The sequence below is a fragment of the Tenrec ecaudatus genome, chromosome X, assembly GCF_050624435.1.
Source record: "Tenrec ecaudatus isolate mTenEca1 chromosome X, mTenEca1.hap1, whole genome shotgun sequence".
NCBI lineage: Eukaryota > Metazoa > Chordata > Mammalia > Afrosoricida > Tenrecidae > Tenrec > Tenrec ecaudatus.
In genome coordinates, this window is record NC_134548.1 from 59,084,534 (window position 1) to 59,228,712 (window position 144,179).

Here is a 144,179-nt window from a genome sequence, read left to right on the forward strand (position 1 = left end):
CCTAGCTTGTGAGTCTACACATACACTCTTACATGGATCACCACCCAAACCCAGGTAGTCAAAAAAATAAAAGCATTAATGGGAAATATCCTGCTAATTCTCTGGTGGGAAATGCTTTTTGGAAGATGTCACAGACTTGTGGTTTAATTTGAGGTCCCCAGAGTAAAGTGCCATGAAGATCACCGTAGTTTCCTGAAAAGCCAGCACCACGCCAGAAATTGAGATCTAATTGACTAAAGAAGAGTCAAGGGAAACCAGCTGGTTCTGACTAGAACTAAGAGTCTGCCAGCCAGGAGAAAGGGTCAGAAAATGACTCTGTGCAAAGAAATGATTGTTCTCTTAACTGGAACGAACTCTCAGTAATAACAGTAGTCATCCCCAAGTATTTTCTGCCTTCATTTAGATTGAGGTTTTTCTCTGTTTTACTCTGTCATTGGTGTAATGTGTTTTGTTTTTATTTTGTTTCTTTTGATTTGGTATGTTTTCCTGTATATGAAATACAGGATAGGAAAATCTACAGACAGTAACTGAATTAATAGTTTCCTAAGGGAATAGGGAAGGCAAAGAGACCTGGTAGCATTGTGGGTTATGTGTTGTGTTGTTAATCCCAAAATCAGCAGCTCGAAACCACCAGCCTCTCCAAAGGGAAAAGATGAGGCTTTCTATTCCCATAAAGAATTACAGTCTCAGAAACCCACAGGGGAAATCTCTACCCTATCCTATAGGATCACCGTGAGTTAGAATTGACTTGATGGCAGTGACGGGTTGTTTAGGGGTTTTTTGTTGTTTTTTTCTCCTTATTTTTTGAATGAGGGGCATGACAAAAAAGGTTGATTGGAAATGGGGACTGACAAAACGGTGTACAAGAAGTAAGAACTGTCCTAAAATTGATTGTGGTGATGATTACACAACTCTTTGTAAGATGATAAAACTATTGAAATGTATGAACTGTAATGCACCCACGCATTTCCATGTGAGAGGTTCAGGTGGGATGTTATCAGTGGACCATGCTGCATGCACAGATTTGAGTCATCAACCTGAGGTATGAGGTGTTTTAGAACAAGAAAACTCATTATTTTCCAGTTGCGACTCTCACTCCAACTGGAACTTGGAATATATCTGGCATCAGAATTTCCAAAACTTCCCCACACATAAATGTGAGAAAGTTGGTGGGATGTTTTTAGGTGGCACATTTGCCAGAGAGGTGTTTATAACTGGACCAGAAAACCAGGTCAATTTGATTTGGGATCACTACTCATGTTTCTGACTGAAGTTAGCATAATCACTTCTGAGTTACACAAAGCACAGAATAGATACAATACAGTCATTGAGGAGTTGGGATGGGGTTGGGGTGGGGTGGGGTAGGGAAGATGTGAAGGAACACCAAGAAATGTCAAGGATTGCCAACAGAAGTAACAAACTCAGAGATCACAGACAAAATCAACATGACTGAGACCTTGATTTGGATTTTAGCTTCCAGATTGTGAGAAAATAAATATCTGTTCTTCAAAGGCATCCATTTGTAGTTATGACAACACTATTTAACTAAGATAGAAATCATGGATAAGAACGTAATGATCTCTCTTGTACTTGTGGAGTTTTGTGCCAGTTTGGGGTTCTTGCCATCTGTTATAGATTGAATTATGTCCTCTGAAAATATGTTTTGTAAAAACTAATCTCTATGCCTGTGGTTATCATCCCATTTAGGAATGAGCTTTCTTTTGTAAGTTGATGGAGAAGGTTAATGTAGGATGTGTTTGAAGTTAATGTCTTTTAAGATATAAAAGAGATTGAACAAGTGAGCAAAGGAGAGACTAGAGGTTCAAACAGATGCCAAGGCACCTGGAGATCTTCAAGGAATGGGAAGCAGAAGCTGAAAAGGCAAGTGCCTTCCACCAGAGCCAGCAGAGAGGGGAAGCCTTTCCCTAGATCTGGCACTCTAATTCAGACTTGTAGCCTCCTAAACTATGAGAACATAAATGTATGTTTGTGAAAGATATCCACTTTTGGTAATTCTTCCATAGTAGCGCTAGATAACTACGACATCACTGGACACATCTCAGGATGGGGAAGACTGGGAAACCCTCAGTGTCATCTCAGCAATAGGTAGACCTCTACCCTTCCTGATTACTTCTTCCCAAGGCCAAACCAAACAGACCAAAAGTGGAAGACAGACCAGTCTACAATGACAGAACTAGGAGTTTGGGCCACCATCAGGAGCCTAAGTGAGATTTCTTTGATTGAAGAAAATTACAGAGGTAAAATGCTTTAGATATATTTGGGTTTAAATTTTCTCACCACTCAAATGACAATTAAAGAGCCCTAGTAGCACAGTGGGTTATGAATTAGGCTAACTGCAAGGTCAGTAATTCAATCCCACCAACCGTTGTGCAGAAGAAAGATGAGGCTTACTGATCCTACAAAGATTTTCCAGCCATGGAAACCCCAGAGAGTTTTACCCTGCCCTAGAGGATCATTAATGTAGCCCTAGTGGCCTAGTGGTTACGCATTGGGCTGCTAACCATAAGGGCAGTAGTTTAAAACCACCAGTGGCTCAGCAGGAAAAAGACGAAGTGGGGAGGGAGGGGGCACTGATCGCTATGAATGGCACATAACCACACACCCCCAGCCACGGGAAAGAACAACAGAAACCAGAGGGGAAGGGTGTTATATTTGAAAATAATTAGCAACCTATAATCTATCAAGGGGACATGAGGGTTATGGGGCAGGGGGAAGGGAGGGAAAAAAATAAGAACTGATCCCAAGGGCTCAATGGAAAGTAAATGTCTAGAAAAGAACGATGGAATATATATATGAATATGTAAGATACAATTGATGTATAGCTTGTAATAAGAGTTGAAAGAGCCCCTCAAAAAACAATGAAAATTTTTAAAAAGAATATTGTCTTTTACCAATGACACATTAGTTAAAGGGGAAATTATAAAACTATACAGAATTTTACAGCAGCTAAATTAGAAAAGAAGAGACCCAATTTAGAAATGAGAAAACGATATGAACAAACAGTTCACCAAAAATGAAATACAAATGGCTAACAAACACATGAAAAAATGTTCATGATAACTAGCCATCAGGGAGATGCAAATTAAAACCATAATGAGATACCACTTTACTCCCAAAATGTTAGCCCAATTAAAAAAAAAAGCACACAGAAAACAACAAATGCTGGAGAGGTTGTGGAAAGATTGGACCTCTTATACACTGTTGGTGGACTTTTGAATACATACAATCACTGTGGAAAATTATATGGCAATACTTAAAGCAACTGGGAATTGAAATCCCATATGATCCAGCAATGTCACTATCAGGCATATACCCTAAAGAAATAAGAGACACAACACAAGTGGATATATGTTCTCCCATGTTCATAGCAGCACAGTTCATAACAAGAAACTGGAAGCAGCCCAATTGCCTACAGTGGAAGAATGGATAAAGATACTATTGTACGCACACACAAAACAATACTGTGCATCCCTAAAAAAAAGTGATGAAAGCACGAAACACCATGTAACATGGAAGGACCTGGAAACCATTATGCTGAGTGAAGTAAGTCAATCACAAAAGGACAAGTATTGTATGAGTCTACTACTTTAAGATGAAACACCAATTAAACAAATCTTAGCAATCAATTCCTGAACAAAAGGGGAGAGGCTATGAACCATATATCACCTCCTTTTTGCACACTTCACAAAAACCAACTTTAAGAAGAAGGCCTCACATTGTCTGGAGTCACTCCCTCAAGAGTGGGTAAATAGGAGACAACCATCCATTTTGACATCACTAGAACACTGAGATAAGGCTGGGACAATCATGAAGGAGATCCTTGCTGGAAAATGAAGCTAAGAGCAGGGGAGGGGACCATCTACATTTTGGAGGAGACACTGATAGTTCTGTTAGTGAGTGTGGTGTGTGATTGGGGGAAGTAACCTCACATCGGGAAGGGGTGCTAAACAATGATTGTATGGAACCTAGGGGGACAATGAAGCAGATTTTATGTTCTGGGTAAACTCTATGACTACGTTTCTACTCAACCCTCAGTGAAGTATGCCATGGACTAAACAGCATGATGACTTCGAATGCTGACTGTGCAGGCAGCATGTCAGAATGCAGGGGCTATACCAGGACTTGACATAGAGGCCCAGCTGAATGAACTGCGCCCTGCCTCTAAAGTTGCCTGCACCCTTGAACTGAGGACTGGGGTATTCTGAGGGGAGAGGGAACAGAGAGTGGCTGAACTGGGACTGTGGAAGTGGCGGTCATTGGACCTTGGGGGGACCCCCCAGCTTGCGGCGTGTCCAATGGAAAGGAACCCAGAATCACCATATATTTAGGATCTTGGTACCTCCACACAGTGACATGACAGGTTTTGATCTATTGGGGGAGTGCTGTGTCACTGGGAAAATTGATGTCATCAATTGTACCCCAGGAGGGATGATTGATAATGTTGTACTTTTTTCTTTCTATGGGTTTTTGTTTTCCTACCTTTACCTTTTCTTTTTTTCCTTTGTTTTTTTGTTTGTTTGCTGGTTGGTTTGTTTCTGGTGCTGATGTAGTTGGTCCTGTGGGGGCTTGATTTTTGTCATAAGACAACCGCCAAAGAAAACCTCAGTTCATGGACAAGCAGATGGATTCTGTGCTCCTACTTAACTTTAGCCCCATTCCAAGAACAGTTGGTTCTGATAACATGGTTGTATTCAATACTCACCTTCATGAAGTGATCACTGAAGATATGGGTGCTATAGCAAAGTGTAGTGTAGAGAACAGATGGTGCCTGACTATCAATCAGAATAGTGTCTGGGGCCTTAAAGGCTTGGATTCAAATAAGCAGCCATTTAAGCGAGGAGTCAACTAAGTCCACATGGAAGAAGCACACGAGCATGTGTAATGCAAAGATGACAATAACAAAATTCAAATATGAAGGGAAAAGCATCAGAGCTAAAATTGTGAGCACCCAATTTGTGGAAGGCTGTGGAGGACAGTGGGAGCCCAAAACCCATCTGCAGAGTATCTAGTCATTAAACCACTGGCAGATCCCCCGTAGGCACAGGCAAAGGTCTGGAACAATTTTACTATCAAACATAGATCATTGCAATCCTGATTATGCTGGATCAAGCTTGATACTGGGTCAGTTGACCTCCCTTTAGACCAGCGGTTTTCAGCTTGTGGGTCGCAACCCCTTTGAGGGGTCGAACAACCCTTTCACAGGTGTCGCCCAATTCATAACAGTAGCAAAATTATAGTTATGAAGTAGCAACGAAAATAATTTTATGGTTGGAGGGTCACCACAACATGAGGAACTGTATTAAAAGGTCATGGCATTAGGAAGTTTGAGAACCACTGCTCTAGATCCAACCTGAATTTGTTCTCGGTGCAAGGATCTCTTAATTGTTCCATGACAAAAATTTCTTCCCTGACTTTTTAAATATTGATAGTGGTTTTTTTCTTACTCATTGTTAGTATTTTTATCTTTATATTACTATTGTTTTATCCTTACCATGCTATTTTGTTTTTGTTCTTTACCCTTCTTGTTGTGTTTACTAGTTTATGAAGCACAGGAGTGGATGCATAGAGATAACTGATGCAAGGGTTTGTAGGGGATGTCATAGGTGGGAAGACATAGGGAGGGTGAGGGGATCTCAGGAGTAAACAATGAAGGTGGGAGCAGGAGGGAGCACTAGAACTGAATGTGATTACAAAACTCATTTTAAAGGCAATTTATTTATGGAGGGGGAGAAAGAAAATGTTCTTTTTAATATATAAATCATTTTATTGGGTACTCATACAGCTCTGATAACAATCTGTTCATCAATTTATTGCAGAGGATAAAAATTCATGCCATTGTCCTTAATCGTGTAAGGTATATTTTAAATTCTATCATTTATAAACAACCAACATGAAAATTTTACATGATCACACTTTAGTGCATTTTGATGTTAGCCATAAGCTTATCTTAAAAATATTTGTTATTGTGAATTAGGTGTAGGTTTACAGAGCAGATATGAGTTTGTTTTTTAAATCATTTTATTGAGGGGCTCTTATAGCTCTTATAAAATTCCATACATCATTTGCATCAAGCATATTTGTACATATGTTGCCATGATCATTTTCTAAACATTTACTTTCAATTTAAGTCCTTGGTATCAGCTCCTCTTTTTTCCCTCCCTCTCCTCCTCATGACTCCTTGATAAATTATAAATTATTATTATTTTCATATTTTACACCGACTACTATCTCCCTTCACTCACATTTCTGTTATTCCCCTCCCCTCCCAGTAGGATATGTGAATGTTCCCCCTTTCCTCCCCTCCTTTCCCCACCTTCCCCCTACCCTCCTGGTATCACTATTCCTTAGCAGTGGTTCTCAACCTTCCTAATTCTACGACCCTTTAGTACAGTTCCTCATGTTGTGGTGACCCCCAACATAAAATTATTTTTGTTGCTACTTCATAACTGTAATTTTGTTACTGTTATGAATCAGGTGACCCCTGTGAAAGGGACGATCAACCTCCAAAGGGGTAGCGATCCACAGGTTGAGAACCTGTCTTAGGGTTTATCTGACCTGGATTCTGTACCAGTGTACATGCTCTGATCTAGCCAGAACTGAAAGGTAGGACTGGGTCATGACAGTGAGGTGTAAGGAAACCTCAAAGAACCAGGGAATATTGTGTGTTTCATCAGTGCTATACTGTGCCCTGGTTGACTCACCCCTTCCTTATGACATTTCTGTGAGGGGATGTCCTATTGTCTACAGATGGGTTTTAGGTCTCTGATCTGACCCCCCTCGTTCTCAAAAATATTTTGTTTTGTTTTGTTTTGCGTCTTCTGGTGCCAGTTACCTGATCCTGTCTATATCTCATGATCACACAGGCTGGTGTGCTTCTTCCATGTGGGCGTGTTGCTTTCTACTAGGTGGCTGCTTGTTTAACTTCAAGCCTTTAAAATAAAAAGAAAGAAAGAAAAAGAGTTACAGTCATGGAAGCTCACAGTAGCAAATGAATACTGGCAGAGAATTTTTTTTTTCATAGAGTCATTGGTAGCATAGTGTATAATGAGTTAGACTGCTACCCACAAAGTCAGCATTTTAAAATGACCAGCTGCTCCTCCAGATAAAAATAGGCATTCCACTTCCTTAGAGAGTTACAGTCTTGGAAACTCAAAGAGGCAGTTCTACTCTACCCTACAGGGTCACTATAAGTCAGTATCGACTCAATGGCACTGAGAGTTTTATTGGGTCACTATGAGTCGGAGTCAACTCAATGGCAATGTATTGGGTTTGGTTTTGGTTATTTGTTAGTTGGTTAGACTGTGGTGGTTTGCAAGTTACAATGATGTTGAAAGATTTGCCATTGGTATTTAAATACCAGCAAGGTTACCCATGGTGAAAAGGTTTCAGTGAAATTTACAGACTAATACAGACTAGGAAGAAAGGCCTGGTTATCTACCTCAAAAATTAGTCAATGAAGACCCTAGGAATTCCAACAAAATATAATCTAATAAGAAATATATATATATATATATATATATATAATACAGTGCCAGAAGATGAACCCCTAGGGGTGGAAGACACTCAAAACACAGAACATCCACAATAATAGATGCAAGCATACCAACAGTTGTGAAGATAGAGCAGTACCAAGCAATGCTTCATTCTGTTGTAAGCAGGGTCACCATGAGTCAGACCAATTGGAACGCAAACTAATAATGATAATAACAGCAACAGCAGTATTTCCTTAAGAAGAAAGGATTCATTTGCACATGGAAAGGAGTTTATATCAATAACATTTGAAGGCATCACCTAGTTACTTGCTAACACACACATACACACACACAACCATTGTCAATGAGCTAATGCTGACTCATAGCAACCCTCCATAGAATTTTTGAAACTATAACTTAAAAATTGTGATTAGGAGGGGGCCTATGTTTCAGACAATAAATTTTATATTCAATAATTAGAACAACTTATCAAACTTCCCAATAGCTTGCTCTGTCCCACCGCTCTTTTTTTTCTTCTTATCATCCTCTAGTTGAACATTATATTCTCCTTCACCCTAACACCTCTAGAGCTATAGGTTCCCAAACTTATCTGGCCTACTGTTCCCTTTTCAGAAAAACAATTGCTCAGCACCCCATTGACAATGAAAAATTCCTGCCAGAAGGTTCTTATGGTTCTCCCAGCTCAGCCTGAACACAAAATGTGAATCTGGAAGGAAATTTTAACCCAGAATTCAATGTTGTCATGACTATTGCAGATATCATCCTGCATGGGACTTAGGTCCAAACCTGTTTGGGACCTATGTCCATGATGAAGATGTTTTTGGACCCAATGGAAGACATTGTGATGACCAATGATTGCAATGCCATTCTTTGAGGGAATCAAGTCCAGAATGCAGCAGCCAAATCTATGATTGAAATTAGATGAACCCAGGATGAAGAGGCTGGAGATGGGATGACCATTAGGAATCATTCTTGCAGTGGAGATGCTGTCTGTGGCTGAGAACTTCCTAGAGCATCAGATGCACCTGACACTGGTGATCAGTGCTTACCGCAAGGCCTTGGATGATACACTCAGCACCCTTATAGGAAAAAATCAGTACCCCTGTCAGCATCAAGAGCCGTAACATGATGCTGAACATAATCAACAGCTCCATTACTATCAAATAAATCAGTCAGTGGGCCACTTTGACTTTCAACATTGCCCTCAATGCTGTCAAAACTGTATAATTTGAGGAGAATGGCCAGAATGAGATTGATGTCAAGAAATATGCTAGAGTGGAAAAAATACTGTGTTGGACAGGGTTCTCTAGAGAGACAAACCAGATTGCTAGTAATTATATATAAATATATTTATAAATATAGATATATAATACAAGAAATGAACCGTTAAATTATATACAGATAGATAATACAAGAAATTAACAGTTAAATTATAAACCAGTGAGACACTAGCAGTTCTTTAAGGCTTGAGAGCCGCCAGTTGCCAGTCCCCTTCTGTAGAGAGCTGGGCTATATATCTCTAGGCAGCAAACAGCAAGGCAGGTCCCCAGCTGTCATCAACTGTCGGTCCCCACCTCCAGAGATGAACATTCCAATCATGTGGGCTTAAAGGGACCTCAACTTACAGTGACACATTCCACAGGCTAGGCATCCCACAGGTAGTGTACCCCTTTAAACTGAGGCACAGAGCAAGCAAGGTGAGGCTCACCGAGCCACTTATCCCGCTGCCCTTCAGTTAATCCTACTTGTGTTTATCAGCCAGGCTGGCACAATAAACTATCGCAGATACCTTGGGGCATCATTGAGGATTCCTGTGTCTTATGTCGAGTCATGATTAACAAGGCTGTGACACATCCTTAAATTTTGCGCTATACCAAGAACCCCACATCATGCTGCTATATCCCTCTCTGGAATATAAGAAAAGAGAAAGTCACACTGATATTGAGATCATGCGACAGGAAAACTTTTCCTGAATCCTCCAAATGGAAGAAACATACATCCAGCAAAGTTGTGATGACACTATCCAAATGAAACCCAATGTGATCATTATGGAAAAGGGAATCTCAGGTTCAGTCAACACTACTTCATGCAGGTCAATATTACAGCCATTTGCAGAGTCCAGAAGACAGACAATAACTGCATCACTAGAGCTTGTGGAGCCCAGATAGCAAGCAGACTAGAGGAACTGAGAGAAGATGATGTTGGGGCAGGAGCAGGCCTCCTCGAAAAAAAATTGGAAATGAGTACTTTACATTCATCACGGAGTGCAAAGACCCCAAGGCCTGCACCATTCTCCTCCAGGGAGCCAGCAAAGAGATTTTTTTGGTAAGTAGAACGTAACCTCCAGGATGCTGTGCAAATGTGTTGCAACATCCTCTTGGACCTTTAACTTGTACCAGGAAAAAGGATGGTGGTGGTGGCTCTGTGATGGCTATGGCACATGCACTGACAGAACAAGTCCTAGGCCATCATTGGTGTGGAGCGACGGCCTTACAGAGCTGTTGCCCAGGCCTCAGAGATCAACCCTTGGATCCTCCAGAACTGTGAGGCCAGCACCACCCATCTGTTCACCTCCCTTGGAGTCAACCACACCTAGGAGAACTGTAAGACTGAGGTGTGAATAGAGAAATAGGTACTTTGGTGGGCACGGAAGAGCTGGGCACCTGGGAGCCACTGACTGTGAAGCTACAAACATACAAAGGGTACCCAAAAGAAATCGGAATTGCGCTGGGCAGAGAGGAGCTTCTTAGTACACATTCTTCCTGCTAAGTGAGCATGGAGCAACTAACTCTGAGTTAGTGCACCCAGTGGCGTTTCCTAGGAAGGTTCTCTCTGGTCACAGTGAATTTTTCCGTGAAAGAAGTTTTGCTTGAACTTCATTTTTTATAATGGCCGATTTAAGAGAAAGAAGTGCAGCTATGAAATTGTGTTTCCTGCTCCGGAAAAATGCCATAGAAACTGTTGCGATGGTGAGCACAGCTTACAAGGAGAGCACTATGGGAAAAACTCAAGTGTACAGGTGGTTCTCTTGTTTCAAAAAAGGTGAAATATTGATTGATGACAAACCTTTTTTCTGGATGTCCATCAACTTTCCGAAGGGACAAAAATATCGACTTGGTGCATTTGGAGTTCATTCCACCAGGTCAGACTGTTAATCAAGCTTTCTATTTGGAGAGTCTGAAAAGATTGCGTAACAAATAGGGCCTGATTTGTGGCAGACAGGGGACTGATTTTGCTACTAAAACCATGCATCTGCTCATGCAGCCATCTCCGTGTCCTGGTTTTGGGCAAAAACTGGCATGCCTCTCTTGCTCCATGCACCTTTTTCAACATGACCTCACTCCAGTGCAACTTCTTTTTGTTTCTGAGAATGAAGAGGGACATGAAAGGACAGCAATTTGACGACATCGAAGAAGTGAGTAAAAAACTGAGGGAGGTGTTGTCAGCCATCCAAACAGATGAGTTTGAAAAATGTTTCCAAGAATGAAATCGCAGAATTAACAAATGTATTAAGTGTATGGAAATTAGTTTGAAAGTGATCATGTTGTTTTGTAAAAATATTTAAATATATGACTTTGAAAAATAAATTCCAGCTTTGGGGGGTTCCACCTCATATAAGACAGCAGTGGAGATAGCAGTCTTGTTGCTGCATATTGATGATATCGTCTCAGGCCACTAGAAGAAGGGTGATGACCAGAACAGACAAGGAGGGGCTCCTGTTGCTGGCCATGACTGAGCATTGGGTCAGCAGACTTAACACATAGAGCCTACAGATTGTCCTCCATCCCTGAGCCAGAGTGCCAGGGTCTCTGTGGACATCTTTAGTTGGAAGGTTGAGGGGAAGCCCCATTTCAGTCCCAGCTTAGTTTGTAAAAGGCACTAACAAGTCATTTTCTATTGTAAGCCTTCCATTTAGTTTGTTTCCAAAGATTGAATCTAAGTCATTTTTTGGGGGGAAAATCCTTCATTGTGGCCCATAATCCAGAATAAAGTGTAGGTATCTGTTTTTGCAACCCACTGGATCATTCCAGGAGCCCTGGTAACATAATGGTTACTAGAACTACCAGCCACTCCTCAGGTGAAATATGGGGCTTTCTACTCCCATAAAGAGTAGAAAAAATGTAAAAAGAGTGCCCACAGATTGAGAAAAGATACTTAGTAATGACATAACATACAAAGAACTAATTACTAAAATCTTCAGAATTTTAAAAGTTTACAACAAAAAAAACTAATAGCCGTCTGAGAAGGTGGGTAAAACACCTGAACAGATGATTCACAAAGGAAGAAACTGGAATGGCTAATAAACATATGAGGAAATGCTCCAGGTTATTAGTCATCTAGGAAATGCAAATCAAAACAACTGAGATACCACCTAACACCCATTACTGTAGCCCAATTTAAAAAAATGAGAACAACAAATGTTGTAGAGGGTGTGCTGAGATAGAAACTCTTATCCACTGCTGGTGGATTTGTAATTATGGACAGCCACTATTGACAGCTATGGCAATACCTAAAACAGATGGAAATTGAACTACCATATGATCCAGCAATACCATTACTGAGCACATACCCAAAAGAAATAAGAAACAGATCGTGAGCAGACATTTGCTCCCCCATGTTCATCGCAGCATAGTTCACAATAGCAAGAAGCTGGAAATAGCCTAAATTCCCATCAATACAAGAGTGGATTGAAAGTGAAAACAGAAAACCCTCTGGTACACACACACAGTGGAATACTATGGATCCCTAAAAAACAAAGATGAAACCATGAAACACCTGAATATGTGAAGGGATCTGGAAGATATTAATGCTGAGTGAAGTTAGTCAAGCACAAAAAGAACAAATACTATAATCAGTCTACTGCAGAAGAAACAAGCAGCAGAATGGTCACGAGCTCCAGCTTTCATGCCATCCTGTCTTCTGGTAGGAGACCAGACAACCTGGTAAAAAGCAGTGCCAATGAACCACACATCATCTTCTCTAGGTAAGTATAGTGTAGGTCACTTGGCTGTAGGGTACCTCACAACAGCTGAGATCAAATGGCCAAGGGAGAATGGTGGGATGCTGTCTGATGAATAGTAGCCACGTGGATCTGGGGTAAGGTCCCTTGGAGAGGGAGGCATCCCTGTCATAGTGATGAGGTTTTCTGATGACAGAGGCAGTGGCAGGAGAAGGGAGAGGGAATGGTCAAGTCAGGGGAAGCATAGGTATATGTCTGTTGGGAGGGGAGGGAAAGGAGAGAGGGTTAATCACCAGGTGGTGGCAGGAGAGTCTGAGAATGCCCTTGGGATCATCAGGTAGGGAGGATCTTTAGTGGTGTGCAGCAGGAGGGCAGGATTGACTTAGAGTGTCTGTGTGAATCTCAGGAACCCAGGTGGGATGCTGCAGAACACTGGGATGCTGAGTCCAGGATATTTGGGGTGCACATCATGCTCCAGAGGCTGCATTGGTGAGACCCCAACTGGGAACTCCATTGGGTGAACTGGAATTTACCCCAGGTACACTTGTAACCTGAGGATTTAAGCAGGAAAGGACACGGTGTCTGAGGTAGAAGAAGACAGCTATACCATGAGTGGTGGACGGTTGGTTGATGAACAAACAAAGTCTTGGTACATCAACGACCTGTATGCTGTATTAAGATACGTATTACTAAGGCAGTCCTGTGACGGCCATTCTGTTATATTCTGCTTCTGCTCTTTATATCAGGGTGTATCTTCAAGAGTATGAGACCCAATTGCAATGAGTCCCAATTGCAAATTGAAGCTGTATTTGTTACCTTATTGTTTGTTAAATGAAACACAGGGATGTTGAGCCTATGGGAAAAGAAACTATAATGGGGGTTTGGAGGAAGGGGGATATAGACGGATGAGAGAGATAAGAGGGAGATGATGTCAAGAAGTCCAGAAAGGAAAAATATGTTTTGAGAGATATGTATGATTATGGAAGAAATTGCACATTTAGGTTTGACATGACTGAACTATGGAAGGATATGACATATGTATTGGTTCCAAAGTTACAGCAAAAAAAGGCATAGATCCAGGAATGGGTTTGGGGCTCACACTAAATCCTAGCTCCAATTTAAGAACAATTAATTCTTATATCATGGCCCTGCTACATACTCACATTCATGAAATGATCACTGAAGATAAGCATGCTACAAAAAGGTTTGGTGAAGAAACCAGATGGTGCCTGGCTATCAATCAGAATACTGTCTGGAGTCTTAAAGGCTTGAATTTAAACAAGCAGCGATCTAAGCAAGGAGTCAACTAAGACCACACAGAAGAAGCACATCAGCTTGTGTGATCCAGAGATGACAATTACAAATTCCGAATATGGTGAGGAGAGACGCATCGGAGCAAAATTTATGAACATACAAATTGTGGAGGACAATGGGGGATGGTGGGAGCTCAAAACTCATCTGAGTCAGAGTGAACCACTAGCAGACTTGCTATAGCAATAGGCGAGAGTCTCGAAGAACCTGACGATCAGGCAGAGACCCCTGTAATCCTGATTATGCTGAATTGACCTTTAAACTTGTACAGCTGACCATAGACGGAACCTGAACATGTTCGGAATGCAAGTGTCTCTTACTGACTTCAAGTCAGAAATTCCTTTCCTGGTTTTTGAATGTTGTTGGGGGTCTGTTTCTTTGTCTTCTTTTAAATCATTTTGTTGGGGGCTCATACAATGTTTATCAGTCAAGTCTGAAGGGGCGCCAAGCCCTGGTCCCAAAGTCTACTTTTGGTATTGCCTTGGGACTTCATTGCTCTGTTCCCCTTGCTGTTCTGTTCCACATCCTTAGTGTTTTGCCTCGGTGTGTTGGGATCAGATCGGGTGCAATTCCCACACTGTGTCTCCAGTGTTGTCCTCTGTAGGGATATGGGTCAGTGAGGGATGTCGTGTCACATAGTGCGGCCAGCCATATGGTCTTCTTTGTGGATTGTCTGCTCTGAGCAGGAATCTTGTTGTCAAGGCTTGGTGGGCTAGGATGTGCTCCACTCACTCTTCCTCCCCCTTCTTTTGCTTCTGTGTGCTCTGATCAGACATGTCCCTCTCCTTGAGCTGCAGCTTCAGTGCTGTCCTCTGAAATAAATTCCTCTGTTCACATAGTTGGGATTGGGGTTGGCCTCTCAGCCCTCCCCACTGGTTCCCTACTCCATGCTGGTATGTTGCATTCACATCTTGGAGCACCGGCTGAGGTCTGTTCTTCTTACACATTATTTGTATCTTTGTCTTTTACACTGTTATGTTTTTAGCTTTGCCACCTTAGTGCAATTTTGTTTTTTATTGTTTACTGTTGGGTCTCCCAGCTGTGAAGCACAAGAAGAATGAATAATGACAATAATTGATACAAGGAGTTACAGTGAATGCAGGAATGGGGGGTGGGTGATGGGGAGGGTAAGGGGATTTTAGGAGTATCTTAGATGAGGACAGAATGTGGGGGGGAGGGGTAGTCCTAGGATGGATTGTGATTGCATGACTCATCCCAGAGTCGATTTAACCTTGGGAGGGAGAATGTTCTAAAAAATTATGTAGAGGTGATTGTACAATTATCCTTAATATGACTGAACTATTGAACTATACAATATGTAAATTATTAGCCAATAAAACTATTGGAAAAAGGGGGGGTGCTACAGTCTCAGAAACTCACAAGGGAAAGTCTACCTTGTCTTACAGGGTCACTGTGAGTTGGCATCTACTCGATGGCAGTTAGTTTTAGAGCGAGCTGAATCATTCCAGTGTCCCCAAAGGGACAGTTTTGTGAAACACTGTAAGTCTAACCCATTGCTTCACTTTCTGCCCTGTCTTCCTATCCCTGGTAACCACCAAAGTCTGTTTTTTTGGGTATGAAAAACTTTTATCCTGATTTTTTCTTTTGTGATAATTGTCTCATACAATATTTGTCTATTTCCATTTGTTTAACTTCAATCAGCATAGTGTCCTCTAAATTTATGAGATACTTCACAATTTTATCTTTATTCTTTAATGAGAACAATAGTGTTCCATTGTATGTATGTACCAAAGTTTATTTATCCCTTCTTCTACTGATAGGCATTTAGATTGTTTCTATTTTCTTGCTATTGAGAATGGCGTTGTGATAAATCAGTGGTGAGGAGGGTGTAAGAGGCCTGGTAGGGCTTGATCAAAGGTAATGTAACCTAGAGGAATTACTGAAACCCAAATGAAGGCTGAACATCATAGTGGGACAAGATGAAAGCAAAAGGAAATAGAGGAAAGAATTAGGAGGCAAAGGATATTTAAAGAGGTCTAAATACAGGCATGTATATGTGTAATATATTTATATATGATGATGGGCATCTATGTGCATATATTTATAGGTTTAGTATTAAGGTAGCAGATGGCCACTGGGCCTCCACTCAAGTGCTCCTTTAATGCAAGAACACTTTTTTAAACTGGCATTCCATGATGCTCACATTCCCGACACAATCGCTGAAGACAAATGGGTGCGTAAGCAAATGTGGTGAAGAAAGCTGATGGTGCCCGGCTATAAAAAGATATAGCTTCCGGGGTTTTAAAAACTTGAAGGTAAACAAGCAGCCATCTAGCTCAGAAGCAACAGCTCCCACATGGAAGAAGCACACCAGCCTGTGTGATCACAAGGTGTTGAAGGGATCAGGGATCAGGCATCAAAGAACAAAAAAACATATCATTGTGAAGGAGGGGGAGTGCAGATTGGGGACGCAAAGCCCATCTGTAGGCAACTGGACATCCCTTTATAGAAGGGTCGCGGAGAGGAGACGAGCCACTCAGGGTGCAGGGTAGCATTTAAGAAACATATAACTTTCCTCTAGTTCTTAAATGCTTCCTCCCTCCCACAATCATGATCCCAATTCTACCTTATAAATCCGGCTAGACCACAGGATGTACATTGGTGTAGCTAGGAACTGGAAACACAGGGAATCCAGGACAGCTGAACCCTTCAGGATCAATGGTGAGAGTGGTGATACTGGGAGGGTGGAGGGAAGGAGGGGTAGAAAGGGGGAACTGATTACAAGGATCTACATATAACCTCCTCCCTGGAGGATGGACAACAGAGAAGTGGGTGAAGGGAGACATCGGACAGTATAAAACATGAAAAAATATGATAAATTATCCAGGGTTCATGAGGAGGAGTGGGGAGGGAAGAGAAAAAGTGAGGAGCTGATACCAAGGGCTCAAGAAGAAAGTAAATGTTTTGAGAATGATGATGGCAACAAATATGTGGATGTGCTTGACACAATGGATGGATTTATAGATAGTGGTAAGAGTTGTACAAGCCCCCAATAAAATGATTTTTTTTTAAGAATGAAGCGGTGGAGTTTAGAGATAATTTAGAGTTTGGAGATAATTATCTCACTGGAGGCAGGACACACACTCACTCCCTGCAAGACATTCCTGTTGGCAAGTCACATGGAGCTATGCTGATGGCAGCTAGAGCCTTAGAGCTGGAGGAGCCACATGGAGACCCACACCAGCGCTAAGATGCTTCCACTGCCACTGGATCCAGAAGACCTTCCACCTACTGGCCTGTGATCTTCCTGCACCTGGTGTCATTGGATGTGTTGCGTGAGTCTGAGGAGGAATTTACAGACTGGTCCTGGACATGTGGGCTAATATTGAACTTACGGAGTTGATCTGGACTGGGCTGGGGCATCTTCTCAATATTCAATTGCTCTTGAATATAAACTTCTTTCTTATACTCACATGAGTGTCTACACATTTGTTTCTCTAGTCTAACAGGACTAATACACCCGCTATTGAGTATATACCAAGAAGAGGCAAGAAAAAAAACCCAGCCAGACATCTGTGCTCCAATGTTCATTTCAGTACAATCCATCAATGAAGGAATGGCTCAAAACACTCTGGTACCTATATACAATGGAGTACTATGCATCCCTAAAAAGCCATGGTCAACGCATGAAACACATTTCCACACGGGAATAACTGGAGGAAATTATGTTTAGTGAAATAAGCCAAGCACAAAAGGACAAACACAACATGAGTCCACTGAGGTAAACTTTAAAACTGCAAAAGGAGCAAAGGGGAAAACCAACTATATACATACATTCCTGGGGTGAGGTCCAGGTACTATGGCAGGGGCCAAACCCAATCTAAGAATACATATGGAAGCCAACTAAAAAGGTGGGGAAATTTTTTTTTAAAGTCAGGAGTCATGGGGGAACAGGGCATTAGCCCATCCAAGGGGAAGGTATTGTTTATATCTCCACAGGAGTGGGAGAGAGGGATCAGACTTCAACCCGGTGTGCCAAGACGTGAATGCAACATACTGGCTTGAAGCAGGGAATCAACAGTGAGGTCTGCAGGTCTGGTCCCAATTCCAACTATGTGTCGTTCCCCCCCCCCCCCCCGCGCCCCTAGAAGAATGCACTTCAGAGGACAGTACTGAAGCTGCAGCTCAGGAAGAGGAGCACTTCTGATCAGGAGCAAATGAAGAGGGAAGGAAACAGAGTGGAACACATCCTAGTCCACCAAGTCCCAAGGACAATATTCTGGTTTAGAGAAGCCAATGCACAAAGAGGACCATAGGGCTGGCCCCACCACGAGACACAATATCCCTCACTGACCCATAGCACTACAGGGGACAACACTGGAGACACAGTGTGGGAGTTGTGCCTGATCTGACACCACCACACCAGGAAAAACACTAAGGGTGTGCAGAGGAACAGCAGAGGGAGCAAAGCAATGAAGTCCCCAAAGACTATGAAAAATAGACTTTGGGGCCAGACATGGCACCCGAACAGACTCATCTGAAAGACATTCATAAAGATCAATAGACAACCTGGAACTATTTATAGGCTTTTCTTTTCTTTTCTTTTGCTGTTGATTTTGTTGTTGTTGTTTTGTTTTCTTTTGTTGTGTTTTGCTTTGCTTTGTTTTTGTGCCTATTATTGTCTCAGCATGACTATCTAGGTAAGAGGAGAAAACAATGGGACCAACGATTCTGGGGGTACACAGGAGAGAGGAAGGTGGGGGAAAGTATAGGGGATGCAATAAAAACCCAGGGACAAGGGAAGAACAAGTTATCTAAAATCAGTGGTGGGAAGGGCATAGGATGCCTAGAGAAGCTTGATCAAGGGCAACATAGCCGAGAGTAATTACTGAAACCCGAATGAAGGCCTAACATGATAGTGGGACAAAGGGAAAGTAAAAGGAATTAGAGGAAATAACTAGGAAGCAAAAGACATTTATAGAGGTCTAAATACAGGCATGTATATATGTAAATATATTTATATAGACCAATAAGGGAATATATATATTTATATGTTATATGTTTATTTATGTGTTAAATATTAAGGCAGAAGATGGACATTGGGCCTCCCCTCAAGTGCTCCCTCAACACAAGAACACTTTGATTTACTAACACAGCACTCTGTGATGCTCACCTTCCCTGACACAATCGCTGAAGACAAAATTGGTGCATAAGCAAATATGGTAAAGAAAGCAGATGGTGCCCAGCTACCAAAAGATATAGTGTCTAGGGCCTTAAAGGCTTGATGATAAACAAGTGGCCATCTAGCTCAGAAGCAAAAAAAATCCACATGGAAGAAGCACACCAGCATGTGTGCTCATGATGTGTCAATAGGATTAGGTATCAGGCATCTGAGACCCAGAACAAAATCATACCCAATGTGAATAGGGGAGGGGGGCATATAGTGGAGACCCAATGCCCATCTGTGGACAATTGAATATCCCATCACAGTGGGGTCACAGGGAAGACAAGTCCGTCAGGGTGCAGTATAGCGCCGATGGAACACACAACTTTCCTCTAGTTCTTTGGTGCTTCCTTCCCCCTACATGACCTCAATTCTATCTTACAAATAGGATTAGACCAGAACATGCACACTGCTTCAGATAAGAGTCCAAAACACAGGGAATCCAGGTATACAAACCCCTTAGGACCAACAATGAGAGTAGAGATATCAGGAGGATTAGGGGAGGGTGAAGGGAGAAAGGGGTAATCGACCACAAGGATCAAACTATAACCCCCTCCCAGGGGGATGAACAATGGAAAAGTGGGTGAGGGCTGACGGAGGATGATGTAACATATAAAAATAATAATCTATAACTTATCAAGTATTCGTAAGGGAGGGCGGCCGGGGAGGGAGGGGGAAGAAATGAGGAGCTGATATCAGGGGCTCAAGTGGGAAGAGAATGCTTTGAAAATGATGATGGCCAAAGCCCACATGGAAGAAGCACACCAGCCTGTCTGACCACAAGGTGTAGAAGGGACCGGTTATCAGACATCAAAGAGCTAAAAATCATATCAATGGGTGCCCACATCCCTGATACGATCAATGATGACAAACGCGTGCATAAGCAAATGTGGTGAAGAAAGCTGATGGTGCCCGGCTATCAAAAGATATAGCGTCTGGGATCCTAAAGGCTCGAAGATAAACAAGTGGCCATCTAGTTCAGAAGCAACAAAGCCCACGTGGAAGAAACACATCAGCCTGTGTGACCACAAGCTGTCCAAGGGATCAGGTATCAAGCATCAAGGAACAATGTACATATGTTCTTGACACAATCGATGTATGTATGGATTGTGATAAGAATTGTACGAGCTCCCAATAAAATGATTTTTAAAATTACAATCCATATTGAAGGCTGAAATCCTTGATCTTCATCAGCAAGTGCAAGTCCTCTTAAATATCAGCAAATAAGGTTGTGTGTCATCTGCATATAGCAGGCTGTTAATAAGCCTTCCTCTAATCCTGATGCCAAATTCTTCATATAATCAAGATTCTCTGATGCTTGAATAAGTTTAGTGAGAGAATACAACCCTGACACGTACCTTTAATGATTTTAAACCAGGCAGTATTCCTTTGTTCTGTTTGCACAACTGCCTCTTGATCTGTGTACAAGTTCTGCAGGAGTACAATGAAATGTTTTGGAATTCCCGTTCTACTTAAGGTTATCCATTCTTTGCTATGATCCACACAGTCAAATGCCTTGGCATAACTAACATAACCCAAATAAATATCTTTCTGATATTCTCTGCTTTCAATCAAGATCTATCTGACATCAGCAATGATATCCTTCCTCAATATTCTCTTCTGAATCCAGCCTGAACCTCTGGTTGCTCCCTGCCAATGTATTAGTGTAACCGTTGTTGGATGATCTACAAAATGTTACCGGCATGTGATACTGTTCTACAGTCGGACCATCGCATTCTTTTGAGCCACCGTTCTCTGGAAGTCGTACAAATATGGTTATCTTCCAGTCAATTGGCCAAGGAGCTGTCTTCCAAATCTCTGGTATACTTGAGTAAGTGTTTCTAGTGCTTTATTAACTTTTTGAAACATTTCAACTGGTAGCCATCAATTCCTGGAGCCTTGTTATGCCTAATGCTCTCAGTGCAGGTTGGATTTTTTTCAGTACCATTGATTCTTATTCATATTCTTCCTCCTGAAATAGTGGAGCCTTGACATTTTCCTTTTTGGTACAGTGATTCTGTGTAATCTTTCCAGCTTTTAAAAATGCATCCCGCAAGTCAAAGGAAACAGAGGAAAGAACTGGGAGGAAAAGGGCATTTATAGATGTCTAGATAAAGACATGTACACATGAAAATATATGTATATATGAGGATGGGGGAATAGATCTATGTGCATATATTTATAGGTTTAGTATTAAGGTAGCAGAAGGACATTGGTCCTCCACTCAGGTACTCCCTCAATGCAAGAATACATTTCTTTATTAAATTGGCATTCTATGATGCTCACCTTCCGGACACAACCACTGAAGACAAAGCGGGTGAATACGCAAATGGGGTGAAGAAAGCTGTTGGTGCCCAGCTATTAAAAGATATAGCATCTGGGGTCTTAAAGGCTTGAAGGTAAACAAGCGGCCATCTAGCTCAGAAGCAACAAAGTCCATATGGAAGAAGCACACCAGCCTGTGTGATCATGACGTGTCGAATGTATCAAGTATCAGCAGAACATCAGCAGCAGCAGAACAAAAAATCTTACCATAGTGAATGATGGAGGGAGTGCGGAGTGGAGATCCAAAGCCTATTTGTAGGTCACTGGACATCCCCTTAGAGAAGGGTCTCAGGGAGGAGATGAACCAGTCAGGGTGTGATGTAGCAACGATGAAAAATACAACTTTCCTCTAATTCCTAAATGCTTCCTCCCCACCCCCCATCATGGTCCCAATTCTACCTTGCAAGACTGGCTAGATCAGAGGATGTACACTGGTACAGATAGGAACTGGAAACACAGGGAATCCAGGGCGGATGATCCCTTCAGGATCAGTAGTGTGAGTGGCGATGGGGTGGAAAGGGGAAACTGATTACAAGGATCTACATGTGACCTCCTCTGTGGGGGACGGACAACAGAAAAGTGGGTGAAGGGAGACTCCGGGCAAGGCAAGATATGACAATATAATAATTTGTAAATATCAAGGGCACAGGAGGGAAGGGGAGTGGGGAGGGGGGTGAATGAGGACCTGTTGCCAGGGGCTTAAGTGGAGAGCATATGTTTTGAGAATGATGAGGGCAATGAATGTACAAATGTGCTTTACACAATTGGTATATCTATGGATGGTGACAAGAGTTGTATGCATCCCTAATAAAACGATTAAAAGCATGCATCCTGTATCGTTCAACATTTTGCCAAAAGTATCTTTCAATATTGCACCTCAAGGCTTGAATATTTTTTAGTTCTTTCAGCTTAAGATATGTTGAGTGTAATCTTAATTTTGGTTTTGTAACTCTAAGTCTTAGCACATTTATTATAATATTTTACTGTGTCTTCTCAAGCTATCCTTTGAAATTATTTGTTCAGCTCTTTGACTTCATCACTTCTTCCATTTGCTTTAGCTACTCTACCATTAAGAGCAAGTTTCAGAAACTCTTCTGACATTTATTTTGATCTTTTCTTTCTTTCCTGTCATTTTCATGACCTTTTTCTTTCTTCAGGAATGATTATCTTCATGTTCTCCCACAACACATCAGGTCTTTTTTCATTAGTGTTAAATGCGGCAAATCTGTTATTGAAATTCAGATGGGATAGACTCAAGGTCTTATTTTGGTTCTCATAGACTTGTCTTAATCTTCATCAGTTGCAACCTGAACATACATATTAGCAATTGTTTGTCCCATAGTCAGCCCCTGGCCTGATTTTAGCTGCTGATATTGAGCTTTGCAGGCTTCTCTTCCCCAAAATGTAGTCAATTTGATTTCTGTAGATTCTATCTGGAAAAGTCCATGTGTACAGTCACCATTAGTGTTGTTGAAAAAAGGTATTTGCTATGAACAAGTCCTTGTTCTTTCAAAATTCTATCATGCAATCTCCAGCTTTGTTTCTATCAGCAAAACCATATTTTGCATCTAATGCTCCTTCCTCTTTGTTTCCACCTTTTGTATTCAAATAACCAATAATTATTAATGCATCTGGATTCCATTGTTGATCAACATTTGATTGAAGATGTAGGTAGAATTCTTCAATTTCTTCATCATTAGCTTTGGTGGTTCGTATATGAATTTGAATAATAATTGTCTTGATTCAATTTCCTCGAAGATGGGGAGACATAATCCTATCACGGATGGCACTGTATTTCAGGATAGGTCTTTAAATGTGCTTTTGACAACTAATTCAATGTCATGCCTCTTGATTGTGTCATTCCAAGCATATTAAACCATGTGACTCTTAAAATTCAAAATGTCCATTTCAGCTCACTAATGCCTAGGATATAAATCTTTTTGTGTTCTGTTCCAGTTTTGACAACTTCCAAATTTTGTACATTCTAGGTTCCAATCATTAGCAGATTTTTGCAGCTTTTTCTCCTCACCTTGAGTTGTGCCCCATCAGAAAATTAATATCCTGAAGGCTCCACCCCTCCGCAGCCTTTACTCTATTTATGTTACTATGGTCAACCCTACTTTGAGAAAGCAGGTCCTTCTCAGTCACATTTTGAGTGTCTCCCTATCTGAGGGGCCCAGCTTCTGGCATGATCTTGGACAATGGTCTGCTTCCATCCATTAGTCCTTCAGTATCTGACAGAGTTTCCATTCTATGCATAAGGTTTTCAGTGACTACTTCTTCTAAAGTGAGTAGCCAATTTTTTTCTCCATAGTTGGTTCTAGTCTGGAAGCTCTGCTGAAACCTGCTCATTTTGAATGCCCTTGCTGGCATCTGAAATACCAGTGACATAGCTTCCACTATCACAGCAACACATAAACTACTACAGTATGACAAAACTGACAGACAAGTGAAGATAATAACTGCTTCCTTTGTATACTATATTTACCAATTCCTGTAGGGAGTTGTGTTATTCTGGGTTAACAAGAACAACAATTTCAAAGACAGTCATATGTGTGTAAGTGAGAGTTTTATGTCAAAGAGTAATTATATATTAAAAAAAATCCCAGCCCAGTCCAGATCAAGTCCAAGCCCATATGTTCAATACTAGTTCATAAATTCCTCTTCAGACTCATGTAGCCCCTCCCAATGATGCTGAATGCAGGAAGATCACAGTCCAATGGGTGAAAAGATTTGTGGATCCGGTGGTGATGGAAGCATCTCAGCACTGGTACAGGTCTCCATGTGGCCCTTTCAGCGTTCGGAGTGTGGTTCTCCAACATAAAGGTGAAACAGAGAGAGAGGAAGTTCCCAGAATCCTCGTGAGAAGGCCATGCCCACAAGAAAGCATCATTAGGCTGTGACTTGATTGATAGGCTAGACTCCACCCCTTCACTCTTAATATCCTCAAGTTGACATGAGATTGCGTAACCACCACAGACCACCCTTTGTCAACTTAGTCATACATAATTTTTAAACAAAACAATATTAAAATCGTATTTGTACTTAACAGGATAAAACAAAATATATATAACTCAAAATGTGTCTGCCTCATTTAAACATAATATTCTATAAGTGAACTAAACAAAAAATTCTATAGTTAACAACTGGAATTATGTGAACACCTTTACCATAATCCTATAATCCTATGAATATATTCCCACACATATTAAAGTTGTAAGCCAGCCACTTTATGCCTTCCCCCATCCCCAATTTTGGGTATACAATTTCTATACTGTCCACTTATATCAACCCAGTGCTCTGAGGAGACAAGCATGTTCTTCAATGTGAAGAATCTTCATTCCATTTGGAACTGTGTGAGTCTGCATCCATAAGCAAAATCAAAGCTGGACAGGCCGTCCATAAAGCCAGCAACAATGTGCACCAATCGGCAGGCTCAAAAACCTTATCTTCATCTGGTTGGGTTCTGGTCAACTCAATGGGGGCTGCCTCGCTTAGCCTCACCAGGGTGCTCATTCACCACCATGCTTTTCGACCATGGGTCCCTTCACAAATTCCCAATAACACTAGCCCCCTTGGGCTAAGTCATGAACCAGTCGACCCACTCTCTTCTCTCCTCTAGTCCCTGTGAACCAGGTCCATGGTTGTCAGTGGCCAGCTTCAACCCATCTTTTTATTACTGCATTTCTCCCACTTCCATTCAACAAGCATTTCAGGTGGCCTGCAGGTTCCCTTTAATATTCAGTCATAGAGAGGAGAGTTTCTTCATGGTTCCAAATTTTTCCAGCTTCAGGCACAAGCCACTAGTTCAAAATTCAAAATGTCAAAGGGTTCCTTTTTTCTTCCTCAGTCTATCAACCTCACCCTAGAGAAGTCACTTCAAATTCGAATGTCTGAACACTCAAGACACTGGGTAGGGTTTATCTTTTCAGAGCGTTTTTTTTTTTTTTGCAGGCATGTCCTACACCCATTTAAAGATCCAATTTTTATGGGAAAAGGCAGTGAACCTACAAACTCTGTTTTCATACTTCCCAATAATCATTTTTAATACACATAATATCAATAAGTAGAAGAAGTCAGTATAAAACTAGTACAGCCAGGTCCTAAACTCAATTCTTTAAACAATCAAATTGATTCCTTATCTATCTTATCATAAACCTTATCTAAATTACTCCATTGATATAAAATATGGCTTTAGACCTCTCACTGCATCAAGCTAGGGTCAGGCTTTCTGTCAGTCATTTTGACCTTCTATCAGCCATTTTCACTAAGCAGCATGGTCTCAGGGGAAAAGTTCAAGGGGTGATTTTGTCCCCTTAGCTGAAAATATACATTTATTACATTCATTTTTTTCCATTTTAAACAGTAATAACCAAAGACAACAACCAAGGAACAGAATCAAAACGTTAACTTCCAATATCCTTTCCAGGAAACAACCCAGTAAACTACATGGCTATATCTGACCTCCAGCTAGCCAAAGAAGAAAAACTGCCATGAGGCAGTGGTCAGACAGCCTCCACTCTATCATCATATTTTTTTTCTAGTACTCCACTCCCAAGGTATCATAATGTGTTAGGTTTGGTTGACCAGAGAAACAAATCCAGGGACATTCATATATGTATGAGAAAGCTTTATATCAAAGAGTAATTGTATATTAAGTAAACATACAAGCCCAGTCCAGATCAAGTCCACAAGTCTGATATTAGCCTGTAAGTCTAATACTAGTCCATAAAGTCCCCTTCAGACTCATGTAGACACTCGCAATGATGCTGAATGCAGGAGGATCACAGACCAGTGGGTGAAAAAACTCATGGGTTGGCGGTGGTGGAAGCATCTCAGCTGTGGTACAGGTCTCCACATGGCCCCTTCAGCTCTCTGAGTGTAGTTCTCCAACAGGAACATGAAACAGAGAGAGAAAAGGAGTTCCCAGAATCCTCATGAGAAGGCCATGCCCACAAGGAAGCATCATCAGGCTACACTTCACCCCTTCACTCTTAATACCCTCAATTGACATGAGATTATGTAACTACCACAGGTGTATAACTATCACAGGATAGGACAAGTATATATACAGGACAGGGTGTATACCTATCAAAGGACCAGATAGAAAGCATCAGACCACTAAATTGCTTACAGCTTACACAAGGAAGACCAATCAACTCAACAAAGTTAACAAACTCTTTATGGTAGAATATGAGGGTAAATATAACTCCTCAGCCCTTATGGGAAAATCTTTCCAGTGGTTTTTAGTAAAAAAAAAAAAAAAAAAAAAGAAGGAAAGAGGCCACATAAAATAACTCATTTCACCACAATGGTTTAGTTCAAACTTTGCAACTTTGCTGTGCAAGGGAATCATTATCACACTACATTCAGATATTATTTGCATACCATAAATTTCACCAACTTAAAGTGGTTAAATGGGTTTTAATATTTCTTTAAAATATTAATCTTTCTCTACTGGATGGGCTGGGCACTTTCATCAAAAATCAGCTGACTAACATTTTAGGCTGGGTTCTCTTGAGAAACAAACCCAGTGAAGCTTATATATGTGGAAGAGATTTGCCTCAAGGAAATGGCTCACACAGTTGTAGAACCTGGAAAGTTCCAAGTATGTGTGTCAGATATCAGACTGAAGGTTTCTTTTAACTCACATAGCTGCAGGGACCGATGAACCCAAGATCAACAAGTAAAATGTCAGGCTTCTGGCTGCAGAGGAGAATGACCAGAACCATCAGATATATTGGAATCAGGCCACACCCTCAAATAAGCATCCGTTCACTTCATTGGATACTCATAGTAAATCTAATTATAGAGGTAATTACATTAGATCAACATCTTATCTTGGTAGGTGGATACAGCATAGATACCAAACCACTGAAAAATGTGGCCCAGCCAAGGTGGCACACAACCTTAAACGTCACAGCTATAGATGTTTATTTCTGCACTCTCAATTCTATTTAATTGATCTACTGTCTATCCTTACCCTGATACCACACTGTTTTGATGATTGTAGCTTTATAGTGTGTTTTGAAATTGAGAAGTTTGATCGATTCCTCCAACTTAATTCTTCTTTTCCAAAAACATTTTTTGGAGGGAGATTTTTTTTCATTTTCAAATGAATTCATAGTAACCTCATCAGACAGAGCACAACTCCCCATAGGTGTTCCAAGGCTGTGAAACTTTATAGAAGCATATTGTCAGATATTTCCCCCTTAGAACAGCTGCTATGTTTGAACTGATGACAGTTTCGTTAGCAACTGATACTTTAATCACTGTTTCACCAGAGCACCTTATTTTAGTATAAACTTACCCATTTATGCCAAAAAGGTAGCGGGAATTTTATTAGGAGGTATAGATCAATTGGGGGATTATTGGCACTTTAACAATATTAAGGTTTCTAATATATGAACATAAACCTTTCATTTATCTCTCTACAGTGTTTTTCACTTAATATTTTATTGGGAACTCTTACATATATCATAACATTCCATCAATCACATAAAACAGTATTGTACAATTACTACCACAGTCGGTTTCAAAACGTTTTCTTTTTTTTACATAGACGACATATAATATTTAAAAATACCATTAAACAATGTATTATTTAAGGTTAAGTATAATATGAGGGGATTTTTTTAAAGTGTAGAAAAAATTAATTAAAATATAATGGCATCTTCCCACTTTCCCCCACATCTTTTTTTTTTTTAATCATTTTATTAGGGACTCATACACCACCCATCTCGATCCATACATACATCAATTGTGTAAAGCACATTTGTACATTTGTTGCCCTCATCATTCTCAAAACTTTTGCTCTCTACCCAAGCCCCTGGCATCAGGTCCTCATTTTTTTCCCCTCCCTCCCCACCCCCCCTCCCTCATGAACCCCTGATAATTTATAAATTATTATTTTGTCATATCTGGCTCTGTCCCACATCTCCCTCCCCCCACTTTTCTGTTGTATGTCCCCCAGGGAGGAGGTCAAATGCAGGCCCTTGAAATAGGTTCCCCCTTTCCAACCCACCCTCCCTATGTCCTCCCAGTATCGCCACTCACTCCATTGGTCCTGAGGGAATCATTCGCCCTGGCTTCCCTGTGTTTCCAGTTCTCATCTGTACCACTGTACCTCCTCTGGTCTAGTCAGGCTTGCAAGGTAGGATTCGGATCATGACTGTGGGAGGGTGGGGGAAGGAAGCATTTAGGAACTAGAAGAAAGTTGTATTTTTGATTGTTGCTACGTTGCACCCTGTCTTGTCTCCTCCCCAAGACCCTTCTGTAAGGGGATGTCCAGTGGCCTACAAATGGGTTTTGGGTCTCCACTCTGCACTCCCCCGCTCATTCACTATGTTAAGATATTTGTTCTGATGATGCCTGATACCTATTCCCTTCAGCACCTCGTGGTCACACAGGCTGGTGTGCTTCTTCCATGTGGGCTTTATTGCTTCTGAGCCAGATGGCCGCTTGTTTACCTTCAAGCCTTTAAGAACCCAGATGCTATCTCTTTTGATAGCCGGGCACCATCAGCTTTCTTCACCACATTTAGTTGTTCACCCACTTTGTCTTCAGCGGTTGTGTTGGGAAGGTGAGCATCATAGAATGCCAATTTAATAGAAGAAAGTATTCTTGCATTGAGGGAGTACTTGAGTGGAGAACCAATGTCCCTCTGTTACCTTAATACTAACCTTATTAATATATGCACATAGATTTCCTCATCCTCATGTATAAATATATTTGCATATGTATATGTCTTTATCTAGACCTCTATAAATGCCCTCTGACTCCCCTCCCTTTCCTCTATTTCCTTTGACTTCCTTCCTGTCCCACTATCATGCTCAGTCCCCACCAGGGTTTCAACAATTTCTCTTAGTTACGTTGCCCTTGATCATGCCCAGCCAGGCCTCCCACACCCTTCTCCTCACCAATTTGGATTGCTTGTTGTTCCTTGTTCCTGGGTTTATTAACACCACTACATTTCCCCCCACCTCCCCATCTCCCATGTCCTCACGGAACTGTCGGTCCTGTTGTTTTCTCCTCTGATTGTTTATCCAGCCTATCTTATTTAGATAGACCTGCAGAGATAGTAACATGCAGAAAAACAAGACAGAGCACAACCAAGTAATAATATACAACAAAACAACAACAAACCAATGACAAAAACAAAACAAAACACAAGAAAGAAAAGCTTGTAGTTAGTTCAAGGATTGTTTGTTGGCCTTTAGGAGTGTTTTCCAGTCCAGTCTGTTGGGGTACCATGACCTGGCCCCAAAGTCCACCTTCAGCTTTCCCTGGGGACCTTGCCGCTCCATTCCCTTGCTGTTCTGTTGCACCCCCTTAATGTTTTGCCTTGGTGTGGCAGATCCAATAGGGTGCAATTCCCTCACTGTGTCTCCGGTGTTGTCGCCTGCAGGGCTATGGGACGTCATGTCTCATAGTGGGGCTGGCCATGTGGTCCTCTCTGTCGACTGGCTGTTCTAATTGGGAACATCGACCTCCTGACCTGGTGGGCCATAATGTGCTCCACTCTCATCTCCTCCCCCTTCCTCTGGCCCCATGTGCTCTGATCAGATATGTCCCTCTTCCAGAGCTGTAGATTCAGTGCCATCCTTTGATATAAATTCTTCTGAGGGGAGGGGCAGATGTCCTCTTAGTAGTTGGGGTTTTGGTCGCCCCCCCAGACCTCTCCACTGGTTCCCTACTCCACGCCTGCATGTTGCATTCACATCTTGGAGCATCGGGATGAAGTTTGGTCCCTCTTTCCTTGTGGAGACACAAACAACACCCTCCCCTTGGGTGGGTTAGTACCCTGTGCCCCCTCTACCCTTTTCTTTTTTATTTTTTTTCCTTTCTCCACCTCCTTTTTAAGTTGTCTACCATGTGTATCCCTGTATTTGGTCTGGTTTCTGCCATATTACCTGGTCCTCACCCCAGGGATATTTGTATACCATCGCTTTTTCCCTATGCCCCATTTGCCTTTTTTTTTTTTTTAAAGCTCACATCAGCAGCCTCTCAAGTCTTTCTATATGTAAGTCAATGCTATCTTGAAGGCTATTTTCTCTTTTTTGCCCTCTGTGTGAGGTTGTTCTATGTGGTGGTCTCTTATTTATGCTTGGTGAGTGTTGTTCTTTGTCCATACTGAGTCAGCAAGGATCCTTTGTAGGGCTGGGTTTCTTCTAATGTATTCTTTGAGTTTTTCCTTGTCTGGGAAGACTCCTACTTCTCAGTGTATCTTGATCGATAGTATGGCTGGGTAGAGTATTCTTGGCTTTGCATTGTTTTCCTTCAATTTTTAAAATATGTTACTCTACTCTCTCCTCTTCTTCATAGTTTCTGCTGATAAGTCTGAGCATATTCTTATTTGGGAACCTTTATATGTGATTGCTTGTTTTTCACTAGCTGCTCTCATGATTTTCTCCTTTTCCTCAAAGTTGGCTAATTTAACTATTATGTGCCTTGGTGCCTTCTTCTTGGCGTCCCGTCTTGCTGGGATTCTTTCAGCCTCCTGAATGGTTGCCTGGTTTTCATTCACTAAGCTGGGGAAGCTTTCCTCCAAGAATTCTCTCACTGTTGTTGCAGATGACTTCTTTGTTGTGTCTTCCTCCGGTAAGCCTATAATTCTAATGTTGTTCCGCCTCATAGCATCAGACATAGCTCTTAAGTTTTCTTCAGCTTCTCTGATGATCTTATTATATTTTTGTTCGCATTTGTTAAAGTCTGCTTGACTGTCCTCCAAGTCACTGATGCGGTTCTCTGATTCCTCCAGTCGCTTCTCGAGGTCCATGAGTGTGCTACTGGTTTTTCTTATCTCCTCCCTAAGCTCCTGTATTTCTCTTTGCTTTATGGCTTTTACCTCTTGTATCATTTCATCCTTTTTCTGTATTGCTTCCCTCATATCCTCTATGACTCCAAGTAGCATTCTGAAATTTTCTTTCTGTGGCAGCTCAATGTCTGCTTCCTATATGAATGTCATTATGTTCAGGCCATCTTCTGGCATTGCCTTCTGTTTCTCCCGTTTTTCGTTGAGGTCGTTGGGGCTGATGGCTGTTTGCATTGAGTTGTTTAAGATGAGCCAGGTGCCATTTGCCTGGGAGTCGAAGAGCACTGGCTCTCTCTGGGAGACTTGTAGGAGTACTTCTTCGAACTGCCTATAGCTTATTTCACTATAGAATTAACCTACCACGTTATCCTCCTGTGGGTTTGTTAGGTAGCTTAGCCTAGGGTATTGGGAAGTCCATTTACGCACGCCCAGGAGAGCCAGCAAAGGACAAAGCTGGATTTTCCCACCGGTGGGCCCAGATGGGCGTTACACCTGGAGCAGCCCACCTGGGCCAGGTGACTGCAATTCAGCCAATGGGATCAATCTGGGGTCGTTCACCACACCTCCCCTGGGAACCCTTGAGACGGCAGGGACAGAGAGGGAGAGGGGTCTTGGTTTGCTTGGGTGGTCTGGTCCTCTTCTTGGGAGGAGAGGGATCCTTGCGTGACCTGGGGCAGTCTCTGCCAGGCTGCATGGTCAAAGGAATCCTATGGGTGCCGCGTAAAACCTGATGCTTCTTTGAACTTTCATTAAATTCACTTGGATCACGAGCTCGGCTTCGGCGTGAAATCTTTCTCGCATGGAGCCAAGGACCGAGGCTGAAATCTAGTCCCGGAGAGAGAGACCCAACAGCTTCCCTCTCAGGGGAGTGACCCAGAAGGGCTGCCTGCTTTGGGCTTGTCGAGGTTGGGCAGAGGTTCCTGCTGCAGCTTGGAGCATTGAGGAGTGTAGGCTGAGCTGCCTTATGCCCCCAGGTACACATGCAGGAATTGCCCAGTAAGAAGTTGAGCTGAGTATCCCCTGGTGGGAGTCAGCAGGGATCTTTCCAGCCTATCTAGCTAGGTGGAGCTCACCTAGCTGGGTGTGGGGAAGGTGGAAATGCCCTAGGCTAAGGGGAGTGGTCTGGAGGTTAGCAGTAGAAAGTGAGAGACCAAGGAAGAGGTGAAGAGGAGACAAAAATGTTAAAAAGCAAGCCCAATGAGCCTGAGGATTTTATTTTGTTTATTTATTTTTATCTCCCTGGCCAACCAGAGTATACTCAAATGTAATTGTCTCTCACAGTCACTGGGCTATAGCTCCTGGCAGTTTAAAGCTGACTCTTGTTACAGCGGGTCTTTGTTATGCTAAAAGCTGCCAGGCCCTGTAGCTGAGTTCTGACATTCCTTAGCTAAATTACTTCTTATGCTGATTTATGTTAAGGGCCTCCCTTGGAGTTGAGCAACCAGACTTGGATTTGAGTTTTAAACTAATAAATATATATTTCACCCCTTTTTTATTTTTGCTTGTGATGTGCTTGGATTTGGGGGCTGTCGGGCTGGCCCCCAGAGGGGGAGATCCAGCTTATTAGGGGGGTTGCTTCCTTCTTGGCCAATTGGAACTAAATTTGCTCCCTGGACTCCCAACTTTCCGCTTATATTCTCCCAAACCGCGATCTTCCTAAGGTAATAGTATATTTTTTCTTTTATTCTAAATTATGGCTACCCGCCACCATTCCCCTGGCCGTGGGCTCAAGGCAGCCAAGCACGCGGAGAGCTCCGGAGAGAGGTTCCCCTCGTGTCTGGGATTCTGTCCCCTCTCTGCCTTCTGTCTGCAGAGTTTGCAGCCAGCGCCTGCGGCCTCGCCAAAGCTAGAGCGCTTTAGAGCATTCTTGGTTTGCTTTGTGAGTGGATCCCACACAAAAAGGGGTTCAGGAGAAACCCTGGTACCTTACTTCTAATTTCAGGACTCCACCTCCCCGTTTCCTTCGCCTTATCTCCCAATTTTCTGGTCTGGCAGCAGGAGCTCCGGAGGAATGAGTCCTATCTGGTCGCCATTCTCCGCCCTCCCTGTGTTTTTCACTTTTCATCATAAGGGTCGTGCACTTCCTTGGTTAAACTTATTCCTGATAATTTTATTTTCTCTAATGTTATTGCAAATGCAATCTTCAACTGCATATTCTTATTTTTATTGCTAGTATGTATGAATATAATAAGTCTTTTTTGTGTGGATTCCTTAGTATTTTCTAGGTATGTGATCAAGTTATATATAAGTATAGATTTATTTCTTCCTTTCTAATTTGGATGCCTTTTATTTTTCTTGCTTAATTGCCCTGGCTAAAAACACCAAAGCAATGTTAAATAGAAATGGTGAAATTGGAGATTCTTATTTTGTTCCTGATCTTATGGGGTAAGCATATATTGTTTCAACATTTGTCATGATGCCAATTGTGAGAATTTTATAAATTCCCTTGGTAACGTTGAACTTCTGTTTCCCTTGTTGTTGAGTGTATTTATCATGAAAGGGTGTTGGATTTTTGTAAAACCTTGTTTCGGTGCTTCTTGAAATCATGTAATTTTTTTTCTTATTCTATTGACACGCTACTTTACAGTAATTGTTTTTTCTCATATTTTCAACCAGTATTCAGCTGGATCCTAGATAAACAAAACCAGTGACTATCTACTAGATAGATGGAAAGAAAGATACAGACAGACAGACAGATAAATGAGATACAGAACTTAGAAAAGGAATTTTATATCAAGAGAGTGGTTCAGAACAATTGAAATAAAATCAATGGAAGGAAGGTCATAGGATGCCTAGGGGGCTTAATCAAGGGCAATGTAGCAGCAAGGAATTACTAAACCTGAATGAAGGCCAAACATGATGGTGGGACAAGAGGAAAGTAAAAGCAAAGTACATTTACAGAGGCCTAAAAACAGGCATGTACACATGTAAATATATATAATGAGGGGGGAATAGAACTATGTACATATATTTATATGTTAAGTATTAAGGGAGCAGATGGACATCTGACCTCTACTCAAGTGCTCCCTCAATGCAAGAACACTTTGTTCAAATAATCTGGTATTCTGTGATGCTTACCTTCCTGACAAGATCACTAAATGCAAAATGTGTGCATAAGCAAATGTAGTCAAGAAAGTTTATGGTGCCCAGCTATGAAAAGATATAGCGTCTGGGGTCTTAAAGGCTTGAAGGTAAAGAAGCAGTCATCTAGCTGAGAACCAGCAAAGTCCACATAGAAGAAGCACATCAGCCTGTGTGATCATGAGGTGTCGATGGGATCAGGTATCAGGCATCTGAGACCCAGAACAAAAAAAATTATATCAATGTGAATGATGGATAGTGCAGATTGGAGACCCAAATCCCATCTGTAGACAATTGGACATCCTGTTACAGAAAGGTCACAAGGAAGAGATAAGCCAGCCAGGGTGCAGTATAGCACCAGTGAAACAACTTTCCTCTAGTTCTTTAACACTTCCTTCCACCCCCACCCTCCACTATCATGGCCTCAATTCTACCTTACAAATCCGGCTAGACTAGAACATGTACAGGGCTACAGATAAGAGCTGGAAACACAGGGAACCCAGGACAGATAAACCCATTAGAACCAATAATGAGTAGCTATACCAGGAGGGTAAGGGGAAGGTCAGGGGAGGAAGGGAGAATAGATCACAATGATCTATATACAACCCCCTCCCACTGGGGTGGGCAACAGAAAAGTGGATGAAGGGAGACATCGGTCAGTGTAAGACATGAAAAAAGAATAATAATTTATAAATTATCAAGGGTTCATGAGGGAGGGAGAGTGGGGGGGGGATAAGAGGAACTGATACCAAAGGCTCAAGCAGAAAATGTTTTGAAAATGGTAACATAAGAACAAATGTGCTTGACACAATGGATGGATATATGGATTATGATAAGATCCCCCAATAAAATGATTTTAAAAAAAAGTTTACAAGTTGTAATGCCAGTGGGAAGTGCTCAGGGTAGTTGTTTACCAAGCTATGTTACAAAGTTTCCGGTCTACTAATAAATACCCCAAGTGGCATACTGCTCTGCTGTATACCTTAACCCAAAGACATTTGGCTCAAATCTCACGAGTGAGCAAACCTAGATCCTTATATTATGTGTCCAGAGGCACCCCACTCCAGTCTCAGCCTGAAAGCACACAGCTCTACTTCTGTGGGACAAGTCCAAATTCCCCAAATTAAGTGCCCAGAGGCTCCACAATTAAGTGCTCCACACAAGCCAGCTTCCTGCACAAAAACACTCAACTTGCTCTATGGGTTGGGAAGTCCATCATTCTGTTCCATGCTCTGGCTCCTGGTTCTGTTGCTGCTCCTCCAATGGTATAGTTTTCATCTGGATCCAGAAAGTTCATTGCTCAGGGATCTCAGATCAGAGGACATGCTCCACTTCTGGCTCTTGATAAAGATACCAGCTTGTCAGAGGGTTTATTTGATATACAACAGGATGTCACTCCTAGAAATCCTGTTTTTAATTACTCACATGTGAATCCTATGAGTGTCTTCCCCCACCTTCTTACCGGTCCTGTGCAGTGAAAGTTCATTTGGTGAGAGTTAGAGACTTTGGTTCAAAGAGCCACATTAAATAATTCTCTGCCTCTGTAGCCACACCCCAAGGAAACTTTCTTTCTTTTGTGTTTAATCATTTTATTAGGTGCTCATACAACTCTTATCACAATCCATACATATATCAATTGTGTAAAGCACATTTGTACATTCATTACCCTCATCATTCTCAAAACATTTGCTCTCCACTTAAGCCCCTGGCATCAGCTCCTCATTTTTCCCCTCCCTCCCTGCTCCCCTCTCCCTCATGAACCCTTGATAATTTATAAATTATTATTTTGTCATATCTTGTCTTGTCTGACGTCTCCCTTCACCCACTTTTCTGTTGTCTGTCCCCCAGGGAGGAGGTCACATGTAGATCCTTGTAATTGGTTGTAGCAGTGTGGTGGTTTGAGAAAGGAAGCTGTACTCCCCCTAATCCTTTTACTGCTTTGTTGTTTACAGCAAATTCCATCATGGAGTTTACATTATGTTAGATCACATCATGGGAGAGGCCTTAACTGCCAAACTACAAGAATCCTGGCCCAGTCAAGTTGACATAAAACCTAACTCACACATCCCTAAGATAAATCCCACTTGATGATGATGTTCAGTCCTTTTTATGTGTCGCTAGACTCTACTTGCTAGTATTTGTTGATGATTTTTTATATGTATGCTCATAATGCATGGTATTAATGTTCTTTTCATTTAATGTCTTTGTATGGTTTAGAATCAGGGCAATACTTGTACCATAGATTAGTTAAGAAGCATTCTTATTTTTCCTATTTTCTGGAAGTATTTGTGAAGGATTGGTGTCATTTTTTTCTTGAAATACTTGATAGGATTCATCAGTGAAACTATCTGGGCCTGGGCTTTTCTTTGTGGCAAGTTAGAATATTACTAAATCACTATCTTTACTTATAGGTCTATTCTGGTTTCCACTTTGTTTTTTCCCCTGTTGATCATTTTATTGTGATAAGTATATAGATAACAAAATAGTTCCTATCTCAATATTTTAATGTATAATTAAGTTACATAAGTTATATTCATAAAGGTATGCAATCATTAACACTATTCATTTCCAATTTCTCTATAAATCTTCATTTTTTCTTGAGTCAGATTTCATGGTTTGTGCGTCTCTTTGAATTTTTCAATTTTATCTAAGTTATCTAACTTTTGATATCCAGGTGTTCATAGTATTTCCTTATTTTCCATTTCATTTATTTGTGGTTAGTAATGATCTCTTCTTTTACACCACTCCCTTTTTTCATAGTCTCTTGCTGAAGGTTTGCAAATATTGTTGATCTTTCAAATAGTCAGTTTTTGTTTTATTGATTATTTTTTTACTATTTTTCTATTTTGTTTTATAAAGGTAAGTTGGCAACTATTGCTAGTGGGGTTTTAGCATGGGTTTATCCCAAATGAAATGAGTTTAAACATATCTCTCAGGTCAGCAGATGACTTCAGACAAGTTTTCCCAGTGATACACTTAATGCTGTTGAGTGAGCAAGATTGGCAATTTGAACCCACCAGCCACTCTGACAAAAATGAGACTATCTGTTCCCATAAGGATTTATGGTCTCCAAAAACCACAAGGGCAGTTCTATTCTGTCTTACAAGGTCATTGTTGGGTCACTATGAGTCAGAATTACCTTCGGGGCATTAAATGAGATCAGTTGGAATCAATATGATGACAGAGTAATTTCATTAGACTACCTTACCCCAAAAAGACCTAATCAAAGCAGTGGTTTCTGAGAGGATTTGCTGGGCCAGTTAAATCCAAGGCAGGAAGGATAGCACAGACATTATGACAATTTTTTTTAACCTTTAAGGGATAATTTTGATAGAGGTTCTAAAGGAACAAGGACAATCATGGGGGTTTATAAGGAAATAATTTGAACACTGCATTACAACAATGCATCTGTTAATTCTTTGAGGGTAGTAAGGTCTTTCCTACAAGAATTTCATTGGAAAATCTTACCCTATTTACCCTAACTGATCTTACCCTTTCAGACTTCATTTTGTTCCCCAGATTCAAGGATCATTTAAAAATACATGATTTGAGTCCCTTGAGGATGCCCAAACTGCCACGGTATAAATCCAAGAGTGCAAAATTCTTCTGGGAAGGAGTAAAGAAAATAAAATACCACCTTAGAAGTGTATCCACCTAAATGGAGGATTTGTAGAAAAACAATTGCTCTACATTGTAGTAGTTTTTATTTCATAAAGGTTTCCATAATTTTGTAGGTCTACTTTTTTACTTATTCTGGTATTTATACTATGATATTTATTATTTCATCACTTTACTTGCTTTAGGGTGTGTTTGCTCATATTTTAACGTTTTCTAAAGTTGAAGGTTAGATTACTGATTTGAGATATTTCTTTCATTTGTCTGTATTTCTCTCTAAGCATTATTTAAGCTGTATCCCACAAATGATGACATGCCCCGTACCTAGCCCTGGGTTTAAAATTTTTGTTTTATAGTGGAAAAAGTACATATAAGAAACCATTTGCTGATTTAATTTTATTTACATGCACAATTCAGTGGCATTGGCTATATTTTTCATGTTTTTCAGTCATACAAAAAGCCACTGACATTGAGTTGATTTTGACTTACAGTAATTCTGACATAGTAAATCCTTATTGGAGCAGATAATCTCATTTTTCTGATGAGTTGGAACCCAAACCATTACTACTATTTATTTCCAAATTACACACACAACCATTACTACTATTTATTTCCAAATTACTACACCACCATTAAAAGAAACTTAATGTTTCTCAGTGAAACTAGACATTGATATTTCTAAATAAACTCACAGAAAATACTATAAGATTGGCCCTTCTTTTCCTCCCATCTCTGGTAACACTAATAAGTAGAATGATACAATAATTTTATTTTAAATATGGATTTATTGGTATAGATTTCACATGCAATACAACCAATATTTCAATAACATTTAAAAGAGTTGTATAATCATCACCATAATCAACTTCAGAGCATTTTCTTCTTTCTCATGCTTGTTGTTAGCTCCTCATTTTCCCCTAGCCTCTGCTGTCATGCCCCTAAGTAATTATTAGTCCAGTTACTGTCTCTATATATTTACCTATTCTGGATTTCATATACAGAAAAGCATATAAAACACAAACCAAAACAACAATGACAAAGTAAAACATAGAAAAACCACCATTGAAAAGGAAGTCAAAAATATTAAAAATTGAAGCAACTTTAAAATGGGTTAAAAAGAGATCAAATGATAAAGTGTTACATTTTTACCTAACTGCATCTACCCAAATCAACTGTGTGATAGTAAGATTATTTACATATCTTGACTATGGTCAGAGAGGATTCACTGGAGACTGAACCTGTGTGGGGGCCTTGCAAATAGATTTTTAGTTTCCATTGTCATCTATAGCCTTCTGCAAACCTGGTGTTCACAATTTAAACTCTGATACTCTTCCCTCCTCTCAATTTATATTTTATTATTTACAATCCTTGCATCACACAGGATGGCATGCTTTTTCCCTGTGGACTTAGTTGATGCTTTGCTTAAATGGCTGCTTGTATGAAGACAAGCCTTTAAGACCCCAGGTGATATTCTTTTTCATAGCTAGACATAATCTGATTTCTGCACCATACTTTGCTATAGCACCTATATCTTGAGTTTCTCAGGATGGAGGGAGAAGGAGAAGACCAATTAGTCACTGCCATACAACACTGTTCTAAGGTCACCCCAAATAAACAGACACTCCTACAAGAGTGATTAGGGAACCTTACTTCAAGTCAAGACATTGTGCGGGAGAGGGACAGGTTTGTCTCAGAGAAGGCAATTACACTTCTGTTTGTGAGTAAACTGGGTGGAGCAACCAGTAATGGGGGAAAAAAGGACTTAATAATACTTATATAAACTTCGTGGAGAATACTCCTGGTATTATGTACCTAATTGGATACTTTTGACCTAATTTTTACCCAGCCTTTGGTAAGGTTGAGTGCTATAGAGGACTGGGACTTTAGACTGCCCTTTCAAGGTGCACCACATCCTTCATAGGACACACTAGACAGATTGGATATGGACACCCCACTAAGCAAACTGGGTTTACCATAAACTCACATGTAACAGATTGAAGGAACTGACATTCTCCCTTGGACTTATGATGGAATCGCCTTAGTGTGAGACGAAGTAGATGACTTCTTTTCTTATGTCCCAAGGTTATAAATTTGGGGGCTGTGTTAGGCCATGTTGACAAGAGAAACAAATCCAGTGACACTCATATATGTGTAAAAAAGAGCTTTATATAAAGAAGTGATTATATATCAAGAACACATCCCAGCTCAGTCCAACTCAAGTCCATAAGTCCCTCTTGAAATTCATGTAGTCACATGCAATGATGCAGAATGCAGGAATATCATAGGCTCGTGGGTGAAAAGTCACATGGATCCCAAATCAATGGAAATATTGCAGGGCTCTTGCAGGTCTCAGGGTCAGCATGCAGGAAAAGTGAGGACAGAAAGAGGCGGGGGAGGTTCCCTGAGCCCTCCTAATGAGAAGTCACACCCACAAGGAGGTATCAGGCTATGACTTGAGTGACAGGTGGAATACCACCCCTACACTTTTATATATCTTCAAGTTGATATGAAATTATGTAATGAACATATGGGTCACTGAACTTTGTTTCAGATCTCTTGCTTTGAGAGTGTCAATGAATGATGGCCCTGCACTATCATATATTTACTTTTATTTTAAAATTAGAGGCTCTTACAGCTCTTAGTACAATCCATACATATATCCATTGTGTCAAACACATCTGTACATATGTTGTCATCATCTTTTCCAAGACATTTTATTTCTACTTGAATCCTTTGAATTCCTCCTTTTTCCACCCTCCTTCCCCACCCGCCCTCCCCCATGATCCCTTGATAATTTATAGATTATTCTTTTTTTATGTCTTACACAGACTGCTGTCTCCTTTCACCCACTTTTATACTGTCCATCTCCCTGGGAGGGGGGCCATATGTCGATTTTTGTGATCAATTCTCCTTTACTCTCCCCGCCCTCACCTTCCCTTACCCTCCTAGTAGCTCGGCTACCCTTAATGGTCCTGAGGGGGGTTATCTGTTCTGGATTCCCTGTATTGAAAGCTCTTATCTGTACCAGTATACATGTCTGGTCTAGTCCGATTTGTAAGATAGAATTGGGGTCATGATGGGAAGGGAGAAGCATTATAGAACTAAAGGAAGGCTATGTGTTTCATTGGTGCTATACTGCACCCTAACTGGCTCATCTCTTCCTTGTGGCTCATCTGACAGGGGGTGTCCAATTGACTACTGATGGGCTTTGGGTCATCACTCTGCCCTCCCCCTGATTCCTATTGATATGATTGTTTGTTTTGTATTGGATCTTTGATGCCAAAGGAAGAATAAGTGATCTAAAATTGATGGCAAGGAGGGCATAGGATGTTTGGGTGGCTGGGGGCTCGATCAAGGGCAATGTAGCTGAGAGGAATTACCAAAATCAGATTGAAGGCCGAACATGATAGTGGGACAGGAGGAAAGTAAAAAGAAATAGAGGAAAGAACTGGGAGGCAAAGGACATTTATAGAGGTCTAACACAGGCATGTATATATGTAAATACATTTGTATATAATGATGGGAATAGAGATATGTACATATATTTATTTATAAAGTATTATGGCAGCAGATGGACATTGGACCTCCACTCAAGTACTCCCCCAATGCAAGAACACTTTGTTCTACTAATATGGCACTCTGTGATGTCCACCTTCCCTGACAAAATTGCTAAAGACAAAATTAGTGCATAAGCAAATGTGATGAAGAAAGCTGATGGTGCCCAGCTAGCAAAAGATATACCATCTGGGATCTTAAAGGCTTGAAGATAAACTAGCGGCATCTAGCTGAGAAGCAACAAAATCCACATGGAAGAAGAACACCAGCCTGCGTGATCATGAGGTGTCGATGGAATCAGGTGTCAGGTATCTTGTATTTACTATTTTTATGCTGTCTTTGATTTTTTTATGGCATGTGTTAGTCTGGCAGGCATGGTTCTGCCTTTGTGAATGTGTAGTATTATCGAAAGTTTGACCCTATCCCCGACCCTCATTTGTGTTTAAATAGTATCCAGTCACCCTAGCTTTTAATCTATACAAGTCAACAGTTCATGCACTGCGATCTGAAAATTACATGTATAATTTCCTTTTCTCAACAGTGTTTTAAATTCTATACCATTGGTTAAATTCAGACATTATCAACAGAATTAACTTATGCCCCATAGGGATGGTCTATAATATTTTCTATTGTAAAATGATAATGATGTCTCTAAAGTGAACCAGAAACATATCTAAACTGTAGATAAATTAATGGATTTTGGGCTTGCTGTTAATCATACCCCTAACCTAAGAACAATTATTTCTTATTATAGGGCCCTCAATATTTTTGTTTTTACAGGGCCCTCAATATTTTTTCTTTTGTGAGTGGCTAATTTCATTCAACATATTAATTGTTTTTGTTGTTGTAAAAATCACTCAGCATGTTTTTAAAACTCATCTATGTTGTGCACCAATCAGGACTTCTTTTCACATTATAGCTGAGTAAGACTACGTTGTAAGTATATATCACTTTTGTTTATCCATTTTCTGTTGATGGAACTTTAGGTGGTTTATAACTTTGGGCTTCAATGAACACTGGTGTGCATCTATAAATTTTAGAATACTATGCTTTTGTTTTCAGTAATCTAAAATTATTTTAATTTCCCTTTTTCTTAGATGTATTGGTTATTTAAGAGTGTTAATTTACATTTATTTGTGAATTCCCCACCTTTGTTATTAATTTATAATTTTACTCCATATTGACCAGAGAATATCCTTTGTGTGATTTCAATCTTTGTAAATTTGTGCCTAGCATATGGTCTCTACTGAAGGATGCTTCATGTGCACTTCAAAAGAATGTGCAATTTGCTTTTTTGAGTGCAGTATTCTATAGATATTAAACCAAATGCCTGTTTCCATCAAATGGGATTCAAAATGACCCTACAGAACATTTCCAAGGCTAAAATCTTTAAGAAAGTTGAATGCTACATCTCTTTCCCCAGTGTGTTTGAGTGTGTGGTGGGTTTGAACTGCTGACCTTTTGGTTAGCAGTTGATCACTTTAATCACTGTGCCACAAAGACTCCTCTTTATAGATGTTATCATGCCTTTTTAAAAATGCAGACTCTTTGTGCTTGGCCCTTTATGTCTGATTCCTCCACCCCAGGGCTGGAAATCTGTGTTTAATAAATTCCCCATAAATTCATACCAGGAATGCAAGGATAGTTCAGCATTTGAAAAATAATCATTGTAATCCATCACATAAATAAGATAAAGAATAAGAACCACATGATCATATCAGTAGATTCAGAAAAGCATCTGACAATATCCAATACCCATTTCTAACAAAAGTACTCAATAAAATAAAAATAGAAGGGAAACTCAACATAATAAAGGCCATGTATGAAAGACCAACAGCCAGTATCACATTCAGTAGAAAAAAACTGAAAACATTTCCTTGAAATCTGGAACTACGTAAGCATGCCCCTTATCACCACTCTTATTCAACATTATTCTGAAAACCTTAGCTAGACAAAAAAAAAAACAACAAAACCCGACAAGGGAATACAATTGGGCAAAGAAGAAGGGGAGCTCTTGGTATTTTCCAATGATATGATTTTATGAAGAAGCTCAAGGGCTCACAAAGACACTGCTGGAAACAATTGAAGGATATCTTAAAGTAGCAGTATACAAGATTAACATGCAGAAATCCATCTGATTCTCTATACCAGCAAAAGGAGCTCTGAAAAAGAAAGCTCCAGAACAGTATTACAAGAAACGAAGGGAGGCCTTCTCAAAAAGAAGAACAAAGTTGGAGGTCTTGCACTGCCTAAAAGTATTACACAGTCACAGAAAACAAAACAGCCTAGTACTAGTTTAAGGATAGATATATAGTCCAAGGAAACAAGATAGGAAATCCAGAAGTACACATCCATCTATTTTCAACAATGGACTAAAAAACATTAAATGGGAAAGGGACAACTTCTTCAACAAATGGTGCTGGAACAATGAGAAGAATGTAGAATAATCAAACAGGACCCACACCTCACCCCATGCACAAAGTCAAGCTCAAGGTATATTAAAGACTTAAATGTAAATTCTATAATTATCACGATCGTCAATGTGAAAATTAGCACAAATGTTAGAATCTTATTTCAGGTCATGCATGGGCTAACAAATATAATAAAGGAAGCACACACAGTGGAAGAAAATGTCTATGACTGAAACTTCTTAAAAATCAAATACTTGTATACATGAAGACTTCATCAAAAGACTAAAATGAGAGGCCACAGATTGAAAAAAAAATATTTAGCAATGACATAACAGAAAAATTACTAATTACTAAAAATGTATAAAATTCTGAAACATCTCAATATGAAAATGACCAAATAATCCAATTAGAGGTGGCAAGGGACATGAATAGACATTTCACAAAGGACTACACTTCAGTGGCTAACAAACACATTAAGTAATGCTCACAATCACTAGCCATCCAGGAGATGCAAAGCAAATAAAAATATCGTCTTACACTCACAACAGTAGCCCAATTTAAAAACCAAAAAACTACATATGCTGACTATGGTCCAGAGAAATTGGAAGTCTGATACACGGCTGGTGGGCTTGTAAATATATAAAATCACTGAGGAAAGCAATATGATACGTAAGTCAACTGGCAATAGAAATACCATACCACCCAGCAATACTTTTGCTGGGCATATAGACCAGAGAAATAAAAGGCAGAACACGAATAGACACATGTGCTTACATGTTAAGTGCAGCATAGTTCACAATAGCAAGAAGCTGGAAAAAGCCCAAATGTTCATCAGTAGAAGAATGGATAAAGAAACCTTGGTACATACACAAAATGGATACTATACATCCCTAAAAAGCAGTGATTTTAAAAAAAGCAGTGTCCTCCATAACATGGAGGGACCTGGAATCCATCATACCGAGTGAAGTTAGTCGATCACAAAAAGGCAATTATAATGAGTTCACTACTATAAGAATAAACACCAAATGAAGGCTGATTTCTATTCTCAAGTTATGTAAACTTCTAATCTAATCTCTCAAGCAACAAGGTAGAAAGCCTGCCTCTATATGTATATCTTAAAAACCACTTCTACTGAAAGCTGATGGTGCCCAGCTGTCAAAAGATAAAGCATCTGGGGTCTTAAAGGCTTGAAGGTAAACAAGCGGCCATCTAGTTTGAAAGTAACAAAGCCCACATGGAAGAAGCACACCAGCCTGTGTGATCACGAGATGTCGAAGGGATGAGGTATCAGACATCAAAGAACAAAAAATCATATCATTGTGAATGAGGGGGAGTGTGGAGTGGGGACCCAAAGGCCATCTGGAGGCAACTGGACATCCCCTTACGGAAGGGTCATGGGGAGGAGACGAGACAGGGTGCAGTGTGGCAATGATGAAACGTATAACTTTCCTCTAGTTCTTAAATGCTTCCTCCCCACTCATACCATGACCCCAATTCTACCTTACAAATCTGGCTAGACCAGAGGATGTACACTGCTACAGATCAAAACCGGTAACACGGGAGATCCAGGACAGATGACCGCTTCAGGACCAGTGGTGAGAGTTGCAATACTCACGGGAGGGTGGAGGGAAGGTGGGGTAGAGAGGGGGAACTGATCACAAGGATCTACATATAACCACCTCCCTGGGAGACAGACAACAGAAAGGTGGGTGAAGGGAGACGTCAGAAAGTGTAAGATATGACAAAGTAATAATTTATAAATTATCGAGGGTTCATGAGGGAGGGAGGAACGGGGAGGGAGGGGGGAAAATGAGGAGCTGATGCCAGGGGCTTAAGTGGAGAGCAAATGTTTTGAGAATGATGAGGGTAATGAATGTACAAATGTGCTTTATACAATGTATGTATGTGTGGATTATGATAAGAGTTGTATGAGCCCCCAATAAAATGATTTTTAAAAAACCCACTTCTATTGAGGAGATCTCATCTCAGGTGGAGTCAGTTTTTTGAAATGGGGGGAGGGAGATAGAATATTATTCAGTTGTTGTCATACAAAATTGAAGTAAGGTCATACCGGATCAACAGAGTAAGAAGTGAATCTTACTGGAAATTTAAATCAAGATGGGGAAGGGGGGCATGTATGTCTTGAAGAATGTGATTACATTTTGTTGGTAAGAAAACGGGGAGGAGCAACCTCTCATTTGAAAAAGAAAACCACTTAACAATATTTATAAAGAACTCAGGGGGAGAATATGCTTGGTATTGTATTCCTAATCGACATTTTGAACTAGTTTCTATCTAGGCTTTGGTAATCCATGCCATGTGCTATAGACTACTGGGACTCTAGACTCTGTTCTTCCAAGGTTCACAGCGTCTTTCATAGGCCACACTGGAAAGACTCAATGTGGAAACCCCACTAAATGAACTGGGCTTTACCTCACACTCACCTGTATTCCTTAGTGTGAGAAGAAGATGACTGCTACCCGAAGGGCGTAGAACTGGCAGTCATTGGACTTTGGTTTGGATCTCTTGCCTTGAGGATGTTGTGTTAGGCCGGGTTGACTAGAGAAACAAATACAGAGACCCCATGTATGTATAAGAAAGAGCTTTATATCAAGAAAAATTATATATTGAGAAAACATCCTATCCCAGTTCAACTAAGTCCATCAGTCCAATACTAGCCCATATGTCCCTCTTCAGACTCACGCAGTCACATGCAAGGATGCAGAATCCAGGGATATCACAGGCTGGTGAGTGCCAAGTTGTGTGGATCCAATTTCAGTGGTAACATCTCCAAGGCTCCAGTAGGAACCAGGGTCCACCAGTCGGAAGGTGAAGGCAGAGAGAGAAGGAGAGTTCCCCAGGGTCCTCCTTTTTTTTTTCTTCCCCCTGTCCTCCCCACAACACCCCCTCCAGGGCCCTCCTTATACAGAAGGCCATGTCCACAATGAATCACCATTAGGTTGTGACCTGATTGACAGGCTGACCTTCACCCCTACACTTTTAAATATCTTCAAGTTGACATGAAATTATGTAATTACCACAGATATCCAATGAATCGTTACCTGGGGCTACTCTATACTTACTATTTTATTACCTTCTTTGCTTTATTATGAAATATTAATTTGGTAGGCATATTTATACCCTTGTAAATGTATATTATTGAAAGTTTTGCTCTATTACTGACTCCTATCATTTGTGTGAATTTGTCCAGTCACTTAAGAGTTTAATCTGTACAAGTCAACAATTCATGTATTGTGATTCATAGCTGTCCTATATTTGTATAATTTTCTTTTCTCAACAGTGTTTTAAATTGTATAGCATTGAATAATTTAACAACACTATCAGAGCATCAACTCACGCTCCAGGGAGATGATTGATAATGTTCTCTAACATAAAATGACAATCATGTCTCTATAACCAGAGACATAAACCATAGGTATATGACTAGAATTGGACTCCCACTTACTTCTAGCTCAAATCTAACAACAATTAGTTCCTATGGCATGGTCCTGCTTGCATCTCACCATCATGAAGAGATCACTGAAGAAATGAGTGCTATAGCAAAGTGTGGCAAAAAAAAAAAAATTTCCGTAGATGGTGCCAGCCATCAGAAAAATTAGTGCCTGGGGTCTTAAAGGCTTGTCTTTAAACATTCAGCCATCTAAATGAGATGTCAACTAAGTCCACATGGAAGAAGCACACCTTTCTGTGCCATCCGAGGATTATAAATAATAAAATCTAAATTCAAAGGAAGGAATGGTACCAGATCTTATGTGAACACCTGATTTGCCGAAAGCTATGGATGAGAGTGGATGCCCAAGATCTATTTGTAGGGTCCACTCATGGATTAAACCTCTGATCATACTCAAGGGATGTGAATGCCCTAATCAAGGAGAGGGCATTGTCACTGCCATCAAGTTGATGCCAACTTATGGCGATCCCACAGGGCAGGGGAGAACCGTCCCTGAGTGTTTTACAGTAAGAGTGGCTGATGTTGCAGTTAGCAGCCCCGCGCTCGCAACCACTGTGCCTGCCAGGGTTCCTTTGCAAGGCAGCGCTCCCTTGAGAACTGGCCAATCCCAGTTCTCTGGGATTGGCCATAGTGGAGGCCAGGAGGAAATTCCTTGCGACCGAGCTTACATGGTTTCTCTCTGGTACTGGAGGCCTGCCTGCAAACCAGTCCACATGCCTCCCAGCATTTTACCAGGCAAAGCTCGGCTTCTGCGGGAGCTGAGTTTTCTGTCTCGAAGCCTTCCTCAGAGCAGCATTCCAGCACTCCATACAACTGGAAAGGACGCTAAATACTGGGACAGTATCCACTGGGGTGGCGCTACTTTCTCAGGAATTTGGTGGTTCACTAGAAGCAGTACACTCTCCACCTCAGAGTCCTGCGGGGTTTGAAGGGCAGGCGACTAAGCCTTTTGAAGGCCGCATACAGTGCCGCTGGGGGCTTCGAACTGCTAACCTTGCGGTTTGCAGCCCAACGCGTAATCCATGGGACCACCAGGACTGTTTACTCTGAGTATGAGGGTCACTTCATTGCCGTACAGAACAAGCAACGGAGTGGGTTTCTGTTTGCGGTGTTGTCATCGATCGTACGGATAGACTTTTCTATTGCTCTAGCCTTGCTAACTAGGTCAGCGAAAAGCATACCTATTTTCAGATCCGTCTCCGGCTCTTTTTTTTTTTTTTTTGGCTGGGTGGTTGCTGCGGGTGGATTGGGCAGCGGGCGGATTGGGCAGCGGGCGCGTCACGTGACTCGCGATCAGGTAATGGCGGGTGCTGCTGCAGATTCGCGGGCGCTCTTCAGAGCCGGCGTTCGCGCGGCGTTGGAGGCCTGGCCTGCCTTACAGGTGAGTGGGGCCGAGGCTGGGATAAGCTTAGAGCTTGGAGAAGATTACGAGTGGTCCAGACATGGCTTGCTGGGGCGCCATAAGCTAGGAACCTGACCTCACTCTAGGCCGGCACACACGCTGACGTTGGGCCTGTGCCTGCGTTTGCAGATCGCTGTGGAGAATGGTTTCGGGGGCGTGTACAGCCAGGAGAAGGCGGAGTGGCTGGGGGATGCTATGGAAGAGTATTTCGTCCGCAATGGTGAGTGAATGTTAAGTGTGCTAAGCTTCCCTCATGGGATAGGGAAGATCGACGCCATTGGTTTCTCCTAAAGGTCAGTCAGCAAGGGAATAAGGGGCCCAGCACAGGACTTGTTGCATAGTATGGGTTTCACAAAATTCTTCTTAAATTTTCGAGTTTTGGAAGTGAAATTGACATTGGGTAAAGTCGTTTCTTTCAAGAAAATTCAGGGAGCTGAGAATTGTGAAAATAAGAGCAGGATGTTTAGGGGAAGTGGACTGAGTTGTAAAGGATGAGAAGGCATTGTTAACTAGGTGCAGAGAGCAATATTAGCACAGTCCTGGTGGTGGGGTGGGTTTCGTGTTGGGTTGCTAACTACGAGCTCAGTAGTTCGTTGCCACCAATTGCTCCGCAGTAACATGATGTTTTCTACTCTGTATAAAGTTAGTCTCAGAGACTTACTGGGTCAATTCTACTCTGTCCATTCTATAGGGGCACTATGAGAATCCACTTGATGGCAGTGTGTTGTATTTTGTTTGTGTGATATTTGGAAAATGGCAGGAACCTCATTGCAGTGAGACTGTGTGTGTAAAGGGTAAAGAGCTGTGGGGAATGAAGCTCTGAAATAGGGAACACCCCCTCCCAATACCCCAGAGGAAAAAAGACTGAAATATGGAAGACCTTATGTGCCTTTAATTTTTTCTTTAGGCCAGTGTTTGTTCAAATGCCTTTTGCTACCACATAGTATTAAAATTCATTAGCGTATTAAGTTTGGCTATCCTTGTATAAAGATGATCCGTTACCATCAACTTGATCCTGGCTGTGCTCCATAGGGGTTTAAAATGTATCTTTTTTTATAAGTAGATTGCCAGGATTTTCTTCTGAAGTAGACTCTGACCTCCAACAACCGTTTGGTTAGCAGCAGAGCCATCCAGGGAGTCCTTGGATAAGGAGTCCTTGTTGCTGTATAATAGATTCTGACCCATGGTGACCAAGATCTACAGAGTAGAACTGCACACCATAAGATTTTCAAAGCTATGACCTTTCAGAAACAGATCTCCAGGCCCAATTTCAAAGATGCCTCTGAATAGGCTCAAACTGTCAACTTTTTGGTTAGTGGTTGAGCGCTTAACAAACCGTACTAGCCAGGGACTCCTTGGATAAGGGTACCAAACCCCAAACCAAATCCATAGCCATCTGATTGATTCTGACTCATAGTGACCCCCAGCAGAACAGATATTTTTAAGAAATATGCAGACTATGAAACACTGAACTATGGGTTAAAAATTTATAGACAGGTTCAAAGGTGAGTAAATAGGATGATGTTGACTAGCTAGAAAGAATCAGTTTGGAGTATGGACTGGAGGGAGAAAGACTGATGAGAAGGCTATTTCTGTTTAGAAAATGAGGAGGCCTGAACTGGGGCAATAGTAAAGAAGAGATGGATTCGGTTTTGGGGAGGTTGGTTGGCTATAGACCAAAAAATCAAACTCATTGCCATAGTCAAGTTTGACTCATAGTGACCTCGTAGTACAGAGTAGAACTGCCTCTATAAGTTTCCAATACTGTAATTCTTTTTTTTAAGGCCTAATTCTTTGCCAGAGTAAAAAGCCTCATCTTTTCCTCATGGAGTGGAAAAAGATGGGAAGAAGAGAAAATAGGCAGTTCTCTGGTTTGACTTGCTGAGAGAGTTATGTTGTTCATGCAGTAGAGGAAGGTCCCTAGGTGGCACAAAATTGCTACCTGAAAGGGCGATGATTTGAACTTAGTGGTACCATAGAGGAAACAGCTTGGCAATCTGTTTCCATTAAGATCATTTCCCTCCCCTACGAAAGGCAAAACCTTATGGAGCAGTTCTATTCCTTGAGTCAGAATGGGACTCAGTGGCAACAAAGAACATCATGGAGTAGAGGAACCCTGGAGAATTAGAATTAGGTTTGTGATGAGCTTGGCTTTGGAATATGGAGGAGCCCTGGTGGTGCAGTGATTAAGTGTTTGACAGTTAACCAAAAGGTCTTCAGTTCAAACCCAGCTGTGTCTCCATAGTAGCAAGATGTGGCAGTCTACTTCCATAAAATATGTGCAGCCTGGAACCCTAGGGGGTAATTCTATGTCCCATAGGGCCACTGTGTATTGGAATTGACTTGATGGCAATAGGTCAAATCCCTCCCAAACCAAATTCATACCATTGAGTTCATTCTGACTCATAGCAACCCTCTAGGACAGAGTAGAACTGTCCCTGTAGGTTTCTGAGACAACTTTTTACAGGAGTAAAAAACCTCATCTCTCTTCAGAGGAGCAGCTAGTAATTTCGAATTGCTGACCTTGCAGTTAGCAACCCAGCATGTAACCCACTATGCCACTGGTACAACTCCCAGTAGGATACAAACCAAAACAAACTCACTGCCATTGAGTCTATGCAGACTCATAGCGGCTCTATAGGATGGGGTAGAACTGCCCATGTGTTTCTGAGACCGTAGCTCTTTACAGGAGTAGAAAGCCCTGTTTTTCTCCCATGGAGCTGCTGGTGGCTTTCCAACTGCAGGTAGCTGTCTCACTCTTGAAGTACTGCGCCACCACGACTCCCCTAGTTGGTTAAAGGACATCTGTGCAAGGGGTAGTCAGAGTTGGAAACAGATTTAGTGGGCTAATCGGATAGAGTGCTGAGTGCCTAGGTGGTGCAAACAAATAAATGCTTGATCACTAGCCAAAATGTTGGTGGTTTGAACCTACCCATAAGTGTCTTAAAAGACAGTCCTGGCAATTTGCCACCTGGTCACAGCCTTGAAAACCAAAAACACTGTTAGAGCAGCTCTACTCTGCACAAATGGTGCTGCCTTGAGTTGCAATTGACTCAAAATCAACATACCACAAAAAGAACAGGATAGGATAATAGAAAAGGCCAGGACAGTGATTGAACTCCCTCAGGGAACGCATGCTGAGTGAAGAGAGGGTGAACTCTGCGAAAGTCTGAAGCAGAGAAATTTAGAAAAGTAGAGGGTTTGACCTGAGCCGTTTAGGAAACTTAAGCCACAGAGGAGGACTTAGCCAAGGCCACACTAGGATTTTGATGTCAAGGCTATGACAATTTAATTTCATTAAAATTGTAAGTACTCATTTCTTGCACCCCTGATCTGTGGCCTCCTATGTCAATGGCAGTAGTTCTGAAAAGTCTCTTCTTCAAAATTTTCGGTCCTTGAATGATGGTAATTAACATGGTTATGGATCTCCTCTATGCCAGGCATTGTTTTGGATAATAACTTACTGACAGACCTTTAAGCAGACCACTATTTGCCCCATTTTACAGATGAGAAAACTGAGGCCAAGTAAAGAGTAAATAACTTGCTCACAGTCATCTAAGCACCCCAAGTGAGGGTCAACAAAGGGACTAAAGGTTAGGATTTAGGAAATAGAAGGCTTTATAGTATGTAGGATATAGGACATGGGAAATTCAATATTTAGAGTTTTTTTCTTAGTCATGCTAAGATCTTCATTTTATTCACCTAAGTGAATAAAAGACTTGCTATTTGCGCCTTTCCCCACCAATCAGATGTGGGCCCAGCAAGTAAGTATTGAGGAATATGGATAGGGGTGACGATTGGCTTGTTTTTGACCAAAGGGCACTATCCTTTCCTACTTAGCTGACTTGGAGCTAGATGAGGTGGAGGACTTCCTTGGGGAGCTCATGACCAACGAGTTTGATACAGTTGTGGAGGATGGGAGCCTGCCCCAGGTGAGCTTATTGTGAGCACAACTGCTTGCAGTCTTTTCTCTCCCTAACACTCTTGTCTTTTTCGGCCAGTACTCCCGGCCATAACCGTTATTCTTTTTCAAGCCTGCACAAGAACCCTGTATGATTCCTTAATGTCTGGAACATAGGTTCCCAAATTTAGGTGACCAATCACCCCACTTTCAGGAAAAAAAGGTAGCACCCCTCCCCCAACCTCCAGTAATTAAAGTTTTTTATATCATCGCCCGTAATCCATGGTAAAGTACAGTTATCTGCTTTTGCAACTGCTGCTGGCCCCTCCTTCCCCTCTGATCATTCCAGCACCTCCCACTTTGGGAAACATTGACCTAGAGAAAAGAGATCTTCCCAGGTCTTTCCAAGCTCTGTTGCTCCCCCTTTATTTCTGTGGAGACGACATTCCCAGAAAAGCCTGTACCTTTCCCCCATGCCAAGGGCAGGCTAAGCCGTGTATGATTTTCCGCATGTTTTGGTTCCCATCCCGCCCCCTCTCCTCTCTGGATTGCTTGCCTTTTTATGTCTGTTATCTTTCAAAGCCCAGTTCTAGTGCCTTCCTGCTAGGAGAGCTTCACCTGGGTCCTTCATGTGTGGTTGCTTTATTTACAAACTATTTGGGAATGGAATAGCCCTATTCTCTGGACCAGTGGTTCTCAACCTATGGGGTTTGACCCCTTTGTGGGTCACATGACCCTTTCACAGGGGTCGTGTAATACATCCTGCATATCAGATATTTACGATTCATATCAATAGCAAAATTACAGTTATGAAGTAGCAATGAAAATAATTTGATGGTTGGGGGTCACCACAACATGAGGAACTGTATGAAAGGGTTGCCACATTCGGAAGGTGGAGAACCACTGCTCTGGACAGCCCCTCTGCACTCTCCATGTAACCATGAGCTAACGTATAGTAGGTTCTCTGGAAAATTTGAGCTGGTTGAGTGTTTTCTTGGTAGGTAAGCCAGCAGCTGCAGACCATGTTTCACCATTTCCAGAGGGATGATGGTGCTGCTCTAAGGCATATGACCTCCTACATCACCCAAAGAAAGAACAGGATCACAGCCACTGCACTTCCACCAGCCAGAGAAATGGATGAAGATGATGCAAACAGCACAGAAGAGATGGAGGTGAAGAGGTGCCCCTTGGGGAGATCAGCTGATTTCTTAGAGAAGTAATGAGGGGGCTGATGATGTGGTATTATCCAGAAAGAGCAGGATACTTCCCTAAGGTGACAAAATCAATCTTAGCAAAGCTAGAAATAGAGCCTCAGTCTTCAGTGGCCTTGGCTGCAATGTGTCATATTTAGCTCTGTCTTATATTTTTCCTCCAGGTCACAGCTACAAATGATGGGGCAGCTACAGATGGGGTCTGCTCTCAGACTGAATCGTCTGACCCGGACTCCAAGACTGTTCAGGAAGAGGATGTAGTGGAGGATGGCTGGACCATTGTCCGGAGAAAGAAATGAGTGGAGCTGAAGTGGTTTGGGCCCTTATTTGCAAAAGACTAGTTTTAAGGGGCTTTTCTGGAGATTGCACATCTCTTGACTGGATATGCCACCTCCTCACTCACCTAATTCCCTGCCTAGTTTCCTCCATAGAAGAAAATGGACCTGGCCCATTGTACTCCCCTGGGTCTTACAATTGCTACCTGAGGGAAGAGGCCAGGTTTGGCAGCACGGTGCTTGTTGGGTCCAATCAGTGCAGAAGAAAAAGTTGAGTAAGTGTGGATGGAGGAGCAACTGGACACTGGTTGACTGGGTAGGTGGATTTGGGACGGGACAGGACCATGAGGAGAACTAGCACCCAGTACTAGGGGGCTGGCTGGGTCAGGAATGGCGAGATGAACATAGAGATAATTAAAGATGTAAATAAAAAACCAGGTATACAGTGCTTAATGTCGATTGGTACCACGTCTGACCACACATGTGTGGTTCTATAAGGTGTTTTGTTTTAAAGGGCAAACAACTCTCCTTTTGTTTATTTTCCCCTAATGGTTTTAAACACTCTAAACCCAGACTTTTGCAGTACTGGACCACACGTGAGATATAGGTAGAGGACAAAGTTCTGGGGGTGGGCTTTTGAGCATTGTCTGCCAGGCAGGCAGGCAGGCAGGCAGAGAGGGCTGTTCTTGCTGCTCAGTCTGGTAGAACAGCAGATGGGATTGGGTGTACTCCACTCACTCCCACTCTGCTTGCTTCATCTGGCCCCCCTCACCCCCTTACTGCCTCCAGCAGCAGCAGTAGCAACAAGGACAACTGGAAGCAGGGTCCCATAAAGTATAAATATGGGTTTGCATACTGTTCAATTTACATGTTTTTGTTGCAGTTAGGTGCCGTCGAGTCAGTTCAGACTCATGGTGGGCCTGTGCACAACAGAATGAAACACCACCCAACCTTGTGCCATTCTCACAATTGTACTTATGTTTGAGCCCACCAAATCACATAGCATCCTGTTTTTTAGAACATATGGGCATTAAGTAACACATACCTTTAGTCATGGTATGCCCTGCCCAGAACTTGGAACCTCTCAAGAACAAGACTTCTTTTCTGCTACTTATCCTCTAACCCTGGTTCCTTCAGGAATTCTAAGACCTTGGCTAGATGGCAAGCTTGGGACAGTTGACCTTTGTCTTCTGTCTTCTCCAACCCCTCTCCCCACTCTTCATCCCATCCCGATTAAGTTTAGGGATGAGACTTAAGAATTTAATAAATACCTTATTGTTTAATTTGTGACTTGACTTATCTTGTGAAATCAAGAATCAGCCTTCTGGAGGCTGGGCTTTAGCGCTCAACAAGAGTACATTTTCTGGGTCCACCACAGCACCTTGGTGCTTTGAACAAATAAATAAATGGATGAAAGGAGCATAGAAATGCTCTGGAAGTTTCTGTAAGCCTGAAATAAACTGTATTTTTCTTTAAAAACCAAACAAACAATATCCATTGTCCTCACCCGCCATTCCCCTGTCCTGCCCAGTGGCCCTGCCATGGGTCTAAATGATAAAATACTGGACCCAGCCTTGAAGCTGGGTGGTGAGAGGGGCTCAGTTACCACCTCACACTGAGTCATATATGTGAAGACACTGGCCACAAGTCAGTGGCAGAGCTGGCACTTGAATCTCCTGCCTCGTGCTTTGGGAGGAACTGATGAATATAGAATCTGTAGGATTTTGTGAATGGGGCACATTACGGCCAAATTCAGGCTGTTCTGGCAACAGTTCCCACTGGGAGGATATAAAAATTACTATCATTACAGTAACAGGGTCTTTTTTTTCTTTAAGCCCACATTTTATGAAAAGATGAATTAAAAAATCCAAGACCCAGCATTCAGGATTGAAAGTGCCCGTGATGGGAGTTCAAGTATTGACTGAGCTGGGGTGGAGGCGGCTAACACCCCTAATTGGATATGGGCAAATAGTATGGTACAGGGGAATCCCCAAACCCTTTAGATCTTATCTGTTTGGGAAACAGCAGGGGGTTCAGCAGTAGCTCCTGAAGCTGCCACTATTTCCCTGTTTTCAGACAGTGTGGGCCCTGGGCATAATGTGTCCCCGCGGCCTGCCCGGCCAAGCACAGCCATCCAACGCCGCTGTAGCTCTTCGGTCTCAGGGCTGAAGTACCAGCTCAGGTGGCTCTGAGTGATCTTGAAGACGTGGCGTCTGTCAGGGCGCTCTCCGGCTTCAGGAGGCCCCACTTCAAATCCAATGAGGGGCAGACTGCGCTGGGCTTTCACATCCTGGGGAGTAGGGACAGCTGGGATCAATTTGGGGTCACCCCTCTGCCTTAGCACCTAACTGCCTTAGCATTTGCTCCCTCCCCCCCCCACCGACCAAGAACTTGCTATGACTCACATTATCAATAGGAAAATGAACTAGGTCTAGACCATGAAACCCAACCCACTGTCAATTCCAGCCCATTTAGCCTATAAGTTGGTATCGACGATGACAGTGAGAGTTCTGAGACTGAGCCTTAGCAGTCTCCCACAGAGCAGGTGGTGGGTTTGAACAAACAACCTTGTGGCTAACAGCCCGCCACCAAATAGTGCTACCAGGGCTCCTGGCTCAAACACTCATTTCCTTTCTTCTCCTACCCAATTGGCTAGTCTCCAGCAGAGACTAGATGTTTTCAAGCCTCTGTCTAGGCCAGGGGTCTGCAAACTGCAGCTTGTGAGCTGAAAGCAGCTCTTTCTGTATATACAACTGGCTCTTAAGTAAAACTTGAAAAAGCTATTATTTACATAATGGTGATTTAATTTGTAAATATATAGTTATGGCTCGAATAATTTTTAAATTGTGAGGGATAGGATTGGTTCTTCCATCTCAAAACTTTGCTGACCCCCGTTCAAGGCTATTGCTCCAACTGCACGCTCTTCCTCACTCCAAATCGAATCCAGCAGTCAAGTGCCCAGCTCCATTCCTGTTTCCTCCAGGAAGCCAGCCCTCCGCACTAACCCCAATTTTCCCTACATTCCCTGGCCCATAATCACTCTTAACTGTAGCTACTGTCTTACAAGGATGAGGATTTTGAATTTCCTTTAGATCGGGTTGGACTCAGACTTAGTCCCAAGGCCAAGGAGCGGTGGAAGACTACATACAGGAGAAGGGAGACAGCTTGGCTTTGCCAGGTGGCTGAAAGGACCCGAAGGAGTAAAATGCACACCTGAGGGGCTCCGTAGATATACAGCACCAAGGGTTCATTCTCAGGAACCACGAACCATGCCTTGTGCCAGCCTTTCCCGCCCTTCTCCATGTAGTGCAGGAAACTGCAGATAATGCTGTTCTCAGCAGCCACTGAAGCCTGTTTCTGTGGCCAGAGACATGAGGGGGATATCAATGTTGACAGAGACCTACCCTGGTTCCTTTTGGCTTCAACACCCCATAGTGCAGCGGTTCTTGGGGGTTGCAAACCCTTTGGGGGTAGAATGACCCTTTCACAGGGGTCGTCCAATTCATAACAGTAGCAAGATTACAGTTATAAAGTAGCAACGGAAATAATTTTATGGTTGGGGGAGGGTCACTACAACATGAGGAATTGTATGAAAGGGTCTCAGCATTAGGAAGGTTGAGAACCACTGCCTTAGTGTTAGGCGCTAATGAATTGGTTCTGACTCAGTGACCACATATCCAACAGAATTAAGCTGCCTAGTCCTGTACTATCTTCACTATCCCTCTCAGTGCTATTCCCATAGCTCAAGTGAGAACGCTGAAGTTCAGGTGGCCCAGTTATACCCAGTGTGTTAGGTAGAGTCAGAATTCAATGCCACGCTTATCTGCTTGACTTTCAGGTGCTGGCAGTTACCTCTTAAATGTTGGCGGAAAGTGTAGCGATCTCTAAATGCCTAGTCAGGTATTCTTCAGTCCATCAATTTAGTCTTTGGATAAAACAAAAATAGCTCACCTTTTTGTTGTCCATCCCACAAGGCAATATAACATTGTGGTTATGGAAGTGAGTCAGTGTTTAAGGAAATCTGACTTAGAATTCTTACTCTAGATGCTTCACTGGTTGTCAACCTTCCTAATGCCGTGACCCTTTAATACAGTTCATGTTGTGGTGACCCCCCCCAACCATAAAATTATTTTCATTGCTACTTCATAACTGTAACTTTGCTACGGTTATGAATTCGGCAACCCCTGTGAAAGGGTTGTTCAAACCCCAGAGGGGTCACGACCCACAGGTTGAGAACCACTGCTCTAGATGAAGACGTATTGACTTGGAAGGAGAGTGTAGTGAGGATAAAATGGATTGCTGTACTTGTCTGTAAAGCACTTCGAATAGTGCCTGGCATGCTTTTTTCGAGTGCATGCGTGTACCTGTAGAAGCAATAGAAAAGGTAAGTCTAACTGGTAATGGGCAGGGGGAGGAGGGGTATACTAAGGGGTTTCAAAAAGTTTGTGGAAGAGTGACATTTAAAAATACTGGAATTCTGACCAGGGATGTGAAAAGGCCTGTTCACAGAGTACATAAGAAAGTGAATTATTGCAGATATAGTTAGGTTAAAATTTAAAATCTTCTCATGTGTTTTCTCTTTTAATCCATTCTGTTACTACTTTCTGCTTTCTTTTGGCTCTAAAAAGTCATCGAATAAGTTGTATATAAATTGTTAAATGAAGACCTAATCTGCTGTGTAAACTTTCACTGAAAACACAATATTTTTTCAAAAAAGATAATGAAGATCTGAACTTTTTGAAACCACTGTGCATTTGTTAGTTTGTTTGTATTGTCTAAATTTTAAAAATTCCAGCTCTCCCACTTACTGCCTCTATACTTTAGGCAGATAACCTTCCTGGGCCTCACTTTCCTCATGGGGAAAATAGGAATAGCAATGACATAGGTATATGAAATAGTATGAGGGAGCTTCAAAAAGTTTGTTAAAAAGTTCCATTACCTTTTAATTTTTCCCATGAACTATTTGAAGCCCGCTCATAAACTTAAAAACAATTGCTGTCATTTCTAACTCATTTTACATATTCTGCCCCTGGGTTACGTGTACAGTCTTTAGTCATTGGGTAGGTGGCTGGGGCCCATGGGGTTCTTATGAAGGATTAGCTGGGGGCCTCGCTCTTACCTCAAGGATGGACCTCCGGCGCTGAGGTGTATGCTGGCTGCAGGCGGGGTTGCTCCCGGGCACCCCATGCAAGGCCACGTAGCAGTCGGTGCACACACGGTTGGAGCGGTTGTTGTCATAGATGAGGCGGGCCCGGAACTCGGAGCACTTCCCACAAACCACCTGGGGTGGCAGGTGGGCAAGAGCAGCCTGATTCCAGCAAGCCTTCCCCTAAAGTGTATCATCTCCCACAACTTGCAGCCTACCCCCATTTGGAGGATACCCACTGAGAAGTGGATCTTTCGACTGCCAGCCTCTCTCCTCCCCCACTCTGCCCCTGCCTCCCAACACTCACATGCCCACAGGCCTTGCAGTGGTGCCTGCGTTTGGTGATGGAATTGAAGGGCTCTTGGCAGCGCATGCACATGGTGACTTCCTTTTCCCGGATAGGTGTAGGTGCCCGTTTTCCAAGATCGACGTTCTAAGGGAAGGACCAGGTCCCAAGTTAGAGATGGCTACACCTTAGTCCAGTCCAGCAAGCCCTTGACTGCCCTGAAGCATGGGTCATTATGAGGAACAGCAGACACATTTAAGATACCTGCCTCTTGCTCTCTGGGCTACTGAAAACAAGTCACTTCTACTTAGGACTTTGGTTTCCCCAGTGATTTCTCTGTGGCCCTATCAACAGAAGACTGCAATTCTGAAGTCTTGCATTCATTGCTCTCTGGTCTTTACTCTCTGAGAAGGGCAAAGGAGCATTTTAAGGTGGGAACTTAAGAGGCCTGAAAAGGGCTCCAGTGCAGGAGAGGGGCTTCTTACTGGAGAATTGGGAGGGGTGTCTTCATCTTCCCTGTTTGTTGAGTTCAACAGTTTAAAGGTCTCCAGAGTCTGTTCATGCTTCAGGAGAGTAGAGTGGATGGCCTGGGGAGGTATAAGAAATGAGAGATAAAATCATCCTACAACCTACCCCATTTCTACCCTCACTTCACCCTCCTATGCCCTGGCTTGGGGATCAGAAAAGTTGGGTTCAAGGCCCAGCTCTACCCCTGCTTGGTATATGACCTTGAACAAGTTTCTTCCCAAATCTAGGTCTCAGTTTTCACATTTGTGAAATGAGGATGCTGGTTGAAAAACCTTAAAAGGCCTTCCTGCTTATATAGAAAATAGGGATGGTAATGTTTGAAGGTAGATGTCCAGGCCCATTCTAACGAGATGTGAGTATTGGGAAAGCCCACCAACCCCTAGGAGTACTAACAATACCTTTCCATTCCCCTACCACAAAGCCTTTTAGATGTTACCTGGACCCAGTCTTTCTTCTCTTCCTCAGTCCTTTGGGTGGGGGTTGAGGGAAAAGAGAGATGTTGGGTTAGGCAGGCCAACGAAATGCAATTGGAGTGGTAAAGGGTAGGTATTTTGGAGTAGGATAGACCTAAATTTGACCTTCTGCTTCTTCACTTATTCCATGTGTGACCCTGAGAAACTTAACCTGTTTGAATTTATGCATTCAGCATTTACTAAAACCTTCAGGCCTTGTGCTAGGCACTTGGGCCACAGAGACAAATGTTGTCCTCAAGGAGCCTGTGGGGGAGGTAGACATGTGGATCAATAAGAGAGGGAAAGCAGGCCTGGGAAGCCCAGAGGAGCGTATTTGTCAGAGCCTGGAATCAGAGTGGGGATTTCTAAGGAAGGTTTCCTCAAGTAAGTACCAGACCTTAGGTAGGAGGGTAAGGTGCGTGAGAGAAAGTATGGACTATGAGAGAAACCATATATAATACCCTGTTGCTGGAATGTGAAGCTTAAGAAGGGAGGAAATATTTGGTTTTTGTTTTCCTTTGTTAAATGGCAATGATGGATATCACCCTCTGGGTTCTGAGCAGTAGCTTAGGTGATATGTGTACAGTGCCCAGATAATTCTTAATACGCTAGATGCTCAAATATTTGCATTCCGCTTCTGACTTCCTACCTGGATTCTTCTGGCTGCACTGCAGGCTCCAGAGCCTGCAGCTGGTGCAACCTTATCAACAGGAATAAGACCGCAAACTCTGCTGCCTACCATATCCACAATGTAGACATCAAAAATATTTTTCTAATATGTAAATCTGACTACATTCTTAGGCTTGATACAAAATTAAGGGCGCGTCAAAATTTTACAAGGATGCCCATTCCATGCTATCTATTATAATTAAAAAATTGGAAGCAACCTAAGTAAGTCTCCAACAACAGAGAATTAGGGAGAAATAGTTCATCACTACTGCAGGAGAATATTGATGACATAGAAAGATGTTTATAATATGTTTAAGTGTAAACAACATGCATTAAAGATATACAGTTATCGTTTCAAAATACGGATATGACATGGTTTTTTTAATTTGTTAAAGCTCCTCCATGGTGGATTGTGGTAGGAGCTGTCTGAGCCCCCAATAAAATGATTTAAAAAAAAGACTAGTAAGGTTAAAAAAAACACCAAAACTGATGCATGGTACATGATGAGAATGTGCATTTCATTTTATGAAAATTTTACTTCAACAAAACTGGAGAAATTTAAACAAATATGAAACTCTAGTTAATATGCATGCCAAAGTCTTTTTATTCTTGTTTTACATTTTATTAGGGGCTCATACAACTCTTATCACAATCCATACATATACATACATCAATTGTATAAAGCACATCTGCACATTCCCTGCCCCAATCATTCTCAAAGCATTTGCTCTCCACTTAAGCCCTTTGTATCAGGTCCTCTTTTTTTCCCCCTCCCTCCCTACTCCCCCCTCCCTCATGTGCCCTTGGTAATTTATACATTGTTATTTTGTCATATCTTACCCTATCCGGAAGTCTTAAGGGGATTTAAAATGCATTATTAAAAAATTAAATGGGTAATGCTTGCTTTGGCAGCACATATACTAAAATTAAATGGATAAAAGAATAGATGTATAACTATCACATGCAGAATCTAAATGGGTTTTAGAGCTCATTGTACAATTATTTAAATTGCTATATATTTTAAATTTTAATAATAAAATGCATAAACATATTTTATGTGGTTATATATCTACACATAGGGAAAAGGCCTTGAAAGGACTTTGCCAACATATTAACACTGGTTATCTCTTGTGTAGTAGAATTTTGTTTTTATTGGTGCTATACTGCACCCTGACTGACTTGTCTCATCCAGGGTGACGGACAACAGAAAAGTGGGTGAAGGGAGACATTGGTCAGTGTAAGACATGAAAAAAAATTTTTTTTATATACATTATCAAGGGTTCATGAGGGAGGGGAAAATGAACTAATAAAAGGGCTCAAGTAGAAAGAAAATATTTTGAAAATGATGGCAACATATGTACAAATGTGCTTGACACAATGGATGTTTGTATGGATTGTGATAAGAGTTGTAACAGTCCCCAATAAAATGATTTTTTTTAAATTTCCAGGTTCAGGTTATATCACAGACTCAGACCCTCTAGAGTTGGGTCCCAGGTATCAGTATAATTTTATAGTACCCCAGTGTGATTAAGGTTGAGAACCATTTTAAGTGGTAAACATATGGGTGCTTGTACTGTTCTTTGTGCCTTTCTGGATATTTGAAATTTTTCATTAAAAATAGAGGCATAGACTTAATATAATGAATATAATACTATCCAAAGGAATCTACCTTTATAATACAATCCAGATAAAATTCCAATAGTATTTTCTTACAGAAATGGAAAAACTAATCCTCAGGTGTTAAGGAAAGACAAGAAACTCTGAATAGCCAAAGCAATTTTGAAAGCAAAGTACCTCATATTTCCTAACTTTAAAATATATACAGGAGGAAGTGGATAGACTTCCTATTCAAGCTATCCATGAACGCAACCCCATCTCCTTTGCCAGCAAAAACAACAACCACAGAGTGACTGGTGTGTTTGAACCACTAACCATTTTGTTAGGAGCCCAGTGCTTAACCCACTATACCAATAGGGCAGTAAAAACTTGTAATTTCAGTTATGGAAAGGTAACACTGATATGAAATGTATATAACTTAACAAAAGGTAAATAATGTCACTAAAAAGTACATAAGATAAAAGGACCTGTTGATAATTACTATGACATCTATAATTTTGAAACAACAGTATGAATAATAAAATATATATGTACAAGCATATATGTATGTAGGTAGGTAGGCATATATGTGTACGCTATTGTTAGGTGCCATCAAGCCAGTTCTTACTCAGCATCCTATGTAAAACAACGAAATACTGCACCATCCTCACAACCATTGCTATGTTTGTTGCAGCCAGAGTGCCAATCCATCTCCCTGAGGATCTTCTTTTTCACTGATCCTCTACCAAATATATTGTCTTTCTCCAGGGATTGGCTCTGCCTGATTGTGTGTCCAAAGTACATGAAACATCTCACTATCCTCATTTCTAAGGAACATTCTGGCTGTACTTCTTCCAAGACAGATTTATTTGTTCTTCTGGCAGTCTATGGTACTTACAATAGTCTTCGCCAATACTAAAATTCAAAGTCTTCTTTCATCTTCCTTATTCATTATCTAGTTTTTGCATCCATATGAGTCAACTGAAAATATCATGGCATGGGTCAGGCACAACTTTAGTCCTCAAAGTGACATCTTTGCTTTTTGACACAGAAGACTTGCAGCAGAATTACCCAATGCAAATTGTTGGGAGCCATCCCTACCATGCTGTCTAGCAAAGCTCGAGCTTGGTGGAAGGAGCATCTGCAAAGCAGAGCTTCCAAGGGAGGGTCTCCAACATCCCTCCAATATTTACTGTTGTTAATTCCATTCTTGGGAATTTTGTTCATTGTCACATTTACCGCACCTGGAGTGGATGTGAGGGCAGTCTTGAGAAGTACGAATGAAACCAGATGTAAAACTTGCCTCAACATGATGGGGCTTTCCTTAACTGAGACGTTGGAGAGGCTTAGACAGCGAGACATCTTTGGGAATTCTGAGAAGGATATGTGGGAATTGAGTGAGGAAGAAACCCCAAAAGTTGAGGTCAGAGGAGAAAATGAAACCCACCAAAAAACCCTGGATTCCATTCAGATTAGGTAGTGGGAGACTCCTTTTGCCTCCCCAATATAGAGGACCTTATAGACTGCCTCCCCCAACTGACGCCCCTTTACCTTGGACAGGGGCTTACATAGAAGGAAAGAGAATGGCTAACATTAATAGAAAACATGTAAAATGGGAAACAGTAAGTGTTTGGCAAAGAATCAGACGGTTTGGAGCAAAAAAATAAAAGAGACATAGGTAGATAATGGAACAATTACCATGGGAGAGCTTATAAAGGAAAATATTTGAGAAGCATTTAACTCTGCTTAGAGATAATTTTTAAAATAATGTAGGCTTTGAAGGAGCACATGAGGTAGTAGTTTCATTGTGTTAAGTTAGTCAACCAGGAAAGGAACACTGTGAGCAGAAAATAGGGCAGTGAGTAGGATATGAGTCTAACCAAATTTTCTGAACACTTCAATCAAGAATAACATGTAACCTATAAAACAGTACAGAAAGAACCAGGAAGAGGACAGAAAGTGACAGAAAAAAAGTACGTTTGTCAATTATAGGGCATTATTTTTATATAGTGGTTTGCAAAACGTTTTATGGTATAAATAAAGCTGTTTGTCTGCTTCCACCAGAACATCTCTCATGTCTGTCTTGTCTGTGCTCTCCGACTCCACACCTCCTTCAGGTATCTAGTTCAACCCCTCCGGAACTGGACTCTGGCAGCAAATCCTTTGATTTCTTTACTGCTACTTCCAAGCATTGTTTTGGATCCAAGTAAAAAAATCTATGTGTATACAAAATAACCCCTCAACCTCACACCCATGAAGTTGACTCCAACTCATAGAAACCCTTTAGGACAGAGTAGAACTGTCCCTGTGGATTCCAAAGTTGTAAATGTTTATGGAAGTAGAAAGTCTCATCTTTCTCCTGCAGAGGAACTGCTAAGTTCAAACTGCTGACCTTGTGGTTAGCAGCCCATTTGTATATAACCCACGATGCCACCAGGGCTTCTTGTATATGTCTATAGGTATGTACATATGTGTGTATTAATGTTAAATATGTATATGCATATGTATTCATACCTACCTGCCTGTACATAGATTCATACATACAACCGTGTATTGCTAACTTCTGTTCAAGTAACATATGGTTGCCTGACCACATACCGTATATGACCACATATGGTATATATCTTGATACCATAAAATTATTCAGCTCTGGGAGAAACCTATAGTTCCACACCCCCCTTCAGGAGAGACAGAAAAAGAAACATTTGTTTAATTTCCATGATAGGTTCTGGGAAATAACACATTATGTGATTTGGACGTGTGAATACCATATTATATATTCACTTGCCACCTTCCAGAAGCTTTCCCCCTTGGCTCAGTATTTGACCACATGGGAGAAAATTCAGCTGGCAACTTTCTTCCCTCCTCCCTCCCTGTAAGTCCTTCTCTTTCTCTTAGTCCTCCACCAAGCTCTTCTTCCCATGGTTGTACATTGCTGAAGCACATTAAGCAGCAGCATATGACAGTACAGTGTTTGTCTGATGTCCACCTCACGTAATATCCTATTTTACAGACTGTACCATGGATGTTAAGTGATGTGGATTGTCTAATAAAACACATAGAGGATACAGTTATAAATACTTTGTACCCAATGCCATCAAGTAGATTCCAACTCATAGTGACCCTATAAGACAGAATAGAATTGGTCCTGTGGGATTTCAAGACTGTAATGCTCACAGGAGTAGGAATCCTCTCTCCCATGAAGTGACTATTTAGCAGCCCAACTTATAACCTACTACACCACCAGGGCTCATTTAAATACTTCTTAGACAGTATACACCTTGGGAAATTTCTGGGTTTGAAGGATTAGGTACATCCTCATGGGACATCTTGGTAAACTGGTGGGAGGTAATTATGTTCTTTGATGTTTGGGGTATTAAACATTTGTAGGAGGCCATCCAAAATATAATTATACTGTTACTAATCCAGAGCCAATGGGAAAGAAGGAAGCCAATGACTGAAAGAAGAAAAAATTCTACAAAGAAAATAGTCTCTATAAACCACAGTCTCTTTGAGCCTGAAACCAGAAGATGGTGTCCAGCTACTGTTATCTACCTCCTAATCAGGGCCACAATAGGTGGGTCCTGATAGGGAGAAAAATGTAGAACAGAACTTAGAAATTTTTTTTAAAAAAGGCTTATTGGTCTGGCTGATACTGGAGTACTCCCTGAAATTACTGCCCATAGATAATCTTCAAACCGAGAACCAAAATTAACCCCAGAGGTCAATTGGCTCATAAAACAATGAGCATCACCCATAAGTAATTATGCTTTAAAAAATATATATTTGAGACCAAACAGTCGATAATCATTTAAAGCAAAGAGGAGAATGTCAGGAGGCAGGGAAGCTGTTGGCTGCCATCAAGTTTGTTCTGATTCATAAGGACCCTGTATCCAACAGAACAAAACACCACCCGGTTCTGCACCATCCTCACATTTTTTCTTCTGTTTGCACCCATTGTTTCAGCCACTGTGTCCATCCATCTTGTTGAGGATCTTCCTCTTTTTCCATGCCCGCATAATTTATCAAGCTTACCATCCCTTTCCAGGGACTGGTCTCTACTGATAACACCTCTGAGTCTTGCCATCATTGCTTCCAAGGAGCATCTGGCTGTACTTTTTCCAAGACAGATTTATATATTTTTTGGCAGTCCCTTTCAGTATTCTTCACCAGCACCATAATTCAAATACATCAATTAATTTTTGGAGTTTCCTATTCAATGTGCAACATGCATATGAGGCGATTGGAAGTGCCATAGCTTGGGTCAGGTGCATTCGTTCTCAAAGTAATATCTTTGCTTTTCAATACTTTAAAGAGGTCTTACCATATATACTCGAGTATTAGCTGACCTGAATATCAGCTGCGGCACCTAATTTTACCACAAAAAATGCATTAAAATGTGCTGAAAAACTCGGCTTATACTCGAGTATACATGTTATGTAGCATATTTACCCAATGTCATGCATCATTTGATCTCTTGACCACTGCTTTCATGAGCATTGATTGTGGGTCTAAGCAAGATAAAATCCTTGACAACTTCAATCCAAATGGAACAACTATAACCGAAATAATGGGTATGTTCACACACTTTGAAGAATGTAATCAGTGTTACTGAACAACATGTGTAGAAGCTGTTGAATGGGAACCTAAACTGTTCTGTAAACCTTGTCTGAAAATACAATAATATGCTATTATAAAGGGTAGGGTGAGGAATGAGAAACAGTAAAACTGATTGCAAAGAAAATCCTTTATGCCTTCCCTCTGCCACTAGGAGGAAACCCTACACTGCTTGGTGGGTCTGTCTGTGACCAGCTTCCCTCAGCAGTCCCCTTGCCCTTTCTCTTTTCAGAAGTGTCCCATGACATGATTGGTCAGTCAAGCTCAGCTATGGCCCAACTGGAACCTGTATCTGTCCTCTTCTCAAAGTGCTTAGTTTTGCTTTGTTCTCACTTTCCCCATTTGCAGGATTCTGTGATGCTCTCAGTGTTCCAGAGCTTCAAGGCCCAAACCCTGGCTTCTTATTCCAGGACACCCTCTAGCCCACAATTATTTCTTGTTCCTGCCTCCATATCACCCCAACAAAGATTTCATTCTTCATTTCTCACTTTCTAGCAATCTTCAAAATCAAATGATATACAGGTGTAAATCCATTCTCTGATGCGGACATTGGCTTTGACCTTATACCGTATAAATGGGCTTTCAGAAAGCAGCACGTGCAATGGTTAGGAGCATGATCGACAGCAGAGCCAAACAGACTGAGCGCCAATTCCAGCACTCTTCCTTTCTAGCTGTAGGACCTTGGACAAGATGCATGATCACTGTTCTGGCTCAATTTCTTCATTCATAAAATGGGATTGATTGCAATATTAGCTACTTCAAAGGAGGTAAGAATTTAACCATGACTTTAATGTCAAGCATCTAAAATGTTTCAAGTAGACAGAATAGGACACGTGCAATAAGCACCTACTATGCACTATAAAAATGTAATACATTTGTTAACATTTTGACAAGTTAACTTCATCTCTATATAGGTATATTTGGGGTAATGAAGCATTTTAAAGTGTTGAATTCACCACTAAATCTTAAGCAGACATCACCAAAAAAAACCAAGATCATTCTTCCAGGTAACCATTATAACTCTACTATATCTGAGAAAATTAGCAATAATTCTCCAATATCTAATGCTCAATTCACATTCAGGTGTTCCCTATTGTTCTACAAATGTCTTTCAGGGCTGTTTTTCCTAAAACTGGGTTCTGATCAAGGAATAAACATTGCATTTGGTTGTTACTTCCCTTAAATTTCTGACTATAGAATATCTGTATTTTTATTATTCATGTTAAGGATAGTATCTCCCACCTCCTTCTCTAATGAAATCTACCAGAAAAAAATTCTCACCTTAATCAAGAAGAGAGCTTATTCATTGCCCAAAGGCTCTTTTCACAAGTGCCACCTTTTCCCACATCCTGAAGTACTCACCCTGAGCCCAAGTGGCCTCTAGTCCTCGGGGATCATGCATAACCTTGAAGAGAAGGACTGCATCTCTGGGGAATGGTATCTACCCTTTCTTTGGGACTGTCTCTTCCTCCAGGGAAGTAGGTTTGAAGTTGGGCCTAGAATGCTTCAGCATCACTGAAAGGAAGAGGGGGCTGAAGGGCAGCCATAGGTAAGGGCAAGTACCTGGCCTGGAGCTCCAGGGAGCGCTGCTTTCCTGAAACCAGGAAGGTTCGAGGCAGATTGAGGTTGGAGCTTTCCTTTAGCTGGATGAGGAACAAAAGGGCTTAGTGAGGACTGCTGTGAGATACAGGGCCCTAACCCTCTGCCCACATGCATACACAGATTTGAGGTAAAAGCCAGAATGTCTTTGTTCCTTCCAAATACCATGGCCCCATTTCACGCTCCCATTTCCCATGTCCTGGTACTTACCTCCATGCCATCTACATCAATACGTGCCCGTACACTGAACTTCTGGCCAAGGAGCCGCAGCCTGGGCACGCAGTAAAGGAGACGGTCATTGAACTAGGAAGGAAAATGTTTGGGATGTATGTGATGAGGTTCTAATGGGGAAGTGATCCAGCTCCCTAACATTATGAGATTCCTAAACTTTAGTGTTGGGAACTCAAAGTGTTATATAGAAAAAACATTGGCCACAGGCATCACAAAGTAAAAGCCTACACATGGAAGTCACTTCCTATCTGTGTGACCCTGGAGAAATTACTTCTCTGTAAGTCTTAGTAACCTCACTTGTAGAGGAAAAAAAAGGCCTAGTGTATATAGTGAAAATGTAATGAGTTAATAGAGGAAAGAATGGTTGAGATGAGGTATTGTCTTCAGTGAATGTTAGAGCATTATATGTATAGGGGCATGACCCCATGCCTGGCACTTACTAGTATGAGGTATCGGTCTTGAGTGGTCCCATTCTTTGCTGACAGTTTAAGGATGTGACCTTCTTTTATGAGCTCTTTAGTAGGGCTGACAATGTCTTCCTCGCCCCCTAGTAGCTCATAGACCTTCAGCAGCTTGTGCATTCGCTCCTGGCAGAAGACAAGTGAGCAAAAGGCAAGGTTTGGGTGTAAGCCTTCCTTCAGGTGCCCACAAATCACAAGCTCCCCCAGAACAGAGACACAGGCAGGGCTAGAAGGGCCACTCACCATTTTTCGGATGGCAGCATTGGAGTGTTCTGCTGCTGTGGCTATCAGCTCCAGAGACTCTGTGGGTAGAGAAAGATGAGGTGAGATAAGGGGTTGACAGGAGGCCCTTGGGGCATTCTTTCTTCCTTTAATATCTCCTTGTGGCCTGACCACATACTCAGCATCCCAGGAAGTACCAGCTTCCCTGATGTCATACCATTATTTATAATCAGAAATTGCTTCAATGCCACCACTGTATAATCAAAGGACGTGAATGTAAAAACTAAAACAAAAAAATATTTATCTCCGTAATCCTGATTATAGGTATCTATGCTAAAAAATACATGTTCTATGTACAAATACAATTCATTGCAGTGGGGTTTACAACAGTGATAAGAAACAAAAATGTCCATCTGTAAGGGGTGGAGTTAAATGAATTATAGAGCCCTGGTGGTGTAGTGGTTAAGCATTGGACTGTGATCTGCATGGTTGGCAGTTCAAAACCACCAGCAGCTCCGTGGGAGAAAGACTGAGCTTTCTACTCTCATAAACAGTTATAGACTCAGAAACCCACAGGGAGTCACTTTGAGTCAGCACTGACTAGGTGGCAGTGAGTTTGATTCTGGTTCTATGTTCATAAAATGTAATATTAATCTTGATATATGATACTTGTTATAAGGTTTATAATCTGGGAAATATTCAGGATTTTAAGAGGAACAAACGTTTACAAACATATATACTACATGATCTCAAGTTTGCAAATATTCATGTATAAAAATCACCAGGAAAAATATATGTACCAGGGGAGGGAGGGGAAAGAAAAAGAGGACCTGATGCAAGGGGCTTAAGTGGAGAGCAAATGCTTTGAGAATGATTGGGGCAGGGAATGTATGGATGTGCTTTATACAATTGATGTATGTATATGTATGGATTGTGATAAGAGTTGTATGAGTCCCTAATAAAATGTAAAAAAAGAAATAAACAATTTTGAAACGGTGGGGAAAAAAAAGTTGTTGAATTGGAGAATGCTTTGTTGTATATATTTTAGCCACGATTTTTAAAAATTACACAAATTGCAATGCATACAAGGAAGAAGAAAATATTTAAAATTGATGGTGGTTGGTAATGGTTGTTCATCTCTTGATATGGCTGAGCTACTGAACTGTATGATATGTGGATGAAGCGCCAATAAAACTGTTTAAAAGAAAAAAAATATGTACCTTTGTCCTATGGTCACTCCAAATTAACAGGCACTCTTATAATGGTGATAAGTGAATTTCAGTGGGAATTCATGACCAGAGGGGATGCGTCTGGTTCTGAGAAGGTGATTTCATTTCTGGTTGGCAGTTCAAAACCACCAGCAGCTCCAAACCACCAGGAGCTTCACGGGAGAAAGACTGGGCTTTCTACTACACTAAAGTTACAAACCCATAGGTGTTTTCTGAAACCCACAGGGAGGTCACTATGAGTCAGCATTGACTCAATGGCAGTGAGTTTAGTTTGGTGGGTAAACCACTGGTGGTGTAGTGGTTATACACTGGGCTGCTAACCACAAGGTCAGTGATGGGGAAAATATGGGGATCTCTCGGCCTGTAAAGAGTTAGTCCTGGAAACCCACAAGGACTGTTATACTCTTTGATATAGGGTCACAAGGAGTAGGCATTGACTTGATGGCAGTTGAGTTTGGTTTGGGTTTGGGTGGTTAAACCAAGTCCACATACACTTGGGGAAAACTGCTTAACATTACTCATATAGATTCTGCCCAATATTATGTTGCTAATCATGCATATTTGACTAAACTTTTTTCAGCCCTTGGTGACCTTGGCTGCCTGCTAGACTATCTACATTTTAGATTTTGGGTTTTTTTGTTTTGTTTTTCTGAGGTGTACAGCATTGTTTACTGATCAAATCAGAATTATTTGACTTGGAAACCTCACTAAGGGAACCAGGCTTTACTTTAAACGCATCTAAAATACTCCTTTGGACTTAAAGGTGAAACACTCTGATGAAGCAGTTCTCAAGCCCTTTGGGAGATGAACGAACCGTTCACAGAGGTCGCCTGATTCATAACAGTAGCAAAATGACAGTGATGAAGTAACAACAAAAATGATTTTATAGTTGGGGGGTGGTCACCACAACATGAGGAACTGTATGAAAGGGTTGCAGCATTAGGAAGGTTGAGAAGAAGCCAAAGACTGCTATCCTGAGGTCATGGATTTCGAAGTCTGGATTTTGGCTCAAATTTTGCTTTTAATGTTTCCCAATAATTGGCAATTTAAGACTACCATATACTTGCTATTTTCATACTTTCTTTGGTTTTTGTGACAAAGCTTAATCCTGCAGTCAAAGATTTGTCTTAGTGAATGAGCATGATTGAAATTTTTGCCTTGTTTCTAACCCTCGGTGTTCTCTTAAAGTGTTCAGGTCCTTACTTTGTAGCCCATGTACGTGAACCTTCCATGTATTTTAGTTCAAAAAGCTTTCATATATATTTCCTTTTTTCAATAATATTTCAAATCTTTACAATATAAACTAAAATTGGTTAGATTAATGATACTATTGTTAAAATGACTAAATGTCTCATAAAGGTTGCTTAAATTTGGCCATCTAGTTCATAAGCAACAAAGCCCACATGGAAGAAGCACACCAGGCTGCATGATCACGAGGTGCCGAAGGGATCAGTGATCAGGCTTCAAAGAACAAAAAATCATATCATTGTGTGCTCACCTCCCCGATACAATCAATGAAGACAAATGGGGCCATAAGCAATTCTGAAAAAAGCTGCTGGTGCCCTGTTATCAAAAGAGATAGCACCTGCGGTCTTAAAGGCTTGAAGGCAATCAAGCGGCCATCTAGCTCAGAAGCAACAAAGCCCACATAGAAGAAGCAAACCAGCCTGTGCGATCATGAGGTGTCGAAGGGATCAGGTATCAGGCATCGTCAGAACAAAATATCATATCATTGTGAATGAGGGGGTGCGTAGTGGAGACCCAAAGCCCATCTGTAGGCAATTGGACATCCTTTACAGAAGGATAGTGGGGAGGAGACGAGCCAGTCAGGGTACAGTGTAGCAACAATGAAACATACAACTTTCCTCTAGTTTTTAATGCTCTCCCCCCACCTCCCACTATCATGACCTCAATTCTACCTTGCAAATCTGGCTAGATCAAAGGATGTACACTGGTACAGATAGGAACTGGAAACACAGGGAATCCAGGGTGGATGATCCCTTCAGGACCAGTAGTGATACCAGGATGGTGGAGGGAGTGTGGGATGGAAAGGGGGAACTGATTGTAAGGATCTACATATAACCTCCTCCCTGGGGGATGGACAACAGAAAAGTGGGTGAAGGGAGACGTCGGACAGTGTGAGATATGACAAAATAATAATTTATAAATTATCAAGGATTCATGAGGGAGGGGAAGGGGTACGGGAGGGATGAAATGAACTGATGCCAAGGGTTTAAGTGGAGAGCAAATGTTTTGAGAGTGATGCGGGCAATGAATGTACAAATGCGCTTTATACAATTGATGTATGTATGGATTGTGATAAGAGTTGTATGAGCCCCCGATAAAATGATTAAAAAAATAAAAAGGTTGCTTAAGTTATTTCTCAATTTCTGCCTCAAAAGTGGACTAGCGATATATATAACTTTAAAAATACGAGTGGATTTTGAGCTCACACTTAAATGTAAGCCCTGATCTAAGAACAGTTAGTTCTTACAATGTAGCCCTGCTCAAAACTTGTTCTCATGAAGTGATCACTGAAGATATGAGTGCTATCAGGGTCTTAAAGGTTTATCTTAAAAACAAGTCATCATATAAGTCAGGTGTCAGCTAAGTCCACATGGGAGGAGTACACCAGCTTGCATGATCCAAGGATTATAAAAAATACAATCCAAGATCAGAGGAAAGAATTATATTAGAGCTTAAATTCTGAGCACCTGGTTTGGATGACAATGAACGACCCAAATTCAGTTTCAGAGTCCCCAGGCAGATTAAGAGTCTTGTTTATAAAACCAAATTCACTGTCTTTGAATAAAAAATGACTCATAGTGAGCAACCCTATAGGACAGAGTAGAACTGCCCCTGTGATAGGTTAAAATTTAACATGTCATTTGTTTTCCCTTTTGGCCCATTTTTAATCTGTTTTAGTTTCTATTATCTTCTGCTTTCTCTTGGACTTAGATTATTCTGTGCTTTATTTTGTTGTTGTTTTGGGGATTTTAATATTATGTTTTTCCTTTTTTTGATGTATAATTCCTCTATTGTTCATTTTACTAGCTTCACTCAGCTTATTCCGTTCACATTTTTAAGTTTTTTTCCAACTGTAAATTACATTGTAACAAACATTTTCACATAACAAACTTCAACCATATTTCAAGATATTCTTAAGAGAAAAAATGAGCTTAGTTAATCAAAGAACACAAATACTTTAAGGCCTTTCATCCAAACATTACAAGGCACAATGCTTCTAATACAGAGAAGTTGCACCATAATTTTCTGCTTTGCAATGCACTGAATTTAGAAAATATCGCAATACTGTGTCTACGCATGCTTCCTCATTAGACAGAAATATAGTTCAACAGCCCTGCAGCACTTAGCAGACTCTTTTAAACCTTCTGTAGTCTATTCCACAAAGGTTAGGCAGGTAAAGAGAAAAGCTTTCTCATTCCTCCTGTCTCTTTTCACATCATCAGTTTCTTGGTGAGTGGTGCCAGATCAAAGGTAGTAACAATATCAGAGTAAGCACTCAATTGGGCTCTAGTGGTATTGCTGTCCAACTCTTTGACACTGCCAACAATAAGATTCTTCTTTCTCTTGGATTTTGTTTCTTTGACAGTAATATCTATAGGTTTCAAAGCAAATGCTTCTTCCTCATTTGGGACAAGTGTTTGATCAGCTAGAGTTGTCACTGGTTCAACAGGAGCCACTGAGTCAGGACTATCAGGCCCACCCATTAATACATTATCATCCTCATCCATGTTATCATGTGCAGGCTGCTCAGGGAACATCACCACAATCTCAGAGAAAGCAGGGACGTCATAAAAATACCACCATCATTGTTACTAATAAGTTTATTATCTAATATACTGCCATCATTTACTTCTCCAAAATTGTCATTCTTATATTGGTCTTCATATTCTGAATGGTTAATTTTTTCATTCAGATTCACTCAGATTGCTGGTGCTTTGCTCGGGGTGGAGCAAGAGGTTAGAAGCATTTACGCTTACTAACATATCATTCTCAAAAGTACTGCCTTCTCTCATTATCTCCCAATCATCCATTCCAAAGTTGCCAAAATAATTTTCTTGTAGAATACTGAAGTTCCCAACTTCTTTCATGGTAATCTATTCCACTCTCCTCTGGTTCAGGCTGAATTGCTGGGCCACATCAATGTCATCTAAGTCAGAAATTGGCTGATCAAAGTTGTGAAACATAAGCTGCTTCCCAGTTTTCTTCAGACAGGTTAAAACACCTGCCAACATCTTTATTTTAATGAAGGTCTAATGAGGTATTTGACTTTCCTGTGATAGATTTCAAACTACTCCCAGTAAGAGATTCCCTGATGTTTGAAGCACCATCTTCACCTTGGATGAGATGCTTTCTAAATTACACTCAAATATATGGAGTTGGACTAACTTCTTATCCCAATGGGCCGCTAGCCAAAGTTTGGCCAGAGACTCTCTTTTACTGAGGACAAAATGTGTGTGAAACATTGTTCTGGTTGACTATCAGATGGGAGAGAGGAAACATAGCTCTTTACCTGGAGTAAGGCCAAGTTGGTTGGCAAGGTGGGGGCGGGGGGGGGGTCAGGGTCAGGAGAGGGGTTAGGTAAAAGAGAGGCCCCGGTGCTGTATAGCTTCAGAGCAGCTTCCATTGCCACCACCTTTCCAATTCACTCAAACAAACAAAATCTAGGATTTTCTTTATATGAAATCTAGGGTAGCTAATCCATAGAAACAGTAACTAGACTGATAATTCCTTAGGGTTATGGCGGGAGAGGCTGGGAGGTATTGGGGAGCTAATAATGGGTCCAAGAATGAAGAAAATGTTCTAAAATTGTTGTGATCATTGTACAACTCAATATATTGAAATCACTGAATTCTATATGAATTATATGCCAATAAAATTGTTAAAAACGAAGTCAATAAAGCTCAAAAAAAGAATATATGCAACAAACTGACAATCTTTTCTGTAAACCTTCATATAATTCAGAATTTTTTATTATTATTCATTTTGCCTGTTCTCTGGGGGCTCAAATCACTAATTTTTTTCTATTTATTTATTCTTTTTATATTTATATATTTTTTGGTGACCATGCATCAGGAAAAATTTAAATAACTCCCTATACATCCCTACATACTAACAAATCTTACCATGGTTAAGACTGTCTCTGTGGGGCCAAATACTCCAACTCAGCAAATATGAGAGAACTTCAAAAAGTTTGTGGTAAAATTATATTATCTTTTCATTTATTTTCCATGAACTTTTTGAAGCCCCCTCTTATATTACTGTAATGGGGAATCACACATGCTTTTGAAGAGGGTCTATATGGTTCGCCAAATCTTGTTTGCCTAGGAGGCTTGCTCTCCATGAACAAGTACTGGTGCTCGGGGTCTATGACCTCTGTCTCAGCTCAGGCTTTAACATGCCTTTCAGGCGCCAGAATCTAAACTCCAATACCTCTTCTACGTTGGCTACCAGAAGGTGGTTTTTCACACAGTTTACTGCCACTCCTCTGCTCAATCAACATGTCAGTGTCTAAAGGGTAAAACCTAGCTCCTTTAATTGACATTCAAGCCCTTGGTGATATGGCTTCTGCTGACTTCTCCAGCTTCCTCCTCTTCACTTCCCTAAACATGTTCTGCCTTATTCCATGTAGTAAGCTTTGGATTCAAACTTCTGGATTAACATCATCTCTTCCAGTAAGCCTACCCTGAATTCCCAGACCAGATTTTGACCTTGTTTAGATTCCCACATTCTTTTTTTTACTTCTCCTCCTCCCACTAGTCAGTCCCTGGGTAGTGCAGATGGTTAAGCATTTCACTATTAATCAAAAGTTGTTGGTTTGACTCCATCAGAGGTGCCTCAGAAGAAAGCCATGGTGATCTGCTTCTGAAAGGTCACTACCTTGAAAACCCTATGTAGCAGGTCTACTTTGCACACAACACGGGGGGTGGTCATGACTTGCTCACACTGTGTGCTCATGGAACCTTTATATATCTACATATATCTGTATCTTTTGTAGACTAAAGCTCCCTTGGGCAGGGCTAAGATCCCACCACCTTCTCCAGAGCTCCCCAACAAATGTTTTGCATCAGTTAACTCTTTTAATTCCCACAAGAAACCCATAAGGTAGATGTGATTGTCCCATTTTGCCAATGAGTAGACTAGGACTCAAAGAGGGGAGGTGGTTGGCCTTAGGTTGTCAGGGAGTTGGCATCAGACTGGGCATTTATTTCACAGCTGCCTTTAAAAAATAGTTTGTTGAGATATAATTTACATAGCATACAACTCACTAATTCAATCATATTCAGAAGAGTTGTGCATTCATCATCACCATCAAGTTAAGAATTTTCTTCTTTCTTATACTCATTGCTGATTCCCCATTCCCCCCACCCCACAACTTCTCCTTCCATACTCCTAGGAAAATATTAATCCAAATTACTGTCTCCATAGATTTACCTATCCTGTATTTTCTATACAGAGAAACAGAGAAAACAAAAATCCAGCATCAATCATCAAATAAAACAGAGAAATATCTCAATCAAAAAACAAGCAGAAACTATTTTAAAATGAATAAATTTAAAATGGGTCAAAGAGAGAGCAAATGATAAGGTGTTAAATTAGCCTAACTACAGCTGCCAAAATCTACTTTACAACGTTCTTTGTCTGATTTTAAGGTTATTCACATCCCTGGATTATGGTCAGAAGGGATTCACTGGACACTTAATCTACACAGAGACCGTGCAAATGGATCTGGGGCTTCCACTAGCGTCCAGAGCGTTGTCTAAACTGGGTATTTGGAATTTAAGTTCTAATACCATTCCCTCCTCCGGTCCTGGATTTTATTATTTACAGTCCTTGGATCACACAGACTGGTGTGCTTCTTCATATGAACGTAGCCGACTCCTTACCTTTAAGACACCAGACAGTCAGACACCATCTGATTTCTTCACCACACTTTGCTATAGCACCTATATCTTCAGTGATTTCTTAATGAGGGCTAACATTGAGTAAGGCCGCATCATAAGAATTAATTGTTCTTAGGATGTGGCTTACAATTAAGTGTGAGCTCAAATTCTACTCATATATCTAAAGTTATATATATCCCTGGTCCACTTTTAAGGCAGCATTATCATTTTATTAGAGTACATTATAAATCATCCCCATGGGCATAAAGTAATGTTACTGATAGAATCGTTAGTCAGTAGTACAGAATATAAAACGTTGTTGAGGCAAGGAAATGTAGAGGACATATATATGTAAAAGACATCTTTTTAGACCACAGTACATGAATTGTTGACTCATACATATTCAAAATTTAAGTGACTCAATACTAATTAGACAAACAACGAAGACTGGTAAAACTTTCAGTAACACTCCTTTACAATGATAATCCCAGCTGTTCTTTACCTTATATATTCTGTACTTCTCCTTTCTAGGATGGAGGGGGCACGCTAGAAAGCATGCCCAAGGAAGGATACAGAAGAAGACTCTGGTGATCTGTGGGCATACAATCTCAGGCCTATGTTGGCTGCTGAACTCAGACTGGAAGCCTGACTATGGTGAGCTCTGTCTGGAGAGACCTTGTGTTGAGTAAGGTTAGCATTTCCAGGATTCAGTGTGTGTATGCTCTGCCTGCGAGTTACATGTGGGGATCTCGGTCTGGGATTTCATTTGGGGGTTAAAGTTAGGGTGTGAAATTTGGGAAACTCGGTGCGGGGCTCAGTCTGGGTGTTTTAGTGGGATTTGCGCTGGGCTTAGTAGTCCAGGATCTTAGGCTGGAGTTTAGTCAACACAGATGATTTAGGCAAGGTTCCAGCTAGCATAGTTTGAGGAGCTTAACCTAGGTCTGGGCTCCAGCACTCAGTTTGGAAGATAAAAGTAGAGAACTGGCCTAGAGAACTGTATATATGATGCACTGTGGAGATATAAGTTTGGTGAGATCAATATAGGGACTGACTTTAGGGGGATTCAGTATGGAGCGGGATAAGTCAGGGCATTCAATAACAATAAAAACAGTTATTATTTACTGACTCTTTACCAGGTACCAAGCTAAAAGTACCATGTACTGTGCTAAAAGCTTGATCTGAAATATCTTGTGTATCTTCATAACAACGCTATGAAGTAGGTAGTTATTATTAACCCATTCTACAAGGAAAGTGAGGGTGAGGGTTCTTGCTGGGTATATACTCTTAGGGCAGAGAGTGGGAAAGCACTGTGGAGGTCCAGTTTGGGAATATTAGTTTGGGAAAACAGTATGACGATCTACAACTGAGACATCATATTGGGTTCAGTCTGAGGGCTCAGGTTGGAGGCTGAGGTTAGAGACTCAGGTTGGGGCCCACGAGACTCATCCCATTCTGGAAGACTACTTCAAAAGGTTTAGGTTTTGTAGCCCATCCTGGCATCGCAGAGAAGTTTCTCAGTCTTGGGGGAAGAATGGAGTACTTTTACCTACAGATTGTTAGTTTGTAGAGCTCAACGATCAAACTTTGTAGGGGTCTAGCTCTTTCTAGGAGTTTGAAAGCAAAGCGTCCATGTGGTGGGAAAGATGCCCCAATTGGTGGGGGAAAGGCTCAGTTTGAGAAATCTTAATGGCATTGTCTACTCCCCCTTTCCATGGCTTCTTTTTTAGGATGCTACACTTTCCTGGTTTTTTAATTCTCTTCGGATTCCACATCCCTGGGCTTTGTCCTGGGTCCCCCTTTCTCCATTTGCACCCACAGCCTTGTTCTTGGCCAATCTCATGGTTTTGGGTACTCTCTATGTGCCAATGATGACCAAAACTCTTTCCCTGGAATTCCATGTTCATCTAACAGTCTGATTGAGTGCTCACTTTGAACAGGTCCAAATTCAAGGTCTTGTGCTCATGTCAGTGATGATTATCACCAGCCAAAAGTGTAGAATTCATTCTTATGCTTTCTCAAAAGCCCCACAACCAACTCTATATTAGTCTTTCCAATGCTATTTCTAAATATAATATAACCAAGATACCACTATTTCTTATCACTTGCACTGCTACTACCTTTGTCCAATCCAACTTCTCTTTTTACCTCCCAAGTTCTTTCATCTGGACTATTGCAAAACCTTCTAATTAGTCTCCTGCCTTCTACCCTTGTTTCTCTTATATTCCAGATCAAAACCTTTCCATGACGTCCCATTGTACTCAGCATAAACTCCGTCTCCTTACTTGGGGATTCAAAAATCTTATCCCTTTCTACAATCCCATTTCATTCTCCCCTCCCTAGCCAAAAGACTCTCACTTAAGCCCAAAGACCCAAATCTGGAATGTAGAGAGTATGAGGTTCCGTCTAGGGTGTTCAGTTATAGTGGATTGATTCTATGGTGGGGCTCTGATTAGATTTGGAGGTTGTTTAAGTAAATTCATTATGGTAGTGACTAGAGGACACAAAATAGAGTTCTAAATCTAGATGACAGAAAATTAGGGGCTTGATGAACAAGACATTTTTTCTGGGAAGTTAAGCCATAGAGATTCAATAAAGAGGGCTCACACTGGAAGCTGAGTGGGGGAGTATGTTAGTTTCATAATTTCATGTCAACTTGGTAAGTCAGTCTAGGGGGTGGAGTCTAGCTTGTCAATCAGGTCACAGCCTGATGATGCCTCCTTGTGTGCGTGGACTTCTCATGAGGATTCAGGAAATCTCCTCTCTTTCTCCCTGGAAACGGGCCACACACACATCTCTCTGCTTCACCTTCCTGTTGACAAGCCACATGAAGTTACCCTAGAGATATGTCCATCACCATTGGATTCACAAGACTTTGCACCCACTGTCCTGTGATCTTCCTGCATTCTGCATCAGTGTGTATGGCTGCGTGAGTCTGAAGAGTGATTTACAGACTAGTATCAGACTTATGGGCTAATATTGGACTTATGGACTTCATCTGGACTGGGCTGGGCTGTTTTCTCAGTATATAGTTCTGTTTGATATAAAGCTTTCTCTTACATATATAAGAGTGTCTCTGGATTTGTTTCTTTAGTCAACGTGGTCTATCTAACACAGGGAACAGTTTGGGTTCTAAGCTTGGTGATGATGACTACCTAGCTCAATCCCAAGAGTTCAGGTTCAGTTTCATTTTAGACTTGGCACAATTTCATTCAGAGCCCCGTCTGCGAGTCAGGTTTGGGTCTCAAATGACTTAATTGTGCTATCTGTGGGGGTCACTCTGGACACACTGTTCAGACTGTGGAGTTCTAGTTGGGGGTGGGGAGAGCTCCTTCTGAATGTTATGTCTTAGTACTCCGGCAGGGAGTGATCTCAACTTGGGTTCATGTTGGGGTCTCACTTAAGAGATTCTATTCTAGAATCATAATCACATGGCTCAAGGAAGTGATGTCAGTTAGTGGTTAACCTGCTAGTTAACCCACCTCAATGTTTTGTCCTAGGGTTATCAGTGTGGACTCAGAACTAAGTGGACACACTTACTTTGGGCATCCTTGCTGTCCGGGGAGCCATGCGGCAGCTTTAAAAGATAGTCCTTGAGAAGCAGCTCATAGCGAGGGATGCGCTGCACAGGCTCCAACATGTGATGCTGCAATGTCAAGTTGCCACAGGCTTCCTCTTTCTGTGACAGACAGAAGAAAAATGGGGCTGAGGTCTGGATGAAGAGGCCCCACTTGGTCCTTATAGACATTTTCTTCTTGAGTCTACCTCATCTGGCTTGCCCGCTTACCTGCACCTCATGAATGATGACTTTAAACTGGGTGGAGCGCTCTGTCCAGGTGTTGACTAACTCCACAGCCCGGTCAAAGTTCTTCACATACTCTCCATACATCTTGAGGAAGGGTGCCAACTTCTGCAAGATGTCTCCAATGCGTGGGTAGCGGTCCCTGGAGTGAAAGCAGGGGCTGACGTAGTCCAGCCAATCCTTTTGGTCCCCCCACCTCCACCCCAAATGCTGCCTCACAGGTCTCCAGCACCGAGCAGGCTGCTCTCACCTCTGTCCTGGAAACCCACTTCTCAGCCAGTCTGATCATTTGGAACTGATGGCCAAGAGGCTCAAGACCACTGCCTGAGCTTCCACCTGTCCCAGTTCCGCACTGCTCAAGCACCAGGAAAGATATGTCCTGGAATACTTGCCTGCACTTACTACAAGGTCCACTAAATTCATTGAAGATTGATTCCATGCCCAGCCTTGTGCTAGGTGACACTGGGGATATAGATATGAAATCAACCCCAAAGAGGATCATAGTCTTATAAAAGAGACAGATACAGAGACCAGGCTGGTCTTGCCCTTGGAAGTCACAGTCTGGCTGGAGAGACACAGGGAACAGGCCTGCCCTCAGGTAACACAGTATGTTGGGGATACATAGCAACCAGGCTCAGTCCTGCCCTAAGGGTTCATGGTCTGGTGGAGAGACACACAGACCAGGCCCGACGCCAGCCCTCTTTATGTAACAATCTGTTAGGGGTACACGATAGGGCACAGACACCTTCCAATCAGTGTCCAGAGAAGGACAAGAAAAGCCCAGAAGAAGGAATCTAACCTGGCCTGGGGATCAATGCAGCCTTCCTGGAGGAGGTGAGGCCTGCAGTAGGTCCTGAAGGATCAACCGGGGCTAATCAGTCAAAAGCAATGAAGAGTGATTTCCAGGTGTAGAGAACAGAATGAGTAAAGCCTCCAAAGTGACAAACAGCAAGGTGTTTGCAGGAAACTAAACAATTTGGCATGACTATAAGCAAATGAGTAAGGCAGAGCAGCAACGGATAAGTCTGAGTAATGAGGCAGGCGAAGCCTGTATGCTGTGGGTGTGGGAAGCAAGGAGATCATTTTAAGCAGGGAAGTGGCATGGTATGAGTGTTATTTAGAAAGAACCTCTGGAGAGTGGTGTAGGTTCTAAAGGATGAGTTAAAAGAGGAGCGCCTAGAGGCCAGGAAATTTCTCATGAACCCTGCCCTTCCACCTCAGGCAGTATCCAATTCTCAAAGTGGGTTAAGTATATTTGTCTGGATTCTCACAGCTTCCCATTCCCACCTCTATCACATCAGATAAAAACACAGAGATCTCACATGTATTGAACAGCTAGTAAATACCAGATACTGTTCTAAGCTCTCTACATCTACCTATCATTTAGTTATTAAAATCATTCTGAAAGGCAGGCTATTATTATGGTCCCCATTTTATAGATGAAGAAACTGAGGTACAGGAACGTAGCTCAATATCACAAAGCTAGCAAGTGATAGAACTGTTCCTGTAGGTTTCTGAGACTGTAAATCTACAGGGGAGTAGAAAGCCTCAGCTCTCTCGTGCAGAGTGGCTAATAGTTTCAAACTGCTGGCCAGTGTACAGCCCATTATATCACCTACAACTAGCCCAATACGCAATATCAATAAGCAATAAGCCCAATACGCAATATCAATAAGCAATAAGCCCAATAGGCAATAAAGGGGGAAATCTTGAAATTGTCAAAGAAGTCATTTTACTTGGATCCACAATCATTGTCCATCAAAGTAACAGTCAATAAATTAAATTAAATGATCTGATGTAAAAGATTCTAAAGTATTAAAAAGCAAAGATGTCACCTTGAGGAATAAGTGTGCCAGGCCCAAGCCATGGTATTTTCAATTGCCTTATATGCATGCAAAAGTTAGACAATGAATTAGAAAGCCTGGAAAAGAATTTAAGCCTTTGAATTTTGATTTTAGTGAAGAATATTGAATATACCATGGACTGCCAGAAGAACAAACAAATCTGTCTTAGAAGAAGTATATCCAGAACGCTCCTTAGATGTGAGGATGGCAAGATTTTGTCTCACATACTTTGGACATATCATCAGGAGGGACCAGTCCCTGGAGGACAGTATAAAGTAGAGGGTTGGCAACAAAGAGAAAGACCCTCAACAAGACAGATTGTTGGATGCAACACGGTGGATGCAACAAGCTCAAACACAGCAACACTTGTGAAGATGGTTCAGGAGTGGGGAGTATTTCATTTGTACATAGGGTTGCTATGACTTAAAACCAACTCAATACCCCCTAATAACAACACTAACAACAGTGTTCTGTTGTAATCATCTGAGTCCTGGTCTGTGTTCCAAATTAGAATTGGAGTACTAGAAGGCAGAGCCTTAACCTGGTTATTTTTGTGAAAGGCAGTAAGAAGAGAGGGCAGTTGAGGATAAACTGCTGCACACATATCTGGTACTGGTAAGCAAGTGTGAAAAAGAGTGGGCAGTCTAGGCCTAGGGTCCCTCACCATTCCTCCATGCGCTTCTCTAGCTCTGGCAGCAGGAACTGCTGGTGGAAGCAATAGATGGAGCAGATGTTAGAGAAGATGCCATGGACAACGTCAGTCGGGAAAGAACTGCGGTTTCGAGCTTCTTCCAGCAGCCGGGCACAAAATACCTGTGGGGCAGGGCAGGAACACTCAGTCCAGCTGGGCCTGGGGGTGGGCTGGGGAAGGGGTGACTTGAAGGTATGGGAAGTTTTGTTAAGTTTTGGGATCAGCACTGGTCTTGAGATTGAGGAGAAAGGAGGTGGAGTTAGGGTTATGTAAGGGATTGGATTTCAGGTTGTCAGTTTGAGACCTGGAATTATCCATTGGGACAATGAGAAGTCAGGGTCAAAGTCAGAATTAGATTCAGGAACAAAGAAAAGATCACAATCAAGGTAATTCATTTAACAACTATTTCTGAATATCTACTATGTGCCAGGCATGGCCCTAGAGGCTGGGATAACGCAGTGTGAGCAAAGCAGACAAAATTCCCTGCCTTGAGGGAACTAACATTCTAGTGGATTTACAGTCCAGGTTTGAATGAAATTCAAGATCCAGTTCATATCCAGGGGTAAACTTTGGATCTAGGTCAGAGTCAGCATTAGGGTCAGAGTCAGTCAGAGCTGACATATCATCTCTTGGGTTAGGAATTAAGATTGGCCTGAGGATCAAACTCAGGGGTAATAGGAGTTAACCTCAGGAACAGAATGGAAGTCATTCTCAGAGGAGCCTTACCACCTCTAGACTCTTGTCCCAATGTTGGAGTTGGGCTCAAGCCTTATATTTCTCCTTGGAACCTACCTACCACATCTTCGGGCCCCTGAGAAGCCATTCACCTGATCCAGGAGATGGAGCCTGGAAACGTATGCCTTCTCAGTTTGTAGGAGTTCGTTGGCGATATGGAACACCTTCTGTTGCACAGTCAACTAGAAAGGAGAAGAGGTGACCCTTGATCTGTCATCCTCCACCCTAACTCTCATTGCCTATCCTCAGAATTATCCAAATGGCTCAAACGCTACTCCAAACATGATGGTACCTCAAGATAACCCTGGACCTCCCACCTCTAGGCTCATAAGCCCTCTAGCTTTATCCCTGACTCCCCAGTATATTATAGAACTACCCCTCAATTCTAATGACATGCACTTGATTACATAGTCACTCATGCACTCACTTATCTGTTCTCTATATGCACTCAGTATAGTATAGTGGTTCAATCTCTTAACTGAAAAGTCCAGCTCCCTGGGTTCCTATCTTACTCTGTCATTCATTAGCTCATACAAATTGTTTAACTGCTCTGTATTTAAGTATCATCATCTATAAGCTAAGGTAATAATAGGGCCCAAGTCTGCTTATAGGTGTGACAACTACCTGCTTTAATACACATAAAACACAGCAGACTACAGACTAAATCTACTATACATATTAGTTATCTATTTATTCACCCTTTAAGTTTACTGTCAGGAAAGGCTTGCTAAGTACCTGGGTGTAAGAAAAACTAGAAAGGATAAAAATGTATAAAACTCATTCATTGCTTGTTGGTCCAATTTCCTATTTGTTGACATATACCTGCCATTACAGCAGACCCTGGCCTCAGGCCCTACACTTGAGCTTGGTTCTGCCAGAGCAAGTACTCTGGCTGAGTCCTAACTCAAGTGTAGGGGTGCCTTCTGAAGTACTGTTGTACTGCCAGGATGCAACAAGGGCTCCTTGTAGCCAAGACCCTTCAACTCTATAGTTTCTCCTCTTCCTGTGCCTCTCTTCCAGCTGTCAGGAAGTCTCCCTGGGTATGAAAGCACTATGTTTAATTATACCTCTATTTTACAAAAAGGAAACAGAGGTTTGCAGTGGACGATCAGGGAGAAAAGAGACTTGTCCAATGTCATATAGCTAAGTCATAAGATTTTTTAGCTAGAACAGATCTTGTGAGATCTTTAACCAGGATGCGTATCTGTAAGATGGAACAAATTGAGGCCAAGCTAGTACTAGTCATCTTTTGCTGAAGTGGGCATCTAGGACTGTGCATGATCATTTTGGTGGTCACCATGATGGAAAGAGAAGATGAGAGTTTGGTGTTGGTATTTATTGTCAGAAGACCAGGGAAGCTAAATGCCCCAACAGGTAAAAATAAAAATATCGTGCATCTCAAGAAATCCTGAGCTAGAGGAAGAACTAAGTTTAAAAGCACGACTCCCAATTTCTCTACAGTGCCTTTTGGTAAAAATGAGTCAGTACCTCCACAGACTCCTGTCTCTCCATCGGGGACACTGGGATTTCTCTGTCCTTTTCATCCTCCTCCTCATCCTCCTCCTCATCCTCCTCCTCCTCCTCCTCATCCAGGTCACTGTCAACCTCTTGGGAGGCAGGCCGGTGGGAATCAGCCAAAGCAACAGACACACTGGCCAGGGCAGGGGGCCCAGGGCAGAGGCTGTGATTGGGGGGCCCGTCATCACTGACAAAGCAGGTCTCCTCACTGTTGGATGGTGAGCTGATGCTGTCAATTCCACTGTCCCGGTTGGGCACCTTCTCACCATCCCGGGGCCCAGGAGCCAGCAGGAACAAACAGCGGGAGGCCTCACCCTCAGGGAGCTGGGACTGCAGCATGGGTGGCGGTGGCAACATGGCTGGCTCTGTGGGAACTGGACTGGGGCCAGGGCCTGGCCTATCCGAAGTCACAATCACAGGCTCTCTGGGATGGGTGTTGGATACAGATGAGGACGAATGTGAGCTCCTGCAGTCACCTTCCTGCCCCAGGCCATGCTCACCCACACAAGTCCCTTGGGGACCAGACCTACCTTTCAAATTTCTCAATCAGTGAAGATACTGCTGCTGAACTGGGGCCAGACTCCACCCTAGGGGCCAGGCCCTTGGCCACTCGGGGATCTGCAGGCAGTGGGCGTGATGGTGGAGGGGGGATGGGCTCTGATGGAGGGAGCATCCGGGGCATCTGCAGGTAACTGGGCTTTGGGGGAACTGGAGACACAGATGAGAAAGAGAGATGGCATGAGCTCAGTTTAGAGGTGGTTGTCACGGTCAGGCTACCAACCTCCCATCAGTACCTGTCTGAGGTGGGCACACAAGCCTGATCCCAGGGGGCACACATTAACCCTAGATTATAGCCCTCAACTTTCTAGGTAGGGAGCATTGTCCTCTAGAACATGGTGCTTCACTGTTCTTCTAACAAGCCCTTTTCTCTGCCATTAGCCAACTCCCCTCCTCTGTTTGTTGCCTAAGAAGCCTTGGTAGCACAGTGAGTTATGTGTTGGGCTTTTAACTGCAGTTCGAACCCACCGGCAACTCTGAGGGAGAAAAATGAGGCTTTCTATTTCTATAAGGATTTATATTACCTGTCCTATAGATTCGCTATGAATTGGATTAGACTCAATGGCAGTGAGTTTTGTTTGTTTGTTTGTTTGTTTGTTTGTTTTGGGGATGGGTGGAGAGACTGTTGGGCTATTATATTTCTCTGTCCTTCTCTGGAACCACTTACCCTGTGGCTTTGGGCCTGCCACCCGCTTCAGTGGTGAAGGGCGTTGACTAGAAGTCTCAGTTGGGGGACCTGGTTCTGAGCGAAGCCACTGGGGGCCTTCTGGATGAGGCTCAGGGCTCTGGCTTGGGTCAAGGGACAAGCTTTTAACCAGAATACGGTTTCCCTGGTACAGCCCTGTAGAAAGGGAGAAATTGAATGTGAAGTGACTGATTTCAATCTAAAGCAGTGGTTCTTAACCTTCCTAATGCCATGACCCATTAATATAGTTCCTCATGTTGTGGTGACCCCCCTCCCAAACCATAAAATTATTTTCGTTGCTACTTCACAACTGTAATTTTGCTACTGTTATGAATCAGGCGACCCCTGTGAAAGGGTCATTCAACCCCCAAAGGGATCTCAGCCCCCAGGCTGAGAACCGCCGCTCTATAGGGTCTGAGGAGTTACGTGTCTCAGCAGATATTTGGAATTCTGGGTTTCCCTGAGCTCCCTCTGACCACATAGCTTTTCTGAGATGCCTCTACCCCAGTTCTCAGATAGAGAGCCAAGTCCAGGGCTAGAGATTGCTCTGTTTTCATAAATAGGTGAGAGATCTTTGCTATTAGTACACCGATTCCATGTATGTGAATAAGCATTATTACCAGGGAGTTCAACCAAGCTGGGGTGAGGGTGGGGGTAGAGTGAACACACTAAAGTTTGTGGATATGTTCACAGACCTTGCTTGCACAGCCACAATGGGTATACTAAACATAAATTTGTCTTTACCCCTGCTTTCAAAAGCCCGAAGGGTATCTGGTCTTTTATGGTTGCAATTTTGTACAGCTGAGTGTACTTGAGCAAAAGTTTTGCTTCTTAAAATTCCAGCTTCTTTCTAATTTCTGCTACATGCCTCTACTTCCACACCACACACCCAACACCCAGTGCCCAGTGTTCAAGTGCCGGCATTGACTGGCAGTGTGCCATAGGAACAACTTGAAAAGCAGGTGGGTTTTTTTGGTACTGATTATCCCTCTTCTGTCACTGTGGCCCCCTAAACCCCTCTATCTTTGGCCCTGGGGAGCTGATGACCACACTTGGGAGCGAAGACTCAGTCTAGTAGGCAATGAGCTCTCCCTTCTCCCTAGAATGACACATCCTAAGAGGGATAGTATGAGGTCCAGGCAATGCTGACAGGGCATGGAATTATGAAGGTTGTCTCAGTTGACAGGTAGGGTCAGAGCAAGGAGCAAAACAGATGTCAGCCGAGGTTTTGAGGGGGGGGATCTGGGTACCCATTCTGTGTGGGCAATAGGGAGCCATGAAAAGTCCTGGTGGTAGTCAAGAGCTCCCAGAAGCACCACCAGCACAAACAGTTTCAGTTATGGTGTGAAAGTCACATGACCTCTCACACTGCAGTTATTCTGTATCACACACTATTTCATATGAATAGGTCCACTCTACTATTCAAAGTCGTACATCTATGCACATGCCACCATACTCCTGAGAATGTGGTCACACACTGTCACATATATTTGCAGTCAAAACCTCATATATTATCACACAATATCACACATACTTGCAAATGTGGTCATGCATAGTCACACAATGCCAAGTATGCCTTTTCACATACAGCCTCACACAACAATCACCCAACTAAATATACACCCACTTATACACGCCCTTAAACATGGTCCCACTGAATCAATCACAAGGTAGACAGTATCATTTATAGTGTGTCTGTCAATTGCAGTGTCATACACACCATACCTGCAAACATGATTACACTTAGCTAAACAAGGCCAATTATACCATATCATACACAACCTCACACAAGGGCAAAACAGTATAAAGTATAAAGTCAGAAACATGGGCACACAAACAAAGACATGTCATACTCATGAAACAAATATGGCAATGGTATCCCTAGGTCTTAACCATGAGCGCGCACACACACACACACCTTCTGATCTAATCAGTCAAAGTGTCACATGTGTCCTCAAACACAGGCAGAAATAGTCATAGAAGGATTTTGTGTTTCCCAGTCCTGGACAGAAGGAGTAGTCTAACCCAAAGGATTCCAGCAACTCCCCTGGTCCCTGCCCCATCGTGTCCACAGCCCAATAGGGTATACCCTAGAGGACTCAAGCTATGGTCCCCTCCTAGACCTAAGGGAACCTGGTGTCCTAGCTCTCAGGTTGTGCACCATTTCGCCTAACTCTGTTTCCTTGCTTTGGGTGCAGTTTACTCACTTCCATTCCCACCTGGGTAGGCAGGATCCCAGCCAGGAGAGAGGAGGCGTTCCTCTCAACTCGGCTGCCCTTCTCAGCACATACTGACCTGGTCTTGCCCTTCTCTACCCTCTCCTGGGTATGGGGTTGAGGAGGGTGAATCACCTGAAGGACAGCACATACAGCGACATAGTTTGAGAAAGATAGAGTGGCTAGAGAAAGAAAATCCCAGACAGTAGCTAACAAGGCCAGAGATCCAGTGAATAAGGCCAGGTATCTTAACATGCGGAAGCCCTGCAAGATGTGCACACAGGGCCCTAGGTACTGCTTGCCTGCCCCCTTGAGCCTAGAGGAGCCCATGTGGCCCTATTTCTATACCCTAAAGCAGACAGGCCTCCTTGGGTATTCTGTTACAGGGCAACAGGGTCCCTACCTGGATCTTCTTTATTTGTTCTGCTGCTGGTCCTGAGGTGGGGTGATCATAACACCATCCACAGTCACCTCTCTGCTCCCTTCTCTCCTACCCCACCTTGGAGCTCACAAATGGGTCTCCCTGTCCTTTTCCCATATTTCCTGGCAAGCTGCCCTATAGAATAAGAGGCTGAATGAATACAAATATTCTGTGACACTCTGGTGTTCAGGGTGAGTGGGATAAGGACTGTCAGTCCAGTTTTTAGTTGAGATATAGACAGAGAGGGATGGTGATTTGCCTGAGGTCACACATCAAGCCAATGGCAGACTTTCAGGCACCAGCTAGTTCTGTCCTGAACTCCATTCTTAACCCTATTCTCCAGGGAGAACTGGAAAAGAGGGAGCCAAGAGGGGTAGGGGTGTATACAAGTGCTTCAGTGTGGCTAGCAAAAGAAACAACACTCCCAACCACTACCTACAGGTTGAAAAAGAAAAGTTCCAGTTCAGAAGTTTAAGCCTAACCCAAGGTCCCACGGAAAGGAGTAAAATAAAAGCTTTCTTCCTCTTCTTTTTCAATATCCCTATTTCTTTTGTCTCTCTGCCTACATGTTCCTATTTCCTCCTGACTTTCTCCAGTGGCTTCTTTGGCTACAGGTGTTACTCTTGTAGGATGTACCTTTTGAAAGTCTATCTTAGGCCATGTCACATACCTAGCAAAAGAACCATCTGTGACTCCATGAGAATATAGGGGAATTTCTTGGCCTGGCATCCACAATCCTGCCCCTGTTGAACTTTCTTGCTTCCCTTAGCTTAGTTTGATTTCCTAAATCTTACTGAGCTCTGCCTAGACTCTGGTAGAGTTTGTGCTGGGGGATGCTGAGCCCCATCTTTGCCCTATGGAAGCCCCCTTCCTAAAAACCACTTTTCCTTTCTACCCAGCCAGGCCCTGCGCTGATTTTCTTCAGCCCATTCTTTATGGTTGATAAGCCACAACATTCCCTCACTCTTACACACACACACGCACACACTAACCCACATGTATGCACCTGACAAAATCTTCCACTAGCACTGCCCCCTCCACCACTGAGTTTACCAGAGACCCCAAAGTCCATTTCAGCATAGACTACAAAGGTACCTTCCTCCATACACACATGCAAACAAAAGTCATGCCATCAAAGCATGAACTACTTTGTGGGAATGTACCGAGGCACACACCAACTATTTTCCGCCTGGAGAGAACCACAAAACTGTTACATCACTGAACACCAATGGGAAGTGTATCATTGGAATGCTACCCCAGGTTTGCTACGTGGGTACGGGTTTGTGCTTATGCCCAACTCTCCCACTCCTCTTCCAACAAATTGAAGGGCAATCTCAGGGAGCTCCCAATCTCAGATATAAGACTCTCATTTTGGAAAGGCTAAGCAGTGACTCAGGAACAACAACGGGTCAGACTGTCAAGGCCACGGAAGCTCTAAGGAGGGAGAGGTCAGGACTCTGCCAGATTACAAACAGAACACTGAGTAGAGTTTGAATTTCAGACAAACAGGGAAAAATTTTAGCACAGGGATGTATATCTATATGAAATTCCAATTTAACTAGGTATCCTGTACTTTCTCCCCCCTTTTTCTAAATGAGGCACCCGTAGTCCAGGGGTCTTCCAGAGGAGTAAAGCAGAGACAGACCTCCAAGGCAGCACCTAGCAGCCAAAGCCTCCAAGATATATTTCTCCTTAAGCCTCAAGCAGACTGGGAGTTCTACCCAATTTTCCTTGCACTGGGCACCAGAATGCTTGGGACAGTAACATTATTATAGAGAACTTTCAATCCAGTCTTATATATTTAAATAAGAATTTATCATTTAAAAACTATGGTACTTGATTATTCCAAACAAGAATGTTATAATCATGATCACTGATATAGACTGTGCAAATTAAAGTGCTACAGTACCTTTTAAAGGAATAACTTGATTGCATTTAAGTCCCAATATCAACATTTACTAGTTCTGCAGCTTTGAGAAAGTCTCTACATCTATCTGAGTTTGGGTTTCCTTGTCTGGAAAACAGGCTAATACAAACCCAGGTAGAGTTGTATGGACACAGAATCCAGATCCACTTACCATGACAGCACTTCAGATCAGGGCAGAATTCCTATTTAGAGGAAGCAAGGCAATGAATACACACTCACCAATACAGGACTCAAAATACAACCATACAAAACTATAAAAGTTAAATGTAGCAAATGAATTCCCAACACATATTACATTATGGATGATATCATGTTGAATGAAATAAGTTAATGATTAAAAAAACAACAAATAGTACATGTTCTGACTTTTATGAAATGGTATGAATAGGTAAATAAGCAGAAAGTAATGTTTATTAGTTGTATCAAGGAAGGGTGGGGGGGAGAGAATTCACTCTCTAGATAGTAGATACTTATAATCTCTGGTTAAAGAAAAGTAACACTGAATGAGGATGAAGTATACACTGTATACAGCTTGACAAGGGCAAATGGTGTCACTGAAAAAGTATACAAAAAGAACCTTCTGGTAATTGCTACATAATTTTGCATATATAATTTTGCAACAGTAACAACCCTCATAAATGTAATTGTGGGTATATATCAGGAGTTCTCAACCTGTGGGTCGCGACCCCTTTGGGAGTTGAGCGACTCTTTCACAGGGGTCGCCTGATTCATAATAGTAGCAAAATTTTATGGTTGGGGGTTCATCACAATATGAGGAACTGTATTAAAGGGTTGCAGCATTGGGAAGGTCGAGAACCGCTGGTATATATGTAGGTATGTGTGTATAGCTACATATGTGTGTAAGAGCTTTGGTGGTTTAGGGATTTATGCACAAGGCTAGCAGTTCAAACCCACCAGCCACCTCATGGGATAAAGATGAGGCTTTCTGCACCCATATTTACAGCCTCAGAAACTCACAAGGACAGTTCTACTCTGTCTTACAGGGTCACTAGGAGTTGGAATCTACTCAATGGCAGTGAATGAGATATATATATATATATATATATACACACATATATATATACCTACACACATATAGGAATATTTATGTGTGTATATAGGTTAGATATATGTGTATGCATGTGTATAGACGTGTATATATGTATGTATATTCATAAATAGGTATGCATCATATAACATCAACAATCTGTTTTGTGAAAAAGGATGTTATGTCATTTGGATATTGTATGAATACTGTGTTAAAGCCAGTTGTCCTTGTTGCTGTGGAGGCTAGGAGAATGGATAACCAGGAGGTAGCAGCAGCAGCTGACAGGGCAGGGGCGGGAACAGAGTAGGAGGAAGCAAGTGGGGAAGAAGCTGCAGTCCCACTTGTTATCCCACCTGCCTGAGTAGCTAGAGCAACTGGCTGGCAAATGACTCCTCTAATATAGCCACCCACCCACTGGACTAAGCCTGAGATCTGGTGCCCTGAGCTGTGTTCTCTGCCTCACCTGCCTGTATCTCACCCATGGTCCAATATGGTGGGAGTTTGAATTTGGAGACTTTGAAACCATTCAGGGAAAACAATAAATAAAAGGAAAGCTTCTTTCTTGTTTAAAAAGAACCAAAAACAAAACCTTACAGGGCCACAGATGTATAATATAGTCAAATGCTGCGGAAGGTATTTTAAACTATTCTTACCTGTATATATAACAAAGCACATAAGGAGCACAGTAATGGATATTTCTTAGGTCTAACAAAACACCCCAATGGAATTCATTTTCTGGGTTTGAAGGATTAGAACCATAGTTGCATAGAACTTCTTGATCATAATATAGTTCATAAAGTTATGTTCTACATTCTAGTTTGATGAGTAATGTCTGGGATCTTAAAAGCTTGTGATCAATCATCTAAATTACAACTGTTGGTCTCTACTACTTGTCCAGTACAAAACAGAAAGAAGAAAAACACTCTAAGAAGAAACTCGTCTATAGCACAAAGAAGAAGCTCATCTATATAAACCATGGTTGTATCTACCCCAAGACCACAAGGAACTAGATAGTACTCAGCTAACACTACTAGCCGTTCTGATCAATAAATGGATCCTGATAGAATAGAATGGAAATTGATTTCAAAAAATCCACACTTACTGGACTGAAGAACTCCGAGACAATTGCCCTGAAATATTCTTTAAGCCTAGAACTGAAACTAGTGTCTGAAGCCACCTTTTAAGTAAATAAAAAATTGGTTCATAAAATAAAGACTATTCCTGGTTACTTTAAAATATCATGATCTGATACCATCTGGGGTCTTAAAGGCTTGAAAATAAACTAGTGGCCATCCAGCTGGGAAGCAACAAAGCCCACATGAAGGAAGCACACCAGTCTGTGTGATCATGAGGTGCTGATGGGATCGGGTATTGCAGAGTGGCGACCCACAGCCCATCTGTAAATAAATGGACATCCCCTTAAAGAAGGGTCACAAGGAAGAGACAAGCCAGTCAGGATGCAGTATGGCACCAATGAAAACATACAACTTCCCTCTAGTTCTTTAATGCTCTCCCCCCCACCTCCCACTATCATGACCTCAATTCTACCTTACAAATCTGGCTAGATCAGAGCATGTGCACTGGTACAGATAAAAGCTCACAACACAGGGAGGGAATCCAGGACAGATAAACCCCTCAGGACTAATAATGAGAGTAGCGATATCTGGAGGGTAAGGGAAAGGTGTGGGGAAGAAGGGGGAACCGATCACAATGATCTACATATAACATCTTCCCAGGGGGATGGACAACAGAAAAGTGGGTGAAGGGAGACATCGGTTCATGTAAGACATGAAAAAATTTTAAAATAAATTACCAAGGGTTCATGAGGAAGGGTGGGGGAGGGGAGAAATGAGGAGCTGATATCAAGGACTCAAGTAGAAAGAAAATGTTTTGAAAATGATAATGATAACATATGTACAAACATGCCTGACACAATGGATGGAGGTATGGATTGTGATAAGAGCCCCCAATAAAATTATATATTAAATAAATAAAATCATGATCTAAAACCGAACAATCAATAGTTACTTTTAAACAAAGAGGACAAGGTGAGTATTGAAACTAGATGAATGGAAACAGAACAACCAGAATGGAAATAATGAGGTTGTCCAAGCAATGTAAAGAATTTAAACTTTGTCAGTGAACAATTTATATAGAAATTGTTGAATGGGAACCTCCATTGCTACATAAACCTTCACCAAAAACACAGTATTATTTTTTTAGAAGAAATTCAGTGGAGTTTAAAATTTTTCCATGATGGCTTATTGTTGAAAAAGCAAAATCATAAAAAATGGTTTCTGATTGCTGTATGCACCTGCTTGTCAGGTACCCTGGGCACATGCTTCTGAGCTTACTAAGAGAGCAGGTTATCCTCCAGCTGAGTCTCTTCCTTTTCCCCATTCCCATTCTAATTAAATTCTCCCTCACCTCTTTCTAGGAACTTCAGCTTCTAGTTTCCCCCCCCCCCCCTTCCACGACCAAGAGTATCCCAGTAGCATCCTTTACTTAATCTCAATTCTGTTAATAGGGCCCCAAGCTGCACCTCAACCATTAATTCCTTGGTAACCTGGGGTAAGTCACTTCACAGCCCGGGACCCCGATTTACCCCGATGTAAAATGGGGAGAATATATGTGTGCTTTTCAGTGTGAAGAGTTAGTGAGATGCTAAAGTGAATAGAAGCCAGCCAATCTACTCAGGCTGGATGCAAATTTCTCCCAACAGCCCCCAAATCTCTGCTCCTTGACTTTTCAGCCAAGTAAGTTGGAATTTAGGGATGGAGTAGGCAAAAGTAATAGAGGAAAGAACATAAGCGAGTAATAGAGGAAATACAGAAGAAAGAATATAACGAACAGAATCGGTTGCAGTGGTGATTGCAGAGCTCTCTTTATTATGCTCAATCTATTGAACTACATGATGTGTGAACAAAACTTCATATTACAAAAAACACATTTGGCAAAAAGGAAAATTTTTTTGCAAAGCCAGTGTCTTGGCGGGGAGAGGAAAACAAGCCAAGGACAAAGGAAGGGATAACTGCCTCACTTCTTCTCATCTGCCCCTTGAACGTGAGCTCCAGGCCAGCTGTCCCACTACACCTCTAAGGTACACCCAGGCTTTTCTTGGACCGACGGTGTCTCGCTGAAATTTCAAACAAAAAGTCCTGTCAAATATGAAATGTGCTGGAGGAAATGTTTATAGCTTTCTGGTGGAGAATATAAGGTATGGGGATTGAATTGTTTGTTGAATATCTACTCTGGCCCAGGCATTTACTAACAATCCTATGAGCTATTAGTCCACTTTACAGATGAGGACACTGAGGCACCAAACATGCGGACTTGAGTCCATTTAGACTCATGGAAAGACATAGAGACGGAATGGCTGAGGAAGCATGGCTAGAAGTGAGTTGGCTTGAGATAGAATCGGATCCTGCTTATCTCTGTGTTCGGAGTCACAGAGCACATGGATGCTGAATGGGAAAGAAACCATATTTGGACTGCAAGTTTGGAGATTCAAATTCACTAGCTGCTCCTCAGAAGAAATATGAGGCTAGCTGTTCTTACAAAGATGTGTATGCTTAGAAATTCCAGCTAGAGCTCTATGAGTCAGAATCAACTCAATGGCAATGGCCTTGGCTTGGTTTGGGGTACAGAATGATTTATAAATGGTTAAGGAGACATGATGCAGTGCTTTTTTTTTCTTTAAATAAATGTATTAGCGGCTCAGACATCTCTTATCACACTTAGTACACACATCCATTGTGTCAAGCACATTTGTACATTTGTTGCTATCATTTTCAAAACATTTTCTTTCTACTTGTGTCCTTGATATCAGCTCATTTTTCCCGCCCTCCTCCACCCTCCCTCCCTCATGAACCCTTGATAATTTATACATTCTTATTATTTTTTCATGTCTTACGCTGACCAATGTCTCCCTTTACCCACTTTTCTGTTGTCCATTCCCAAGGGAAGGGGTTACATATAGATCATTGTGATCAATTCGCACTTTCTCCCCTAACCTTCCCCGTACCCTCCAGATATTGCTACTCTCATTATTAGTCCTGAGGGGTTTATCTGTCCTGGATTCCCTGTGTTGTGAGCTCTTATCTGTACCAGTGTACATGCTCTGGTCTAGCCAGATTTGTAAGGTAGAATTGAGGTTATGATAGTGGGAGGTGGGGGGAGAGCATTAAAGAACTAGAGGAAAGTTGTATGTTTTCATTGGTGCTATACTGCACCCTGACTGGCTCATCTCTTCCTTGTGACCCTTCTGTAAGGGGATGTCCATTTGTTTACAGATGGGCTGTTGGTCTCCACTCTGCACTACCCCTCATTCAGATTGATATGGTTTTTCATTCTGGGTCTTTGATGCCTGATACCTGATCCCATCAACACCTCATGATCTCACAGACTGGTGTGCTTCTTCCCTGTGGGCTTTGTTGCTTCTCAGCTGGATGGCCGCTTGTTTATCTTTAAGCCTTTAAGGTTCTTTTGATAGCCAGGCAGATGGTGCTTTGGTTAAGCGCTCAGCTGATAAATGCAAGGTAGGTGGTTCAAACTCACTAACCACTCTAAGGAAGAAAGACGTGGCAGTCAGTTTCCATAAAGGTTACAGTCTTAGAACTCTATGGGGTAGTTCTACTCTGTCCTAGAAGATCTCTAAGAACGTCCATCCACTGAATAGCAGTGGGTCTGGTTTGGATTTTATATTTGTGATTGTGGTCTCATTTGGGAATGGGCTTTTTGTGTTATGTTAATAGAAATGTAATAGTGTAGGGTATGTCTTAAATCCATCTCTTTTGAGATATAAAAGCAAATTAAGTAAGCAAGCGAGAAAGAAGGAACAATGCATGCTACATGATCACTAAGGGACCTAGTTGAAAAGAGACAAGGACCTTTCCCCACAGCATAGAGAAAGCCTTCCCTTGAAGCCAGTTACCTGAATTCAGACTTCAACTTCCTAAACTGTGATAAAATAAAATGTTGTTGATTAAACTACTCACTTGTAGTATTTGCTATAGCAGCATTAGGGGAAAGAGAAGAGACATTTCTGATTTTTGAGTTGACCATTCAGGATGGGTTATGTCTTTTAGGTATAGATAGACTGGAGAGAGTCCTATTGACAAGGGAGGAAAAGTAGACAGAGATGTGGATATTGAGGTGGGTGGTGAAGAGAATTTCAAGAAAGAGTCTTAAATTTTCAAGTCTTCAGAGCAGGAGGAAGAAGCAGAAGAAATGCCAAAACACAGGTAAACCACCACCACCAAAACCCATAGGGAACATACTGAGAAACCTTCACAGACAGACACAGAGGTACAGACACAGATATGTACACAAACACATAAGATTTAAGTACAGAGACCCACATGCAGAAACATCTATAAATTCCTTCCATTTGAGAGAGAGCCAAGGTAACACCCCCCAGGTGTATACAAACACGCAGCTACACATACAGATCCCCAAACACGCAGATACACAGATGTACACAGACACACATTGAAACACACACAGACATACAGAAATAAAAACATGAAGACATACATAGAATAGACACTTGAGGACAAAGACAGCCTGGCAGAGAGGTGCATGTGCATGTAATACATTTTTGCACACACACACACACACACACACACACACACACACACACAAACTACACAGCCACAGAGAGTATGGACAGCTTATTCCTCTTCCAGTTGCTTGATTACTGTGAAAGCCTGTCTACCTCCTTGAGCGTCTGGATCTGAGGCCAGAGAAGGTGGGGATTAGTAACTCCAGCCCCAGGATGGGCTGGGGACTTCAGAAGCTAGGAAGAGAAGGGAGACTTCAGAGGACAGAGGCAGGAAGCTGGAAGCACTAGGGGCAGTAATTCATGGGTGCTGGGGTTTCCATGCTGCCCTGCATGCAACCTGCCATGAGGACAGGGTAGGCAGAGCTACTGGAGGGATGGTCTCTCTGACCCCCGTGGCAACCACAGCGATCCAGCACTCAAGCAGCTTTGTCAAATCTGAGAATTGAGACATGGAGATTATGGGGTGGGGGATGTCTAAGAATAACACTGGGAGAAAGACAAGAGAGAAGACAGGAAAACTACAGAGACCCAGAGAAACTGATATACAGAGAGAGACAGAAAAGGGATGGGGAGGAGTCAGAAGGGAGGCAGAGATAAAAAGGTTCACATGGAAGTCAGGGAGAGATGGAAGCCCCAACTGAGAGGCAAGCCAGTGATATTTGTTGAACAGGGCTACAATGTGCCCTTGGGGAAACCCACAGGGGATTTTATCTCTGGCATTTAATATTTTAAACAACCCTAGGAGATGGGCACTCTAAGGCCATTTTATAAATAAGAAAACTGAGGTTCAAAAATGTGGAATGACTTACCTAAGGTGTTACACAAAGCTCTAAAGTGACGAAACTGGGTCTACAGCATTCCCCAAAAAAAGATTCCTGAAGGAATTCTCCAGAGAGAGGAGTCAGTGATATTGAGAGTCAAACCCCTAAGGGATGCCCAGTGAAAGATCCACACCTTCCCTGTCCCTTCCTTGGTAGTCCTGGTGACAGAGTCTGAGGTTTTGAGTACATGTGGACTGCTTTAAGTTAGGAAGTCAACTCAGCCTTAGTGGAATGTGGAAGAAGTCAGGAACAGGACAAGGGAAAGTGACCACAACGGTGCAGCACATCAGCAGTGAGGGAGCATGCCTGCCCTGGGCAGAAGTGCTTCTGTCAGCTGTAGCTCATTGGGGCCAGTACTGCCCAGTCCCACCTTTCCCTACTTTCTACAAATGCCTTCCCTCTGTGACTTACCCTTTTCTTTCAGAGTACCCAGGGAAGCCTCATGGTGGATTAAAAGCCATATATACTTCAAAGGGCCTCCTGTTCCTTCTCTTGGCTTTAGAAACTCACCTGTGCGACTCCTCAATCTCCTGTTCTTACTCTGTGATAGAGATGAGCACAGTGGATGCCTATTTGGTACTGCCACCTAGATGTCCTTTCCCCAGGCTTCCCAGATATAATCCAGCCTAAACGACACCCCTACCCTCATCCCTCCACTCTCTTCCTCCTCAGATGTTCACCACCCCAAGGAATGGCACTTCCAGCCACCCGCTTGAAGACATCCTCGACTAGCTTTTCCTCGCTCCCTAAAGTTACATACCTAGCTAGATCTGCAGACTCAACTTCCTAGGCTCTTTCTAGTATCTCGAGAATCTGTATACTTCCCCCCACCCCCACCTCACTCCAACCTAACTGATTTCATTTCCATCCTCAGAGTTCTCTCTAAGGCATTCTCCACACCACAGCTATTTTGGGAAAATATGGTTCCCTTAGATTATTTCAGCCAAGGTGAGCTCCAAAGTCTTGAGCATAGAGACTAGGAAAACCTAGCTAATGAACATCTGTCTCTACCCTTGTCCCTCGGCCTCAATAGCCTCTTTCCTATTCTTCAAAATTACTCTTTTTTCTGCCTGCGGTTTTTTTTTTTTAATGTATACCACAATTTATTTCTTTTTAGACATTTAGGTTGTTTCTCGTTTCTGGTTTTATAATGAAAGTTACTATTTGGGTTGAAAATAAAAAAGAGAGCATTTACATTCTTATTACCAGAAAAAAAAAGTATTCACATTCTTATTACCAGAAATCGCAGCAACAAACATGGCCATACTGTAAAATTTTCTTCAACACAATTGTAATATTAAAAACAACAATAAAAAATATCATATCTTTAGTGAGAGAGTTCCCATTAGGACAGAAAAACACCAAAGTCTTAATTTTGCTAGAGTAGATGTCTTGGATGACATTTAAAATGCATAAAGGTTTTTCTAAAATATTTAATAGTTTGAAGCTTCGTGTGTTAAAGTGAAAAGCATGTCCCAGAAGTACAGACTTATGACAATACTATTTTATTGCAGAACATTCCATAAGATGTAGGTAATAAATAAAAATTGATTTCCTTCTAATCCCTTGATGGTGGCTAGGGTAGCAACCAAACTTACTTCTCCTGACCCTCAGCAGAATAAAATCACTGAAAGGCTAGCTATACATTCATAAAGATCTCTATCTAACTGGCACAGCCAGAACAAATCTGAAATTATGTCCAGAAGCAACTCTCTTCAGTTTGTTTATGTGTGAAGTCTCCAATCTGAAGAGGAAGAACATAAACATTTGTAGCTGAAAATCTTTTTCAGCAAAGAAAAAAGGAAAGGGCAGGTATAGCTTGTCGACCAGTAGAACCTTTGCAGGAGGAAAGAAACAAATGAGAAAGCCGTATCTCAGATGCAGGTTCTAAAAGGAAAGAAATGGACTTTCCTGAGACCTGGACTCGAGATGGGTGATCTTCAGTGGGGCCTCATACCCTCACATCCATCAATCCTCCAAGGCCAAGCCAAGTAGCTCTAACATTGACTGCCTGGGGTTTTGGATCAAACCACTTTTTTTGCTTCTTACCACTGGATTCCTACTTATCATTCTGGTCTCAACGCAAATGTTCTCGTTTCCTTTCCCTTCTCTACCCCCTGTCCCCGCCCCCAATGATGTGCTCCTGCAGCATACAGATTGAATACGTATGGTGAAAGGACACACGTCTTTCCTAATTTTTTTTATTAAAAGATCATTTTATTAGGGACTCTTACAACTCTTGTCACAATCCACACATCGCTTGCATCACGCGAATTTGTATATATGTTACCTTCATTCTATTCTAGACATTTCCTTTCTGATTTAAAACCATATAGTATTCCTTTGTTTTGTTTGAACAATTGCTTCCTGATCCACGATGACAGGGACTGTGCTTGTCTTGTTGTCTACTTAGCACCTAACATTGAGCCTAGCACAAATAGACAAAAACACACATTAAATAAAGAAAGACCTTCCTTCCTCCCCTCTTTGGCTCTCCCTTATCCTTCTCCTTTTTGGTCACCATGATACAGTTGGAGAAAATAAGGATCCCAACAGAGGGAAACTTGGAGGTACAATGAACCAATGGTAAAGCCAGGAGCATTGAGGGTCCTTCAGCTCTGCCCTAAAGTCTATCTCCAGCCCTATTGTGTTTTTTTGAGGACTCTTAAGGAGGTGAGATATGTTCCAAGTCCCAGGAACCAGCCCCAGGAGGCTGGAGTCACAGTTCCAAGGATGTCGACTTTCTCTAGATGAGACAAACTAATTTTGTAGGGTCAGCCAGTGGCAGAGTTCGTTTTCTGCCTTCATTCCAGACAGGCTCAAGCTCCACCCAGATAGTGTCTAGCCAGCTCCACATCTGCCTTATGCATTTAGCTAACTGAACTCCAGAAATTCATGGCTTGGATCTTTCTGGGACACTATTACCTGACATTCACCCTTGAGGGAACAGGCAGCTGAAGGCAGCCCCTCCCCCAAGGACAGAAGTGCCTGAAAGGGTCCACAGGGAGTGCCAACTATTTGCAACTTTGAAACTTCAATAGTTTCAGTCCTGTGAAGAAAATTCATTTTCCTAGCTACTAAGAGTTATTTGTTTGGCAGATACCTGGTGGGTAGGAACCAAATTTAGTATTTTATCAGACCTTCCCCTGGAATCAGTTGCTTTCTAACCCTCCTCCTCAGTGAACCCCCTATTTCCTCCTGTGATGAGCACAACGTCTTCTCCCTTACATTAGCAAACTCTACACTTAACCCCATGGATGTCTTGGACAGCGAAGACAATGAGAGAACTACAAGAATTTACCAATATCTAGTTTGCTTTCATAGTTCTCCATCAGTTCTTTGCCGCAGCCAGCTATTTCGAGTTTATGTGAAATGGATCTCAGTTTTAGGCCAGTGTACTTAAAAAACAAATAAAAACATGTTCTCCCCCAAAAGGCATTTAAGGTGAAGTTTGGACAGGTAATGAATCATGTCCACTGAGGGTGATGCTATGGATCTCACTCTCTGTATTTTTAAGGATGGGACTGTCCCCAGAATGATCCACTCTCTCGCCATGAGTTCATAGGTATGTGTCTGTGGAGAGGATTCTCGAACATCTCTGGCCCAGACCTTTCTCCAGAGTCTTTGAATCATACATACAAATGTCTGCTACCCACCTCCTGAATATCTCCCCAAGCCTTTCAAACTCAAAATGCTTCAAACATAAAACGATCTTAAACCACCTTTACTAGCTCCTTCTTCTACATATGGACAGTCCTCCTACCATCCATCATCGAGTTGGTTTCAGAAAGCCATCTGTGCTCATCTAGCGCTCCCCTCTTTCCTTGGACACTACATTCAAGCCACTGCCAGAGCCTCTCCAGTTAACGCCTCAATAGCTCTCAAATCTCACCTACTCCGTTTGATATTGCCATAACCCAAGATACAGTCATCACACTGGGATGATTACAACCTGTTTGCCCCACTCTGCTTCCACTCTTGAATGCCTGCCATCTAATCTCCACAGGTTAGCAGGTCATTCTCCAGCTTAAAAAAAAATCCCTTCTTTGCTTTCAGGATAAAATATCGTCAGCCTTGTCTCTCCACTCTTCCTAACACCACCCTCAGTCCCCAGGATGGTCTGTGTCTGGGTGACTTTGCTCCCACCAAACTCCCCACCTGGACCGCCTTCCATGCTATTCACTGGCTCTACAAACCTTGCTTGGTACCTTCCTAGAGCCCTTCCTTTGGGTCAGGCCCTATGCTGGGTACTGCTGGTGCCAGGGTACCCTCTACTTAGAGTACCAGAACTGCAACTGCCTTGGAACTCTAACTGAGAGCTGGGAATAGAGAGTAGACCGAGGCAGCCAGTGTTTGTGTGTGTGCGGTGGAGGGACTGATTCACACTCCCTTTTGCCTAGGCTTGGTGTCCACCTTCGGGATTAAGACTGAGTTAAGGAAGCTCACATAGGGCTCTGAGGAGAGGAACTCAGATGGGAAGGCGTACTCCTTCTGCTAACTTAATGTTGCTGGTTTCCACCATATGATGTAGGACCATAGTTGAGTTTCTACCTCTCTGAGACTCCACTGTGCTAAATGGAAATGGGTTTGACCAATGGTTCCCACTTTGGTTATGCATCAGAATCACCTGGATAGCTTTTCAAACATGATGATACTTCAAAAACTTCATGGAAAACTGGAACTGAAATATTACGGAGTTTTTTCCCCTATGAACTCTTTGGTATCCCCTCATAGATTCCTAGATTCCAACCTCAAGATTCCGGAGCTGTGAGGCTTGTAATCTGGGAATCACACATAAAATAAAGTATCCCCAGTTTGAGAAACCCAGAACCAGGAGTCTAGGGGCCTTTCCAGCTCCAATTCTAATTCTTAGGGTCTCTGAAGAAGTCTCCAGGCTCCCAATCAGAAGTAGCCAGCCTCTTTCGCTGCCCTCTTCAAGTGGTTCATATCCCCTAGCCATACATGAAAATGATCTAACATCAAAAGCAATCTCTTTGATTGACATAGTGTCAGGCCTCAAGTTCTGCAACCTATCTAGCATTTAGGACATTCTAGCCTCAACGCTAAAGAATAGGGTAACAAAAAAATTACACACACATATATATATTCACTGCCATCAAGTTGATTCCAACTCAGCGACTCTATAGGGCGGGGTAGAATTGCTCTCAATTTCTGAGACTGTAACTCTTTTCAGAAGTTCTTTCCCTTGCAAGGCAGTTGGTGATTTCGAACTGTTGACCCTGCAGGTAGCAGCCCAATAAGTAACCATTACACTAGCAAGGTTCATCTGAAGAATTGGGTAAGACTCTCCCCCAATTCCTATAAACACATCTACACTCAGGAACCCCTTTCCAGCTCTTTCAAATCACTCTCTGGCATTTCACTGCATTATAACAGTAACACAATGAGACCTTGCAGTTTTATCTATCTGGAAAATGAACAAAATTACCAATTGCTTCTCCCATTGCTTCAAGAAGCACTTTGAAGAATTTCAAGTTTCCTCATATGGGCATAATTATTATCATCAAAAGTTACATTCTGCCCCTGCCCCATGACCCACCATGATGGGCTGCAGTGCCCTGTGGATGGTGATTTAATAAAGGCCTCAGCAGTCTGAGGAAAGAAGCCAGGAAACACACAGAAAGAACATGCTTTAAGGGCTAACAATGCTATATCCCTTTAATTGAAGCTCAGGAAACCCTCTCTTACACACACACACCCTACTACCACCAACCCTGCCCTCTCTGGCACAATTATAGGTGAGTCCTGTGGGAGAGAGAAGCAGCAAGTCACTTATGTCTACCCCTGAGCTGGCTGGGCAGTGGGGGAGGCAAGCCTCTCATACTCCATGCTACTGGGAATCACATGGCCCCGTGCCTGCCTGCCAGGGCCTGAGTAATTCCTCTGCTTCCTCTACAAAAGGTTTTTCTTTCTCTCTCTCTCTCCTCTTCTCTTCTTTCTGTTCTCTCTCTCTCTCTCTCTATCTCTCTCTCTCTCTCTCTCTGATCTTCCACTCCTTTTCATGTTAGCTCCCAGTTGCTGAGGTCTTAGACCATGGTGCAGGCTTTGCAAATTGTATCCTATATACTCCTCATAGCATTCTTTAGATTTGGAAATTGAGGTTCAGAGAAGGGAAGTTACTCACTCAGGGTCACACAGTGGGCCAGTTAGTAATAGTGGGATGGGTGGTCAGATCCTTTCCTAATAACCTTCCCAATCCTCACCTTAGATTAAAAGAAAGATCCCCACTATGCAGTGACCGAAAAGGATCCCAGGAATTTTATGTTACCCTTTTGGGGTGGGGAGAAAGGGAGTGGTTTAGGAAGGGTCACACGATTTGTAATTTAGAAGGATTGATGGGAATTCAAAGAAATACTCAGAATCAACATTATGTGTGGATTTGAGAGGCCAAGACCAGGAGGAGTCTGTATACTGCCCAGCTCACAGACCAGAGTATTTGGAGAGCAGAAATTCAGTTGCCCTTAGCTTAGACTGAAAGTTGTCAAAGAGACAAGTCAGTCAGGGTACAGTATAGCACCAATGAAACATGCAATTTTCCTCTACTTCTTTAATGCCCCCCCAATCATTACTTCAATTCTACCTTACAAATCTGACTAGTCCAGAGCATGTACACTGCTACAGATAAGAACTCGAAACACATGGAATTCAGGATAAATAAACCCCTCAGGACCAATAATGAGAGTAGCGATACCAGGAGGGGAAAGGGAAGATGGGTGGAGAAAGGGGGAACTGATTACAATGATCTACATATAGTCCCTTTCTAGGGGTATAGGCAACAGGAAAGTGGATATATGGAGACAGTGGTCAGTGTAAGACATGGGGGGAAAATGATAAATTATCAAATATTCATGAGGAAGGGAGGATGGGGGAGGGGGAAAATGAGCTGATATCAAAGGCTCAAGTAGAAAGAAAATGTTTTAAAAATGATGATGACAACATATGTATAAGTATACTTGACACAATGGATGTATGTATGGATTGTGATAAGAGCCCCCAGTAAAACAATTAAAAAGAAGTTACTGAAAGCTTGTTATATTCTCCCTTGATATTTATAGAGCACCTACTGTGTGTCAGTCGCTGTGTTAGTTGTCCTTCTTTTAGACAACAGTAACAGAGAGTCTACTATATTCTCTCTTAATGTCTGTTCAGACATTTGTTCAATAAGGATTTTTAGCACCTATGTCACTGTGCTAATCACTAGGGATATAATAGGGAACAAAACAGATACAACCACCTTGCCCTCATGGAGCTCATATTCTGTTGGGAAAAAACGCGGGCAATATACAAGTAAATACATGCAATAAGAGAATTTCAGATTGCATTAAATACCAGGAAGGAAACACACGAGCAGTTGTCATGGAGACTCACAAGTGGCCCTACTTAAAGTGGACAGGGAAGGAAGGTCTCTTGGAAAGGGTGACATTTGGGCTGAGACCTGAAAGATGAAAAGCAAATTAGGTGGAGAAATGAGGGAAGAACTGCCAGGGAGAGGGAAAGAGAAATGTAGACTCTGAGATATGAGTACTTGTGGTACATGTTTTGGGATCTAAAAGAAGATGCTGCGATAAAGCAAGTGAGTAGCCCACTCCATACAATCAGTGTCTTTCAGGGGGAGCGACATTCAGGGCACAATATTATAGGCCTGCTGTTAGCTAATCACCTCTTGCCCCTACAAACTCCCAGAGGATCCATCACTACCTCAAGGTCACCACAGCAGCAGGAAGCACATCTTTCCCATGGCTACCACTTCATTCCTGCTACCTGGTGCTTGGCCACAGTTCCAAAGACCCATAGAGCCCCCCAGGGGCTGAACAAATCCTTCTGGGTTTGCTCAGAGGAAAGTAGAGTCCATATGCACTGCTCTTCCTTCACAATTCTTGAGCCCACACAACAACATTCCCACATGCAGGAGGTCCTTTGGAACTCTTCAAACAAGCAGTTGTCTCTGGCCCCAGCCTGAACTGCAGCTGCTCCACCTCTGCAAGCCCGATTCAAATGTTCTGATTTCTGCTCACAATCTCATGGCCTGTGGGTTCTCTAGCTTTTCTGTAGCTGGCCTATACCAACATCACCTGGTATTTGTTGTCTTTCTACCCACCAGCTTCTTCACTCTGCCTTCTAGCCTGACCCCCCAAGTCCCACCTCTTCTACTTTTCTCTTATCAGCACCTTAAACTCCCTTCTTTCCAGCCACACACACTTGGCAAAACTGCAACCTTGGATCAATCTATAATGCCTTACCCCCTTTTTGCCACTCCCACTCCATGACTACTGAATACTGTAAGAGAAAATCACATAAGCAGAAGGATTGGCAGTACTTTCAGGGTCTCCAACCTCAGATTGGGAAAGAGGAAAGTCCATAGACTTTGAACTCAAACAGATCTTGGCTCCACACATACTAGCTGTGTGACTGTGACCAAGTTATTTAACTTCTCTGAGCCTGATTCCTCATCTGCTAAATAGGACCAATGACACTTCGTTCACAGGAAGATCTAAGATTTAATGGGAACACACGTTAATATACCAAGCTCAGTGCCTGGCATACTGTCGGCACTTGGCAAATGTGAAACTCTCTTGTTCCCTTAACCAAACTTCATCTCTGCATTGCAATACTTCCCCTTGTTCTTGGTGCGCTCCTTCTCCCCTTAGCCTCAGCAGACAGAAATGAAGGCATTTGGAGGGGCTGAGCTACACTGGGAGAAAAGAAAAGAAATGGAGACACAGGTTGAAAGGATGGAACTTAAAGCCAAGGGGTGAAGGGAAGGTGGTAGAGGTTGAGAATCCCTGAAAGACCAGGATGAGCCCGCTGCCCCGGAGGTGAATCTTCAAGGGCCCATAACCAAGAACCCGCTCCCAGTACCAGGCTCATGGCCCAGGGTCCCAAGCTCTCTCGATCACTCACCAGGCCGGGGCTGCAAGCCCTCCAGGTGGTAGGAAAAGCGTAGGGCCCGGTGGTGCTGTGGACTGGGCCCGCAGGGTAAGACCCGGGGGCCTGGAGCAGCCCCAGGGCTGGCTTCAGAGGGTCCGACAAGCTGGGTATCCAGGGGGCCTCTGAGAGCCAAGGCTGAGCCCCTAGGCACCAGCAGTCCAGACTCCAGGACTCCAAGGTCCAAGTCAGCATAGGCCGGTAGAACAGCGCCAGAGATATTAGCTGCCGGGTTTTCGGACTCCGAAGGCCTAGCGCCCCCCGGGACTCGGTGGCCATGCATGGTCTGGGCCTGGGCGCGGGGCCCTGGCTCCCCGCTTGGCTCCAGCTCCTGGGGCGGAGGCGCGGGCGGAGAAGGCCCTGCGCTGTGCTGATCCGTGGCCTCGGGCTCAGGGGGTGGGGGCAGGACTGTGGGCTCAACCCCACTGCGGAGGCACAAGCCCCCGGCCCGGGCCCGGGCCAGCTGCGGTGGCAGTAGCAGCAGCCACGGCCACTGCTGCCACAGTGCCAGGCATCGCCGGCCCGGGCCTAGCGCGAGGAGTTGGCTCCGCGGGGCTGGGGCCCGCTAGGGAACGCAGTTCTTTGCGGCACCAGCAGCTGCTAGAGCAGGGTCGAGGGACTGCGCTTGTCCCGTTGGTGGAGAGCCACTTCCGTGGCCCTGGGGCGAGCAGTCGGTTGGATCAGAGTGCGGGTCTCTTCCTTCTTCCCGAATGGGAATCGATCTGGACGCTTCAGGCCGGTCAGGTTGGAAAGGGTTCTTCCTCCCGCTGCAGCGGAGGCTGAGGGTCGAAGAGGAGGGGCGGGGAGGGAAGAGGAGATGGCTATAAAACTGGACGTGCGCTGAAGGCTCGCCCTCAGCCAACCCGCCACCCCACCCCCAAAAGAAGCTCCAGCCACAGGGACAGGAGAAAAGCCTGGGCCCCAATCCACCGTCCTCCCCAATCTCAGTCTGGGTTTTCGCGGCTGTGGGCGGGAAGGAGCCCGGGAAAGGGGGTGGGGAGGCAGGAGCTGTCGCTGAAGCAGCAGCAGCAGCCACAGCCACAGCCACAACGGCGCTGAGACCCAGTTACCAGGGCCCCGCCCCCGCCCGGGATTTTCGCTGGGCCACGCCCCCTTACTCGGCCCGCCTCACTTCTGCGACCCCGCCTTCAAGGTCCTCCTCTACCTCTTAATACTTCCCACCCCACGCCCGAGTTTGTCTTCCCTGTCCCACCCTGGTTCCTCATAGACAATGACTGTGAGCTCCATCCCCACTTGGGTCACACCTCAGGTCTTCCTCTATACGCCCTTCAATCTCTTTTCTGGAAGCCATTCCACACGTCCCAGAGCTTCCTTAGAACTAACTGCCTTGTAGCAGACCTGTCTTTGTTAACCCTTTACTTTGCTCAGGCAAGACATTTACTTCATCATGATCTTGCCAAAATCCCCACCTTGGATTCAACGGTGTACCTTACCCTGGCCTGTACTCAGGCAGCCAAATACTGCTAGGGAAAACTGCTCAAATCACTATAAAATTCATGGGGCCCTGGCAAGGTAGTGGATTAGGTGTTGGGCTGCTAACCACAAGGTCACCAATTGTAAACCATCAGCCACTCCGCAGAAAAGACTTTACAAATCTCAGAAATCCACAGTGACAGTTCTACCCAGTCCTATAAAGTCACTGTGAGTCAGAATGAACTTGATGACAGTTTGTTTTCATTGTTGCTGTTGTTCGTTTTTATAGATTCATGGTCACAGCTTCTTCTAGACCATACCACTGGTCTTCCAGACCAATGTGTCCCTCGTCAGTCCCCTCAACCATTTTCCACGGTGGCCATTTTAAACCTTCTCAGCCTCCTAACCATCAACTTCCTACTTCAGAAAGTAAATAGACATCTCCTCCAAAGTAAGCCCTTAACTTCTCACCACCAAATCTGCAGTTTCTCCTTTGCTCCTTTTTATCAACATTTAACTGGGCTTGGTCTCCTCCCATCTGAGAACACAATTACTCAAAATTCTCCCTCTGAACCCTCATATCTCTTCTTGCTACAAATAATCTTGAAAGGGTTGCCTACATTTGCTATCTTTATTTTCCCATCTTCCACGTAGTCTTTAACTTATGCCAATATGTCTCCACTTCTTGCCTGTAAATACTATCATTAAGGTCCGCTATGGTCATTGTATTATTAACTCTAATAGAATTTTCCAGGTTGTCAAACTTGACTAGATAGCATTTGTCACTATTGGCCACATGCTATTCTTAAACTACTTTCGGGACAGCCTATCTCCTTGTTTTCCTTCTACTTCCTTGGTAATTCCTTTTCACTTTCTAGGCTCCTCTTTGTCCATCCCTTGAATACTGGTGTTCTTTAGGACTTTGGCATGATCTCTCTTCTTCCTGTACATTAAAAAAATCATTTTATTTGGAGGCTCTTACAGCTCTTATAACAATCCATACATCAATTGTATCAAGCACATTTGTACATATGTTGCCATCATCATTTCCAAAACATTTCCTTTCTAATTGAGCCCTTGGTATCAGCTCCTCTTTTTCCCCCCTCCCTCCCCCACCCTCCCACTCTTTTGAACCCTTCATAATTTATAAATTATTTTTATTTTCATATTTTACACTATGCCCTGTCTTCCTTCACCCATGTTTCTGTTCTCCCTGTACATTCTGCTTAGTTTATCTCATTCACTCTCGGTGGCTTCATTCATTTTTTGGCTCTTTGCTGATGTCTCCCAAATTAATACTTCATGTCTAGATATTTTATCTGACTCACACATTCAATTGGCTACAAGATAGCTCTACCTGAATATCCCAGAGACACCTCAAACCAATTCAACTTAGCCCCTTCCAACTGTTTGTCTTTTTTTTTAAAAAAACAATTTAGGGCTCCAGGACCAACTATCACTAGCAGCCCAGGTAACAAAAATTACACTTCTGAAGTCTCTTGATGTCAATTTAGCACATAGAGCAATAGAAATGCCCTACATGTGCCACATAATGACAGAAGCCCTTTTGATTGTCCTTTTTATCTTACCTTTGTGAATGTCCCTAAAGCAGAAACCTCCTCACTCTTTTCTTTTCTCCACCTATTTTGCAATCACCAAATCCTGCTACTTCTATCTCACGCGTATTTCCCAAATCTGTTTATATAGACTCTTGTCCATATCTGCTGCCACTACCCTGCTTAAGACCCATACCATTTCTAGCTAGCTTTCTATGCTGTAGCCAGTGTGATCTTTTGAAAAGGAAAATCAAATACTCTTATGTTTAGAACCTTTAAATGAGTCCTCATTGGCTCAAAAGGAAACCTACATAACAGGGTTGTTGAGCCCCTTAGTCTAAACCATGTCTCAGTCCATATCTAAGCCAAAAGTTGAAAATTTTAAACTGTTCCTCCAAGTATCTGCATAGTCATGTTGCCTCTCCCCAAATACACTTCATTTTTTCAGCTAGTAGTTAATTCAGTAAGTGTTTTTGAGCATATACTATATACCAGTATGCAGTAGTGATAAAGATTTACTTGAATAAGAGTAGTAGATGAGCTGTCTTCAGAGTTTACCTTCTGGTGCTGAGGATGTTGTAAAATAAACCAACACATAATTATAAAGCATAAATACACAATTACAAATTGTGATAAGGCAGTAAAGGGACAGAAGAGGGTGTTTTTAAAAAAGAATAATAGATTCAAGATAAATTACCCAAAGGCATTAGACAAAGATTGATATTTGAGCTGAGATCAGAAGGAAGGAGTTAGCAGATGATAAATAGAGGGCAAAAAAGTTCCAAGCAGAGGACACAGCAAATGGGAAGGCCCTGGGGAGAAAGGGAAATGGTATAATGAGCAACTATCAGCATCATTATCCTTTACTTTTCTTTTTCTTTAAAAAAATCATTTTATTGGGGGCTCTTATAGTTCTTATCACAATCGATACATACATCTATTATGTCAAGAAAATTTGTACATATGTTGCCAGCATCATTTTCAAAACATTTTCTTTCTACTTGAGCCCTTGGTATCAGCTCATTTCCCCCTCCCTCACTCCCTTGATAATGTATGAATTATTATTTTTTCATGTCTTACACCCACCGCTGTCTCCCTTCATCCACTCTTCTGTTGCTTGTCCCCTTGGGAGGGGGTAATTCAATTTTTCTATGAACTATTTGGATCCCTCTTGTATGTGAACTAAATAAGAACAAAATAGTACATCTTCTGTAAATCCAAAACAAGCTGAAAGGTTTCAAATTAGACATTGACATATTCTAGTTAACATTTTAAATGTATTACTTTGGGTACTAAGGATTGAATTGGAAATAGAAAAGATGAAAAGTCTACTGCAGCAAATATAAGATGGGTCAACTGAGGTGTTAGCAGTGGAAATAGAGAGAGGAAAATAGATTTGTGAGATTTTAGAATTAAAAGGATATAAAGGCTTATGGAGAAAGATCAAGGATGATTCCTAAATTTTTGTGGTGGTTGGGGCAAGTCATTCACTGAGGTGAAGACAGGAATAGGAATTGGCTTTCAGGAGAAAATTAAGAGTTCAGGTTTGGACATGTGAAGGTGAACATGCCTTAAGATACCTAAGTAGATAAGTCAAGTAGATAGTGGTATATGCAACCTTAGGGAGAAATATAGGTTTCAGATATCAATCAGAAGCATGAGTAATAAGATGGCACTAAAAGTCTTGAGAATTCTGAGTCAGAATAAAAAGCAAGAAAGGAAGAAGACCCATAACTGAGGCTCAAGGAACTACAACTTTAGAGTTTGAATAAAGGAGCAATTGCTTAACAGGTTTTGAGGTTAAAAATAAAAGGTAAGGAAGCAGAGACACAACTGGGACTGTACCACACAAGTCTCAATATAAACTGAGAAGTAAGATGATTTTTGAAAAGGATTCATTGAATAAAGCAAAATAGATATTGTTGGTTACCTTGATAGTTTTTGAAGGAGTGGTAGGGGAGAACGCAAGAAAATGAATAGAGAAGAGTAAATAGATGCATTAGTGAGAGTATAAATTGATATAACCATTCTAGAAAACAATTGGGCATTTTCTAGTAAAGCTCAATAATGTGGATAGTCAATGCTGCAATTCTAGGTAATGTTCAGGAGTAGTGATTCTCACAATGTCACCCTGGAATCCTGGGCAGGGAGAGTCAAAACCATACTACTAGTAAGACAATTAGTTGTTTTTTTCTAAAGCTCTAATTTAATCATGTAAAGGCTACATGACTTTACATGCAATGTAGCAGACAGCCTTACCATGGTGATGTACTGGATTACCCGTTGGGCTGCTAAACTGAAGCTCAGCAATTCAAAACCACCAGCCCTTCTGAGAGAAGAAGGTAAGGCTGTCTGCTACTGTAAAGATTTATAGCCGTAGAAACCCACATGCACAGGGCTCCCTTGTCTTATAGTGTCACTATGAGTCACAATTGACTCCATGACAGTGAGTTTAAGGTGTTTGTTTGTTTGCTGACATTGTGCTGAGTGCATATGTTGTTGTTACTGGTAGGTGGCATCAAGTCTGTTCTGACTCATAGCTACCCTGAGCACAACTCAATGAAACACTGCGTAGTCCTGTGCCATCCTCACAATATTTCTTATGCTTGAGCCCATTGTTGCAGCCACTGTGTCATTCCATCATGTTGGGTGACTTCCTCTATTTTGCTGCCACACTACTTTATCAAGCATGATGTCCTTCTCCAGGTCTCTCCTCACAATATGTCCAAAGTATGTAAACAAAGTGCTATCCTTGTCTCTAAGGAACACTCTGACCTTACTTATTCCAAGGCAGATTTGCTTGTCCTTATGGCATTCCATGGGTCTTTCAAGATTCTTCTGCAGCACCACAATTCACAAACACATCGATTCTTCTTTGGTCGTCCTTATTCACTGGCCAAATGTTACATGCATATGAGGCAATTGAAAATATCGTGGCTTGGGTCAGACGCAACTTAGTCCTCAAAGTAACATCCGTGCTTTACAGCACTTTAAAGAGGTCTTGTGCAGCAGATTTACCCAATGAAATGCATTCTTTTATCCCTTTACTGCTGTTTCCATGAGCATTGATTGTGGATCCAAGCAAGAAGAAATCCCTGACAGCTTCAAATCTTTCTCCATTTAGTGTGATGTCACCTATTGGTCCAGTTGTGAGAATTGTAGTCTTCTTTATATTGAACTGTAATCCATACTGAAGGCTACAATCCTTGATCTTCATCAGCAGGTGCTCCAAGTCTTCTTTACTTGCAGTAAACAAGGTTGTGTCACATGCATATCATTATTATTATTATTATTATTAAGCATTCCTCCAATCCTTATGACATTTTCTTCTTCATATTAGCCAGCTTTTTTGATGATTTGCTCAGCATGCATATTGAAAAAGTATAGTGAGTTGATACACATTCCTGATTTTAAACCATGCAATATTCCCTTATTTTGTTTTCAGAACTGCCTCTTTATCTGTATACAAGTTCCACATGAGCACAATCAAGTGTTCTGGAATTCCCATTATTCTCAGGTTTGTATGATTCATAATTTGTTATGATACATACAGTCAACCACCCTGATATAGTCAATAAAACACAAAGACACATCTTTCTGTTGTGCTCCACTTTCAGCCAAGATCTACCTGACATCTGAAACACTATCCCTTGTTTCATGCTCTCTTCTGAATCCAGCCTGAACCTTTGGCAGCTTCCGGTAAATGTTGGACGATCTCCAGTAAAATTTTACTGGGATATAATGTGAATAATATTGTTCTATAGTTTGAGCATTCTCTTGGGCCATGTTTCTGTGGAATAGGTACAGATATGGATCTATTCTAGTCAGTTGACCAAGTAGCTGTCTTCCAATTTTCCTGCCATAGATGAGTGAGTGCTTCCAGTGCTTCATCACCTTGTTCAAACATTTCCATTGGTATTACATCAATTCCTGGAGTCTTGTTCTTGGCTAATGTTTAAATGCAGCTTGAATTTCCTCCTTTAGCACCATTGGTTCTTGTTCATATGCTACCTTCTGAAACAGTGGAATGTCGACTAGTTCTTTTGGGTTCAGTGACTATGTATTCTTCCTATTTCCTTTTGATGCTTCCTGAATAATTCAGTATTTTGCCCATAGAATCTTGGAACTTGAAGCTCAAGTTCTTTCGGTTACATTATGCTGAGAGTGCTCTTCTTATTGGTTATCTAACTCTAGGTCTTTGTACATTTCATTATAATATTTTATCTGTTTTCTAGAGCTGTCGTTTGAAAATTTCAGCTTAGCTCTTAGACTTCATCCTTTCTTCCATTTGCTTTAGCTACTTTATGATTAAGAGCAAGTTTCAGGGTCTCTTCTAACATCCACTTTGATCCTTTCCCCCCTGTCTTTCTAATGACTGTTTGCTTTCTTTGTCATGTTCTTGATGTCTTCCCACAGCTTATCAGATGTTCTGTTACTAGTGTTCAATGCAGCAAATCTGTTCTTGAGATGTTCTCAAAATCCAGGTGGTATTTTGGGTCTTGTGGACATGTCTTAATTTTCTGCATCTTCAACATAAATTTACATATGAACAATTAATGGTTTGACACTGGCTTGGTTTTAACTGCTGATACTGAACTTCTTCTTCATATCTTCTAACAGTCAATTTGATTTCTGTGTATGCCATCTGCAGAAGTCAATGTGTATAGTTGCCATTTATGTCATTGAAAAAAGGTATTTGTTATGAAGTCATCAGTCTTACAAAATTGCATTATGTAATCTGCATCTTTGTTTCTATCACCAAGGTCACATTTCCTGACTTTTGTTTCTGCCTCTTTGTTTCCAACTTTTGCATTCCAATCACCAATAATCATCAATGCATCTTGTTTTTATGCTTGATCAATTTCTGACTGAAGTCATTGATAAAATTCTTCAATTTCTTTATCACTAGCTTTTTAAAATTTTGTAACTTATTTTTTCAACGTTTTATTAGGGGCTCACACAACTCTTATCACAATCCATACATATATCAATTGTGTAAAGCACATCTGTACATTCATTGCTCTCATCCTTTTCTTTTTTTTTAAACATTTTTTTAGGGACTCATAAAACTCTGATCACAATCCATACATACATCAATCGTGTAAAACACATCTGTACATTCTTTGCCCTCATCAATTTCAAAGCATTTGCTCTCCACGTCAGCCCTTTGCATCAGGTCCTCATTTTTTCCCCTCCCTCCCCGCTCCCCCCTCCCTCATGAGCCCTTGATAATTTATAAATTATTATTTTGTCATATCTTGCCCTGTCCCACGTCTCCCTTCACCCCCTTTTCTGTTGTCCGTCCCCCAGGGAGGAGGTCACATTGTAGATCCTTGTAATCGGTTCCCTCTTTCCAACCCACTCACCCTCTACCCTCCCAGTATCGCCCCTCACACCCCTGGTCCTGGAGGTATCATCCACTCTGGATTCCCTGCATCACTAACTTTTATGGTGGTGCAGTGGTTATGCATTGGGCTGAAATCCACATGGTTGGCAGTTCAAAATCACTAGGAACTCTGCAGGAGGAAGATGGGCCTTTCTTTTCCCATCAACAGAGGGCTGCTGAGTCAGCATTGACCCAATGGCAGTGAGGCTCTTTTGTTTGTGTTTGTGGTAGTTCCATAATCTGGTGTCACTTTGGGTTTTGAGAGATTAAAAGTGAAGGGGTGGAGTATAGTCTGTCAATCGGGTCATAAACAATGAGGCCTCTGTGTGGGCCCTTTTTTCTGAGATTTCTTGGAACTCCTGTTGTTTGGAGGCAGAAGACACTTCTCTCTCTCTCTCTCTCTCTCTCTCTCTCTCTCTCTCTCTCTCTGCTTACTCCCTGAGAGATGCTCTACTAACAAGGCACACGGTGCCACGCCCTGGGAGCTGGAGAAGCCACATGTACATACCCTGATACAACCAGAGCTCTGGAGCTGGAGAAGCCATGTGGAGACCCCTGCCAGCGCTGAGAAGATTACAATGCTACTGGATCCACAAGGCTTCCAACCCAGTGATCTGTGATCCTCCTTTATCATTGCATGTATTTCGTGAGCCTGAAAAGGGTTTTATAGATTGGTATCATACATATGGACTAATATTGGACTTATGGACTTGATCTGGACTGGGTTGGGATGTTTTCTCAATATTCAATTGCTCCTGTATATAAACCTCTTTTTTATATACATATTAGTGTCTATGAATTTGTTTCTCTCATCTACCCAGACTAACACAGTGTTTTAGTGGTTGGTTCATAAATCTGAATAATAGTTGTATTCATTGGATTTCCTTGAAGACAGATAGATATAATTCTATCACGGACAGCACTGTACTTCAAGATAGATCTTGAAATGTCCTTTTTGACAATGAATGCAACACCATTCCTCTTGAATATGTCACTCTCGGCACAGTAAACCATATGATTTTCTGATTCAAAATGGCCAATATCAGTCCACTTCAGCTCACTAATGCCTAGAATATTGATCTTTATGTGTTCCATTTCATTTTTGACCACTTCCAACTTTTTTTAGACTCATCATTGGTATATTCCCACTTCTGACTTGGATTGAAGCCAGTGAAGCAAATGAAGACATCAAAGTCTTCACTCCCACAAGCTGTACTCCATTCACATCATCATGATCAACTGTACTTTGAGAAGGCAGCTAACTCCTCTTCAGTGAAATTTTGAGTGCCTTCTTACCAAAGGGGCCTATCCCTTGACACTGTCTCCTACAGTGTTTTGCTGCCATTCATTAAGCCTTCCGTATCTGACAATGTTTCTATGCTACACCTAAGTTTTTTTAGCAACTCCTTCCTCCAAAATGGGCAGCCAAGTTTTTCTTTGTAGTCTGTTATTCTCCTGGAAACTCCACTGAAACCTGTTTACTTTGAGTGACTCCGCTAGCATTTTGAAATACCAGTGGCATAGCTTCCAGCATCACAGTAACATAAAAGCCAGCACAGTATAAGAAACAGACAGACAAGAAAGTGATAGATGTTGTATATAGAAAGAGATTTATATCAAGATATGGCTTACACAGTTGTAGAAATAGGTAATTCCAGTATGGTTCAAGTCAGGCTTCTCCTTACTCATGGAAGCTGATAAACAGGAAGCAGAATGATGAAGCAGAGTCATCAGGGGACACAGGCTGGTGGATGCAGAGATCCAAAATCAGTAGAATGAATCCACCATCAGTAGTCAGCAGATGGCTCCTGGGAACAGCAGGCAACACAACAGAAGATCAAGAAACCAGAATCAAGATCAGTTCTTGCAGAAGGCCGATAGCCGAAGAGGATTTGCCTCTGCTAGGTCTATTTTATACAAAAAAGGCTTATCACACCAAGGAGGTATCATCAGGCTGTGACTCAATTGTTAGGTTGAAGTCTGCCCTGACCCTTACCTAGAGTGTCTAATTGATGTGTCATAACCATCACAGATAAGACACATGATATCACAACAGATTGAATAAGAATATATAAGAATCCAGCTGTCTTCTATTAAGCCATACATTTAAAAGATTTGAAAAAAATGTGAAATAATGCTACTCTTCTCACTGAATTCATGCTACTTTGGAAAATACAGTTGTTTTCATAAAGCTCTGTTATTTTTACTAATGTGTTTATTATTATTTTAAAATTAATATAGCTAAACTTTATTGGTTTTGTTTTCTAATGCAATAAATATCCAGTGATATAACTCACATGAACCAAAGTGCTTAGTGGTCTGCAATAATTTCTAAGAATGTTTAGGCCAAAGTTTGAGAATTGCTTCCGAACGGAAACTCTTATCCATGTGTATTGGAAAACATGTACAAGAATGTTCACAAAAGTCTGTTTTGTAGCAATAAGGAATTGGAAAAAAGAGCATGCAATGAATAAATGTATACAGTGAATACTACATTGGAATAAAGTAAATAACTGAAGTGTAGCTACATGTATATGTGGGAAATTGAGACCCTGGGAAAGAGTGTATGTGGATAAATTCTGTACACATATTTAAGGAGTCTAGGAAGCAGATTCTGGTGAAAGAAGATCTTTATGCTCATTGAGTTGGAGACACATTCCAGTCACATTCTCCTAACTTAAGTTATTCCCCACAATGCCCCCCCCATAATAATACCAATTTTAAGATGCTGCTTGGTTGCTAATATATGCTTGAAGGTTATCTGCCTGAAGGTTGTCTGCCATGTGCCATCAAAAGAAATCAGACCACCCCCCCCCATGAGTACGACCCACGCTCTTCTAATAAGGACCATAACTTGCTCAGAAACACTTAAGCTCAGAGACAACCAAGGTTAAGCAGCCATCTTAACTCTAGCACCCATCTTATTTAGTATGTACTTTCCATAGGACCGAGTGTTTCAGAGGACATGGGAGAGAGGGAGGTGGGGGAAATGAAGGGAGGAGCCAACAAACCCAGGGACAAAGGAACAACAAGTGATCTAAAATCAATGGGGAGGATGGCATAGAATGCCTAGTGGGGCTTGATCTAGTGAAATGTAGCTGAGAGGAATTACTGAGAGCCAAATGATGGTCAAACATGATCATGGGATTGAAGGAAAGTGAAAGGAAATAGAGAAAAGAACTAAGAAACAAATCACATTCATAGAGGTATAAATACATGAATGTACATGTGTAAATATATATGGATATAAGTCTATGTACACATATATTTATATGTTAAGTATTAAAGTAGCAGATGTACACTGGGCCTCTACTCAAGTCCTCACTCAACACATGACCAAAAATTGTTTTAATAACCTGGCATTCTGTGATGCTCACCTTCCTGAACGATCACTGAAGACAAAATGGGTGCATGAGAAAATATGGTGAAGAAAGCTGATGGTGCCCGGCTATTAAAAGCTATAGTGTCTGGGATCTTAAAGACTTGAAGATAAACAAACGTCCATCTAGTTGAGAAGCAACAAAGCCCACATAGAAGAAGCACACCAGCCTGTGTGATCCTGAGTTGTCCATAGGATCAGGGGTCAGGTATCAGAAGACCCCCAAACAAATTATCCTACTGATGTGAATGAGGTGGCTCAGAGTGGAGACCCAAAGCCTATCTGTAGATAATTGGACAGTCCCTCACAGAAGGGTCACAAGGATGGGACGAGCCACCAGGGTGCAGTATAGCACCGACAAAACATACAATGTTCCTCTAGTACTTTGATGCCCCACCCCTCTACCGTCCTGTCCCACCATCATGACCCCAGTTCTACTTTACAGATTCCACTAGACCAGAACATGTACACCAGTACAGATAAGAGCTCTTGACACACGGAATCCAGCACAGAAAATAATAATAATTTATAATTTATCAAGGGTTCATGAGGGTGGGAGGGTGGGGAAAGGAGGGGAAAAAAGAGGAGCGGATATCAATGGCTCAAAGAGAAAGTAAATATTTAGAAAATCATGATGGCAACATACCTATAAATATGCTTGTTACAATTGATGTTACAAGAGCTGTAAGAACCCCCAATAAAATAATCTTTAAAGAAATAAATTAAATAAAGGATGTTGAAAGGAAAAAAAATTATGTACCTTCCTGTCACCTGTATGCCCCTGGCCCATCTGCTTCCTGTTACATGTATGTCCCCAGAACATCCCCTTCTTACAGCATGTGTACCCGTAGCATGTCCCCTTGTTGTGTGTATGCCTCTAAAACACCCCCTACCTGTTACATGTGAGTACAATGTGGCTTGCATGCCCAAGATTATATAAACCTGTTAAGAGAATGCATTCCTTTACTCCCTGGTTCCATTCTCCATGGAAAAGGTGAGCCCTTGCATGCCTTGTCTGATGTTTCCTTAATTTTCCCCTCAATTACATAACCACCCTTTAGGATCCATTCAGTTGTGGGGGCTGGTCCCCCACATGTATCACCATGGATAAAATTCAGGAAACCTAATGTTAATATACATCTTTTTAAAGTCATAGAAGAATTTGTTTATATAACATTTAAAAATTGACAGTGTATCATTATTAGATGCAGTCATGTGTCATAAAGCCATAGAAAGAAAGCAAGAAAATGAAAACTTCAGACAATGGTTACCTCTCAGGGTAGGAAAGGAGATGCAATTAGAGAGGACTATAGAAAGCATTTTGTCATTAGTAAATTACCATATATGTTTGCAGATCTGAATGTTGGGTACACACATGTTTATTATTATTATATATACAATGTATATACATTTTGTATATTCTAGAATTTATTATGCATGACATTAAAAATTCACCATTTTGCATTAGACAAAAAAAAAGCTCCAGGAATTGATGGAATACCAATTGAAATGTTTGAACAAAGTAATGCCAGGAAGTTTGGAAGACAGCTACTTGGCCTCCTGACTAGAAGGAATCCATCTTTGTACCCATTCCTAAGAAGCGTGACAACTCAACAGAATGCTCAAACTATAGAACAATATCACTTACATTACACGCCAGTAAAATTTTACTGAAGATCATCCAACAATGATTGTAGCAGTACATTGACAGGAAGCTATCAGAGGTTCAGACTGGATTCAGAAGAGAGCAAGGAACAAGGGATATTGTGGCAGATATCAAATGGATCTTAGTTGAAAACAGAGAATACCAGAAAGATGCTTACTTATGTTTTATTGACTATGCCAGGGTATTTGACTGTGTGGATAATAACAAACTATGTATAGCCTTAAGAAGAATGGGAATTCCAGAACACTTAATTGTGCTTATGTGGAACTTGTACATGGATCAAGAGCCAGTTGTGTAAAAAAAAGCAAGGAACTATTGCCTGATTTAAAATCAGGAAAAGTGTGTACAGGGTTGTATTCTTTCATAATACTTAAACAATCTATGCTGAAAAAATATCAGAGAAGCTGGCTTATTTGAAAAAGAATATAGCATCAGATTTTGAGTAAAGCTTATTAACAACCTGCAGCATGCAGATAACACAACTTTGCTTGCTGAAAGCAAGGAAGCCTTGAAGCCCTTGCCAAGGAAGACCAAGGATTTAATCCTTCAATATGATAGCAATTCAGTGTAAGGAATATCAAAGTTCTCACAACTGGACCAATTGATAACATCATGATAATTTGGGAAAAGGTTGATATCAAGGATTTCATCTTGCTTAGATTCACAATCAAGATCCGTGAAAGATCATGAAAGAAATGGTCAAGAGATCTAAAGATAAGTTTCCTTGGGTAAATCTGCTACACAAGAACTCTTTAGAATACTATAAATCAAGGATGTTACTTTGAGGACCGAGGCACACCTGACTCAAGCCCTGGTATTTTCAATTGACTCATGTGGGTGTGAATGTTGGACATTGAATAAAGAGAACTGAAGAAAAATCTATGCATTTGAATTGTGCTGGAGAAGAATGTTGAAAGATCCATAACCTGCTTAAAGGACAAATAAATAAACAGCATAAATGGCGATTGTACAAATGGACCTCACCAATTGGAATACACAGGAATCAAAAGGAATACATCTATGGAGAGATATGATAGAGAAGCTCAATATCAGCAGCCAAAAGAGGTCCAGAGCTCACTGAAACAGATCATTATATATAAATTCACATGTAAATTCAGAATGAAGTTGGAGAAAAGATGATCTTGAGTATATCTCACCTGGATTTTAAGAACAACTCAGAACAGATTTGGTGCATTAATGCTAATGACAGAAGACCTGATGAGCTGTGGGATGACATCAAAAACATAATACAAGAAGAAAGCAGGTCATTAAAAAGACAAGACAAGCAAGGAAAATATATACACTGAAGGGGATGTCAGAAGAGACTCTTTAATGGTAGAAGGAATACACAGTCACTTGTACCAAAAAAAACCCCATTTAATATTCAACCATTTCAAGAGGTAGCATATGATTAAAATCTGAAGACGAAATCCAAGATTTAATGAAGGCATTAGTGAAAGCCAAGGCTGACCATTAGTTGCAAGCACTGTCCTAAGTCTAACATATATTTTGGGGAAACAACTTGGGAGGAATCTTTCTGTTTCCCACATAACTTATTGCACTGACAGGCTCCCAACAGGAGAAAGGTCTGGGATATAACTTTGTAAGATTGTTGGAGGAAGAGGAAAATGGCGACTAGTTAAGATTCAACCATCTGGAGCTTCTGCTGCCAGATGAGAAAATTGGGAGGTAAGGTGAAGGAAACTGGGAGGTGGAGTCTTGAAATTAGAATTAGGGTACTAGGGTCTCTCCTGAACCCCTTTTTTTGTGCATGACTTCCACTCACAAAGTGAACCAAGAACGCTCTAAATCGCACTAGGTTCAGCTGAAAAGCTCCACCCGCCCTTTACCCGTGAGTAGCAATTTCTCCAGGCTGATGCCCTAGAGGAGACATAATCCCAGACAGGAGAAGAACCCCACGCCAGGGCGCTATGTGCTGTTAGCTGCCAGGAGCTCACAGCCTGGGGAGTGGGGGTGGCTGGTAGCTATAATTTGGAGTAGAAGAAATAGCAGAATTTTACCTGAGGCAGACCGTGGTGTGGAAGGAAATAGGCGAATAGTCGAAGTCCAGAGAGCGAATTCAGTTCCAATTGGCCGAGAAGGAAACAATCCCCCTGAGAAGCTGGATCTCCCCCTCTGGGGTTCAGTGTGACAGCCCCCAAATCAGAGCACTTCACAATCATAATATTAAAAAGAGTGAAATATATATTTTTGGTAAAAACTCAAACCCCAGTCTTGTTGTTTAGCTCCAAGGAACACATAGAAGGGGCCCCTTAACATAAATCAACATAGGATGAATCCCACTCTAAGGAATGCCAGAATTTAGCTACAGGGCCTGGAGGCTTTTTGCATAAGAAAGACCCAATGAAGCAAGTCTAAGCTTTTAACAGAGCACAGAGCTGGAGCCCAAGAGTGAGGGAGACAATTTAATTTGATTCTATTCTAGCTGGCCAGGGAGAAAAGTAAAAAAATAAAATCCTCTGATCTAGTAGGGCACCAGCAGTCTAGACAGAACCATAAGCCCAGCTTCCCTCTCAGTGATTCTGCACACAGCTAGGGAGATCCTGCCTGTCCTGCGACACTACATGGGGCTGTGGGAACACCCTGCCACCCGCCCCTGCTGTAGTGCTACATACAGCATAAGGCAGGTATACCAGTGAATTCCAGCACTCAGTACAGCGGTGAGAACTGATGCCTGGCCACTGGTGTGATCTTCCCTTCGAGAGTAATCCCACCCTGCATCTGTGGAGCCCTGCATCAAGCTGGCAGACCACCCACTACCTTGAGGAAGAATTGGAACTCCTCCATCACCGCGGACAGGTGAGCAAGTATCAGTTATCTCCTTACTGACCACTCTCTCTTATTCCTTTACTCACTCACCCTTCTATCTTTCCCACCACAGTCAGTCTCAATAAGCTTAGGTTTGTTTGGGTTTTTTCTTCTCTCTTCTTTTTCCCTCTTTTTTCCTTTTCCCTCTTCCTCTCCCTCTCTTTTCTATCATATGCCACTACTGGCTTCCAGGTCACTACCCTCTGCCCATGGCAAAACATCCCAAATAGCAAAGGGAACTCCAGCCTGCCCTCTGTGGGAGTGCTTCACACCACACAAGGCAGCGGTGACAGTCATCTACAGTACGCTACACTGCTGAGGAAACTTCCGTCAGACCTCTAAGGTGATCTCACCAACTAGGGCAATTCCGCCCAGCACCACTGGGTGCCTGCATTAAAAGGGCAAACCAACCTGCCAACGTGGGGCAGGGTTTAAACCCCTCTGGCCCCACATTCAAGCAATCAGGGATCAGCCATCTTTTTATTCTTTATTTCCCCCTTCTCTCTTTATCATCACAGCCAATCTTAGTGAGCACAGTTGAGGTTCCCCCCCTTTTCTCTTCTATTTTTCTTCCTTTCTTCTCTCTTTCTTTGTCCTCTTTTCTTCTCTCTCTGCTTTTAGGATTCTCTCCTCTTCCTCTCTTTCCTTCCACATGCCACTGCTGGTTTCCAGACCCCTACCATCTGCCTAGCACCACTCTTCCCACCCAGTGGAGAGAGCTACAGCCTGCTCCCTAAGACAGTGCTGCACACAGCATGAGACAGTGCTACACACAGCACGGCATGGGGTTCATCTATCTTTTCATCTATTTTTAAAATATCTCCTTCACTTTATTTTTATTTTAAAATTTTCTTTCTTTTTGTTCTTTCTCTTTAGTTCTTTTCTCCTCTTCTTTTAGCTCTTCTCTATATCATGAACCAGCCTCAGAAGATTCAGTTCTCCTTTTTATTGTTTTATTTTATTTTTACTGTTTTCACTTTTCTTTGGTCTGCATTTTAGTTGTGTGTGTGTGAGTGGGTGCTAGTTTGCTTGGCATTGTTGCTCAAATCTGTTTTCTTCTTTCTCACTTTACCCCCTCCTTTAACTCTCTTTCCTTTCACAAGCCACTAGAGGCCTCCAGGCAACTCGCCTCCACCTAGGGCAACTGTGAAGGCCCAACTGGGGGAGCTCCCACTGACATTTTTTGGATTTGCACACATCTGGGAAAATCATGCTGGTTCTCTACCACACACCAAGAAACAGGGGATTCTGTACTTCAAACAGTGGGGGGATATCCAGCCTAAACCCCGAGGCCCTACAAGTGACTGGGGGAATGCCTGTCCACCACTGGAGGGGCTCCATACTACTGTGGGAACATCCATCCAACCTTCAAGGCAATCTCTCTGCCTATGGTAATTCCCCCTGCCAGTTACACAGCTCTACACCAAGGAGGGTATACCCAGATGACCTCATCGGCACTCCAATTGCAGAGGGAAACACCACAGGCCACCCGAGGTGCTACAAGCACTGTGAGGCCTGCTTAGAGACCATCCAGTGAAGCGATGCCCTCATGGGCCCACAACACAACCAGCGTCACATGAGAGGACTATCCAACACACATTCCAAATAATGGAATACTGGATGACTTGGGTAAGAGTGAAACAACAGGAAGATATAGCAGTAGCCTGACCCCTCAGTACAGTTTTTCACCAGGTAGTTCATAGAATCACTCATATGAGTCCCCCAAGAGAGAGCCCAGTGCTCTTCGACTCTGTAAGATGGCTCCAGGATCCTTTAAAACAACACATAAACAGCAACCAGTCCTAACAGCTTCAACAAAAATCAGGAGAAACAGAAGAAAATGCCAAAAGAAGCCATGAACCTAATGATCTTCATAGAAGAAGCAGATATTGACCTGCCACAAAAAGAAAATTTCAGAATGCTGATTGGAGTCATATAGGATATGAGGGAAGCAATGCAGAAAAAGGATGAAATGATAGAGGAGATAAAGCAATGCACCAAAGGGAAATACAAGACTTAATGGATGAAATAACAAAATCCACTGGTAAATTGACAGCCTTTGTCAACAAACTTGAGGAGGCAGAAAATTGCACCAGTGACCTAGAGGATAACCAAGCAGACCTCAGCAAACGGGAAAATCAGTCAAATAAGACAATCAGAGAAGCTGAAGAAAAGTTGAGAGCCATGTCTATGAAGTTATGAAGAGGAACAATATTAGAATAATTTGACTACTGGAACAAGACACTACAAAGACGTCAACAGCAAAAATAGAGAGGGAATTCTTAGAGGAAAACTTCCCCAGCTCAATAAATGAAAATCAGGCAGCCATTCAGGAGCCTGAAAAGACGCCAGCCAGACTGAATACCAGCAAGAAGTCACTAAGACACATAATTGTCAAATTATCCAACTATGAGGAAAAGGAGAAGATCATAAAACCTCCTAGGGAAAAGCAAATAGTCACGTATAAAGGCATATGTATAAAGGTATCTATGGAGAAGTAAGAGTATTCCCAGACAAGAACAACCTCAAAGAATTCAACAGAAGAAACCCAGCCCTACAAAAGATAATTTCCAATCCAGTGTGGGCAGAAGATCAACACTTACTGAGGGCAAATAAGAGACCATCACATAGAAAAACTCCCATAGGGAGACAAAGAGAACACAGCCCCCAGGATATCGTTGGCTTAATAGTGGAAAGAAGGCAAACATAAACCACACATACAACACAAGCGGTTAAGGTAGGTAGGAAAACACCCAACACGAAAGGTACAAAATTACATCACAGAGTCCACAGATGGATGTAATAACACTGAGTATCAATGGCCCAATCTCAGGCATTAGTAGGCAGAGGCTAACAGACTGGCTTAGAAAACAACCCATTGAAGAACTGGAGGAAATCATGCTAAGCGAAGTAAGTCAGGCACAAAAGGACAAGTACAACAGGAGCCCTCTGAGGTAAGTATTTAAAAAAAAAATAAAATGCAGAAAAAAGAAAACAACCCATCGATCTGCTGCCTACCAGAGACACATCTCAAGCTTGCAGACAAAAACAGGTTGAGAATTAAAGGCTGGAGAAAAATATACCAAGCAAATGGCAATGCAAAAAAGCAGGGTAGTGATCTCAATATCTGACAAAAATGAACTCAAGATACAGGCCATAAAAAGAGACAAGGAGGGGCACTATATAATGCTCAAAGGAACGGTAGACAAGAACTACTGAGCATAAAAAATATATATGTGCCTAAGGAGAGGCCTGTGAAAATTGTAAATCAAACACACCAAAAGATGTAAAAAGAAATCACAGGCTCAACAGTTATAGTTGGTGACTTTAGTACACGACTCTCTGAAAAAGACAGTTCATTGGGAAAGAAACTCAACAAGGAGTTTACAGATCTAAACAGCACAATTGGACGACTTGACTTGATAGAAATTTTCAGAGCATTCCACCCACATGCAATAAATTCACATTCTTTTCAATCTCACATGGTACATATTCAAAAATAGCCCACATGCTGGGACACAGGTCGAACTAGAGAAAATTCAAGCACATAGAGATTATACAGACATCTCTCTCCAATCACTGTGCCATAAGGCTAGAAATGAACAGAAGGACAGTGAAGAAAACAAGGGCAAGCAATTGGAGGATGAACAATTCTCTATTCCAAAAGGAGTGGGTATTTTTTATCAGAGATGAAATCAGGAAATTTCTAGAAACCAATGAGAACAAAAAGACGACATACCAAAATCTTTGAGATGCAGCAAAGGCATTTATCAGAGGAAGGCTGATAGCAATAAATGCACACATGAAAAAAGAAGAGAGACTCGTGGATGATATGATGGTACAAAACTTACACCAATTAGAGCAGAGTCAACAAAACAGCCCTACTAACAGCAAGAAGATAGATATAATAAAAATCAGAGATGAGATACAGGATAGGGAAAACAAGAAAACTATGGAAAATTAATGCAGCTAAAAGTTGGTTCTTTGAAAGAATTAACATAATTATAGACGGCTGGAAATCCTAACCAAAGAAAGGAAGGAACAAACGACAATTGCAAAGTTGAGGGATGAAACAGGGGACATTACAAAAGACCTGAATGAAATCAAAAGGATAATTACACAGTATTATGAAGGTCTATACTCTAAAGAATTCAACAATTTGGAAGACATAGACAAATATTTGGAAACACAATCTCTCCCTAGACTATGCTAGATGGATGTCAAGAACTTCAACAGACCCATAGCAATGGAAGAAATAGACAAGGTTATCAAGGGATTACCAACCAAAAAATCCCCTGGGTCAGATGGCTTCACAGGAGAATTCTACCAAGCACTCAGGGAAGAATTGACACCCATGCTACACAACTCTTCCACAAAATAGAAAAAGACAGAAAACTCCCAAACTCTTTCTATGTAGCTAGTATAACTCTGATACCTAGAGTGGGCAAAGATCTCACAAAAAATGAGAACAACAGACCAATATCCCTAAGGACATGGATGCAAAACTCCTTAACAAAATACTCCCCAATAGAATACAAAAACACATATTTAAAAAATAATTCACTGTGACCAAGTGGCCAAGGGATTCATACCAGGGATGCAGGGATGGTTTAACATACGAAAGGCCATCAGCATTATTCGTCACATTGGCAGGAAAAATGATAAGAACCACATGATAATATGGATAGATGTTTAAAAAGCATTCGACAGCATCCAACACACATTCCTGTTTAAGACACTCATGAGGATAGGAATAGAAGGAAAATTCCTCAATATTATACAAGCTATCTAAGAAAAAGCAACAGTCAATGTGGTAGTTAACGGAGAAAAGACAAAAACATTTCCACTGAAAAAGGGGACCAGACAAGGATGCTCCTTGTGCCCACTCCTATTTAACATCATAGTGGATGTCCTAGCTAACAACATAAGTAAAAGAAAATATATTACAGGTACTCATCTGGGGAAGGAAGAGGTGAAATTATCATTATTCAAAGATGATATGATTCTGCACATCAAAGATCCCCTAAACTCCACAAGTGGAGTGTTGGAAGCAATAGGGGAATATGGCAGAGTGCAAGGATACATGATCAACAAACAGAAGCCCATCAGACTGCTATCAGTCTGTGATCAGACAAGATCACAGAAGAGACAATTAAAAAGATAGTACCCTTTACAATAGCCAAGCACAAATTGAAATATCAAGGGCTATACCTGACAAAAAATGAAAGATTTGTATGAGGAAAATGATAAAACACTACTACAAGAAATCAAGAGTGACCTCAACAAATGGAACAACATTCCATGCTTGTGGATTGGCAGACTCAATATCGTAAAGATGTCAGTTTTGCCCAAGGCATTATATAAGTTCAATGCTATCCCAATATGAATACCACCATCCTTCTCCAAAGAATTGGAAAAACTGGTTATCAACTTCATATGTGGGGGATGGGGGAAGGGGTAGAAATCCAGAATCAGCAGATAACTCCTTAAAAAGAAAGACAAAGTGGAGGGCTTGCTCTACCTGACTTTAGCATGTATAATGTATCCACATTAGTCAAAACAATGTGATACGGGTACAACGACAGATATTCAAACCAATGAAAAGAGGTGAAGACCCAGAAATAGAAACATCAGCACACAGGCAACTGATCTTTGATAAGGGCCCAAAAATATCAAATGGGAAGCAGATGCCCTCTTCAATAAATGGTGTTGGGAAAATGGATATATACCCGCAGAAAAATGAAGCAACACCCCTACCTCACTCCATACACAAGAATAAACCCAAGGGGGATCACAGACCTTAAGATAAAAACCCCAACAAATAGGGTCATTAATGAGGGGATTGGGACAAACCTGAGAACCTTGGCACAGGGAATTCATAGGCTATCAGAAATAGGGAAGGATGCAAATACAGAGGAGTCACAAATAGACAAGTTGGATATACTGAAGATAAGACACCTGTGCACATCGAAAGAATTCACCAAGAGATAAGAGATCCCACTGACTGGGAAAACATCTTTAGCAATGACACATCAGACAAAGGCCTTATTACTAAAATCTACAATATTTTGCAAGCTTACAATAAGAGAAAAACTAACTGCCCACTGAGGAGGTGGGCAAAGGACCTGAACAGAAATTTCACAGAATCTGAAATCCGAATGGCCAAGAAACATGTGAGAAAGGGTTCCCGATCATTAGCCATAAGAGAAATGCAAATTAAAACTATGAGATATGACCTAACACTCTCAAAGATGGCCCAATTCCAAAAAGCAGAAAGTAACAAGTGTTGGAGGGGCTGTGGTGAGACAGGAACTCTCATCCATGGCTGGTGGACCTGTAGGTGTGTACAGCCACTATGGAAATCAATTTGGCAATTTCTCAAACAGATGGAAATTGAGCTACCATACGACCCAGCTATCCCCCTCCTGGGCATATAACCAGAAGAAGCAAGAAACAAACCACAGTCAGACATCTGTGCTCCAATGTTCATTGCGGCACAGTTCAAAATCGCAAGGAATTGGAAACAACCCAAATTTCCATCAACAGATGAATGGATTAAAAATGGTTGTACATACATACAATGGAGTTCTATGCATCGCTAAAAAGCAGAGATGAACGCATGAAGCATATCACCGCATTGGAAGAACTTGAGGAAATTATGCTAAGTGAAGGAAGCCAAACACAAAGAACAAGTACAACATGAATCCACTGACGTAAGTTAAGAAAGAAAGAAAGAAGAAAGAAAGAAAGAAAGAAAGAAAAGAAAAGAAAAGAAAAATGCAAAAGGGGCACAGGGAAAAAGCTACTGTATATTCAGGGGTGATGTCCAGGTAGTATGGCAGGGGCCAGACCAAATTCAGCGTTATATATGATAGCCAACTAAAAAGGAGGGGAGGGGAGGAAAGGGAAAAGAAAAGAGAGATGTATGGCAAGGGAATAGGACACTGACTCACCCAAGGGGTGCGTATTGTTTGTGTCTCCACAGGGAAAGAGGTACCAGGCTTAAATCCAGTGTTCCGGGATGCGAATGCAGAGTACTGGCATGGAGAGGGGGGAGCCAGTGGAGGGGCCTGAGGGCTCTCGGCCTCCATACCAGCTACGTGGACAACTGCCCCTCCCCCTAGAAGAATTTATTTTAGTGGACAACACTGAAGCTGCAGGTAGGGGAGAGGGACATGTCTGATCAGAGCACATGGGAGCAAATGAATGGAGAGAAAAAGAGAGTGCAGCACATCCTGGCCTACCAGACCTGGAGGACGATATCCCCTCTCTGAACAGCGAATGCACAGAGTGGACCAGATGGCTGATCCCATTATGAGACACAATGTCCCTCGCTGACCCAGGGCCCTATGGGGGACAACACTGGAAACTCAGTGAAAGGATTAGGCTGGAATGACCCTGCGACAAGGAGGCGAAACTATAAAGGCTTCCGACAGAGCAATGGAGGGAGCAGAGCAGGGAGCTGCTGAGGGAGTGCAAAGGATAGACTCTGGGGCCAGAGTCTGGCACCCCATTGGACTTGACTGGAGGACCAAAATGAGGTCCTAGAGGTAAAAAATGAGACCTTGATCTATTTACAGGTTTTTCTTTCTTTTTTAAAATTAAAAAAAAATATTTTCGTTTTCTTTCTTTTTTTAAAAAAAATAACTTATTCTTTAATTGATCATTGGTTTTCTATTTTGTTGTTGTCGTTGTGTTCTCATTCATCTCTTTGTCTTGCTATGCCTTGTTTTTGGTGCATATTATTATCTTTACATATCTATCTAGATAAGATAGGCTGGATGAACAGGCTGGAGGAGAAAACAGGGGGCCGATGGTTCCAGGGGGACATGGGAGAGGGAGAGGAGGGGGTAAGGAGGTGGTGTTGACCAACCCAGGGACAAGAGAGCAACAAGTGATCCAAAATTAGTCTCAAGGAGGGAGTGAGAGGCCTGGTAGGGATTCAGCAAGGGCAATGTAACCGAGAGAAATTACTGAAGCCCAAATGAAGGCTGAGCATGATAGTGGGACAAGAGGAAAGTAAAAGGAAATAGAGGAAAGAACTAGGAGAATAAGGGTATTTATAGAGGTCTAAATATAGGCATGTACATATGTAAATATATTTATATAGGATGGTCGGTATGTGCATATATTTATAGGTTTAGTATTAAGTCAGCAGGTGGACATTGGACCTCCACTCAAGTGCCTACTCAATGCAAGAATACATTGTTCTATTAAATTGCCATTCCATGATGCACACCGTCCCGACACGATCACTGAAGACAAATGTGTGCATAAGCAAATGTGGTGAAGAAAGCTGATGGTGCCTGGCTATCAAAAGATATAGTGTCTGGGGTCTTAAAGTCTTGAAGATAAGCTAGTAGCCATCTAGCTCAGAAGCAACAAAGCCCACATGGAAGAAGCACACCAGCTTGTGCGACCAGGAGGTGTCTAAGGGATCAGGTATCAGGCATCAAAGAACAAAAAGTCATATTGTAGATGAGAGTGAGTGCAGAATGGAGAGCCAAGGCCCATCTGTAGGCAACTGGACACCCCTTACTGAAGGGTTGCGGGGAGCAAATGAGCCAGTGAGGGTGCAGTGTAGCAACGATGAAACATACAGCTTTCCTCTAGTTCTTCAATGCTTCCTCACCACACTATCATGGTCTCAATTCTAACTAGACCATCTGGCTAGACCAGAGGATGTACATTGGTACAGACAGGAGCTGGAAACACAGAGAATCCAGGACAGATGACCCCTTCAGGACCAGTGGTGAGAGCGGCGATACCTGGAAGGTGGGGTAGAAAGGGGAAACCGATTACAAGTATTTACATATAACCTCTTCCCTAGGGGATGGACAATGGAAAAGTCGGTGGAGGGTGATGTCGGACAGTGTAAGATATGACAAAATAATAATAATTTATGAATTATGAAGGGTTCATGAGATGGAGGAGTGGGGAGGGACGGGGGAAATGAGGAGCTGATATAGTAGAAAGCAAATGTTTTGAGAATGATGATGGCAACAAATGTGCTTTGACACAATGGATGTATGTTTGGATTGTGATAAGAATTATGCGCGTCCCCAATAAAATGATTAAAAAGAAGAAGAAATTCAAGGCTCCAGAAATTGACAGAATCCCAATTAAAATGTCTGACACACTGGAATCACTCACTCAATTATGCCAAGAAATTTGTGATACAGCTACCTGGCCAGCCACCTAGAAAATATCCATGCTTATGCATGCAGAGAATACCAGGAAGAATTTTTACTTAAGTTTTGTTGACTATGATAGTTGTGTCAATGTGACTCATCCAGGATTCTCAGTAGTTAAGGTCTAATAATCCTCCATGATATTACCTAAAATAATGGAATCGACGCCATAATAGGATCTACTAGGACCAGCCAATCAGTTGTAAGATTAGGGTAAAATGCAACCCCCTTACCCAGGTCAAATCGCTTATGCTTCCTCAAAGGTATGGTTGAGGAAAGATCTGCGATTTGATGTTTCAACAACTACATAAATAGTTGTTGTGCAAAGTTTGCTTGCTTCTTGCTGGATGGAGCCTGCATGTTGATCTCTGATTCTTTGACCTCGAGTCAATGGTTTGCTATATTGCCTGCTAACCCCGGGGAGTCATCAGCAGTCTTCTGACCTGCTGACCTTTGGATTCATCTGCCTCTGCATCAGCTTCTGGCTTCCAAGCTGATATTAATTCCTGGTTTGTCAGCCTCCACAGCTACAGAGTCGTGAAAATCTTCCAGTTTAATATCTGACCCACAGATTGAAGTGGACTGGATTTACTACTTCTAAATTATGTGAGCCATTTTCTTGATGTAAATTTCTCTGTCTCTCTGTCAGAATATTGGAAGTGCCATGGTCTTCTAAAAGGACAAATTGGTCTGTCTTGAAAGAAGTATAGCCAGAGTGCTCGTCTAGAGGCAAGGATATTGAGACTTCATCTTACATATTATGGACATGTCAGAAGAGCCTTGGAAAAGAACATCATGTTTGGTAAAGTAGAGGGGAGTGATGGATGGGAAGAACTTCAAGGAGACTTCAAGGACTTCAAGATTGCCACTATGGCTGCAGCAATGGGCTCAGGAATAGGAACAGTTGTGAGGATGGCACAGCACTAGATAGTTTTATTCTCTTGTACATAGAGTCACTCTGGGTCAGAACTGACTTGATGGCACATAACAACAATGTGTGTGTGTGTGTGTGTGTGTGTGTGTCTGTGAGAAAGAGAGAGAGAGAGAGAGAGAGTTCTAAAGAAAACCTGGCCTAACACATTGACTATGCAAAGGCATTAGAGTGGATCATAATATAAGAATGGAAATTCCAGAGCACTTAATTGTGCTCATGTGGAATTTATATCTGGGCCAGGAAGCAGCTGTTCAAACAAAACAAAGGAATATCACATGGTTTAAAATCCGGAAAGGTGTGTGCCCTTTCACCATACTTATTTAATCTGTATGTTGGGTGTGGTAGTTACATAATCTGGTGTCAACTTGAGACTATTAGGAGTGAAGGGGTGGAGTTTAGCCTGTCAACCAGCTCGCATAGTGATGACCTCATGTGTAGGTACTATGGAGATAAATAGCTCTCTGCTCGACTCTCCCTGGAAGACATTCCTGTTGACAAGCCTCATGGAGCTATGCTGATGGCTGCTAGAGCGTTGGAGCTGGAGGAGTCATGCGGAGACCCACGCCAGTGCTAAGATGCTTCCACCGCCATTGGCTCTACAATACTTTTCACCTACTGGCCTGTGATCTTCCCACACTCAGTGTCATTGCATGGGATGCATGAGTCTGAAGAGGAACTTACAGACTGGTGTCGGACATGTGGGCTAATATTGGACTTATGAACTTGATCTGGACTGGGCTGGGATGTTTTCTTAATATACAATTACTCTTTTATGCAAAACTCTTTCTTATACACGTAAGAGTGTCTATGAATTTGTTTCTCTAGTCAACTCAGACTAACACACTGAGTGAATGATCCAAGAAGCTGGAGTATATGAAAGAAAATCCCCACAGCATCAGGATTGGAAGAAGGCTTGATGTCAATGAAACAATCTTGCTACTTGAAAGTGTGGTGGATTTGAAGCTGCAAACTCAACATAAAGAAAACCAAAATCCCCATAACTTGACCAATAGACAACATCATGATAAACAGAAAAGATTTAAGTTGTCAAAGATTTTATTTTGCTTGGATCCACAGTTAATACTCATGGAAACAGCAGTGAGAAAATCAAATACAGTATTGCATTGGGCAAATCTGCTGCACAAGACCTCTTTAAAGTGTTGAAGAGCAAGGATATTAATTTGAGGACTAAGGTGCAGCTGACTCAAGCCATGGTATTTTAAGTCACCTTTTATGTATGTGATAATTGAATAATCAATAAGGGAAACTGGAGAAGAATTGATACATTTGAATCATGGCATTGTCAAAGAATATTAATAGTGCCGTGGACTGCCAGAATAACAAATACATCTGTCTTGGAAGAAGTATAGCCAGAATTCTGTACCCTATGGAGCCCATGAAGTCACCACGAGTTGGCATCAACTTGATAGTAACTAATAATAACAAAAAATTGGAGCTATAAAAACTTTTTTGAATAAACAAAGTATTTTTAAAATTGGAGCTATGAGATTCAATGATATAATCCGTATAAATCCATGAACAGTCCTCTGGCACCTAGGATAGAGTAGTGACTAATAAAGGTCTAGAACCTGCCTACCTGAGCTCATGGCCACTGTATAGCCCAATGCCAGCTCTGATATATGCAGAAGCATTGTGAATAGTTATATCAAAATTCTTTTGTTTCTTCTTATTCTGTTTCTTTCCTTGAATTCACCACCACTGTCACTCTGACAATTCCCATCTCTGTCTCTGTCTTTCTGTGTTTATATCTCGTTCCCTTTCTTATCTCTTCTCTTCTTCCCCAATTCTTACTCATGATCGCTACTTTTATTTTAGCTGTGTTGGATATTTCCCTGTCTCTATTCTGCCTCCATTTAACTCGGGATTCTCATCTTAGTCTGCCTCTGTCCTTGTATACATGACCACATTGTTCTGCTTTATCTGTCTTTGAATTTCTGTGTATTTCGGAATTTCTGTCATTTCTCTTTCCTTGTGGCTCCTCCATAGTCTCTTTTTTTGTCTGTCCCACTGTCATCATCACTCTGCTTTTGTTTGTCTTATCTTTGTTTTCAGTCCTCATCTGTTTTTGTTGTTGCATTACTTTTGTCTCTATTTTTCCATCTATCTTTATTTTTCTCTTAAAAAAAAATTTTATCTCCCCCCCCCACTATCATCATCCCAATTCTACCTTATAAATCTGGCTAGACCAGAGGATGTACGTTGGTACAGATAGCAACTGGAAACACAGGGAATCCAGGACAGGTGAATCCTCCAGGACCAGTAGTGAGACTGGCGATGCCTGGATGGTGGAGGGAATGTGGGGTAAAAGGGGGAACCTCCTACTTGGGGGAAGGACAGCAGAGAAGAGGGCAGGGGGAGACGTCAGACAGTGTAACATATGACAAAATAATAAGAATTTATGAATTATGAAGGGTTCATAAGGTGGGAGGTGTGGGGAGTGGGGAGGGAGGGGGAAAATGAACAGCTGATATTAAAGGCTCAAGTGGAAGGCAAATGTTTTGAGAATAATGATGGCAACAAACGTACATATGCGCTTGACACAATGGATGTATGTATGGATAGTGATAAGAATTGTACGAGCCCCCAATAAAATGATTAAAAAAACAATTTTATTGGCACTTCATCCACATACCATATAATTCAATAGTTCAATAATATCAAGAAGAGTGGTACAATCTTTACCACAATCGAGTTTAGAACATTTTCTTCTTCCTGTACTCACGTTATTCATGTAATTATTTTTCAATTTTGGCAAAAATATACAAAAGAAAATATTCTCCAATTAAATATCTTCTACATGTGCCATTGATTACACTCTTTGTGTTGTACAACCATTATTGATATTCTTCTCCAAATTGTTTCACCACCATTAAAATAAACTCAATGCCCCCTGTAGTAGTTACATAATTTCATGCCAACTTGAAGATATATAAAAGTGTACGGGGGTAGTGTTCAAACTTTTAAAAGGGTCACAGCCTGGTGGTGCTTCTTTTGGGTGTGGCCTTCTCATAAGGAGGGCCCTGGGAACCTCCTCTTCTTTCTCTCTGCCTTCACCTGCATGCTGGCTGACCCTGATTGCTGCTAGAACCCTGTGATGTGTCCATGGCCATTGGATACACACGCCTCTGCACCTACCAACTTGTGATATTCCTGAACTCTACATCATTTTTTTTGGTGACCCTATGAGACTGAAGAGGGATTTATGGACTTGAGTTGAACTGGGCTGGGATGTTTTATTTATATATAATTATTTCTTGATATAAAGCTCTTTCTTACACATATATGCATATCACTGGATTTGTTTCTGTAGTCAACCTGGTCTAATACACTCCCTAAGCAAGAACTCTTCCTTCTTCACCCATGATAACCAAAGTCAAGTTTGTTTTCTTTTCTTTCTTAGAATTGCATTATATTTATAGATGGCTTTGCATAATATTGACATTTTCATAATGTTAAATCTTCCTATCAATGAACTTGAAATATTCTTCCATTTATGTGGGGCTCATTTGTTTTCTTCTTCTTTTAAAAATCATTTTATTGGGGGCTCATACAACTTATCGCAATCCATACATACATCCCTTGTATAAAGCACATTTGTACATTCACTATTCTCATCATTCTCAAAACATTTGCTCTCCACTTAAGCCCCTGGCATCAGCTCATTTTCCCCTTCCTACCCCGCTCCCCCATCCCTCATTATTCTGTCATATCTTACACTGTCCGTCTCCCTTCACCCTGTTTTCTGTTGTCCATCCCCCAGGGAGGAGGTTATATGTAGATCCTTGTCATCGGTTTCCCCATTCCAACCCACCCTCCCTCCACCCTCTCAGTATCGCCACTCACACCACTGTTCCTGAAGGGATCATCCACCCTGGATTCCCTGTGTTTCCAGTTCCTATCTGTACCAGTGTACATCCTCTGGTCTAGCCAGATTTGTAAGGTAGAATTGGGATCATCATAGTGGGGGGGTGGGAGGGTGGAAGAAACGTTTAGGAACTAGAGGAAAGTTTTATGTTAAATCATTGCTACACTGCACCCTGACTGCCTCATCTCCTCCCCAAGACCCTTCAATAAGGGGATGAACCGTGGCCTAAAAATGGGCTTTGAGTCTCCACTCCACACTACCCCCCCATTCACAATGATATGATTTTTTGTTCTGATGATGCCTGATACCTGATCACTTCTACACCTCATGATTGCACAGGCTGGTGTGCTTCTTCCATGTGGGCTTTGTTGCTTCTGAGCTAGATGGCCGCTTGTTTACCTTCAAGTCTTTAAGACCCCAGATGCTATATCTTTTGATATCCAGTCTCCATCAGCTTTCTTCACCACATTTGTTTATGCACCTGCTTTGTCTTCAGCGATCGTTTCGGGAAGGTAAGCATCATGGAATGCCAGTTTAATAGAACAAAGTATTCTTGCATTGAGGGAGTACTTGAGTGGAGGCCCAATATCCATCTACTACCTTAATACTAAACCTATAAATATATGCACATAGATCTATTTCCCCAACCTCATATATAAATATATTTACATATGTACATGCCTTTATTTAAACCTCTATAAATGCCTTTTTCCTCCTAGCTTTCCTCTATTTCCTTTTACTTTCCTCTTGTCCCACTGTCATGCTCAGCCTTCATTTGGGTTTCAGTAATTCCTCTCGCTTGGTTACATTACTCTTGATCATGCCCTACCAGGCCTCCTAAACCCTCCTCGCCATCTATTTGGATCACTTGTTATTCCCTTGTCCCTGGGTTTGTTAACACCACTTCCTTTACCCTCACCTCCCCTTCTCCCATGTCCCCCTGGAACTGTCGGTCCGTTGTTTTCTCCTCAATTGTTCATCCAGCTTGTCTTATTTAGACAGACCTGCTGAGATAACATGCACAAAAACAAGACAGAGCAAATCCAAGCAACAAAAGAAAACAAAACAACAACAACAACAGCAAAGAAAAGTTTGTAGTTAATTCAAGGACCGTTTGTTGGCCTTTAGGAGTTTTTTTTTCCTGTCCAGTCATAGAATGCCAAGACCTGGTCCCAAAGTCTATTTTTGGTATTCCCTGGGGACTTTGTTTCTCTGTTCCCCTTGCTGTCAGGTTTGGCTTCTTTTCTTTTTATTTAGTAGTTTTCTTGATATAATATTCACATATTCACTTCCATAGTTAAATCGCTTTTTAATAGTTATCACATACATCATCACAATCAGTTCTAATGCGCCATACCCACTTCTGCATTCATTTCCATCTATCTTTCTATAGTCTCATCTTTTTCTGTTTTAATTTTAGTGTCTTCATCTCCCTTGACCATTACCAATATTTTTATTCTTTGTGTCTTTTTCTGTTTCTGCCAAAGATGCCTATGTTGGTTTCCTTGCCCCCTTTTCTGTCTGATTCTCTCCCATCATTTTTCTGTTATCTATTTTCTGTTTTTATCACCGTCTCTTATTGGGCCACTCATGTACCTATCTTTTATCTTCATATTTTCAAGAATACAATGTATGGTACTAAATTGTGTGGATTCCAATCCTAGTTATGCTACTGTACCGCAATGTTCTCATCTGCTTTATAGCATTATTATGAGGATTAAAATAATTAATATATGTATGCTCCTAATAGACCTAGTTTCTATCCTGCCCTTGACGGCTCAGTTCTAGTGCTATTGACAACTGAGACTTTAGACCACGTCCTCCCCTTTTAAAGGAATTATTGTTAATTTTATTATGCATGATGATGATAATATGGCTGCTTGTTCTTTACTTTTAAAAAAAATCTTTTTATTGGGGCTCATAAGGCTCTTATCACAATCTGTACATACATCAATTGAGCAAAGCACCCTTATACATTCGTTGCACTCGTCACTCTCATAATTCACCTTCCAATTGGGTTCCTGGAATCAGCTCGGTTTCCCTTTTTTTCCCCCCCATCCCCCTCCCTCCCCGATCCCACCCCTGGTCCCTTGATAGTTTATAAATAATTATTATATCTTATCTTATACTCCCCGGCGTCTCCCCTCACCCGCCTCCCCCTTGCCAATCTCCCAGAGAGGAGGTTACACATAGATCTCCGAGATCGGTTCTCCCTTTCTACATGCCCTTCCCTTCTGGTGTCGCCACTCCCACCGCTGGTGTTGAGGGGTTCGTCTGTCCTAGATTCCCTGTGCCTCCAGATCCCCACTGCACCGCTGTACATCCTCCGGTATAACCAGGTCCGCAAGGCAAGGTAGGGTTGGGGTCATGATGATTGGGAGGGGAGGAAGCGTTCAGGAACTAGAGGAAGGTTTTGAGTTTCATTGTTGCTACACTGAACCCTGAGTGGCCCATCTCCTCCTCACTACCTCTCTGGAAGGGGTGTCCAGCTGTCTACAGGTGGGCATTGGGCCCCCATCATGTACTCCCCCTCTTTCACGGTGATGTGATTCTCACCACCACCCCACCTTTGATGTTGGAGACCACGTCCCCCCTTTTTAAAGGAATTATTGTTAATTTTATTATGCATGATGATGATAATATGGCTGCTTGTTCTTTACTTTAAAAAATGCATATTAGGAGCTCTTACAGATATTATGACAATCCATGTTTCCATTAGATCAAGCATAGTTTTACAATTGCTGCCATTATCATTTTCAGTGCATGTTCTTTCTTCTCGAGCTCCTTGAACTCCACCTTATTCCCTCACTCTACCACCCTACCATCCTCCTGAACCCTTAATATATTATTTATTATTGTTGTTGTTTTGCCATAACTTACAACATCCAATGTATCTATTTACCTAAAATTCTGATGTTCGTTTCCCTCAAGTGGGGTTATATAGTCATTGCTATCAGCTCCCCCTGCTTCCCATATCCTAGGGGAATCATTGCTCTCCTTACTATTTCTGAGGGGTTTAACTACCTTGGATTTCATGCATCGAAAGATCTTGATTCTACCAATGTACATATGCAGCTATAGCAAGATTAGTGAGGTAAACTAAGGACATAATAGTTGGAGGGGGAAATTTTAAAGAACTAGAGGACAATTATGTGTTTTATCAGTGATCTATTGCATCCTGGATATATTGTCCCTTCCATGTGACCCTTCTGTGAGGGACAATTATCTTATTGGTGGATTTTGGGTGCCCACTTTGCCTATGTTCTTTGATGTCAATGCAATTGCTTGTTTTTGAACTTCTGATATCTATTTCCGTTGACACCTCATGATCACACAGGCGGTGGGCTTCTTCCATGTGGGCTTTGTTGCTTTCCTGCTAGATGGTGGCCTGTTTAGCTTCAAGCTTTTAAGACCCCAGATGCTATATCTCTTAATAGCAGGGGACCATCAACTTTCTTCATCACACTTGCTTATGAACCCATTTTGTCTTCAGCAATCATGTTATGAAGGTGAATATCATGGGTTGCCACATTTTTAGAACAAACTATTCCTGTACTGAGGTAGGATTTAAGTAGAAGCCCAAAGTTAATCTACTTCCTTATTGTACTTACATAAATATACATATGTAGATAAATACACCTATCTTTATGCATTTATGTCTTTACATATATACATATCTATATTTATACCTATATATTTTTCCCTTCCTTATTGCTTCCTTTATCTCTTTTTTCTTTCCTCCTGCCCCACTATAATGTTCACCCATTATTTACCTCTCAGTAATTCCTCTCAGGTGCCTCTCAATTGATCAAACATCACCAAGGGCACTACTACATCCTCTTCACCATCGATTTTAGATCCCTTGCTATTCCCCTGTCCTTGACATATTGGCTCACCGCTCCCCTCTCTCCATCTGCTCCTCTCCCATGCTCACTGCACCCACCCACCATGAAACCATTGGTCCCATTGCTGTTTCCTTGAGATTGCTTGTCCTGTCTATCTTATATAGACATCAAGAACGGGGAAAAAAAAACACCCATATAAATAACTCCAGGTCTAACATTTGACCTTTGTGAATATCCCCCGACCAGTTCAGATGAAGTGCCAAGTATGCACCCCCTCCACCCCCATCCTGAGTCAGAAGTCTACTTTCGGGATTCCTCAGGGACTTTGTGGTTTTGTTCCCATTGTTGATCTGTTGCACCCCCCTCTTGGTTTGCCTACTTGTGAGGAGGTCAGACCAACCACATTGGCTGACCACTATAGCACTGTGATCTACAGAGGGGACGTCATGTCTCAAGCTGGGGCCAACTCTGCAGTCCTCTCTGTGAACTAGCTGCTCTGAGCAGTGACATCGCCCTCAGGACTTGGTGTGCTAGAATGAGGTCTATTCTCTCTCTTTCTTTCTTAGTTTGTTCCCATGTGACCAGGACAGACTGGCCACTCACCCTGGATTGTATCTTCAGTACTGTCCTCTGTATCACTGCCATCTAGGGAGGGGGAAGTCATAACTCTAGCTAGGACCGGGTTTGCCATCCTCTCTGCTAATGGGCTGCTCCGTTCAGGTTCATCGCCCTCAAGAATTGGTGCACTGGAATGAGGTCTGCTCTCTTTCTCTCTCTTTCCTCTGAAGACAAAAACAATACCCTCCCCATGGGTGCATTAATGCTTTGCTTCCCCAATGCCTTCTTTTTTCTTTCCACCTCTCTCTGTGGGCCTGAAAGGCACGGGGGAGGAAGAAAAGATGTCTTTCAGCTTTGGTGCTATCTGCACCTTAGAATTTTTTTATTTTATTATATTTTTAAATAAATCTTTTTATTGGGACTCATACAACTCTTATCACAATCCATACATACATCAATTGAGTAAAGCGCCCTTATACATTCGTTGCCCTTGTCATTCTCAAAATTCGCCTTCCACTTGGGTTCCTGGAATCAGCTCGTTTTCCTTTTTTTCCCTCCCCCTCCCTCCCCGCACCCCTCTTTCAACTGCACCCTTAATAGTTTATAAATAATTATTTTATCTTATCTTACACTGCCCAGAGTCTCCCCTCATCCACCTTCCCCTTGCCCATCTCCCAGAGAGGAGGTTACACATAGATCCCCAAGATCGGTTCTCCCTTTCTATACCCCCTTCCCTCCCGGTGCCGCCACTCCCACGGCTGGTCCTG

At 41.9% G+C, this 144,179-nt stretch overlaps 2 protein-coding genes, 1 non-coding gene and 2 pseudogenes across 6 annotated transcripts; 2 read left to right on the plus strand and 3 right to left on the minus strand.

Moving 5' to 3' along the window:
* Nucleotides 1-11,250, plus strand: part of LOC142433411 (T-complex protein 1 subunit gamma-like) — a 24,115-nt pseudogene extending 12,865 nt beyond the window's left edge.
* A 37,261-nt stretch (nt 11,251-48,511) lies between these two features.
* Nucleotides 48,512-58,920, plus strand: TSR2 (TSR2 ribosome maturation factor). 3 transcript variants are annotated; one of them, XM_075539471.1, is made up of 5 exons: nt 48,512-48,624; nt 48,775-48,865; nt 52,486-52,577; nt 53,587-53,718; nt 53,922-58,920. In XM_075539471.1, exons 1-5 carry the CDS (start codon nt 48,544-48,546, stop codon nt 54,054-54,056), a joined length of 531 nt encoding a protein of 176 aa, XP_075395586.1. In that variant the 5' UTR covers nt 48,512-48,543; the 3' UTR covers nt 54,057-58,920. The 3 variants fall into 3 exon arrangements, with proteins under 3 accessions (XP_075395586.1, XP_075395585.1, XP_075395588.1); XM_075539470.1 differs by having other exon boundaries at nt 53,548-53,718; nt 53,922-58,693; XM_075539473.1 differs by lacking the exon at nt 48,775-48,865 and having other exon boundaries at nt 48,540-48,624; nt 53,548-53,718; nt 53,922-58,919.
* FGD1 (FYVE, RhoGEF and PH domain containing 1) lies at nt 54,534-109,800 on the minus strand. 2 transcript variants are annotated; one of them, XM_075539468.1, is made up of 19 exons: nt 108,725-109,800; nt 87,789-87,962; nt 87,094-87,271; nt 86,534-86,987; nt 85,138-85,227; nt 84,284-84,432; nt 82,575-82,628; nt 81,761-81,917; nt 81,514-81,652; nt 69,861-69,919; nt 69,597-69,743; nt 69,136-69,228; nt 68,890-68,969; nt 60,429-60,459; nt 59,950-60,051; nt 59,486-59,611; nt 59,152-59,313; nt 57,246-57,389; nt 54,534-56,322 (listed from the first exon to the last, which is right to left on the minus strand). In XM_075539468.1, exons 1-19 carry the CDS (start codon nt 109,029-109,031, stop codon nt 56,032-56,034), a joined length of 2,937 nt encoding a protein of 978 aa, XP_075395583.1. In that variant the 5' UTR covers nt 109,032-109,800; the 3' UTR covers nt 54,534-56,031. The 2 variants fall into 2 exon arrangements, with proteins under 2 accessions (XP_075395583.1, XP_075395584.1); XM_075539469.1 differs by lacking the exon at nt 82,575-82,628 and having other exon boundaries at nt 108,725-109,799.
* On the minus strand, nt 74,452-75,558 carry LOC142434962 (double-strand-break repair protein rad21 homolog pseudogene; annotated as a pseudogene).
* Nucleotides 109,801-111,618: 1,818 nt separating the features above from the next.
* On the minus strand, nt 111,619-111,752 carry LOC142435463 (U11 spliceosomal RNA). The gene has a single exon (XR_012781513.1). It is a non-coding gene; the product is annotated as a U11 spliceosomal RNA (small nuclear RNA).
* Nucleotides 111,753-144,179: the final 32,427 nt, after the last annotated feature.

Excerpts from the sequence above, each read along its gene's own strand:
- TSR2 (XM_075539470.1), top strand. The coding sequence starts at position 48,544 with ATGGCGGGTGCTGCTGCAGATTCGCGGGCGCTCTTCAGAGCCGGCGTT. Across the intron at positions 48,625-48,774 it reads AGGCCTGGCCTGCCTTACAG|ATCGCTGTGGAGAATGGTTT; the intron begins GTGAGTGGGGCC and ends CTGCGTTTGCAG. Across the intron at positions 48,866-52,485 it reads AGAGTATTTCGTCCGCAATG|CTGACTTGGAGCTAGATGAG; the intron begins GTGAGTGAATGT and ends TTTCCTACTTAG.
- FGD1 (XM_075539468.1), bottom strand. The coding sequence starts at position 109,031 with ATGCATGGCCACCGAGTCCCGGGGGGCGCTAGGCCTTCGGAGTCCGAA. Across the intron at positions 84,433-85,137 it reads GGCTCCATCTCCTGGATCAG|GTATTTTGTGCCCGGCTGCT; the intron begins GTGAATGGCTTC and ends CCTGCCCCACAG. Across the intron at positions 60,052-60,428 it reads AGAAGAAAGACTGGGTCCAG|GCCATCCACTCTACTCTCCT; the intron begins GTAACATCTAAA and ends ATACCTCCCCAG.